The sequence below is a fragment of the Falco peregrinus genome, chromosome 1 (genome assembly GCF_023634155.1).
Source record: "Falco peregrinus isolate bFalPer1 chromosome 1, bFalPer1.pri, whole genome shotgun sequence".
In the NCBI taxonomy this organism is placed as follows: Eukaryota; Metazoa; Chordata; class Aves; order Falconiformes; family Falconidae; genus Falco; species Falco peregrinus.
In genome coordinates, this window is record NC_073721.1 from 98,157,659 (window position 1) to 98,275,488 (window position 117,830).

General features: G+C 50.0%; 1 protein-coding gene across 3 annotated transcripts; it reads left to right on the forward strand.

Moving 5' to 3' along the window:
* Positions 1–14,378: 14,378 nt before the first annotated feature.
* Positions 14,379–113,444, forward strand: DAAM1 (dishevelled associated activator of morphogenesis 1). 3 transcript variants are annotated; one of them, XM_055814999.1, is made up of 27 exons: positions 14,379–14,452; positions 33,803–33,900; positions 54,550–54,773; positions 67,948–68,037; positions 79,964–80,035; positions 82,487–82,581; positions 84,410–84,743; positions 85,206–85,316; positions 85,435–85,538; positions 85,965–86,031; positions 86,323–86,440; positions 86,563–86,701; positions 87,444–87,502; positions 87,841–88,028; positions 88,347–88,658; positions 88,773–88,880; positions 93,352–93,381; positions 94,799–94,902; positions 100,245–100,329; positions 101,110–101,216; positions 102,962–103,050; positions 103,277–103,445; positions 104,214–104,321; positions 106,442–106,502; positions 107,179–107,310; positions 110,023–110,193; positions 110,638–113,444. In XM_055814999.1, exons 3-27 carry the CDS (start codon positions 54,591–54,593, stop codon positions 110,845–110,847), a joined length of 3,246 nt encoding a protein of 1,081 aa, XP_055670974.1. In that variant the 5' UTR covers positions 14,379–14,452; positions 33,803–33,900; positions 54,550–54,590; the 3' UTR covers positions 110,848–113,444. The 3 variants fall into 3 exon arrangements, with proteins under 3 accessions (XP_055670974.1, XP_055670984.1, XP_005229476.3); XM_005229419.3 differs by lacking the exon at positions 14,379–14,452 and adding an exon at positions 25,339–25,441; XM_055815009.1 differs by lacking the exon at positions 93,352–93,381.
* Positions 113,445–117,830: the final 4,386 nt, after the last annotated feature.

Sequence of the window (117,830 nt, forward strand, 5' to 3'; positions counted from 1 at the left end):
ACTTCTGTTATTTAAAAAAAAAAAAAAAAAAAGAGAGAGAGAAAAAATCTCATGATTTGGGGAAGCTTAATTTACAATTCGTGAAGTCTGAGATTGAGATTAATGGCACTGCATATCCATGAGACTTGAACAGCAGTAACTGATTTCCCCTGCTTAGTTCAGTACAAAAAAGTAACAAGACCTAAAAAAAAAATAAATAAATGTATGGCCTCCAACCCACACAAGATCAGTCTAAAGAGCAATTCCCAGAGAGGCAGATGGGAAAGCCAAAACATGTATCCAGCCTTGAAACAGTGACTTCCAACCTGCCTCATCTGAGTGCCACAGCCAGCGCAGGGTCAAGGTTTTCAGCAGGCACTGGCCCATGGCAGCCAGTGGCTCTGGTGCAGGCAGAGCCTTTCCGTGCCTCATGCTCCTAATGGAAGTAGTGACTCAGGCTTAATGAAGCCTTACCTTCATCTGTGTGCGAGCAAGCTCCGTGTCATATCTATTTTACCACCGCTGGTGATGCATCACGCCTCAAGGACTAACCAATAATTTCATCTCTTATTTTGTAAACAGAAAATAAAAATAATTTGCTTGGAAGTCACCAACAGATTAACAACCTCCAGCTGTAACTTTGATGACTAATCCAGCCCACTCTAATCCAGCTGCGCCAAAGTTCTCATTTGTATAATTTGACATCTTCCAACAAGTTCTCCATGAGGAAGATTAAGAGAAGATGGGTTTTCAGAAGGAGCTGAGGTTTGTTTGAGGTTTGTTTTGAAACTGCACACTCAACAGTGTATAAAGATTGCACAGATTGCATTAGGATAAAGTGCTGCACACCTGTCCAAACCAAGAAGTGTAAAGTGCTGATCTAGACGTCAGAGAGGCTTTTTTGCAAAGCTGGAGGCCTGGTTTCAAAAACCACTGAATTCAGTCCATGCTCACAAAAAATGTCTCTAAGTTAAATACTTTTAAAACCTATGTTGATTCCAGCCTGTTTTCAGCATGAAGGCATGTAAAAGCTTTTGTATGAGAAAAAGCAGGGGAAAAAATTAAAATACAGACCTGTATTTCTCATGTCCCTCAGATTTTTTGTTTATCTTCCAAGCTGATTTACTGTGTTTATTGTGGATTTATTCAAACAAAAAGGGTCAGCACTTCAGGAGGAATGGATACATCAGCCAAAATGCTCAGTCCAATGCCATCTATTTTCAGCATTAGGTCAGAGCAACTTGCAGTGGGATGAGTGAGCAGATCCTGGCTGAAGTTAAATGCAGCTAATCCACCATGCGAGCTCAGGGTACCTTTCACCACGCTCCCGTCTGGATCACAGAAAGCTGTAGTATTCAGGAAAATATGCCCTCTGCTTTCTCCATGGCTGAGCCCCTATTTAATATCAAGCTGTAAAGATACTTTTTGACCACGAAGAGTTTGTTTCTGCAGGGAGAGAGGAGGCTGAGGAACAGCCCAGAGGCATGAACAAAGGGAACAATAGGAGCCATTCTGCAGGCAGAGGCTGCTGTGTTCTTGGACACATTCACATGGATAAAGCAGATCAAACAAGAGCCTCCAAAGCTGCATGATGATAAGAGAAAGATACTACAACGCTGTTCTGCAGGCTGGATTGTGCAGTGATTATACAGCAGTTTGTCCAACACAGCTCCCCAGGGCCAAAATGCAATCAGTAACCCTTCCCTTACACTCCTGGCTTCTCTGCAGAGCCACAAGAGCATCTGATAAATCCCCGGCAGCCTCAGCCATGCAGAGCCTTGTGCAAAGATGCGGTAAGTTGAATGTCCAGTTTGTGCACTTTTCAAATAGAATGGGGCCAGGCTAGAGGCACAGCACAGGGAGGGATGTCCACGTCCCTCCTCTGACACTGCTCCACTCTTTGGTCTTGGGCAAGTCATCTAGTTGTGGTCTGAGTCCCGGGAGCCATGGCTGCCAGTGCACCAGGACTTTGTTCGCACTGCTGTGCAGCCTCCCTGGACATCTGCATCCAGGGAAAGTCTGTCCCAGTGGCAAAGGGATGGGTATGGGAGAGAGGAGCAGATGGAGCCAGGCTGTGCGGTGGCAGACAGTTGTTGGGTAGCAGAGCCCAAGCTGGGATACAAGTGGGCGGACTGCGAGTTAGGGGAGGTATAGAGACTCCCCTCCTGTGGTTCAAAAGGAGGTATCAGCCAATTTGTCCCTTCTTGGCTTACTCGAGCTTCAGTTAGAGGCAGTGCCAGGGCAGTACGTCGTTGGCAGCTCCAGAAAACTGGAGCTGGGCTTTTGAAGAGCAACAGCCCAGGAAACATTATCCAGAGCTTGCTTTCAGTCAGCTCTGGTTCATATGTAGTACAAACAGCAAGGAAAGGTACACGAGCATGGTCTCTACTGTAGCTCCATTAGAGCTTCACCCCTGCGCTTCTAGAGCAGTGGGCAGCATTGCTGCACCAGCTCTGGGGCTGGCAGGCTGCCTCTGGGCTGGGCCGGGAACAGAGAGGTGTGTCTCCCAGATCCCAGTTTCTCTGCCAGGGCGTTTCCACGCAGCTACAAATTGCACCACTTCTGACGCAGGACATCTCGTAACTGCACCGCATGCCCTGCTCTCTCTCACCAGCCAAGTGTTTATACCAAACTCGAGATGTGGCAGTGCTTTGAGAGGCTTGGAAGATGATGTTAAACATGTCTAAAAGGATTGCTGGATGCAGAGACAATTTCTGAGTGCATCCAAAGGAGCCCCTTGACCTCTGCTTCCCACCAGCAGAATCACTTAGGACATCCATGTCCTAAATGGATGGATGGTAGCCCGATAAAAAAATGGCAGCTTTTATATACAGCCTCCAGTCCAAGCCCTTCCAGGAGAGACTGTTTCAAATACCAAAGCAGTAGACATCAAAGCTAGCCCACAGCCTCTGCCACATTTGCTGGGGAGCTGCAGTGCCTGTGTCACAGGTACAGCGCAAGCATTCACTCCGCAAGTGGGAATCCCTCTTCCAAGGAGTGAACTGGGGAGAATGGGGCCATTTGGGGCCACCAAGAACATGCACAAAGCCCTCGTCTCCAGCTCTGCTTTTGCAGTTAATGAGCTCAGGTGGAACACAGGACATTCCTGGAGCATATTCCCCAGGCTGCATATCAGGTGGCACGTGAGGCAGTGCTCAGCACAGAGGTAAGGGGCACCAAGAGCCAACAGGGAGAGTGTAATCCAAAAAACCAGCCACCCTTATGATGATCCCTTTAATCCAGACTTGGAGGTGTGCTAATGGCATGGCTGCACCACTGGTTGCAAAGGGAGTCACTTGGAAAAGAATGGGGGGAGTCAAGTACCCTGTGCCAGAAAAAGACCCTTACATCCCAAAGAGGAGCTGGTTGTCTGGAGGGTCAGGTTGTCAGCTCCTGGTTTTCATGCCAAGGTCATCAAGGACAGGGCAAAGGTGAATGGAGACTCATCTGCTGTCATTCCCCTCAGTGATGCCAAGTCAGAGGAAAACCTGGCTGGGTAGTTTCACCAGTGTAGACAGCAGGACCTCCCAGGCAGCTCTTCCTGAGGCCATCTCAAACCAGCCTCATACCCAGGACTGGCTCAATGGGCTGCCATGAGCTTGCGGTGGCCCATGTGCCATCGTTGCCCATGAGCAAGGCCAAAGCCAGGAGTCCATGCAATTATCATAAAATCAGTAATTAGTGGAGTATAATTTCCTTTCCAGTCCTTGCTTCAGGAGAGGTGGGAGAGAATGCAAGATTATCCCAGCCGAAAGAGAATTGGTGTCAGCCTGTGCCAGATCGCGATGGATGGACGGAGGCAGACAGATCATGGAAGCCAAGAAAGAGCCCCCGGTGAGGGTGTTGGTTGTTGCTCCTTTGGCCAGGAGCAGCCCTGGCACAGCCATCTGCCCAGCACAGCAGGTAGAGGGACACAACAGACCATTGTCTGTGCCAAAGCCCTAGGAAATGACCTTCCCTCACTATTAGCATCTGGTGGGGCATCCATAACACGTACAGCTTCCTTGAGCCCAAGAGACCTCATTGGGAAGAGCATGTTTAGCCTGGGATAATTTCTTCTACACAGGATCTTTGCTAGTGTAAAAAACCACAGCATAAAATGTCGTCCGCTGAACTGATCTTACTGTCCCAGTGAAAGCTTTGAGTGTTCTGGACTTAGTGTAAATAAATAATGTGGAAAGAATAATACAGAGCTAATAAAGCTATTATCTGGAAAGATTGCAGCCTAATCTCCAGCTCAACAAAGATAATGAGTGCTGAATCATGCCTGGAGCATCCGAAGCAAGCAGCAGTGGTTTTGATAAAGGGTAGAAGTGGATTTTTGGTTTCAGCCTGTTGTTTGCCTATAGATTTCTGGGGTGAATTGTGCTGGTCCCAAAGCTGTGGGTCCATGTGGCTCCAGAGCTGGTTCAGCCTTTTGTGCTCCCATCGCGTTCATCTTGGGCTGGCCTGGGGAACTGGCTGGCTTAGCCACACCAGCGTGACCAAGCAAGTGGCACTTGGCCAGGGCGAGCACATGCAGACAGGATGAGGATGGGGAGGAGAAGGGGGTGCCGCACCATTTCAGACTTATTTCCAGCCTGTGCTGGACCTGTATGGCAACAGCTGTGGGTCACCAAAGGGGATCAGCCTTCCCCACATAATTAATTTCCATGAGGAAGAAACCCCATCTATGTCCCAGGGCTGTGAGGGCTGTGACTACAGCTTGGGAAGGACACTGGCCTTGGCTGCTTAGCTGGAGTGAAGCACACCTTTCCCTGGGGCTCCTGCAATGGCAAAGCGGGGGTGACCCCATGGCCAGAGCAAATTCCTGCTTGCACAATCCTTTGCTGCCCTTGCAGAAGGGCAGGCCCAGTGCAAGGGAGTCCCAGGGGCCGGATTCAGCAGCACTGTGAGCTTATGGCTCCACTGACAAGCGGGAGAACATGGCAGGAGGGGGCTGCTAAATGCACAGCTTTGCAGCAAGCCCCAGAAGCAAGCAGCCATCCCAAATTAAAACAAAACACCCCCGGACAAGTTGAGGATACACAAAGGAACTGACAGCCTCTGAATCTGGCCTCACATCAATGGGTTGTAACTTGAAAGCTTTATTTAGACTACTAAAAGAATAGCTGCAGAAAAATACTGATGACTTGCTTTAAAGGGGGATTTCGGCAAGGAGAGAAGTGCTGGGCTCCTGCTGGAAGCGAGCACCTAACTCCCCTAAATCCCCTTCAAAAATCCTAGCCTTAGACTGGAGAGCACAGCAGAGGTCAGGATTTTTATAATCTGAAGAAAATAAAAATATTTCTGGGGGAAAAAAGCCAACAATTCAAAAGTAATACAAACCTACCTTGAGGAGATGGGGAGAACTTATGGGAGTCCTAAGCAAGGGATAGGAGTCAGGGAGTGGGTGCTGTGCTTGGCAAGCTTTTAGCTTTGGGTTCCCCGAGTCCAAGCTGAGCTTCTCAGTGCTGGGTGGTGGTGATGCTGGCAAGAGCAGCCTGTGCACATGGACCTGTGCAATGTTGGAGAAAAATATTTGCAACTGTCAAACAGACCGAGCTTGCTACAGTACCCAGAAGAGCTCTATCGCTGAATCCCTATCTGCACAGTGATAAAAAGCAGGGAGGGGGAGATAACTGCACAGCGAGATTCTTGTGAGCTCATAAATCACTGCAAGCCCGGGTCTTGGGACTGATGAAATCACTGGGAACCCCGGTGGCCTGGTTTCCACAGTGCTGCCTGCCCTGCCTCCACTAGCAACAGTATCATTGGAAGAAAAATGGAGTCAAGCTGTTGGGAGAGGGGTGGCTTTTTCCAAGCAACAGGGAAGCTGTTACAGCCCAAGGCTTTCTTAGGATGAAATGATTTAAGCACCTCTCCGGCATCCTGCTGATCTATCGGAGGCGGGGAGCCCAATAGCTGAGACTCCTCAGGATAATTGTGGTGTATTTGCAGAATCAAAGGTTTCCCCTTGGAGCAGAGCCAGCAAGCTTTGGGAAGAAGAATGGATCCGATACAAAGGGTTTTTTAAAAAGCCCATTAAGTTGCCTAGGGGCTGAGCTCACGTTCCCACCAGCTCAGCAGTCAGTGACAGGGGAGTGAGATTTCATTCCCATCTTCTCAGCCCAAGTGGGGATGTTCTTACCCCTTTCTCCCCTTCCCAGGTCTGCACAGGGAAGGGAATCACCCCGGGGTCTGGGGGCAGACCATCACTGCTGCCCCAGAGGGAGCTGGGGGCCTTCCATCTCCCTCTCCTTGCACTGCACACACCCAGCCAGCTGTGATGAGGCTGAATCAGGAGCCCGGGGCTGCTGTGACACCCACAGCTGGGAGCTGCAGGAGATGTGAGAGATTTGGCTTGTATTTGAGCCCTGAAATCTGTAATCTATGCTCATCATTTGTGTTGTCTCTTATACATAAGGAAAGCATCTGGGAGGTGTAATAATGCTCCCAAGACCTGGTCTCACCCCCAGCTCACCATGGGTCAAAATGGGGAGAGCCATGAACAGACCAGGCTTGCTGCAGGAGCTGGGGGCTCTTCTCCAAGACAATGTGTCCTGAATATAACCTCTGGAGGGACTGAGGTGCTAAAGAGACAGTGGAAAGGGCTGAGCTATGCCTGCCCATCTCCTAGTGACACTGCCTTGGAAGATGCTTGGGCCAGCCCTCTCCATTCCAGCTCCCCTGGGCTGGCTCTGTCCTGTACCTGAGTCAGCATCCCACTCCTAGTGCAACCGCTCAGGTCCCCTGATTTAGCCCAGAACTTAAACAGCCTGATAGTCCCATCAGTGTTTCTCTCCTTAAGGGTTTCTAGAGGCAACAGCCAGCCCCAGGAGTCAGCTCTTACTCATGCCACCCCCATGGAAAATATAAGAATGGGGTTAGTAATCCAGCTGTGACTAAGGAGGTTGCAACTGGGGAGGTCCCCCTTACTATTGGCATGACTGTGGTTTCCCTCTCTGCCAGCTTGGCAACACCCTTGTATCACCACCAATTTGGGGCAGGGAGGGCATGGCCAGGGTCCATCCAGCTCACCAGGGTAGGTGTTGCAGGGAGGCTGCTGTCACTACTGCATGTCCCATCGCCCCCAGCCCTCCACCACATGGCAGAGCTGCTCACCCCTGCTCTCCCAGGGGCTCCTTCTCTGCCGGGGAGGTGGTGCTCTCCCAAGGCTTCAATCTGTGTTTGAGATCTCCAAGCAGTACCAGCCATGGACAGCTTCTAGATACTGAGAGCCTCAGCCCTGCCAGGATACTGACCAGAGCCTTGTGCATGGACCTAAAATTATTGCAAGGCAGACAGAGGAGATGTTTGTATGCTTGGGCAATCAGGGAAAAGGCTGAGCAGGGGAAAGAGAAAAGCTTTCCTGCGGTGTCTGATCCCATGCCCAGCCAGGAAAACTTTCCAGCAGGGCTATTCCTCTGGGTGCAGCCCAGAGCAGCTAAAGGTGGCTCTCCTTCCCTGTTGCAAACACCACTCCCGGCACAGTGGCTCTGATAAGCTCATGAAGCCACGGCAGCACAGAGACCCCGGGGTGCAGCAGCATCTAGGTACCATGGAAAAGGGCATGTGAGCCTGCAAAAGCCCTCACAGCAGAGAAACTGCAACTGGGAAGCAACCAGAAGCCCTCCAGGGAAAACCTGTAAGCAAATATACCCAGCTGAGACAGATGATCTCAGAACACTGATGTCACCCCAGGAGTGCCCTGCGATGGAGCAGGGAGGCTGAGACAGTCCTGTGCTCTCTTCATCCACGCAGGATGCCTGCCCTGCCATCTCTCAACAGGGATGTGACAGGACCAGCTGTTCTGATGACTATAACATCGCTATTCAAGTCTTGTATCAGATCTGTCCCAAATTCTGCGTATTAGAAAGAAATGCAGCACTGGGACCTGCAAATGCCACACTGAAGCTTTGAAAGATCCTTAGAGCTTTTATGTCCAGTTACACAGCCATCAGGGATGGGAGAAATCTTCCTGCTTGTGCTGGTCGCTGAGTCTTCACATTCCAGACCTTGTGCTGGGAAGAACAAAACCTCTTAGCTCTGCATTTATTGGAGACAGGAGGCACAACTTGAAGTGATCTGGAGTCAGGCACTGTAAAAATTTAATGATGCAGGACAAATCAGGGTGACCAAGACAGCGAGCAAGAGAGAGATGGTCTTGTGATTTAATGCGCTCGGCCAGGACTCGGGGTATCTGGGAGCAGTTCCCAGGTCAACCACAAGCTCCACGTGTGACATTGGCTGAATTACTAGGGACAAATGCTGCCAAGAATTGGCTTAGGCATCTCGCAAAACTAAGATAGGTGCTTAGAAGACTGAACTGTGTCAAAAATCAGGATTAAGATATTTCAAATGCAGCTAGGCCCTTGATGAAGGGTCCTAATTCCCATCAGATAAGCTCCTCTCCCTAACGGATGGCAGAGCTGGGCTGGGACCCACCTTGGTGACCTGGGGGTTAACTGTTTTATGCTCTGTTAAGAGGATAGAGGCTCAGCATGAGCCTAAAGGTGACTTGGCACTTTCTCACTCTGTACTACAGCTATGGAGCAAACGATGTTCTACTGATAAGGCAACAGTGTCACTTGGCTCCCTGGCTGTCATGGCATGGTGGGTTTGTAGCTGGCTCCCCCAAGCAATGGAGCCAGCATCTGGCCAGACTACTTCCACCTCCCCATTTGCACTTCCTGCAAAGTCTTAATCTGAGGTTTTAAATGGGTTTTAAGTGATGCCCTGGCTTTTTGCTGGCCCTTCTGCAAGGGCAATAAACTTAACCCCTGATAGATGTGAACAAATAAAAGCAGCTTTCCTTGTAGGCTGTGTATGCACGCATCCTTGCTAAACCCTTCTCTGACAACCCGAGCAACAGCTGGTGTAAGTCTGCTGTGGTCTCTGGGCTTGAGAGGGAGGCACTGATTTCCACCCACTTCCCACTCCTTCTCTCCTCTTCCTCCTGCTTCACCTCTTTCCTGGCTGCTACCCCTCACCTTACCTCTTGCCCTGCTCTCAGGAGATAAATAACCCTGGATGTGAGGAAGATAACAAGGCACTGGACTTTCATTCATTGAGAACTTGGTCCATCTACCTTGAAACAGTTGTGTGTTGTTTGGGGTTTTTTGTGTCTGGTACCTTTGATTGCAATTCAGTGCAAGAAAAGTCAACTCCTGGAACAGGAGGGAGGAAAAAGATGTGTGAAAAGTTACAGATCCCTAATCGGGAATGACTTGTTTTCTAGCAGGGTTGAGGTGTCTAAGGGGGAAGAGACAGTGGCCTTGACCCACACTGAGCAGTACATGTCCCTCTAGACCCAGCATTTGATGCTGGCACGAGGCTGCGAGTGAAGCCTGACACAGGCATCAGCGGGAGGATCCAGGGAGGAGGATTCACGCTTGGCTTCATGAGCAGTCAGAAGCTGCGTGGCAGAAGCCTGCCAAAGACACACCAGGCACAAGCAAGATGATCCAAACCAGGGCACAGGCACACGCAGAGCATCTCACAGGAGACAGCCGGGAGGATGGATGGTGAGGGAAGCACGAGGTGCTTCTGGCGGCTGCAGAAAACAGATGAGAGGGAAGGAAGGCAACCGCAGGAGCTGCAGAGAGGCGTGGGGTGAAAGACCCCAGCCAAGGCACTGAGATTATTAATGGCTTCCTACACCTCCAGCATGCCTGCAAGTGCTTTATATCTCACTGCCACTTGTCTGAGTCGTCTGTTCCCCACAGGGCATGGCAGTTTGTGCAGGAGAAGCGGTTAGCAGAGGGTAAGCTCTCCCAGCATCTCCCAGCAGATTGGGCTTGGACCGGGCAGGTCTAGAAGACTTCAACTAGAGGCAGTAGCTGTCCGCAAAAAGTCTCACAATCTGCTTTCTAATTATTTCTTACATTTTACCTTTCTCTGAACATGATGGAAAAGAAGTCGGTTGCTTGGGCTAAATATCCCCACCTTCACCAAGGCACAACTCCCTTGTACACCATAAAGCATTTATGTGCATGTGATTAAATGCCATTGAAGCGAACGGGAATTTGCTTACAAGCAAATTACAAATTCCTTAAAGCTTAAGGACTTTGCACAATCAGGGCCTAAATCCACTGAGTCTTTGCTAACACTCCTAGCCAACACAGGCACGGCTGAGTCCTGCCTTGGGAATGCATTTATTTTTCCTTTTGAGGCTATGAAACATTACGCCGAAGCTTCGCCTCCCCCTGCCAGCTGCCGGGAGCTGATGTGAATCCTGGGGCGAGATTGGGCTCAGCACTGTTAGAGATAACGCTGGCTTAGGGTGTGGTTTGTTTTGCAGCAGAACATCCCAGCTCAGACACAGGGCCGCAAGGGGTCCTCTACATACTCGAAAAGCCTCACATCAAAGAAAAAGAGCAAAAAGCCTAACCCTCTCTCCTACCTATGAGGTGAAACCAGCCCTGATTGCAGTCAATGGAAATCCCCCCCGTAAGCTCCAGCAGAGCAGGAAGGTTGGAGCAGCTCAGAGGATGGTTTTGTTCATTTGGTACAAATCTTTGGCTTAGACTAAAACAATGTTTAAATAAAAGCTATGGCCCATTTTTCTGCTGAGCAGATCATCTGTGCAACATGAAAGACTATAACCTCAAGAAGAGAGGGCTTTTTTCTTCCAAAATCAATTTTATTTAATTTTTGTAAGGGGATGGGTTCCATATTCCATTACTCTCAGCTGAATCAAGTGTCCTTTCAAGTTTCGCTGGAGCAGACAGATAAAAACTCCCCAGGGAGAGTAAGACAGTATTGATCTCACATGGATTGAACTCAGAGAACATTTTTAGGGTCTAGTGAGCAGCTAATGATGAACAATACCAAGTATATTCTTACAGATTTAGAACAAGAAACACATTTTCTTTCCCTCAGCTCGCAGAAAGTCCTGGTTTAGTTTTGCATCCACTGAACAAACCCTATCAAAACCCTCCTGTTACAAGGCATTATAGAGATTATTCTCTGGGCAGGCTTGGTACCCATGTTCTCCCCTTCTCAGGGCTGGATGCTCATCTGTCTTACGGGATGACTGTTGCATGTGTCCTACTTAACCAGAGGCTCTGGGAAGCTGGTTATTGGGCTTTCCTCTCTGAATATAGGAGCTTAATTTAATAGGCAGCTGTTGGAAAAACAAGCAGGAAAGCAACACAATAGGATTTGATAAGCAGCCTCCAAACAAGCTCCAAGGAGGCAATTACAAGAAAATGGCTGAGCTGTTTTGATGAGGAAGGTGCACTTCCAGATGCCAACCGTTACACAGCTGCTTGCTCAGGCTGGCAGCTTCTAGATCAAGCTATCGCTACATGGTTAACCAGTGTCCTTGAGGGGAGTGGCAAGGGGGAGTCCCGGGAAGACATTTTCTGGAGGAAAAAAGATGAATGCAAGAACGTAAGAAAAGTTGTGGTGGGTCAGACAGGAGGACCATCCCACCCGGCATCCTCTTTCTCTCGTGCATGATAAGACAAGGATATAAGGAGCGTACAGGGATATTTTCCCATAAACCCTCCAAGCCTGCAGCAGGCTGCAGCTCCAGGACTTCCTTAGCCTGAGGCTTGTATAGAAAGACTGTGTTGAATAGTCCTAGCTTAGCCAATTACTTAGGTGAAAAATGCTCCGTATCTTTGATCATTAGTTCTTCGGTGAGAACAGAGACCAGAACTGCTCACAGTACTCCAGAGGAGTGCAAACCAGGAATTTGTACAGCAGTTTTTCCTCTTTCCTCATTAACTCCTACCCATCTATTTGCTTTCTTGACTGTTGCTTAGCAATGAGTTGACGCTTTCATCAAATTTCTTGTTGTAACCCAGGATCCTTTTCCTGTGGAGTGACAGTCAGTTCAGAGCCCATCACTGTGTGCATGATGTTAATAGTGCTTCCTCTGAGACTCATCACTTACATTTATCTCCACTGAATTTCATCTGTCATTTTACCACTAAGTATCCTGAGGTCCTTCTGCGGTTTGCTGCTGACAGCCTTTCCAAGCAGCTCGGTATCACTAGCAACCATTGCCACCTCCCCACCTGCCCCCACTTCCACAACATTGATGAAGATGCTGAGCAACACAGACGCCTGCACAGATCTCCACCAAACTCCCCTGGGCATCCCTCCACTGCAGAGACTGACCATCCCTGTCTGGCCTTTGTGGTTTCCATCTTTAAACCACTTAATTTTTCAAGAGCCTTTGAGAAAGGATTTTGTCACCTTCTAGGAAATCCCTGTCTATTATATCCATTAGATTTCCACTGTCCACCAATATTTGGGTCCACCCAAGGATTGCACTAGATTTTGTGAATTGCATTTTCTCTTGCCACAAGCTGTGCTGGCTCTTCACCAGTACAGATATGCTTATCCTTGGATCCCAGCGGTTTCATAGCACCATCATTGGGCTTACTGCTCCACATAATCTGCCCTTGACCCCTTTTATTCCAAAACTGCCTCTGTGATTGCCACTTACCATTGCTCCAACACCAAGGTAATGTTAAGAGAGCACCTCCACACTACAATGAGTACATTGCCATTTGCACCTTGGGTTCCTGCAGTACCCTGTACAAAAAACAGCTGGTTGTGGCAATTTGTAATTATTCCTTTTGCCAGTATGACCTGTGAGTCCTTTTTCTGGCACTCCAGCTTGAGATGCAGCTTCCCACGTGTCCCTCTGCAAAGAAGAGGTCCCAGCATCGTGGAACCTCCCAAGCCCCACCATGACCCTGATGCATCACGTCACATTAGAACAGTAATGACAGTAATACATCTCTTGCTGTGGGCTGGCACAGACACAGAGACAGGTTCTGGGGTAACTCTGGCAGTTGGCATCTTCTCATGCTCCTGGTAAGTCCTTGGCAAGACAACTATGTCTATAGAAAGCTGTCAATGGTTTCAGAAGGGGTTATTTCTGTTTTCAGAGTATTGACTAGCTTCCAGGAAGGTGCAGGATGGATTCCCGGCTGAAAGATTCATTCTCAGGATGGCAGCTCGAGGGCTGGTGGTTGTTTGCCAAAGGCTAGGCTGTGAAGAGCAATTTAAAAAGATTAGAGGTGAAGCCAGCGCAGTAATAAGGATTGGGATGACATTGAAATTCACAACCAATAAAGTGAATTACTTTTTTTTTTCCTAGCAAGTCACACTTATCCCGTGGAGCTCATTGCTAAAGCAGACCAGAAGAGGTTAGGAAAAGAACTCGGCATGGTGAGAAGGAGAAAATTCACTCTATTGAATCGTGACTTTTTTGAGCTAAAATACACCTTCTTGCCTTAAAAACAAAAACATTCAGCTGATGTTTTAAGAAATTTTTCTTAATGGGCATATGATTCCTGAGAATTTTTTGCATTTCCCCCCAGGGATGGTACAGACCACTTTTTGTAACCCGGCTTTTGGTATTAAGTGTGGGATTTGGGACTGAAACTGCATAGGATGGGTTGAAACTCTGTGGGTCTAACCCTGGTTTCATTTTGCAGATCAAACCCTGTGATGGAGCCTGGAGGGGCTGAAAAAGCTGGTGTCAGGCCTGTAGGTGCTTAACCTGTTTAGCACTTGCATGTACTCTACTCTCTCTATACCCCCACATTTCTTTCTCCCTTCTCTAGAAGGTCACGTATGAGCCTGGGTGGCTGTGTATAACCTATCCTGGTTCTCATATTACATTTTATTCCGTGCTTTGGTATCAGCTACCTTAAAGATGCTCTTTCTTTACTTTCCTGCCTTTGACTCTGCCTTTGTGTCATTTTGTGGAGGCTCCCTATGGAAAACAATCCCTGTAAATCTCTTCCAGCTTTCCAGACCATACGGTGGTTGCTGAGAAAAAAAATTCATAGCGGATACAAATAGCCCGACCCCTTATCCTGAAAAAACGTGTTGACTCAAGCTAAAATGTTATGCACTATTAATTTGATCTGGAGTTTTGATGTGCACCAAAAGCAGGTACGGAGCCCCCAGCCTTGTCTCCTGCCAGGTTATCCCGGTGCACGTGGGGACCCACCCCTGTACCGCGTCGCTGCTCTGATGCCACGAACCGGGGAACCCTTGGAAAACGGGTTCCGAAATCCGAGCTGACGAGTGGAGGACGCTGGAGCTTGGGAGCACACAGCCGGGCAGCTGGGACGCGGACGCCGACCCTCCCGGGCCACGGCCCCCCACGCCGCCGGCCGTTACGCGCATGGCTCCGCCGGGCGTTAGCCGCATGGCTCGCCCGGGTGGGCCAGGCCCCCCCGGCCCCCAGGGTCTGGCGCCCGCGCCCCCCTGCGGCCCGCGCCCCGGGGAGCCCCGCCCGGTGCCTCCCGCCCCGCGCCAGGCCCGCCCGCCGGCCCCGGTGGCGCTGCCGCCGCTTCACTACAACTCCCGGCGGCGGCGGGGGGCGCGGCGGGTGGCGTCAGCGCGCGGGGCGGGGCGGGGCGGGGCGGCCGCGGCCCATTGTGGGCAGGGGCCGGGCGGGCTCCGCGCCGCGCAGCGCAGCGCCGCGCCGGCAGGTACGGCCGTCCGCGCCCGCGGGGTGAGTCCTCCGCGCTCGGGCAGCGGCGCCGCCGCCCGCCCCTCGGTCCCGGTCGGCTCGGGGGGTGGGGGCTTGGCGGCGTGGGACGGCGCGGCGGGGGTGCTTTTCTCCCGTGCCCCGGCGACGCTGGGTGCCGGGGCGGGGGGGGGGGGGGGTTTGCGGCGGGGCGGGGGGCCGGGGTTTGTCGCCGCTCGGGGGCTGCCTTTGCCGTGCCGTGGGGGAGGCGGGGAGAGCGGGAGTCGAGCCCGTGCTCCACCCCGCCCCGGGGCGCTGCGTGGGGTTGACCCCTCTGGCGGGGAGCGGCGGGGCCCCGCGGCGCCCCCACCCCTCCCCGGCGCCCCGGGTCTGCGGTCCCGCAGGGCCTGGCGTGCCCGCCAGCCCCGGGGTGGCCCGGGGGGTGGGCGCGGGGAGGGGAGCGGCCCCCGCCGTGCCCGGGCGTTGCCCGCCCCTGTGGACGCCGGGCAGGGGGCGCCCACGCGCGGACGTGGGATGCGGGATGCGGGATGCTGCCGCTCTCCCTTCTCCATGGCAACGCCTCCGAGGGCTACTCCGTCCCCGGCTCCCGCTGGCATCGCGGCGCCCACCCCTGCGGCAGCGCTCGGGCCGGGCTTGGGCCCATCAGGGCCGGGGTGTGACCCCCTGCGTACCCGCAGAGCCCCAGGAATAGGGTTCCCCCGGCTGACCAAAGCGGGTTTTGCGAGGAGTGGGGGTCCACCCTCCCCCGTGCCTCCCCACCAGGCACAGCAATCTGGGGCTGCCTGATCGTCTGTATGTGCTGAACCACCAGTGCTGGTGTGAAACACCTCGCTGCAGGCGTGCTCTGATCCAGCCCGATGCTGGGATGGGAGTAGGATTTAAACGTGTCGCTGTGTTGGGCTGTGGCTGTGTCAGCAGCAGGGAACCAGCGGGTTTGTGGCATCGGCAGCAGCCGGAATGCTGCCAGACAGGGGCGTCAGGTCTGTCACTGGGCTGGAAATTTAGGGAGATTCAGGTCAGGGGCCCTGCATGGAGGAAGGACGATGCCCTTGCTGTGTGCGAGCCTCTGGGCTTGGTATCCATTGCCACTGGCATGCACTGGCTGTGGTCAGGTCCTGCTCTTGACTTGCTTGGCATAAGTCGTCGGTATTAACAGTGGGGTTTTGTCTTTGGGGTCTGCACCGCTTGCGGGCAGCTGTGCTGCCTCTTGCATCGGCGCCTGTGTGAAACAGGCTTTCCGCATCTTTAAGTGATCAAGGTTAATTCAAGGCAAAACCAAATGATAATTCTTCTCCTGACAAAAGCCACTTGAGCCGACGGGGCTGTGCTGCTAAACCATGGGCGAGGAGCTCCCTGCGGAAATCAGAAGCGGGTGGGAGACCACGGGGCACAGCCAAGCCCCCTTTGCCTGGTGCCGGGGCACAGGGAGCCCTTGGCCATGGGCTGCATAGTGATTTCAGCCAGGCCCTAGCACTGCAGACACTTGGCGTTGTACAACCAGCCAGCTTCTCCCAGCTGCACCAAGAGGGATGGCAGAACAAGACTTTTGCATTATTTTTTTCCCCCTCTCTAGGGGTCGATTCTGGTGCTGCATACAAAATCGAGTGGTGGTGTGTATTAAGACCACAGTGGTGAACCACGATGTAACCTCATTATCCTCCCTCGCTGAAAACAACGTATGCCAAAGCCTTTGGCATTCCCCGCCTGCCCCTCATTCAGTCCCACCAGGAATAAGTGGGTCCTGCAGCATTTGGACCTTTTTCCGTGGGCGCTGGAGTTCGTTTCAGCACGTACTGCCTTCCGAGCGGGTCAGGCATCCACCTTGCTGTTCCTCAATTAATGAGTGACTTGCCTTGCTCTCCCTGTGGCTGTGTGCCGGGACCTGCCCCTGCTCCGTCAGGAGCAGGAAGCAAAAGCCAAAGTCTGCGATCTCTGACCGCCCAACGACGTGTGACACCGGGACAGCAGGAAGCACTGATGCTTCCTGGCTCTGGCCAGCCCTTGGCTGAGCCCTTGGCTGCTGTGTGGCTCTGCCAGTGCTGCCCCTGCCGTGGCCTCGGGGTTTTTGGGGCCAGCCAGCCACGCAGGCACACCACAGGGCTCTGTGTCCAGGCCTCCAGCCCGGGGAGGCAAACAGGATGGGTGAGGTGTAAAATCAGTGCCGAATCCGCTCCCCTGGGCTTGAAACAGAGTCCAACCGGTCTTGACCTGAGCTGGCTCCTTATCTGACCCTTTGTTTGCAGCAGGGGTGCGGGAGGGAGCAGGAAAGGGACAGCCCTGGTGGCCAGCACCTCTGGTCCCAGATGAGCCTTCCTGCCGAGGGCGGGCAGGAGCTGGGGACAGCCAGTCTAACTGGGTCGTGTTTATCTCCCTTTGCTTCTGTGCTTTGTTTTGGTTTCTTCCACCTCTTCTCCCATGCTGTCATTGTCACAGCTGAGGAACCCAGTGCCGGGGAGGCATGGAGCTGTTGGGCAGCTGGGCTCCTCACAAATACCATTTATCAGCTGGCCAGGAGCGTGGCTCCTCTCACTCCATTCTTCTGCTTTGCATTTTGCCTGCATTGACCGTCAGCGCTGGGTCACTGCCTGAAGGTTTTTGGCTGATGCACTGATGGCAGCCCACCACGTGCGCAGGTAGCAAACGTACCTGCTGCATTTATAACCTGAACTGGTTAGAAACCGGCTGTGGATGCTGATAGATGCACCACCCAGAGTGGGTGGTCTTCTTCCCATCCTCCTGCTGCATAGATACACACTGCACTGCTCCTACACATCCATTTTTATCTCTGAAGTATTAATAAACGAAGCTTGCCTATTTATGTGAACCTTTTTAAGAGGCTGGCGGGGCTGCCTTGAAGGCTTGCTCGGCGCTGCAAGTATTCAGAGGTTGTTTTTTTTTGGCGTGTGCTCGAGCAGTCGATAAGCCAGGGCATCCAGCTGTCAGCTTTGGAGATTGCCAAAGCCTGCTCAACGACATTTCTGCAGGCTTCGCTCACAAATGAGGATTTTGTTGAACGATTTGGTTTCTGACTTGATGCTGGTAATTAAATATTTTAACTTGGCTTCAGAAAGCTGTTACTGCCATGGAGTGACTAGTGAAGCCATGTAAAGCAGGATGCGCTTGTTCTGCTGGAGCTGAGTGTGACCTAACTGCAGCTCTTCAGTTTGCAGGGGTTTTTTTAATATGCTTTTTTTTTATATAGGTAAAACTTTTTTTTTTTTTAAAGGAGAAGAAAAAATCTTGTGTTTTACTGCTGTGCTGTTAAGCTTGCATGGACCTGCTGGGACAGCTGTTTATTTGCAAGTTGTGGCAGCTGAATGCTGTAAAATTCAAATCATGAACATATTGATCCCTGATCCCCCCCCATTTTAAGATAATCATATGTGTAATTTTCACTCCTGCACCACAACAGACCTCAGTGCTGTGCTGAAATAAAAGGTGATCTGAACAAAGGGCTGTAAGTTGAGGAAGAAATACTGAATGTCTGATCCTGACTTTATGTCGATTAGTCTAGATGCTAAGCCATATAGGTTAACTTTATGTGCTTACCTTACTAGGGGATGAGAAGAACGACTAGTAAAGGGTTGGAAAGTAGTTAAATATGCCAGCAGAGGCTCTTCTGCATATTGCATTAGTTCCTTCACCCTGAATGACATATTTCCAACTCTCTATTTAATGCAAAAAATAGAGGGTCCTCAGGTCCTTGCAAGACACTGGTTGTGATTTTGCTGTTTGCTTTTGATTCTTCTTTCCTCCTACTGCTTCCTCAGCCTGAGCTGGGTTGGTAGAAAAGCGGTGCTGGTGCCTTCTTACCCTTGTCTCCTCTCAGGAGGTCATTTGCTCTTGGTATCTCCTGTCCTCGTGGCGTGTCATATCATTCTGGAGCATGCAGAAGAACCAGGAGTTCTGGGGTAGCGCAGAAAATCTCAGCTCAGTGAGTCATAAAGCCTTCAAATCTTTGTGGCCACCAAGAAGAAAACCAAAGGAGGTGGAGATGAGAAGTGGCCTGGCACACCATGAAGATGTGGTTAGTTGACTGGAGAGTTTCATGATCTGAGCTGACAGTGCTTTGTTTCATGATTGGTGTGGCCTGAGCACCAGCCACCTGAATTACAGCAAATTAACCAAATTAACATGTCAAGTTGTCTGGACATCTGGCCTCAAGGCGAAGTTGGGGGGATCATTCCCAAGGGCATCCCGTCCCACGCTGCACCCAGGTCTGGAGCAACCCCTGTGTGTTCCGCATGAATCTCCTCCGATCACCGTGTCTTGTTCGTGCTCCCTCCTGTGCTCACCCCAGCCCTCTGGGGGAGTTCATTGTGAACTTGCTAAATGGAAGAAGTTTGTGCTGCTTGGAATACGTGGGCGAGGAGGTCACTCCTGGCTTCTTCCTACAGTCGCCAAATGGATGGGGTGCGCCAGCATAGGGACAGTCATTGATGAGTCAGTATTGTTGTGACTCAATAAATTACTCCCTAATTCCTCCTCATGGACTGACTTGCCTTGAGAGTCTTTGTGTTCAAAACATTGTCCTGACCCACTGGAGAGGCAGTGTTGGTCGATGGGCATGTTCTCACCCACCACGGCACATGCCAGCTGGTCATCATGGCAATGCTGACGTGTCAAACCACTGGAGCAGGGTTGCTCTCCATACCTTGTCTCTTCCCGGAGGACATGCCAGTTGCTTCACTGCTGTTTGGATTTTTCTTTTATGTCATTGTGGAGCTCTCTTGTTGAACTCTTCTGGATTCAGCACTGAGGAAATACAGCAGTGTGTCCGCAGTGCAGGTAGCAAGAGGTGGCACATTGCTGGTTGGAGGCATCCTTGTCTTAACCCAGTGCACAGAGCTCCCTGGTGCTTGCAGGGCTTGGCAGATGATTGAAGGGTTATTCGCCTTGCCAGACAAGTGGCTTCATGTTTTGCCTTCTGCATTCCTCTGCGTGAGCATTGCATAGCAATTTCAGCTACGTGCTGCTTACCTGAATCATGTCTTCCCTGTGCACGCGGCTTCACTGCCTGGAAGTCAGTCTCTCTCCAGGCTGCTCCATCAACGTGCAAGTGTTTTTACAAGAGGGTAAATGAAAAAAATGTGTGGAGGGTGTGGTGAAGGAGCAGCAGAAGTGTCCAGCTCTGGCTTCAGCAGCGAATGTGGCTGTTGCTGGTTTTATCACCCTTCCCAAACAGACAGTTTTCAGAAGCTGAACCCAGTGACCTAATTCCCAGTTTCTGGATTTGGGCTGTTGCCAGGATTTTTGCACTGAGGCTCCTCATCCCTTCTTCCACAGGCCCTGGGAAAGCAGTTGCACCAAAGCTCAAAGCAACCCGGCAGCAGGCAGACAGCGGTGGGATAAACAGTGGGGAAGGACCCAGTCAATTCATCTGACCTGTGCCCATCCTTGGGACAGCAGAGGAAAATGCACTGGGATCTCCAGGTGTTCATTGCTCCCTGCTACTCCTCTTTCAGGTGGGACTTTCATGCCCATCTCCCAGTGGCAGCGGGCTGGGCTGCTGGCAGATCCTGCCCTGCAGCACTATGGCAGGAGGAAGGCAATTCAAAACTGTGCCATTCAGAGGCAGACTTGGGGGGATTTTGCATGAAGCACGAGCAGCTGGGCAGTGTACCAATATGCAAAACTTAGCTACAGAGTTTGGCAGCTTTTGGGGAAGGCTTTGCAGGGCATTGGTTCCTTCAGTGCTTCACAGGAGTGATGATCAGCTTGCCTTCTCGATGGAGGTCTTTCTAGCAAGCAGGATGTTCTCAGAGATTTTAGGTTTGAGGATAAATTATCAAAAAGCAGGAAAGTGCACACACTGTTTTTGGACGGGAACAAAGCTGACCGGACCATGAGGCTGCAGAGTAAGGAAGCAGGGCTGTGCTCTGGACCCTGTGCTCTTTGCACTGCTTGGGCAGGGAGGAGAGGATGGTACTTGTCCTACAAATCAAAGAAAACTTGAGTGTGAGAATGGGGAATGCAGAGGGACATCATTCTGGGGGGGGACACACACCTGCAGTTGCTCAGGTCTGGGGTGTAGGAGGGAGAGTGCAGCAGGTCAGGCTGCTGGAGAGAGCCGCAGTGTTTTATACTGCTCAGGTGACATCCTAGCAGCTCGGTCCTTGTTACAGGCAACCTTTGCTAGCAGCAAACCTTGCTCCCAGCTTCAGCAGGGAGGAGAACAGACGGACAGTCCGGAGACCATTTCCCCCACCCCAAACAAACAAGATGAACTGCTTGCTATGGCACAGCTGTGGAGGGAGCACAGCCAGGATGTTTTCTGGTTCATGTGTTGCATGACATTAAGCTTAGGCTGTGGTGGGTCTGCTCTGCTGCTGCTCTTGAGTGTTTCTTTTGTGTAGACCTTTCTGAGGCAGCTCTCTGAAGCCACACATCCATCTGACTTCCACCTTGTTGTGAGATGATATTCCATCCCCCCTCCCTGGGTGTCTGTTCCTTATTGGCCTCAGCATCTTCTAAATGAACAGTGCTTAGAGGAGCTGCGAACTCGTGTGCCATCCTGGAGAGTCTGTGGCAGCTGAGGTCTGGTGCAGCTGTTTCCTTCAAGGATGCTTGTGTGGATGTAAGCACCTGTAAATCTGTTTGTGTAAAGCTTTCTCTCCTGTGGCTGCCAGGCACCCTTCGCGCTCCCATTCCTTCATGCTGCCACTCCTGGAAACCACAGCACCTTCTTGCCTGAGCCAGAGCTGAGGATGGGAGAGATGCAGCTGGGAAGGTGGATACCATTGCCTTGCCCGGCTTCTGAGGTTTTCTTCCCTCTGCCCCCGAGGCACTAGGAGTGTCCTGGTTGCAGCTGTGTGCCCAGTGCAGGAAAGAGAGGGTGCTCTCTGCCTTAATGTCAGGTTAAGCCATTCCGCTGCCTGGTTTTGCTTGGCCCCATTCTCCTTGCACATCCCATACCTAACTTCTGGCTACCATGCCTCTGCCAAGGGACACTTGCCCAGCTTGCTCACAGATAGCCTGGTGCTGGACCTTCTCCAGCTACAAGGAAGAGAAGCAGTGTGGTGATGCTGTCTTGGGTTTTCATTCCATCAAGTCCAGTGATCAAGCGTGGGGCTTCTCCCCTCCCCATCACTGTTCCTCAGCCTCTGTGTGTGGGAGTCGGCAGGGTTAAGGCTATGGGTAGCCTGGGTGTTGCTCAGTGGTGCTGGGCGAGTGTCAGGCAAGAGAAAAGCTGAACTTGCAAATCTGTTCCTGGGCGCTCCAGTAAGTCACGCCAAGGACTGTTTGAAGTGTGCTAATCCCCAGTGCCTCCAGAGCAACCTTGTTTACAAGAGCCAAGCTTCAAACTGGTATTCTGACAGGTATTTTACGTAAGCCATTTGCTTACCAAAGCTCTCTGGGTATTAGAGGTTGGTTTTGAGACCTCAGCCCATGTGCTACCTTCTCGCCCCAGCGTTTTGGAGGCACCCTGCGAAGAGGCTGGAGGCTCTTTGGGGGCAACCAGATCCATTTATAAACTCCAGCTCCTTGTCTTCTGTGCAGAGTGTCACCTGGCAAATTGCATGTGAAATAGCTGGTGGCTCTGGAGCCACAAGAAATCTCTACCCATCACATAGAGAAAAAAAAATGTCGAGGAAAATTTTTGGAGCGTGTTAAATATTGTAATCCCTACAGTCAGTTTTCTTTTGAGTATAGAGCTGGAAATGAGTCTTTATGCTCATCGCTTTCTCACATTTACTTTTGTATTAAACACTGCTCTTCTGTTCACTGGGTGCAACAAAATTTGCCATTTCTTAAGTGATGCAGCAGTGGTCATAGTTGTGTTCAAACTGCAGTGATGTGCAGTGAGCTGTGATTTGGGTTATATGGTCATGAAATTGTGCCATTCCCTTAGCTGGCATGCTAGGACTTTCCTTGCATCCATAAATACAGTATCTCCCTGGCTTTTCAAACTATCCTGTAGCGTGACAACTTTCAGCATGAGAAAAAGAAAGTAAAGAGGGACTTTAACCTCAAAATACCCAGTGGATGGATTTCCAGAGAATCACCTGTAGTTGCATTGGAGGAAGCTCTGTTGGCTTTGCACTGGAATGAGGCTGAACTAGGTGAGAGATGTGTGAGACAGTGGTGATGATATGTCTCACAACTGTAGCTCAGTTGCTTCATGTCCACATTTTCTTCCCTTTGCCTTGTTTTGGACTAGGTCTTTCGTTTTGGTTGGAGTCGGGGCCAGACTGTGTCTTTGGGGTCTGGCATCCCCAGTATTCTGTGGGGTGTTGGAGCAGTTAAGAAGGGAGCCATCTCTGGGGATGCTAAGAGCTGAGCTCCAACTACAGCAATGGGCTGTTACAGTGCACCCTTGAGATGCATGTTCTTTTTCTGGGAAATTGACTCTTTGGGCGATATGTGAAGGAGGGAGGGAGATCTATGAAAAATGGGTGCTCATTTTTCCAGAAGCGGGGACAAAAGCCAAATAAAACACATACAACAGTCATCTTGTCAAATAATGTCATGGGGATGTCATACCCAGCCTCTGGGCTGTGCTCAGTGCTGCTAATTACAGCTTCTCTTGCTGCTGAAAGTAAAAGTTTGAATCTGTTCACTCTGGGGTTCCCATGGCAGCTTTTTGGGATGGCACCAGCCTTGTATCTCCATGCGTGGTAGCCCTTGTCTAAGGCCAAGGACCAGGCTGCCCTTTCCCTGCACCCAACCTTGGATTTGCAAGTGCCCATCATGGTTGAGGAAGGTCTTAGAAAAACACCTCTCTTGCTTTCTGCCCTATGGACCCAGCTGCTGTAAAAGGCTCTTGCAAAGATGCTCTGGAGCTTGAGGGATGTTGCTGTAAAGGTCCAAAACATGACCACTGTCTTTTCCAGTGCTGGCCTTACTTTCGGCTCTGTCGTGCCAAAGGATCTGCAGCTCTGCTCTCCCTTGGGTGCAACACCACCGAGCAGAATTGGCTCAGATTCAGGAAAATAAACAGACCTCCTATGCCGGAGCTGGGAGTCCAGGGCTGTTGCACAAGGGGAGAAGCTTGTAACCAAATGACCCTTTCATCGCCCTTCTACCTGTGCCGCTGCTGCATCTGGCTCTGCAGCGCTGTAATTGCATTGCCACGTAATTTATAATATGCTGCGTTGGGAGGACAGCTTTATATTCTTGTTTCTAAATTCTTGCGTAGCTACAAGAGGGAAAATTATCGCTAACCTTTCCATTTTGCATGTGGATTTGTTTTTTGTTCGGAGTTCCATGTTGTGAAAGCTGCAGGATGCTGCTGTTGGGGACGCGGTGCTGGTGAGCCTGTGCTGTGCACATGGGCAGAGGAGTACGGTGGTCTCTTAACTGAGCTCATGGGATGCTCAATGGTTTCCCAGCATCGGCTCCAGATCATGCAGCACCCAACACAGATGGATGTTAACAGCTTGCCAGTGCTGGTCTAACCTCAAGCCTATTAAAAGCCCACAGGACCGGGTCTTCCCCTTCCTCCTCCTGCTTCCTCCCCCTCCCTTGCTTTTCAACACTAGCTTTTTGAATAAATTATCTAGGATGTGATCACACAGGAAACTCGCAATTTTTCATTTTTTTATAGCTAAGTTAGGAAGTGAATTCAGCTCTCCAGGGTTTCAATCCTGTGCTTTTAATCACGAGGTTCTCTATCCTTTCTACTCTGTCACTTGTGATATGACGTCTCCTCGGCTGCATAAGCTTTTTCCCTATTTCTGCCTGCCCACAGGAACAATAGCTGCTGGAAATGCTCTTCAAGAACCTAAAATGGATGGGGGTTGCCTGTGAAAAATGCAGATTTTATCTACGTTATGTCTTTTTGTTGTTTCTTTGTTTACCACTTGGTTATTCTTTTCCTGCAAAGAAAAGAAAAGCCCTTGTTCTTGCAGAATTCATTGTTTCTGATGTGTTACTCTCTGGAAGTAACATGCTCAAAATGCTGCATTCCTTTGTGCATCTTTATTTTCTTTTTCTTTGTCAGTGGGAGCTTAGGGAGTATAATGGGCAGATTAGCAACTGTATTTGGAGTGACCCATCTTTGTGCAGGTCTGGCTAGAAACCAATTAAGCTTGTCTTGATCTCTAAATGAGATTTTTGTCGAACACCTTACCCAACTGCCTTTTGCATCCATTAATATCAGGGTGGATGAAAATAGCTGAACATGTAAAGATCGCATGTTGGATAAATAGAGAGGCGTTGGTTGCGGGGAGGTTCCCTGGGATGCGTGTGAACAGCTGCCTCTTTGTGCGGTCGTTTTGTAGCTCTGGTTCTTGAAACCTGGGATTAGGTGTATTTGGCTGCTAGCGTGCAATCCCCTGCGACAGCGGGTGTGGGGACGGAGGCAGAGCTGCTGGGTAAATAGGGAGTGTCCCATGAACTTCATTAATGTGCCGGTCCCCATCTCTGTACCATCCCTGGGGCAAGACCAGGGCACGTTTAGGATCTCCTCATGGCTCTCAGCTGTGGGTCCCTCAAAGTGCCTTGGCCTGGGTGTATCCCCCTGGTCTTGAGTTGCTTTTTAGCCTGAGAAAATCCTGCAGCTTTCCGCGGGAGCATGTTGCATTGCCAGGCTGGGGGACCCTGCCTGGGTCGTGTTTGCTGCTGCTGCGATGAAAACCAGTCTGGGAATGGCGCTTCAGTGCCGCATTTTTGAAGAGAATCAACTAAATAAAGATGCCTTTAATAAACCATGCCTTCGGGGGACCCTTATATCTCTGTCTCAGATTGTTTCTGCATCAAGATAAGATTGCAAAGCAGCTGGATTTGTGCTTTTTCTTTGGGAGGTGTAGGTGGGGGAAGGGCACTGGGATTTCTTTTAGGATGCAAACATTCATTATGACCCCCTTTATTTGTAAAGTAACTATAAACAATCAGCGTGCAGCCTCTTACCTGCTTCCCTGAATGCCTGGCTTCTGTGTCACAGGCAGACTGCAGGAAGAGTGATTTCAAGGGAAGGAGGGGAAGAAAATACAGGCCAACTGTGTTCCCTTTCTTGGAAAGGATCCCATTTTCCTCGTGCCACCCACTGCTGCCACCCTAGCTCCGAGCCAGGTATGTGGGCTCTGCTGGCAGTGGGTTACGGGGCGTTGGTGGTAGGATGGTGATGTTGTGTTCATGCAAGGGTGTAGCTGCTGCAGATAGGCCACAGCACACAGAAGACCATCCTCCCGTGCTGTTTGGTCCTCTCCCATGGGTGTACAAACAGCCTCTCCTTGCATGCCCCATGCTTTGCTCTCCATCACCCCACTCTTCAAAGTCTAAAAGTTCTTAGATTACTTGTGGAAATGCTGCTTTTTTTCTTGTCCCAGTGTAAAAGTGTCCAATAAGACATGCAGGTTTAAAGAGAATCTATGTGATGCTGAAGCTCATGTGCCACATCGAGGAGGGTGGTCATTGTGGACTTTGACATCTTGGCACAGCCAAACCCAGTCTCTCCCTGGGTGGGGGTAGAATTTGGGACAAATTGGAAGTCCTGGATCCGGATCCACAAAGACCTAGATGTGGGTGAGGCAGATGCCTCATGGGGTACCATGACACATGCAAAAGCCTCAGAAAAATCCAAAACTGGGATGACTGGAAGATGGTTTTGGGGCTTGGGTGGGGAACTATGGAGAGAGTAAGAGTGGAGTGGCACCTTGCTACCTTTGGGGCTGGGGCTTAGGCCCCATCTTTAGGATGCCCTAGACTGAGAAGCTGGGGAGTTTTAACACCAGTGAGGCAGAAGAATACCTGGTGGCAGGGTCTCCTCCAGACTTCATCCAGCTGTTGTGGGGCTGAGCTGGCATGGTGTAATGATCTGATGCGGTGTGGCAGCTGTGCTCCATGGAGAGACCATCTCCTGGGAGGAAAATGTAAAAATAACCACGTCTTTGGCCGCATCTTTGAGTTGCATGAGACTGCAGTGAAGGTGGTGGGGGATGAAGTGTTATCAGCAGAAATTATACAGGGAAAATGAGCGTTTTCCCAGGAGGCAGATCTGAAGCAAACGTCCTGAAGACCATGAGGGGAATGTCCTCACCCTCCTCCCATACTGTGCTGGGATGCAGGGGACACACTGGAGCTGGGCTCTGGGGCAGCTTGAGGGGGGTCTCCCCTTGTCCTCCATCCTCCTCTTTCTCCCTGTGGGCTGAAGGAGGTGCAGCACCCACGCAGGTTACCACACCTCATCCCACACCATGGCTAGACAGGTGATACAAACCCTTGTGAGACTGTCCTGCCCAAGGCTTTGGGAACCTGTTGGACCCACTCTGCCACCTCTTTGCTGTGTGTTTTCCTTTTCAGAGCTTTGATGGAGCAGGACCATTCCTCCTTGGCGGACCACTAAATCGTAGAGCCAGGAGGAATAAATCCATGGTAGGCATGGTCGATGGCAGACGGGAGCTCCTGGCGTTAGCAGGCTCAGCTAATTTAATCCGCGGTGGACCTGACCTCCTTTGTCTTCCAGTTGAGTTAAATATACCCTTCAGCTTGTGGTTACGTAGGCTAACTCCCATTTTGATTATGCAAAATGCGCTAACATGGGATGTAGCTGGCTGCCTCCGAATGGAGCTGGGAGGAGAATGGGGTGGGACATCCCATGGCCAAGTTCCACATCGCTGTCTCCTACAAACCTACATCTGGACCACAGCCGAGGTGCAGGTTGCTTGGTAGGTAGCCGTGTGGGGATCTCTAGCTCTGGGTTCCTGGGCAACGCAGATTTTGGAAGCGCTGGCTCTTGCAACATAGCCATAAGCTTTCCATTCTCTGACAGGTTTTAAGATTTAGTGGCTGTGCTGCAGCTACCAGGGCATGGCTGGTGGCTTCAGGACAGGGAAGAGGGCCCTCCATCTCTGCAGAATTCCAAGAGGCAGCAGTTTAGTATTTCTGGATGCAAATGAATAAAAAGATGTTGGTCAGCTTGAGCAGCAATTGGAAGAAGTTTTAGTCTTGGAATGCAAAAGGGAAATTATTTGCCAGTGGGGAAATTTAATGTATTAATCCAGAGTTGCCACCTGGGATTTTATGTGCCTGATATTAAGATCAGCAAGTTGTGGCCATGTGCATGTTGGGGGCTGCCTGTTTGCACCCCAGTCTGTCTGTGTTGGTGCTGTGCTGGAGTTACTGGGTGGGTGTCTGGTTGCTTTATCTCCCAAAGTTTCTCTTGTGTGACAGCATCTCAAATTCTTCTGTGTTTGGCCCCACAAGAGTCCTGGGAAGACAAAAAAGTTACAACAGGTAAAAAATGCTGCCTCGTCTTCTCCAGGTTCCAGCCTCAAAGCCAAGAGTCACTTTACTTTTTCAGCCTTCTCTACTGCAAGCTTCAAAATAGCCAAGGAAGCAGTTCATCGGGAGAGGTTTAACAAGATGCAGCTCCAGGGTCTCCAATATCGGCAACTTCTGAGTTAAAACACCTGGTGACAGTCATGCAAGTGACTTGTGCCAGTATTTGCTGTAGGCTGGCATACCACTATTTGCCATTTGCCGTTGCAAAATATCTGCAGTATGTGACCAGCTTATCCCTGAGCAGCTGGATTTAACCCGCTTATCCACCTGTGTGCTGGCTGTGTGCCGTGCTGGCCCACTGTGCTCTCCTGCCCCTCCACCCCAGCCTGCCAGGAGGAGCCTGGCTGGCTGCAGCCATGCTGGAGGTGGGGGCTGCTGGGGGAAATGGGTGTTTGCCCTCCCTGGGATGATCTATTCCTTCAGTGTTTGGGTTTTTTTGGTTTTGGTTTTGTTTTTTTTTTTAAAGAAAAACAACTCCTGGAGAGGGATAATTAAGCTGATTGAAGTGTTTACATGAATTAGTTTCCCTTTAATGTAAAAAAACCCCCAAACATGTATACACACTCATCATGGTACCTAAAAGAATGATCCACTGACCTGCTTTATCCATGATTTGGCTTACAGATAGAGAGGGGAGGCAAATTTTAAATAGAAGTATAGGGAATCAGCTTTACTGTTGAGTGATCAACTCATCGCCTTCTGTGGCGGTGCCCAAGTTTGCTAGCTCAGGAAAGCGGGGAATCGCTTTCCAAGTGCAGGGTGGTTTGTGCTTCCGTGGTGTCTCAGGAGCAGAGCAGCACCCCACCATGGCGCTAGTTTTCAGCCCTGAAAGGTGTGGGGTGGGCTGAGTTCTCATCTCCCTGCCCTTGAATGGGCTTCTCTGAAAGCAGGAGTGTTTCCACAAGTACAGTCGGAAGAAGGTCCCCAGGTAGGGGTGACAGCCACAGCGAGTGGTGCCACGTCCTCAGCTCTCTGCCCCTGCATCCATGCAGTGTTTGCTGGACTTGGCTCCAGTCCCATTCTCTGCCTTTCCTCTTTGCCATTTTAAGTTATTTTTTTATGGGAAGAAGTGGGTATTTGCTGGCTGCATATTGCTGCGTGACGCCTTCGTGGTTCACTGTGGCATGATGCTGACTTTGAGGGTGTGTTTACACCTGTTCTGTATTGCTTCAGGTGTGCAAGGGCAGCAGCTGAAGGGAAGCGCGCGGTGCTCAGGGGTGCTTATGGGCTCACTCGCCGTGCCTGGGTACCTGCCGTGCCACAGCGAGAGCTCATTTTAGGACCATGATGGAGAGCAGTAGTCCCCAGGTGCTGCTATACCTGGCCTCAAAGGTATTCACGATGAGGGTGATTTCTGAGGTGGTACAACCAGAAAGTGCTTTGACCCAGAAGCCAGAGGTGTAAGGACTGGTACAAAGTGTATGTGCCAGATTGCTCTTCCTCTCACCTAGGCTGGGAAGGGCTGATAGGGCTTGCAACCTTCCCAGCTCTGAGCTCTGGGCTCCAGGGTGTTACTTACTGTGCCCCCAAGAGCTGTGAGTGGTGGCCGGTACCCTCTTTCGATCACCCATGCCCCTGTGCTGTGCACAGCTCGTTTGCTACAAGGGATGTTTGCAAATGCTGCGGTGATTCGAGTCCATTTATATTTTTAATTCTTGCCATGTAAAGGAGCCGTTTTCTCCCCACCACCCCCAAATAGCAGGATGGAGGCAGATGGTCCAGCCAGGGCAGCAGTTCCTGGTCCATGTGTCAGAAAGATGCTGCAGAGCTGGGAGCCGTGCCCTGGGGCTGGGAGGAGGCACCAGTGATGCGAAACCGATTAGCAAAGCCAATGCACGTAGGAATCGCAACCCCTGGATGGGGAGTTAAGCGAATCGGTGTAATGAGATACATTTTTTTATCAAAATACTAATCGGTGCCGGGGGGCTGGGGGTGTGTGTTTTGGGGAACGGGTGAGGCAGCGTGGCAGAGCGTGGGTGACTGGGAGTGATGGGGACCACAAACACAGCTGTGTGTGCCTGCATGCCTTGATAGCTTGCACTCATTGCTGCCGGGAGTCCCTGCCTCAGATTACTGCCAGCGATGCAGTACCCTTTATTAATCTGCAGAGATAATTGTAGTTTTAATGTTACCAGCGGGGGAGTTCACATGAGGTGGAGGCGTTCCTAGAAGACCTCTGTAGGTACCATCCGGGAAGCATCCAACAATGTGACTCAGCATCTGCAGTGATTTTTTTTTAAAGTAGGTCTTTTTAAAGCTGATTTTAAAAACGAGGAGGTGATCTGAAGATGGGGATGCCGGGAAGCGATTGCAGCGGGTGATTTGGAGCTAGGGAAAGCAGTTTGAGCTGTGATCAGCTGTGTCCACTCCTGCAAAAGGCAGGTTGGGAGCGGGGCTGCTGTGGACCCAACAGTGGAAGGGCAGTGCCTGGCCCTGCCCTCAGTGTTACTGGGGCTGGTTTGACTGTTGAGGGTGCAGGGAAGTGCCACACGCATAAAAGCCGGGGAAATGATTTGTCCTGGGGAGTGTGAGCACTCCTCTCACCTTTTCACCAAGATGCTACAAAACGCAAGCTTATATGGCTTTGTCAGGGGGCAGGGGTGGGCATCCAGCGGCTCTTCAGTCCAGCAAGCAGCCCATGTCTGGAAGCCAAAGCCAGATGCACGCTATCCAGAATAAGGCACAGGTATATCTGGGTATTTATTTATTTATGAGCTGCATTTAACCACCGGAACAAACACCTGCAGAAAATGGCCTTAGACTTGTCTCAGCGTCCTGGGTCCAGACCACAAGTAGCCCTGGGAGGGAGTTTGAGCTTGATGAAAGTATGTTAACCCATCCAGTATCAAGAGAAGTGGTTGAGATTAACAAGCTGCGGTGCTTGGGAGTCCCATACTCCAGGAGAAATCACTCTTTCAGAGTGGTCACTTCTAATGTGGCTTCATGGGGATGGAGGAGAACAATGCAGAAGGAGATCAACATGGATCTGTGCTACCTCTCACCAGGCAGGCAGTCCTACCTCCCTGCCCCATGGTGAGCAGACTCTGCAGCAGGGGCAGTGCAGGAGATGCTGTCAGTGGCATCACCCTCTGTGTCCCATCCCACTCAGCAGCTGCAGCCCTACACAAGCCAACAAGCAGGTATGGATGGAGCTTCTGCAGATGTGAAGCTGATGGCAAGCAGCGTTTTCACCTACTTGCTTGCAGAAATTATCTGTTGGCTTTGCTTGCTCTGTGACAGAGAGGTGGGGCCTGGGTGGGATGTGGCACAGATCTGTGCTGGCCTATGTATTGTCCTCCACCAGCTCCACAAAGCCCTGTTAGAAGTGTCTGCTCTGAAAGAGTGATTTCTTCTAGAGTGCCGGACTGCAGTGATAGCACTGCAGCATCTCACTGCCGAGGAGAGCCCTCGTTTTGTCTTGTCCTGTTGATCTGAGTGAAGTAATTTGTAAGGACGTTTTCCATGAATCAATAAATCCATGCTTGCTGCTGTGCCTAGGAGGTTTAATTTGTTCTAGATACTGCACTGAGTATCTCTGTCCTGAATTGCACTGCAATGTCCTGCTCTTTGGGAGAGGATGGGGATATGGCTGGATTCTCCAACAGCACACTGCAGGTGGCTGGTGGTGCCTGGTCCCTCTTAATTGTGCACGTCCCAGCGTGGGCTAAAGAGATCGGGGAAGGTGTAAGTGCAATAGTTTCTCTAGGTATGTGTGTGGATCTTGAGGACTTTGTCCTCTGTGCCAAGCAGTTCCTGATGTTACAGGTCCTGGGGAAACCAAAGCCAAAAATAAAGGAGGGGAGGGAGCGTTGGCCTTTGGAAGGAGACCATGGTGCAGAAATCTCAGTTAGAGGTAGGAACATGATGTTCCCTGCTGAGAGGAATTGAAAAAATCCTGGTGCACCATACCACCTCCTGTACCAAAGCCTGCCATGGGATCTGTCTGAAAAAAGGGGGTTCAGAAACGCAGCTCTGCTACATGTAGAGAAGTCAAAGATAACCCCAAGACCCCCAGTCCTGAACTTGTTTCCCTTGCTTTGCTCAAGCATCATGATGTGGTGAGGCTTGTGGTCATGGGTGGGTTCATCCTGTTGCCAAGACCTGGGAGGGGACCTTGTTTTCTGCTGTGGACTGTGGGTTTGAAGGCATTCCTGGTTTGTTCTTGTGGCACAATATGTGTTTTGGGGACCCTTAAGCTGATGGGGCATGGACTGGGGTCAGCCATCCCCATGACCACCCAGAGCCCAGCTCTCCATCCTGCTCCATCTGCCCAGCTGAGCCCCTGAGGACCACTCCACTTCTCCTCCAGAGTGGCTCCAAGACCATTTTGCATCCCTTGGAGGTTAGAGCTTGTGCTGGGGAATCCAGAAACGTTCCCAGAGCCAAACCACGCCACGGCGAGTGGCTGTGTGCGCCTGGTCTCTGCTTCTCATTTCCTTTGTCGCTGAAGAGAGCAGTTGAGCTGCACATGGGGGTTTCAGCAGGGTGTCCCCCCTTTTGTTCCTATATATTAGAAAAGTCTGTGCATGTGTTTATATTTTAAAAAAATATGTATATTTTTTAACATGGCTGTTTGTGAGCTATGCCACTCAGGACTGGTCTGGACGAAGTCTGAACTGCTCGCAGCTGCCTACCTGTTGCAGTGGCAGTCTTGTGATGGTCCTGCTGGTCCGGCCATGCTTGCTTTTGGAAATAACAAGTGTTGGCAGGTAGCAATCCCAAATCTACTCAAACCCAGCTAGAAAGGCTCACTCTGATGTGAACAGGCTTTGGAGTAAGTCTCACAGCACTGGTGGAGAGGCCCCGTTGCTATTATTTGTCTCACAGCCTGTCCCAAGTCTTTCCATGTGTGCCCGTCTTGCATTTTCTGTCCCCATTTTCCCACATGCTTGGTGGCATGTTAGGATAAAACCGATGCAGCTTCTGGTGGCAGAGCTGGATGTGGGCTTGCTGCTTGCCACACTGCTGCTCATCCTCTGTGATGGCGAACGCGAGGTCAAAACGTCATCATGGTAGTGGCAAACTGGACTAGCCATATAAAATTGTCTTTTAAGTGATTGCCACAATGGTTTCTCCTCCTTTTTCTCCCCCGGATCCCCATGTTCTTCCCTGGCACTGTGTCCTTCCCCACCCACAACCTGGGGGCTGCCTGGATCTGTTCAGGATTTATGTTAAAAGGGAAATGTTATGTACGTGATTAAAACATTGTATTGCTGGGTGGAAATGGGATTTGGTGCTTACTGCTGACTCTTTCTCATGCGTGAGGGTGAACCGATTGATTACTGAGGTTTGAGATTAAATGGTCCCCTGAGCTGGGCTGGCATTTAAGAGGGGGGGATGGGGACGGAAGGGCAGAGAGAGGAGAAGAGGAAAACCATCTTTTACTCCAAGGCAAGAGGAGTAAGGGAATGTCTACTGAGCACATCCCTTTGTCTTGCTCTGCACACCATCTGCTCTGACAGGCTCTCAGCGCTGGTGTCATGGACCACGATAAAGCAGGTGCCCTAGTCTGCATCCACGATGGTGGGTGAGCTGCTGGTGGACCTTGCAGGTTCCTCTCACTGCTAGGCCAAGCATCCCATCGCATCCTGTCTGGTCCCCGTGGCCCAGCTGCATCGCCATCTCCCCACATCCCAGTCCCAGCTTGCATCCTTCCAAGCCCGGCAGCCGGCTAGACCTTCTGTCCCCTCCTTTTTCCCTAGGAGCACACCTGATTTATTTATTTTCCTTAATTTCTTTTAATGCAAAAACCCCTTTCTCTTTGGTTTTGGTGGGAGGGGAGGAAAAACCCCTACGCGCCGCTCCTCCAGTGCGCGGTGGGAGCCTCGCCGTGCCGGTGCAGGTTGGTGACACCTGCCTTTGCCTGCTTTCCTTGAAGTCTAATTTCAGCTAAAGGCGACGGGATCCCTCCAGGGTATGGCAGACGTTTCCTATTCACCTAGACCTTAAGAAACAGGCAGGCAAGCAAAAACAACGTAGAAGCACTTAGGTTTATTTGGGTGAATTCTTTTTGCAAAGGGTGTGACTTATTTTTGTGAGCAGCCCCGCGCAAATTGGCTTTGTTCTGCTGCAGTCGGGTATTTCAGGTCTTCCAAGGTTTAATCAGAATAATTAGTTACTGTCTGTTTATACTGTCTGTTTTTGTTGCAGGGTTTCCAAAGGGCGTATTTATCTTCCAGAGTGCTGCCTAAGTGTCGCTTAATCATTAAGCATCTGATTTCCTCCAAGTTATCTGACATGCTGCTTATGTAAGTAAATAAAAAAAAAAAAGAAGGGAGGGTGGGGATGGTGTTGGTGGATTCTGCTTGGGGGCATTTGTAAGGATTTTCCTGATTGTCACAGGTTTAATTGTGAGTTGCCTTTGGTTCCCAGACCATCCTGCAGTGATCAGAGGGCTGTGTGTTTGGATTGGTGCTTAACAACCCAGCCAGTTTGATGAGGTTGCTTTCGCCAAGCCTTCATGTACACCCCACTAAACTGGCAAGAGCTGTGTTACTCCCTGTCATTTTTTTTTTTTTGGGGGGGGGGGGGGAAGACTTTACAGAAATAAAGGGCTTTTGCTTTCACTTGTACAGTTATGCCTTTGACTCCTTAACCCAGTGGTATCCCTTAAAAAAATCACAGCTTTGCCTGGAAATAAGTTACCACTGTAAGTTTGCTAGGATTGGAAATTGGGTGTTTTTCAGCCTGTATTTGCATGTTTGGTTTGGGAAGGAGGACCAGTGATGAACGCATTTCCCATCTCTTTAACACGGGAGATGAGAACACTGCAGAAGAGGGTGGGATGGATGGAAAGCCTCACAGCAAGAAAAATATGGTGCTGAACTCACCCTGCTTCATGCTTGGCACCTAAATGAGTCACGCAGCATTTCCCCTTCAATATTTATCTGTCACCGGGAGTGAGGGTTGGGGCGCACACTGCTTCCATGATCAGTTTAGGTCCTTTTAAATCCAGAAGCAGCCATTGCCATCGGCTCCTGTGCTCTCCTATGTGATAGGGACCATAAATTTTCGAGGTCAGGAGCTTTGTATTAGCCCTTCTTGGGGATGATGGATGTGCAGCGAGGCTTTGCTGTCCTTCCACAGGAGAAGCTCATGAGAGGGAAGGGGCCAGGGCGAGGGCAAGGTGGGATCACTGGGATCTGTGGGGCTTTGGTGGCTTCAGTAGACCCAGCAAAGTGTGCTTGTGTGGAGGCTAAGGTTGAAGTCCATCTCCTTTCTACAATTGTTGGGGAAAGTAAAGATGAACCACAGCAATGGGACATGTGCTGGACTCTGTGCTGTGGCAGAGCTGAAGCTGGGCAGGTTTACCACGACCTGTCTGCCTTGCCCAGCTCCTGAGCAACATTTTGGGGAGATGCCGGCAAATCCTTTGTCCCCTCTGGGGCTGACATGGCAGCTGTCACAGCTGGCACCAGATTGCTGGTGGCCCTCACACTTTCTGCTCCCGTGTGCATGGGGGTGGGAAAAATCCAATTTGATGGAAATATTCTTAAGGAACTCTGTCAACCTGATTTTTTCCTTGACGTTTACCCAGCTGGAAAGCTGGTGGAGATTCAGACGACACCTCCCGAAGCGCTGGGGATGTGTGATGTGCAGCACAGCCATTGCTCGGCAGGAGCATGGCCCCTGCAGCCACAGTGAGGGATGCTGGAGGCATTGGTGGGTCTTTAATCTCCAGTGTGACTCTCCGTCCTACTGGTGTGTGTGCCTGTCTGCTTTGCTCAGCTTTTTGCAGATCTGCTTGGTTTGGGCAGCAGTAGTGGTGGGAAGGAGGAGCAGAGATGCTGGAGTTGAGGAGGGTGAAAGCACAGAGTGGAAAGAAATTGGGCAGAATTATGGAGGAAGATGCTGGGAGGCAAGGGAAACTGTTGTTTCACTAGGGAGCTACATTTGGCTTTTACATAGCTTTGGAGCATGTGGATGCTCCGTGCTGCTCTCTTCTCCTTTCTGTGGTGGCAGTCATCTCCTGTTCCCATCTCTCTTTGAAGAATGTCCCCCTGTAAGCAGTCCATGTTGGGACATAGGATGTAGAGGAATGAAGGCAGAGGGTTGATCAGCACTGATAACATGCAGCTGTGGCCTTGCCTCAGTGGCAGTGGGTTGATTGCCATGGATGATGTGCAGCTGTAGCTCGTTCCAGCTAAGTGGTTAAATAGCCCTGAGGATGGGGGGGGAGCAGTGTGGTCTGACCTCTGGAGGAAGGAGATGCAGCACAGACAGTAGACTCTGACCAACAGTAAAGCCTTGTTGCAGCCTACTAGTTTGATTGTGCTGCAACAACTGGTACCCTGTGTGAGGCTGACTGAGTTGGAGTCTGACTACAACTGGTGCCCAACATAGCTGAGACAAGCGGGAGAGCCTGCAACCCATAACAGGCACTGTGAGAGGTGAGCCGTTGCAACTCATTGATATGGGTATATTGCAATGCTTGTTGTCCATCTTAAGTCAAATTGCAACTTTTGGTACCCAATGTAGATGGGGACTAATTGATATGGGTACAGAAGAAGAAAATTCCACTTTAACAATGCTTATGGATATGTTTGAAAAAAGAAGTGTAAAGTATAACAAGAAGGCAATAGGAACTTTGCTAGGATGGTGCAAAGTAAATGATGTGCTAGTTACACTGAAAAATGTCTCCTGTGTTCAGACATGGCAAAATGCTGGAAGATTTCTTTTTGAGTTGCCTCAAGGGGCAATAAAATTGCAACAGCATTGCTAACAGCATGGAGATTAGTCTTAACCCTACTAGAACAATTAAATGTGGACAGGGAGACAAATTCTGTATTTGCAATGTTTATGGATATATTTGAAAAAAGAGATGTAAAATATGGCAATAAGAATTCTGCTAGTGTGGTGTAAAAAGTATGATTTGCCAGTTACAGTGAAAAAGGTTTTCAGCATTCAGACATGGCAAAGCATTGGAAAGGTACTTTTTGAGGCTGCCTGGAGGGGAGACAAAATTGCCACAGCTGCATGTTATCAATGCTAATCAACCCACTGCCTTCATTCCCCTACAATAGGAGGTACAGCTTGGTGGCCATATCCTTTCAAAAAGCCTTTCCAGTTCTCCCCAAGCTTCTCATCACACCAGATCACCCATCCCTTGACTTCCCCCGGTCTGGCCACTGCAAACCTTGGTGACTGGGACTGACCATGGGTCCCCTCCTCTGGAGGCCACTGCACACCAGAAGGCTTGGTGCTCACCATGCGACACTGACTGGTCTGGCATGAGCTGGCTGGTCTTCCATCACCTCTCTTTGACCATCCTACTTAAGGCAGAGCTGATGCCCCTTTGGCTTTCAGTTGCTTTTGCAGGGCTGGGTGTTTGTTCTTTCAACCACTGAAACAGTCCTCCAAGAGACTGGAGAATGTTTTGGGTTTTTTTTTCCTGGAACACCTTATTTCCCTGGTTGTCCCTTGGTGCAGAACTAGATGTTCTTTGTACTTGGGTGTCCTGCTACCTGGTAAAGGAAATTTGTAGCGCTTAGTTTTATTTAATTCCTGAAGAAAACAAAAGTATCTGCCACTGTTTCTTCTTGGGCCCCAGAATAATGCACCCCTGTGATGGAGGATGCCAGAGGCAGACACAAGCCCTGAGTATGGGGATGCTCTCCAAAAAGCTTAATCGCAATTGAGGATGGGGAATATTCCCCCACACCATAGCCACTCTGGGGGAATGGGCTGTGTCTCCGCACACAAGCAGACCGTGGCCACCGGGTGCTAATGCTCTTGCCCTCCACCACGTGCCCACCAGTCACTTCCAGATCTGGCAGAGAAAGGTTTGGGAGGAGCACACCCAATTTTCTTCATAAAACTCCAAACAAGAGGCTTGGCCTGGTTTAGATTTTAAAAATAACTTGCACATTTGGAAGCTAAAGTTTCAGAAGGGCTCTGGATGGGATAATGGCTTTGATCATGGCAGTCCAAGATCAAGGGAGAGCTTTTTAGGTTTGCTGGATCAGCTGGAAAATATATTGTAGTGTCTAGACTTTTATCATCCTCGAGCAAGCTTTTTTTTTTTTTTTTTCCTTTACAAAAGGTCTAATCAAAAGCCCACATAGAGCTGATAGGGCTTCTTCAGAAAGTTTTGATTGTGTCCAGAAGCAAGCTGAAAGAGGTGGAGATCAGCTTGGGACTTGGAAGGACCTCTGAGACTCTGCTTTACAGGCACTGCCATTTCTGATGAGGCCGTTGGCGTGGATGGAAGCTGTTGTGCCAGCAGCAGGGTGGGGAGGCTGGGGATGGGGCCCTGCCATGTGCCAGCCCCCTGGTCTCCAGAGCGGTCAGTTCTTGCAGCTAAGTACTGCTGGGACTTTGCTGCTTGCCCTTTGGCTGCTGCAGTTGAGGTCAGCTGCTCAGACCAGAATCTCCCACAACCACCTCAGTTCTGGCTGTGTAGTAACCATAAATGTCCACGTTTGTTGGTGTTAGGACAGAACCTCAGCATTTCTTGCTTGCATGTAGAAGATCTATGTTTTTCTCTCTTTACTTTCCATAAGTGAATTTTAAAAATATTTTTGTTTTATTATTATCCATAATCCCAAAGGATTAGGGCCAGAGGAGTGATTTCCAAAGGTGTTCAGAATAAACTCAAAAGCCTGTCGTGAAGGTGAGGACATCTGGCCATGTGCATTCACTGATTCCTCCTGAAAGCCCACATAGCATTTGGGCTCCATCACATTGGAAGGTGTCCCACTGAGAGGCAGAGGCAGTTTTTCTTCAAAACTCTGTGTTTTCTGCACAAGGGTCTTGGGTGCATTTTGGCAGGTGTGTTCATTGGAAAAGTCATTACCAGCCATCTCCCTGTCATGTGCTGCAGTGCACCGTGATGCTGCACGCAGTGCTTGAGGCTTTGGTGGAGTTGCAGTCTAGCTGTGAAAGCTTCAGCTGGAAGCTTTGGAAAACATTTGGAAATGTTTTGGAAGGCATTTGGATCGAGGATGTCGTAGCTCTACATCTGGTTGTTTTCCTTTGCTTTGTCCTTGAGAGAGGGAACTGCTGTTGGGTTTCTGTTTTTTCTTTCCATTAGTTACTCTTTTAGACATACTTCTTTCCAGGGATGAATCAGAGCAAATCCCAGCATGTAAACAGTTTGTGGTGTAAAATAGTATTAAAATTGGGGTGGAAGGGATCTTGAGAGGTTACCTTGTCCCCAAGACAGGGTTAGTTGAATCCATACATCGGACTGCAAAGTGATCGTGTTTGCTGGGAGCTGTTCTCTCACAGATTGTCTAAGGAGCAGAGGCAAAAATGGTGTCGGTATGTGTGTGCAAGCCTCCCTCAGTTTATTCAAATCGTTTGCTGAATAAGAGTTGAAAATTCATGCTGGGTTTGTTCCCAGAGCTATTCAAAGTAATATTCCAGAATAACCTTTTCTGCCTTGGCATTTGTGAAAATACTGCAGCTTTCATGGATGAGATGCATTTATCCATAGTCCGTATTTCACATGGAGTCATCCCTGTCTTGCCCCATTTCTGAGACAACCAGACCCCAGAAGCCCCACTGGGATGAAGAGCATTTTTTTCTTTGTTTCTTGTGAATTAGATGCAACTCTTCAGTTCTCCAGGTGGTCTCAGCTTGAGCTGGAGGGGAAGCAACAGAAAGCCCCCAGATCCACCTGACAACACAGGGTAGTTTGGGATGCTGCAGTGCCGTCCCCATGGAAATCAATGGCAACCTCTCTCCTTGACTTCTGCAAGTTTAGATAAAGCTGCAAGATCCTGGGGAGTGGTAGGAGAGGAGGAGTCTCACTAGAAATCCTTGTTTACTTTGAAATCAAGAGCCAAACGATGACTTCAATTTCTCCTGCATCTTCCTCTGTCCCAGCTTTGTGTCTTGAGCGATGGATTGGGAAAAAAAACTGTACACAAGAGCTCTAGCTTAATCCCCTCGCCTTTTAAAGATGCTGCAGAGCTCCAGTGGGGTTTTTTTCCTTTCTTATAGGCTCCCCATTTCAGTGATGAAAGGTTTTAAAAGAGGTTCACCTGTAGGCGGCTGGATGCTGGCTTGCTCTCCAGCCAGTGTTGTGTTGGTATTTGCATCCACACAGCCCAGATGGTGACTGGTTTTCCTTCATCTGGTAGTTTCCCCAACCAGTTCACGGTAGGTGACAGCAAAATCCATCCATCTTTGGCCATGTGGCAGGCTTGGTGAGCCCTGCCTGGCCCATCTGTATGTTTAAAGTCAAGATGACTGGTGTTAGCATTATAGTTTGGCCAAACGTGTGCAGAGATATCACTGCTTAGATTTGTTACAGACGGGTTTCTGGATATAGTCTAAGGCATTCTGCCAGCCTGTTTTATATCTGTGTAAAAGTGATTGGCATCCCTATAAATAAAACTGCTGTGGGGTTATAAATATAAATATACTTATTCATTAAATGATTTTTGCATCTCAAGCGGGTTGCCATCCTGGGTTGTCATGAGCGAACCATGCTCTTCGCATGCATGTTATCCACAGCTCCAGAAATTCAGCTTCTGAGGCTTTGATGTATTTTTTTCCCTTGGAAATATATGTGTGTGAACTATTCCTGAGTCCCCATGCCAGAGTGGGCTGAAGGACCTCTTCATAGTCATCACTGGGAATGACCCTGTCTTGGGGACCATTGTAGACAGAGCTCCAGAAGCAGTAGTGGCCATAAATACCGGAATGTGAACTCTCTCTCTTTTGGCTCGCAAATGAGTATGACTTTGATGGGGTATTTAGTCCCTGTGGCCAGGTAAATACTATCTGCGTGGCTCCTTCGGTGCTGGGAAGGACTAGCCCTGCTAACACCTCCACCCATGTCCATCCTTGGGCAGGGAGTTTCACAAAGGGTTTCTTCCCTCTCTGCTGTGGGTTTGGCTGAATGGGAAGTGGGGGTGGGTGGGTGGGTGTCTCTCCACCTCGTTTAACCATCCCTGTTGTCATTTTAGCTTCAGGAGCGAGGAAAAAAGGCCCCCAGACCAGCTCCAGGCACTGCTGTGAGCTGGGGAGGTGCAGACTGGAGGGAGAACCTGGCCGGCTGCTCACACAGCCAGGCAGCAGCACAGGCACTGGTAAATCTGGCTTGGCCTTTGAACAGGCTTATGAAAACACTGCAAGCTGCAACCTCCGGTTTCTTTGGGATTGTTTTCCTTCCTCTTTCAAAGCATTTGAATATTCATTCAGTAAATGATGAAGCATAGAGCATATGTGCCTGAGAGGCAGAATATCAGCCGCCTCACTTACCTCAGTAACAGCGTGCATCATTGAAAGTTAACCTATGATTTTTGCTTAGTTTGCTAATGAAAGGAAGCTTTAAAGTTGGTCTGTCCATCTACTCCTCCTCCCCCATCACTGAGAATTCATCAAGTCCGTTGGCTGGTTTTGTACTTTCTGCCAGGTTGATTTTAATCTCATATATGTGGAGCTGCTGCAAGTTTTGTCAAAACAGGCATTGGGTTAAAAGGGTGTTGTGGAGGCTTTTTATTAAGGGAAGGGATGCAATGAAAACTCAGCCTGTACTAGACATCAGGGAATACACATAAATGTTATGAACATCCAAGCCATAAAGAGTGCTTTAGTTGGATTTACCATGTTACGAGACACCAGAGAGCCCACGCGGCAGGGCTGTGCACAGACATGTAGGTGTTGCAGGGGGGGATGTTCGCCTATGTGAATTCTCTGATGCCTAATAAATGTAAGTACATCCTGCAGCCTTAATATAAACTTGGCTTATATTTCTTAGGTTCACAGAGGGAAATCTCCTCTTTGTTAGTGTTGGTATTCCTCGTGCCGCTTACCCCACAGAGTGCGGTTTCTCTAGCATAGCAGGGTCAGCACAGTCTTGTAAGGTCTTCAGAGGCTGATAGCAATATTTGCATGTCTTGACTCTGCTGGAACTGGTTGCGAGTCCAGGTGCCATTTGGCGTTGCAGAGGCAGGGGAGGACAAGCTCCTGGGAATTGGCATCCTGACGGTGGGAGCAGGACGATGGTGTTGAGAACCTCACCATCTTCCATTGCAGGAAAGCTTAGCATGGCAGATGAACAGCAGGTGGAGAGGAGAACCTGTCAAGCCTGAGTGGCAGGTCCTGTGTCCCTGCCCCAGGTTACTTCTGGTGCACAGTGGCCGAGTTGTAGCTGTGTGGTGGAGGTAAGAGGTTGTCATCTGGGTTGTATCCTGGAGGTACCGGGGTGACATATGGCTTGGACAGATGACCGTATTTGAGAAACTTAAAAGTGAAACGAATCGCCTTGCCTGCTGCAGGTAAGGGCAGAGATGACCTTGGCTGTGGAGTGAGCCCTGCTGTGTGGCTGGTGCCATTGAACAGAAAGGTGGTGGCCTCCAGGAATGACATTCCCATGGTCCCCATGTCCTGCTGCAGACCCTGATGCAGTAAGGGAATCTCTTCCTCCCCAAACCAGCAAATAGCTCCTGGTTGGCACATGTTACCCAGGCTCTGGAGGTCCTGGCATGGGTGCCCAGAGCATCCATAAGGTTGTCTGGAGGTTACGGTGTGACCAGCTGTGCTCTGTGCTCCTGGGAGCGAGCTGCTGGTAGATGGGTCCTACATGGGTATGTGAGATCCTTAAATCACCTTATGTCTCATGGTGGGGAAGGGAGAGACCCTGGAAGACCAACCACCTACTTCCCTGCAGGGATACCGTGGGGCGCAAACAGGACTCAACATTCATTGTGTTCTTGGTGAGCTGCCAAATGTTTGTATGTCGGCCTGGCTTTTACTGGTAGGTGTCAATACTTTTTTCCATGCCTGGTTTTGGTCCCTGCTTTCCACCAGAGCTTGAATTCTTTTCAGTGTAGGGTTTTTTCTTTTTCTCCCCCCCCCCCTCCATTTGGTGTCTTAGTAAGAACACAGCTGAAGTACTGGGAACCCAAACTAAACCTGTCTATTATGCATTACCTGATTAGACGCCATGGTAATAAGCATTTGAATCTAAAGCTAGATTAGGCAGTGAGCAGTCTGGAGCTGGATTTGCATAGCACGCATTCCTTTTCCATATGACATGTTGGTAAATCTACTGAAAGTGAATTTAGAAAGTGCTGGCGTGCTTCAAGTGCTCCTGTTGATGCTTGAGTTGCTTTCCCCACGAGGCACTCAGCTGGGCAAAAAATGCCTGTGATTGCCTGAAAGATGCTTTTTCTCCCCTCCTCCTGCTCTCAAGGCTGGTGTTGCAGTCAGTGAGGATGGATAGCTCTTGCCATCTCTAAAAACCTGCATTAATGTGGTTTTGAAAGTTTTTTTTATCTGTAGAGGGTTACTTCGGGGTGTTTTCCCGTTGCACCTCTGGTGGTACTGGAGTGAATCTGGAGTTCTCGGGTATGTAAATCCAACTCGCAGCTTCTTCAGGCTTTTGCTGCATTGTTACAGGTCTCGTGCTGGAAAATGCTGGAAAGATTTGTTATCCGAAAGCCATTTAATTTCCTTCCCCTGTGGATAGCCATGAGATTGTGGATGATCTCAGGGTCACTCTGTCTTTGAGTTATTTCATTAGTGTGTGTTTAGGCCATCCAAACTGCAGTGTTAATTTGGAGCAATGTGCTACTGAAGTTAGACACAGAGGAAGTTTTTCAAGGTTTTGGGCAGTGGCTAGGCAGCAAGCCTGCAGGCTCTCTGTTGTAGGAAGGGGCTTGGAGTGGAAGTTCTGGATATTGGAGGTTCTGGATGTTCTTTTTCCATTTTAGGGGGGAGTTGAGATGGATGTGCTGGTGCCAAGAAAACAGCCTTACCCAGCCCATTCACATGGTGACCTCTGCCTCATGGCAAAGCACAGAGCTGAGGGACCTTTGGGTGTCCCAGCAGAAATGCTGTGGTGATGTTGCAGCCCCCAAGCCAGGGGCTTGGCTTTGCTTTTATGTTGTCAGAGCTCTGCTGAGCCACGTCAGGTGCCCAATGAATGCCACGTTCCCAACGAGGCCCACGCCACCTGAAGCCTTTGCTTGGCCAGTCTGTGACCCCTGTGGCATGGGCACGAGGAAGCACAAACCGAGGAGCAGGGCTCGGCTCACTGGGTTTCCAGTTGTGTTAGACCTGCTGGGCCCCACTTCATTATCAGTGGTGGTGTCTGGGCAGTGTTGAAAGATCTGGCAAGCTGGTTAATGGAAAGCTGCAGCCTCGAGCTGCTCTGATCAACAAATTCAGTTGTCACCTCTGCTGCTAGAGGTTTGTCAGTGTCAAAGCTGCTTAAGGAATGGGGGAGGGGTGTTTTTGGGTGTTGGGGACACAGTTTCTCACTGGAGAGCTGGGCACACCTGATGCCAGTCAAATACATCACCCTGAAGCCAGGGAAGGGGGTGAACTTTGAAGGAATGTCACAAAGGCACTGACCACCAGTGGTACTATGAAGCCTTGCTGATGTGGCAAATGTGAAGACCTCTGTGACACCCTGCCACCACCAGGACTCGGGAACCCTCAAAGAGTTGAAATTCTCAATTGATTGGATTGCAAGCAAACTGGACTGGTGTCAGTGGGGAGAAGCGCTATCACTTTGCTGGCCAGAGCAGTGGACTCCAACCCCAAGCAAGAAGTCATCTGCAAGGAGTTGTGAGCTTGTGTCAGAGTTTAACCCCAGCCAGGGACTGAGCCCCACACAGCTGCTCACTCACTCACCCCCAGTGGGGTTGGGAAGAGAATCAGAAAAGTGACAAAACGTGTGGGCTGAGATAAAGACAGTTTAATAGGTAAAGGAAAAACTGCACACACAGGTGAAACAAGGAATTCATTAACCACTTCCCATCAGCAGGCAGGTGCTCAGCTATCTCCAGGACAGCAGGGCTCCATCACATGTAACGGTGACTTGGGAAGACAAACACCATCACTCTGAGCATCCCCCCCACATCCTTCTTCTTTATCCCCAGCTTTATGTGCTGAGCATGACGCCATACGGCATGGAATATCCCTTTGGTCAGTCAGGGTCAGCTGTCCTGGCTGTGTCCCCTCCCAGCTTGTGCCCCGCAGCCTGCTCGCTGGTGGGGTGGGGTGAGAAGCAGAAGAGGCCTTGACTTTGTGTAAGCACTGCTCAGCAACAACTAAAACATCCCTGTATTACCAACACTGCTTCCAGCACAAATCTGAAGCATAGACCCATACTAGCTAGCGTGAAGAAAATTAACTCTATCCCAGCCAAAACCAGCACAGCTGGGAAAGGGCCAGGATCATGGAGGACTGGTTCAAAGGCTCAGGAAGGTGAGCAAAGGGATGGTTTTGAACCATGAGGCAGCAGTCGGCATGCAGGAGGGTGCTGACAGGTGGGAGAGGGCAGAGCGCGGTCCTGTACCTGCACAGAGGTGGGTGATGTTGTGGCTTGCTGAGCCGGTGTCGTGCCAGTGGTGGCTGCAGGGAAGGTACAGCCGTGCTTGTGGGTGTGCTTGGAGCATGGCTAGTCCCAAATACCTGAACACCCAGACTGGCCTCCTGCAGCTGATGAGATTAAATTAAAAATTTCAAACACAGTTATCTTCTCTGAGTGTCTGAGCCTCTCAGGATCCCCTTGGGTCACTTTTTCAAGCAGTTCTTTGCAATTGTGAGGCTGGGTTTTTTTTCTTTTTTAATGAAAAGAGAGCTTATTGTATAAATATCTACAGGGATGGGAAGCTTGCATTGCAATTTGTGGCGGGTGCAGTTTGAAGACCTGGAAAGAAGAGAAATCCATTTCTGTACATAGCCCTAACGAGTAGGTGGCCACTGTTGCTGCGATATTGCACCTTTGAGGGGGGTTTCCTCACTGGAACATTTGCTCCAGTGGGGTGGGGAGGCTCATTTTTTAAGCAACCTGTAGAGATGGAGGCAGAAAGGATGGCTGAACGATTAGGGATGCTACAGATGGCTTGTTTGGACTTCAAAGTGTCTGGGGAAAAACAGATCTGGTTAAATCAATGTGGAAAAAAGAAATGTGCATGTACTCGGTGTGTTTAAATTTGGTTTGTATTGATGCTGCTGATGCTTCCCTGAATTAAGCATTAAAATAACCTCTCTTGATTTTTTTTAAATGCATCCCCTTGGGATCTCCATTAGACAGACATTCCCTTCTGGATGCTCTTGCTGGGGAAGAGGGACCTGCAGTCCATCCCCAACAGCGATGGGGCAGCTGAGTTCAGAGTGAGCCCTTCCTTGCTCCCTGCCGTCAGTGGAGGCTGGATAGTTAGGCAATTAAAACAGCATGCCTTCATTAAGCTGCATATTCCAAACTTCAGGCGGTGGGTTTGAGCAGCTCTCCTGGGAAACCCAAGTCCCACTGTCCTGTGGCTTGGGGTGGTGCAGCTCCATCCTGCTCAGAGCCAGGCTTTTGCCATAAGCTACATCATATTACATGCACATAAAAAAAATAATCAAGCCTTCCAATTAGTCTCACTTGCTTTTCTTTATTGTGTTTAAATGAAATAGTCCTTTAGTGTAATGTGATTTAAAATTGCTGCTTTTTCTTGGGCGGGGTGGGAGCAGGCATGGTGGTGGAGCTGTTGGGATTGCGTGGTGCCTGGTGTAAGCTCACATACGTTATTTTTTTTTTTTGGGTGTTCATCTGCTGAAGCACAGGGAGGTATTAGTGTCGCGCTGGAAGGAGAGCGGCCAGCAGGCCGTTTCTGCTATCAGACATATTTATCGAGGAATTCTCAACCCCAGGTTCATACTTTAGGGGGAAAAAATCACTCTGGATTAACATCAGGATTTAAAAATCTTTTTAAAGGGCAATCAGCCTTGCAAATGGGTAGGCCCACTGAGAGATCTGACAAATGTGTTTTGTTTGCTTTGGGCACTTTCTGGACTAGGAGTTTAATGGTATCTTGAAGTTTAATGATATCTACCCATCGGAGTCCCTGTTAGGAAGAACTTGCATTTATAGCAGTCTCCACCCAATTTCTGATTTTAAAAAAAATAAATTAATAATAGTTTGCTTCACACCACAAGCTGCATGTGTCTGTGGGTCCAGTAGCCTCACTTTAAGGATGGATAATCCTAAAAACCTCCAAACACAACCCCAAAGTAGCCTGTCAGGACTCAGCTGGTAGCTCCTCATTGCCTTGCCATGGTAGTGGCCCCATGGCAGAAGTTGCTGTGTTGATGGACTGGAGGCATCTGCTGCTGAGCAACTTGAAAACTCCAGTTTGTGAAGCCAGATTAAGAGGCTTTAGGAGAGGAAAAACCTGCCTGCCTTCCTCCTCGGTTTTACACTTGGAGAGCCCGTCTCACCCCAGGGATTATTGCTGAAATGGGGAGCAGTGAAATGGAAAGCTCAGCAGTGAGGCTTTGCATACCATAAATCTAAATCAGAGCCCAAATATTCATTGGAGGAGCAAGGCTTGAGGCTGGGGGAATAGGAAAAAAGGGGGAATTAAAATAAAGGAAGGGTTTTGTTGAACTATTGTTCTCTAGGAAAAGGCTAATTGGCAAACAAATATCCTCCTCCAGTGGGAAATACAGCTGCTCTCTCCCCGATTGCCAGGCTGTTGCGTTTTTATTGACAAAATTTGCATCGTCAAAGGGAGTAGTCAGAGCTGGGAGTGATCTCAGAACTGAACCGGCTTAAATCCACACCCTTTCAGATGGAGAGGGAAATGTTGAGGGGGAGGTCTCCTTCCAGTCCGGGCTGGGGGTGGTCCCTGTGCCTGACATCTTGGAAGGCTTCTGATCACTGAAGCTGCTCTTCCTGCAATTATACCTAACTTGTGATACACTGGGGTGGGCTTCGCAGCTCAGTATTATCAGCCTCCTGGAGGCGTTTTGTACTTTGCGTGTGCATTTTCCCCTACCTGGGGCCAAAACCAGCAATGGAAATGGAGAGGGGCTGGATGCTGGCTTGTGCTTGTGCCAGGTGATGAGGATGGAGGGGGATGCTTGGCGGGGCTGCCTGTGGGTCTTGCATCCCTCTCTTAAGTGGTTTTGGCCTTGAGGGCTGCCTGGCCAAGGTCTTGTGCCACCCAGCCTGGATGCCCGCAAAGGCTCCTTGAGAGACCAGGTTCAAATGGCAAAGGATGACTTTTGTGGGGGTCTTTCCTGAAAGCCCACAGCCTTGCAGAGGAGCTCCAGGTCAGTGCTAATCCCTCTCTGCACATGACCTTGGCTCTGAAAGGACTGTTTCTGCCCCTTTGAGCCCCACCACAATGCAGTGCCAGCAGCTGCCAGCCCAAAACAAGAGCTGGGTGAGGTGAGCACCAGGAGGGATGGCCCCTCGCACCGCCTTTCCTTTCTGCCGGATTTTTCTGTGCTGCCTTTTGAAGGCAGGCTGGGGCACAGGGAGGGCAGGGGGATGCTCCAGCATCCTTCCTGGAGAGCCTCCCTCCACCTTCCTGGGAAGTCTCCTGGGCTTAACCCACCTCCAGCAAGTCTTGTGCCTGGGTTTCCAGATGCCAATCATTCAGGGCATTTAAGGGAACAATATGTGACTTGAAAACTCTTACTGCCTCCTGCCACCAAGGTACCCTGCTTTTTGGCTTGCTTCTGCAAAAGAAGGCCCACAAATCCACCTGGCTGCTGGAAAGAAGGCACATGTGTCTGTAGAATTGGGTCGTTGAGCACCCTAGTGAGCATTAAGAAATATATATATATAGGCTCCCAAACTGGGTCTTGTATGCAGTTCCATGCTTGTTGTCCTTGTTCCTGAAATAAATGGCATTTGTCTGAGCTGATCTGCTGGAGTTACCCTAAGAAGTGGTCTGTAGCAGTGTAGAGGATCTGGCGCCGGCGCTCAGCTCGTCACCGATTAAGTTTACCCTTTTAGTGGAGAACTTGTAACCTCCTTTGGTGTTATGTGCCACTTGCTGTCTGGCTGCCTGGGAAACTTCCAGCAAGGTTTGTGGTTTAATCCTCAAAAACTAAACAAAATTTTGCTCCAGCGTGGTCTTCCCTGGTCAGATTCATCTGTGTACTGAGCTATGCTGGTCTCTGCAACTGCAGAGGGGTAAAGGGCTGTGTAATCCTTGGGGCAGCTCCCACCACAGAGGATGGGTGCTGCAAGCCCTCAGCATCTTCTCCTTGGACCCAAGTTTATGTCCACACACTGGGACAGACATGGTCCTGTAACACACCAGCAGCCATCCCCTGCTCCAGATTTTTGCTGGCTTGCCAAACCGAGCGGCGCTGCTCTGAGGATTGATTTCAGTTGGAGAGTGTTAAGACAGATCCTGTCTCACCCTGCTGTGCGCCACGCTCTTCCCCCTGAAAACTGGATTGCAGAGTCAACAGCATGTGTGCTTCCTTTGGCAGGGAGCTCACTTGTGTGCTGGAGAGATGACTTGTAAGCCAGGCTGTGATATTCTTGCAGTGCGATGGAGGTTATTGCTCTTTTCCCTGAGTAGCACCATCAACACCTCCAGATGGGAGCCCTGTGCAGACATGTACAAAAAAAGTCTTTCCAGTACTTTTGCTTCTTGCAGTAGATTTTGTTTAGATGGAAAAAGGAGGGCTTTTTCTGGTGCATTACAAATCTGTGAAACTGGGGGTTTTTTTCCTCACTGGTGAGCATACAAGTGTTTACTGACTCTGTGAATAAGTAGGTTTGCTTTTTTTTTTTTTGCTGCACCCTGGATTTCACCATTGAGCCCCTGAAGCTCATTTGCCCTTGAGCAAACTGTTTTCTTGCGAGACAGCAGGTCCAGATGTATGCTTCAGGTTGTGACAAATGCCAAAATAAAAGGAAAGAATACAAAGAGGAGGTGACACATTTTAGGCAGGCGTTGGGTTTTTGACAGTACTGGCAGATGGGGCTTTCCGGGAGCGAGCCGAGAGCCTGTGAGCACAGCCAGCTCCTGCTGGCATCAGGGACACTGTGCCGGTGGCCCTCAGGTACCAGGCAGCCTGAACAAGGTTTGGAGATGCAAAACATTCTTTGTTGGGTTCATGGAGTATAACAGGATTTCTGGGAAGAGGAAGGAGGACCTGGGGGTAATTCAGGATTTGGCGGATGTATTTATAAATCCATGAAACCCAAGTCTCCGAGATTTGCTTACACTGAGAATTATGGCTCTTGTGATTTAGCAATGAGTCAGGCTCCTCCTGGCAGCTGATCTTCCTGCAGCATCACAGGAAGGGTCCTGTCCCTATCCCCTTTTGCAGCTGCTGTTTCACGGGTGGATAGAGGGGAAAAAGGCAACAGTCAAACAGTTTAAAGCCTTTTAGCTGAGTGTGTTGGGTTTTTTCCCCTCCTATCGATACGCATGGATTTCCACCAGACACAAACATTCCCCCTCCTGTGCAGCCTGTGCCTGAAAACAGCTTTACACTGGAGAAAGGGATTTTTTGAAACCAGCGTGGGAGCTTGTGGCCAAAAAATCCTGGTTGCTTTAAGCAGGAATGGCCATGCCAAGGATGCCAGGACTGTGCTCAGCACAGGGTCCATGCTGGAGGTGCTGGTGATGGGCTCAGGTTCTCTGGGCTTTTGTGTTGGAGGAAAGGTGGCTTCTGCTTAGGGGAAGGCAGTCCTGTTTCTGAGCTTTTCATCCACACAAGGACTCAATTTCAAAGTTTTTGTGTTTTAAATTGAATAATTCTTGGATCCCCCTCATTAAAAGGTGTTTCTTTGCACCAGCTTTCGTGCAAATGTGAAGTAGAGCAGCACTTCTCGCTTCTGAGAAATCAAGAAATGATCAGATGGGCAGAGCAGTGCACACATGTTTTGGAGAGCTCGCAATCAGGACCAAACCCCAGAAGAGGTCAGATTAGTGAGTGAAGCCAAGGAGGGTGCTGGCCCTTTTGGGTCTGCAAGGTGAAAAATCAAAACACATCCAGGGAAGGCTTTGACGCTTTTGGGGGAACGCCTCAAATGTACGGCTCGTCTGAAAATTGCTGTGGGAGCATCAGTTTTTATTGCTGTGGAGGTCGGACATGAGTTGCAGTGGGAGGAAAATAACCTAGAATTGTTTTTTTTTAAAAAAATTATGCAAGGTTTTTAATGGGTCTGACGTGCACCCCAGCACTGCACCCTGCGCTGGGTGTTACATGCATGGGGTGCAGTGCCAGAGGGAGGATGCACCATGGCTTGGTAGTGGGATGGGACAAGCATAGGTTGCCATGTGTGGGATGCCAAATTTCTGTCTTCTGTGTGCTGTAAACAGTGGTTCAGGACACCCAGCTCTAGCACTTGGTGGGGGTGACAGCATCTTCCAAAGCTGCGTGCCAAGGCCAGGCGCCAGCCAAGGACATCACTTTGCAGCAATGGAAGAGAATAAAAAAATTTCCATTGGTTGGGAATGTTCCTGGCTGTGCCGAAACTCTGTGGGGTGGGGGGAGGCAAAGCTTGGCGTGGCCCAGGACGCTGAAATTGGTCAGGGCTCGGCAGAGACTGTCAGTGAGCATTACTGCACTTGCACAAAAATACTCCCCCCTTGTGCAGTGCACCGAAATAAAGCTCCCCATTGAGAAAGAGCTCGCTCAGGATCTTGCATCCTTGTTTGGGGAGGGGATGGGAGAGGAGCCAGAAAAACAACACACTAATACTCATATTTGAGGATTTAGCTCCTAGCTTCTGGGTGGGTTTGGAGGCGGGTGTGAGGGGAGCGTGCATGCTCCTTTGCATGTCTTTGTACCCTTGCTGGTATTTTTAGACTGCAGACCGCAGTGCTGCAATACTGGTGCTGGCTTTAAACCAGCTTGTTGGGGCATCGGTCACAGACAGGCTTTGGCAGCGTGTTGCTCCACGCAGGCTAATTTAGCTTGCTGGGGAGGCTGTTGAGTATGCAAGCGGTAATTGCTGCTCTCCTTTCCTTAAAGCAAAGGCGGAAGCGGCACCGGGGTCCAATTTTCTCCTAATGACTGATTTCATTTAAGCACTGCTCAGGGCGATGTAGTCTTGATGCTTTTTTTTTTAGGGCTGGGGAAAACAACAAACTTGTCTCCCCATGCATCGCTGAGCTGCAGCCCATGGCCTCTGTCCTGCATGGGGACCCCAGTTGGTCCTGGTGGCATGTATGGGCCTTCTCTCCTTATCATCATCCTCATCTCCCCGGGCTTCTAGGCTGAGCCCATCATATGCATTTCCACCCTTGTTTCTGTGACAGCAAAGTTGTTTGGGAATGATTCAGCTCCATCAGTCCTGCCTTGGGATTTGAGGTTTGGCTAGAAGTTCCCTCAGTGACCCTTCCCGTCCTGTCTTCCCTGGCTCTGTACATAAAGGGGCAATTAAGCTTAATTTATTCTGGCCTGCTCAATAGTAAAGGCCAGAAGGCACCATTAGATCACAACCTGACTTAAATTTATTGATCTGATTAGTGCTTAAAGTTATAAATGGGAGGTGGGAGCAGGACATTTAACATGTGATGCTGCGTGGAACTGGTCCCTTCTGCTCTCCTTAATATGCAAGCCTCCAGGTTGCCAGGGGCTGTTGCCTTTTCTCCTTCAACAACCAATTTCTGTAGGATTTACAGGGAAGGAGAAGGCTGCGTAGATGCACTTTGTTCTGACTATGCAATCTGCGCTGTCTGCACCTCCCAACAACCTGCCAGGGAGCCATGTTTTGATTTTGATCCATCATATCAATGAATATTCATTGGCCTTCTGAGGGTTGAATGCTATTTGCCTGGTAGCTAACATATTCTCTCTTTAACTTGTTTTAGTCTTGGTTGCTAATAACCTACAGCCCACTCAGCCTACACTATAGGGTGGTTTGGTTTTTTTAATTGTTTATAGATGAAAATGAAGAACCTCAATAGCTCTAGAGCTGGAAGCAGCTCAAAAATACTTGTCTTGGTTGCTACATGACTGTCTGCTTTAAAACCAAAAATAAAACCTTGCCTTTTGATCTGTCATTCACACTCCTCATAAAACATTGTCAGGAGTGTGTATCTCTGAAGAGCAGGTGTTGTTCTGATAAAAGCTTTCTGCACATTTTTGCAAGCCCAAGTCAGAGCTTGTACGTAGCAGCAGGTTTCAAAGACAAGCTTCGTGTGGTGTTGACAAGGGGATGGAAAACGCCCATGGAAGAGGAAGATGTGTCTGTTTGCTCCAGACCAGCTGCAGGAACAGGATCAGGCCCTGCTCTGGGCACGGCGTGGCTGTACCCGTGGATTGGGAATGAGCAAGCGACCAAACTTTGTACAGCTGAGGACGTGCAGGTTGGGACTGAGCTGTGCAGGCACAAAGTCCTGGGCAGCCACCAGCATCTCACTGTGTCCTGTTTTTCATGACTCTTCAAAACCCAAGCCTGCAATGTTTTGTTCTGTGTTGGAGGGAACAGAGGTCTGTGTGCCTTTAGTTTTTTTGTCTGCCTCCCTCCTTTAGCAAAGAAGCTCCTGAGCAGGTCCCAAACCCCTCCTAACACTGAGGGGAGGCCAGCAGGCTGCTAATGGATTTGCTGCGGTGCTGGCTGCTGGGGAGCCGTGATGAGAGAGCTTTCATGGCAGCTGAAATTCCTCCAGTGGCTGCATTTTTCTACATCCAAGATGCTAAATGTGAAATGAGATTTGTGGCCCTTCAGGAAGGGGGACTGTCTGGACTGGGCGCAGAGCAGTCCTGGGATTATCCTGTGTGAAGACCCAGTAGCTGTTTCCCATCATTTGTGGTTCAGCGGATGATTACACCACATGCTTAAAACACGCCATTGATTTTAAGGATCAGATCCGCTGTTAAAAGTAATGTGGGTAGAGCCTGAGTTTTCTGCAGGGTCCCTGTTCTGGGAGGGCAACATTTACCGTGCAAACGGTGGTGCAGGGTCCAACCACGGGCCTGCCCCCAACCTGCCTCCAGCGCTGGCTCTCCGTGGGGCTCAGCAGCTGTTTACTTGGGCATATAAATCCGTAGTTGGAGGCGAGTGGCTGGCTCCAGGGAGATCAGACTCCTCTCCCAGTGCTGACCCTTTTTCCCCAAGTCTCTTCATAGCTTTGTTAATAAATCTGAGTCATCTGTATTTCACCCTTCTGCATTAATCTTGACTGTTTGTCCTGTCTCTTAACATCTCGGCGTCTTGTTCTGCAGAGGTAAAATGTGTGGGTGTGTGGCTTTATAAGACAAATATTTAGGCTTTTTAAAAATTCTCTACTTTGCTGGTTGATTTTTCTCGTTAGGGTGTTTCTCCACTGTCCTCATTCCTCATAGGTGGCTCTCCTCTTGTATCGTTGACTTGACAGTCCTAATTTTGGGGTAGTATTTGCCTGGTCCTTGTTGTTACCGATCAGGCAGGACACATGTCTGAGCTTTGATCCCAACCTGAGTTTTAGAAATCAGCAAAACCCAAGTGACCACTGGTGCAAGCGATGCCCAACATAAGCATTGCATAGGAAAGTCTGAGCTACCAGCAACGTGTGCTTTTTATCAGCTGCAGTAGTGTCTTGTAAATATTTACTGGAATTTCAAGTAGGGTTTATCTCATTAAAGCCAAGTAAAATGTCCCATGAAAAAGAGCTGCCCAACTGGCAGTTGCCAGTAGGTGTTTAGGGACATGTTTAGGAGCTGGGGGAGAATATACAATATTTTCTCAGGTCTGCTGCTGTCTGTGGCTTGGGTCATCCTGAGCCATGTGAGGTCTTTGAGTACCAAGTCACCCATGCTGGGGACCATATACCTGGTGGCCCCAAGCCCATCCAGCTGTTCCTGACAGCAGCCTCCCAAATTTGCCATAACCCTGGCCACATTGGGAAGGGGGCTGGCCTGGCTGCCATGGCACAAGGAGGTTAGCTGGGATTATCTGGATTTTTCAACAGTGATGGGGTCTGGGACCCCTCTCCCCACAGGGTCGGCGGTGCATCCTCCTGCTGCTGCCCACTTCGGCACAAGGCAAAGCAAATTAATCTTTTTAATTTGCATGGTCGTCAAGGTTGCCAGGACTGTAAACGTCAAATCTGAGCAGAAATATTTGGCACATAAACTGTCTCCGCTCTTCCCCTCCGTACTGAGCGCGTGGGTGGTTTTGATTCCTCCTCCCCTTCGTGGGATGGGAGCACAGCACTGCGGGGCAGCTGCTCAAGCCTCCTCTCTTCTCTTCCCCTCAGGATCTAGTACCCAGGAGGGAGGGACACAGAGGAATTTGGCCATGGCCCCAAGGAAGAGGAGCGGTCGGGGGATCTCCTTCATCTTCTGCTGCTTTCGCAGCAGTGACCACCCCGAGATCACATACCGGCTGCGGAATGACAGCAGCTTTGCCCTGCAGACAATGGAGCCTGCGCTGCCCATGCCACCGGTGGAGGAGCTGGACGTCATGTTCACTGAGCTGGTGGTAAGTTAGGATGCTTTTTATTTTTATTCCCCTCCCCACCACTTTTTTCCTCATCTTCCTAGTCTCCCCAGACGTGGTTTTGAGTTTTCAGACAAGCTTTACTGTGAAGGAAGCATCAGGGGCTGCTGTTGGGAGCAGTTCTGCACTGAACCTGAGGTCTGCTCTTCCCTGAAGTCCTGCTGGTTTGGGGTGGATTCTTTCCCGTTAGAAAGCCTTGATTTCTTAGAGCAGGGGCTGGGGGCTGGTCTGGCTTTGTGCACCTCTGTGGTGTGCAGGGGTGTCCAAGCTGGTAAAGCAGGTTGTCCCCTGTAGGTGCAAAGTGACTGTACTTGCTGGGCACTCTGCTTCACAGAAATCCTTGGCTGTGGGCTAAATTGAAACATGGAGAGTCAGGATACGGTTTCTTTATCCCTCGGTACCAAAACGTTGGGAAACATGGATATTTTTTTTTTTTTTTTTAAAAAAAAAAAAAGCCAAAAAATTTCCTGTAACTGAAAACATTTTGGTGTGGTGGTTTGGATGGACCCAGAGTGCTGCACTCTGAGTTGATTCAGCAGTGAAATGGGTTCCTCTACGGTGCTTTGATGCATAGAGGGAGCTGGGAGTTGTGACGCTGGTCAGTCACGCCTCGTGGTATAGCACATCTGTTAGATGCCAGGCAGCGTGGTTGTGGTGAGCTGGGCTGCTTGGTAGAGGAGAGCTCGTGGCTTTATTACGAGAGCTGGTGTTGCCCAGATGTCCTTTGCCACGGGTGGGATGAGACGTGTGGCAGACTGGGACACCTGACACAGCACAGTGGGGATGAGCCGTGCTTGCAGCAGGACTTTTCTTGCAGCTGTCCTGCAAAACACTGCCAGTTGGGCTGGGTTTGTTCAGGTGGAGTGACTGCCTCTGTTCCACATTTTTCTCTGCTGATAACTTGGCCAAATCAGATTTTCCTGGGGAAATTCTTGCCCATGGAAAACTCTCTCTGTTCCCTAGCCAAAGGTTTGCTGCAGTACTGCTCAGCATTGCCAGCCAGGCTGAAGGTGGCTCATGCACTGAAACCTCACCAAGCCTGCAGCACCTCATCTCAGCCCAGGATTTTCAAAGCATCTGCCCCAAATTCAGCCAGACGCTTTGTGCAGGGACTGTGCTGCAGGGAACTCGCTGTGCAGTGAGGCAGGAGCCCAGCGGCGCTCACAGGGAACACTTGGGCCCAGGGCATGCCCTGGTGTGGCCCTTCTGCTCTCCATCACTTTCTCCATGCTGCCAAGATTTTGGATTTTTTCCCCCAGCCATGGATGAGAATAAGGCTCCGGAGGCAGCTGCTGCTCCAGTGCACACTGGCAGCAGGAGCTGTGCTGGCTCCCAGGGGACTGAAGTCATATTGGGAGGGGGGACAGCAGGTGCCCACCGTGCTCCCATGCAAGCAGCTGCAACCCCCTGGCTCCCCAAAAAACCTGTCAGGCAGATCTGGACCCAGGTGGGGTGTGCTGGGGAGGGAGAGGCTGAGCTCTGCCCCGGGCAGGAGAGAGCAGATTCCCGTTCAGGGGACTCGAGTTGCAACCCCCCCATTACAACAGCTCCTTCTTGCTCTCAGTAACCTGTTGGTGTCGGGTGTTAAATTTCAGCATTAGTGAAATGGTTTGGAAAGTGTCCCACTGTTTCTGTATAAACCCACTGTGTAACGTTTGGAAGAGAGACAGAGAAAGCACTCAGAGGCACTGGGCTGATTTTTACGCCTGCGGGAGCCTGATGCCACCCGGCCTGTCACGCTTGACCGTCCGGGGTGGGATGGCTGGTACCCACGCCGTGAGTCCAAGGCTCCCTCCAAAGCCCTCGGCTGTCTCAGTGGGTTGCGTTGAGGGAAGTCAGAGGGGTTGCAGTGGATCTGGAGGCTTTGCCAGCCCAGCTTGGTCCTAGGCCAGTTCTTCTCTTGTAGCTTAATAGTGACTTTTCTGCCCCGTTCGTTCCCATCAGGGACTCGGAATGACAGGAGTGGGCAGATTTCAGGTTTGGGATGGGTGGTGGCTTTGGGGACGTTGCAGCAGTGCGTTTGATCACTGGGGTGGACAATTCTTCCACAGAGACCAGCAATCCATCTGAGTCCCTGCTCTGCAGATGCCAGTGTGCTGTGTACATCAAAGGGCAAAACCTGTTTCTTTTTGGAGCCATCCCGCAGATATTCTCCAAGCTTCAGGTGTTTTTAAATGTGCTTGTTCGGCTGAGTCAGGAAACATCTGTAGCGTGAGAAATTGGTGATTGTCCCGCGCCAGCAGCAGAGGACAAGGGCCTGGGCTGCAGAGGGACACAGAGCAGCTGTGACTCCAGGATCAGTTAAAGGCTCAGTCTCCTTTCCTGGTTGCTGTTTTATGGTCTGCTTTATTTTGGATTTTAACTAAAATAGTTAGGGTTTTTATCTGTGGTTGCACAAGTGTTTCTGAGGAGGAGCAACAGGGAAACAGGGTATGGTGTGGTTTGGTTTTTTTGGTTTTTTTTTTTTTTTTTGTCTTGGCACAAACAGGAGCAATTTTCCTTAAGAAAAGCCTGATTTCCATCCCGGGCTGCAGGGATAGTGTGCCCTGTCCCAGCCAGTGGTACGCGGCAGGCAGGGGCTTTTTGCCTGGCTCAGGGCAGATGCAGATATTGTTGTTGTGGTCAATGCCTGGTCACTGCTTCCTCCCAGAGGAACCTCCTTCCTTTCCCTTCCTTTCCCCCCGCCTGGGCTGAATGGGTTTTCGTCAGGGTATTGTTGGGATGTCGCTCAAGCGGGCACCAGCCCTGTCTGAAAGGCTTTTCTTTGTGCGCTGTCCTGCCGGGGCTCCGGCCAGGCTCAGCCACCCAGGGAGGAACAGGTGCTGGCAGAGAGGCGCAAACAAAAGCGGGGTTATTTGAGCAAGATTTACTGATTTGCAGCTTCCTTGGCTGGGACAAGGCTTTATGGTTTCGTGCAGCTTTCCTTGCATCACCATCGGTGCATCTTGCCAGCTCGGGTCGGTGGTGTTAGCTTCCTGGGGCTCGTGCCATGGGGTGGTACCTGCCAGGCAACATCCATCGTGTTTCAGGAGCCATTGGTCCTCCCATAGGACACATCAGGAGGATTGCTGAGCCGTGGGGCTGCTCAGCCCCAGCGAGGGGGAATATCTGGGGCTGCACGAGCTGCCTGCGAAGCAAGAGAACAAAGCTGTGCCATCTGCCACAGCTTCTTTCAAGAGGCTCCTGCATATCCAGGCTAACAATACAGCGTTTCTTCAAAGGCTGAAATCTTGCTTGCACGCTCAGAGAAAGCACTCACAAAGCTCCACATAATGGTGCCATATGGTAGATCTTGCCATAACAATCCTCTCTATTTTCTGCCAGCAACTAGACTTCCCACCAGATGGGTAAATGACTGATGTGCTTTATATCTGCTTAACACTCCTTGTCACTCTGAGGTTTGTAATGAAACGCTCTGTGTGTGGTGCTGTGCATTGGCCCCGTGGGACATGCTGGGCAGGGGGGTGGAGGCACAGGGGGACTGAATGGCTTGGTCTGGAGAGGGCAGCGGGAGCTCCAGCATGACCCAGGACCCCTTGCTGGCTCTCTTCGCGGTGGGGCAGATCTCAGTGGCATCTCTGTCCTGGCAGTGTGAGAGCAATGCTTTGGCAATTCCTCGACCTCCTGGATGTGCTTGGAGGAGCTGCTGGATCCGATGTGGTGTTGCTTGCCTCTGGTGCTGCACCTTGCTCCCAGCCTGTATCCCTGCCAGCAGAGGAATGGGCTTGGAGGAGATGCTGCCCCAGCCACCCCTCGAGGCTTGTCCTGCCAAATACCTGGGCTTTGAGGAAATCCAGTTACTGCTTCTGATGGGGCTTCTCAGACTTTTCACCTCGGACTTGTTAGCGATGCAGAAGAAATCTGAGCAGCCTCCATCTAGCCCTGCATCTTGCCTTGTGATGTGTAGCAGTCCACTTTTAGCCTATGAAACCAGAGCAGGTAACCTTCCCTGGATCCCTCCACCCAGGCTCCATCAGCTAACAAGATTTTGGAGACCTGGGGAGGTGATGCTGGGAAGCAAGTGGATGTGCAGTGTCCCCAGCCCCCCAGGCTCAGGATGGGTGCAGACCCTTGCCCGCTGAAGTTGCACGGTGTTAGTGACTGCCTTCAGAGGGAGCTGCTGGAGGGGAGATACACACACAGAGTCTCCAAAGTGCTGGGCTTTATGCCTTCCCCCCTGCAACACAGAAGGCTGCTCCATCCCTCCCTGCTGCTTTATGAAGTAGTGGAAACTCGGGAGCTTGGGGAACAAAAAAAACGTTTCTGGCAGCTTACAAGATTTATCACAGCATTTGTTTTTGCTGTACTTGGGACATTTATGCATTTCATCAGAGCCGCTCTTTGGATGTTATCTGTTAGGAGAAAGCATCCCCTGTCGTGGAGATTAATTCTGTTACCTTTGAAATGCTTCATGGTGGGCTATCGGTCTGTGGCTCATGATGTGAGGTGCTTGGGTAAGATGCTCCATGCATAACTGTCCTGCAGAGCCATGCCTTCCTGCCCTCTTCACATCCTGGGATGATTGCTATTTTATAAGTTGCTCAAACAGGGAGCGGAGGACAACCCCTATGCAAGAAGCAAGCAGCGGTGCAGTCAGTGTGAGTGCTGTTACGTGTTAATAGCAGTGCCAGGTTGGGAACTTGGTGCTAGTGATATCCAGTTTTACTTAGGAACTTAAGTAATGTGCTTTCCTCCAGATTCTTAATCCAACAAGGAGAAAGTATGAGATTTTGGGACTTGCAAAACAACATGGTTTTTAAGTAACAGCTGAGGGATCAGCTGCAAAGCCAAGCTTTGCATTTCATGCTTGCAGGTCAGCTGTCATTTTTTGCTGCCTGGTCTTTGCAGCGCTAAGGACATCAGGATTTTGAGAACCACTAGACAGTGGCCAAAGCCATTTTCCTCTCTATCTGCAAAGAAGAGCACATGGTTGATACCCAGAAAACAATACGATTGCAGTAGCCCTTGTGTCCTGGGCAAAACACCCCTTTCTGCAGAGCCTATTCAGGGCCAGACACTCCGCATGGGGGCTGCTAACCCCATCCTACCAGTCTCCCAAGACCAAGCTCCCCCAGCTTATGAATCACTTTTAAGGAGGAAAACCGAGTGGTTCAGTAGTAGCTGCTTTTAAATTCACTCTGCAGGGAACCATGTACAGCACAAAGGACTTTTTTGCTGGGCTGCCCAGGTTCTGCTCATTAGATGAGAACAACTCTGACCTGCCACACTCCCCTCCCATCCCACTGCTCACGGCGCTTGTTTTTGTCACCTCATGGCATTACACCCTCACAGATAATCTCTTAAATGTATGTTTTGATAGGTAAGAGTCTGATACAGAAATCACACACCTAGTTGGCGGGAGAATAAGGATTTTCCGCCTACACACGTTCCGCAGACCTGAATGAAGTAATCCACTGAGGAACACTATATTTCAGCTGAAGCATTCGTGTAATTGCAATATCTGTTACAGCTACAAACTAGCATGGAGGCTTGCCCAAAAACCATGCTGTTCCCAACCCATAATTTTAAAAAGGAGCCATGTTATAGCACAATGTGAACCCCCAGCCAAAGGCAGAGAGCACATAAGAAACCCCTTTGTTTCCAGGAGAAGTACAGCTGAAGTGGAAAAATTATACGGTCTACCTGCTAAATGCTTTCCACTTTGCACTTCGTAAAAGAAGAGGCCACATCCCTGGGAGATGCCTGGGCAGCTCATTCGGTAACGCATCGGTGACCTTAATTGGGGCATTTAGGTTTTTGGCTTGCACTGGCTCCAAGTGTTTCTGGCATGGGTCGCCATGGAGGGTACTGGCCTCATTGGATGGGGAATCTGCTCCAGCAGTGGTCTTCTCCTTCCCGATTGCTGGGTGGTTGGGTGATGTTGCTGGAGTCAGGGGCAGGATTGAGCAGCATGTGGGTTGTGCTTCATCACTAACTTCACAGGAAGCGTTCCTGCTGGGAACAGCCCGTGCCTGCCTCAGCCATTTGCAGATGCAAGTGAAAGCTGTTTGTACCACGGTAGTATCTGTCACTGGCAGTCTGCTGCTCCTCAGCCTGCGAGCGTGACCAAGGTCAGGTTTTGGCAGCTGAGCCTTTCTGCAACCCTCTAGGCAGGATCCTGCCTGAGTGCCCAGTGCTCCTAATCCCCATCAGCTCCAGTATTCAAATCAATAGTGTTATTTACGGGGATCAGCTTCCCTTCCCCCATGACACCCAACACCTACAAGCCCAGCTGATGCCTGCTTGCACTAGGCATTTTGCTGCATGTCAAACCTTGGTCAGAAATTGATTCCTCACAGGGTGCCTCTCTGCTTTGCATCTGGTTAAGTTCTTAAAAATTATTTTAGGATGCCAGGTGTGACTAAAGCCAGGGTTGTGGGGAAACGAGGAGCACTCGTCCCACCCAAGCTATGGGTATGCAAGGAGTCCATTGCCATCTTATGTTGCCCACCAGCATCAGGCTGTAGCTGGCTCCTGCTTCCCACAGCTGCATGCTTTGGGTCCCACACACAGAGTGGTAAATGTTGGATCAAGTTGGCATAGGGCTTTGCAGCCCCTAATTCCTGTCCAGCCCCTTTTCGAAGCCCCTCCCAGGGCATTATCTGGGGAAGCCTTGGAGCAGTTTAGTCCCAGACCAACCATGCACAGCTTTCCTGCAGTGAGCATCCTTGTCAGGCAGAGTACATCTGAAGCCAACACTTGACCTGTTGGCTTGACTTCCAACTACAGCAGCTCTCAGGGATGCCAGCATTGCAGGTGGTATCTAAAAACTGATTGAAAAGGGAGCTGCTTCTTTGGGTCTGTAAATAGGTGGGAAATCCACATTTGACACCTTATTTATTTGCCAGCTCTGTGCTTTATTGCGGTAGGAGGTGCATCCACCAAAGTGAAGTCATGCCCAGCTGTGGTTGATTAGATTTAATCCATTTTAGCTATCATAGTAGTAAATAATGGACCACGACATCTTATTTTTTTTGTTTTCAAGGTTTATGTACAATTGCATGGAAAAAGGATGCTGGCAATCTGCCTGTAGGGCTTCTAGATCTAAGAGTGCTTTTCAGGGTAAAACTGCATAGATCAATAACTCGGGCTGGAAAAGTACCCAGTGTTAATTAAAATGGGAGAAAGGTTTTCCAGATGATGTTGGTGAAAAGGTCACAGAAGGTCGAACTCAGTAAGTAAATTTTAAAAAGTATATATGCGGTAATACTTACATATTACAACAAAAAAGACTGAGAAACATAAGAGGATACTTGTCTTTTAAAATGTACTAGTATTGGAATATGAACACCTTTAAAATCTTTAGCCTGTTAAAATAATGAATTAAATTAAATAACATTAAAACATTACATGCTGTCTGCCTCAGTTAGGTGTTTGAACTGGTGGGAACATGAACCAGCTACAGCTTGAGTTTATTGAAAAGCTAAATCAGCTATTGATGGCCATAATCTTTCCAGCAGAAGAAGAAAGGAATACATATTTTATTTACCTCTGTCCCATGCTTTCAGGTCAGTAACTGAAAGCTGCAGAGCAGAGTGGATTGGGGCCTTTTCTATTCCAGTCTGGGACTAAACATGCAGTGTGGGAGGAGGCTGACTAAGCATAAGCACTTTGAAGTGCTCACAGTTATTCCTTGCTGCTGCTGCTCATTCCCTTGCTGTGAGCAATTTCCTTTATTCAAAAAATTCATTACATGATAAAGGCAAAATTAATAAAATCTTCTATACTTCTGGTATGCTTCTTCATTAAGAAATATGAATAGTTGATTGTGTTCCATAGTTTCCAGCTACGGGTTGTCATGGGTAAATTAAAAATATACAGTGATAAATATACAGATAAAAATATACTGAGGGGTTATTTTTAAGTTCTCAGAATACTATGACTGAAAAGATGTGTGCTGAGGAGGCGGTATTTTTATTACTAATACTAAAAATAGAAGACTTCATTCACTACCTTCCTAGTTAAAAGAGAAAACCTCAAAACTGAGATAAATCTGCATGCAATGAGAATTGTAATCGCCTAAATAAATGTTGCAGATAGAGGAGCTTTCCCTGCAGTGTAGGATGCGTGTGGAGGTGGTTAGTTCTTTGCACTATAACAGCCACTGATGAGTAAGTCTGCTGCTTTGAGGAAACAGTGTAAAAAGGAAATGATGAGTAAGGTAAGGTGGATTCTGAGGTGGAGGTGTACCGGGGGGGGGGGGGGGGGGGGCAGGCAGGGCAGGCAGCGCCTGCACCCAGCAGATTAGATGAGGGGGGGGGAGGGGGGAGAAGGCTGGCTGCCATTTCCTGTGACATGCAGCATTCTGGGATAAATCAAATTGATGAACTTGGAGAAGAATACCTGGAAGAGAGTGAAAGAGCGATATGACCCCTGAGAAAGGAAGCCGATGCAGGCTTCGACGGGCCGTTATTTATTTATTAATTCCTATGCTATACCAGTTAATGCCAAATATTGCCAAAAAGTTCCCACTTGTTTCTTTCTAATTTTTTTTGAGAAATCTTGCCTCTTTCATGCTCTGTTTGAGGGTGCAGGATGTCTTGCCTTTCCGTGCTGTAGTATCACTTATAGAAGTTTCTAAACTGTGCATCCGTCAATCAGGAATAAATTGACTTGCTCTTTATTATGTTGGTCATTTATTGATCTGGTGATGTCTTTTTGTATGTGTGTTTATATATAGACCCAGAATGAGCCAGTAAATTTTAATTAATTTTTGTTTCTATTATAGCAATGGATGACCTTATTTTACCCCATCTTCTCCATGTGTTATGGTTACAGTTTTTCAGCCAGAAAGGTGCATTAAGATTTAAAAGTTTTTCATCTTTTTTCCTAAAACCTCTGAAGATATTTCAGGAGTACATGCCCCTGTATAGGGTATTGTCCCTTATTTAATCTGTACTCCCCAGCTATTTCTTGCAGAATGTTTGGTGGCCCACAGGACGCATGGGATGTAGGGGAGGAACCCCTGATGGTTTTGCTGGGGTGTTGCGGCTGTGGGTGGGCAGTGCCTGGGCTCACCCAGTTCCAAGAGCCCATCCTGGAGGTTGGTTGTGAAGTCCAGAGATCTGCAGCATCCTGCTGGCTTCCTGCTGTTGCCCCCATTAAAGCCTGTGGCTCTCAGCCTGTGGAAGATGCCCATTAAAACATCCACCATGGCATGGGTGAAGTGGCAGGGACAGGAGCTTGCACCAAGGACCACACTGTGAGTCTGGCCTGGACTCGATGCCCTTTCTGCTGGGAAGATCGTTTATTTCTTCCAGTGGTGGTGCCATGCTTTTCTGCTTGATCTGGCTTTGCCTTCAGGAGGTGGTTGGAGGCTGTAGTAGGTGGCTGCAAACCAGAGAGGTGGTGGAGTCTCCCTCCTTGGGGGGATTCAAAGGCCTGAGCAATGGCTTGAGGTGGCCTTTCTTATCAGGGGGTCGGACCAGCGGACCTCTGGTGGCCTGGGCTCCTCATACCACCCAATTGCCAGCTCAGGGAGGTACAGACCTTGGGAACATCTTCCCCTGAGTGCTGCTCTGTGTTCTCCAAGGGAGTGATATAGGTCACTTGATAAAAACTTGTTGGCCTATGGGATTGTGCTCACAGCATGCTGAGCTGAACCACATTTCCAAGGCAGCTTTAGGAGAACGGTGTGGGATCACCTTCAGTGGAGCTCATGCCATGTTCAGGAAGAGGGGGAGGTTTGCTTGCCATCAGCAAAGCAAGCCGCATGGAAGCATTTTACCTCCTAGAAACAGCAAATACATGCTGAGAATCAAATCTCCTCTATGAGTTGTTTTGGGTTTTTTTTTAAATCATATTCAAATGAAAATTTCATGTGGAAACATGTTTCCTGATCTAAAGGTGAATAGTTTTAACTGTATGGGATAGATATTTAAGAGTAGCATATCTTTTTCCAGTAAAAACACTCTGGGCAGAAACTTCCTTTTGGTAGAAAAATGAGGGGTTTTTTATGTGCCTTTGACCTGATTCCAAAAAAATACTTAAAATAGCAAAGTTGACAGATCCTGCCATGGGAGGCAGCCAGGTGGAAGGGGCAGAGCTGTGAAAGGTGAGGCTGAAGTGAGGGGTGAGGGCTGCAGGGGTGATGGGCACCGAGCACCAAACGGTTATCATCTCACTCTTCAACAGCCGCCAACATCACACACTGTAGCAGGAGTGCATGGCTTGCAAATGGCCTATAAAATTAATTGCCGGTTAGAATCACCTAATTATCAAGCTCGTGATTATTAATTGAAGGCACATATGGGTCTGAGGTTCTGTACAGCTTCTCTGCTGCGCTACAAGTCTGCCATGCACTTGCTAAAGACTTTGTCAGAGCCGCTTTTGTCAGCGGTCCGTGAGCCCCTGGACAAGGGCTGATGGCCCTGTCCTCTCAATCTGTCTGAGTTTGTAGGGCAGTTTCTGAGCAGCCTGCTTGGAGCCATGGAGGACTGAGACACCCATTAGTGAGCATAAGTGAAAGGCTGGAAGTGGGTGCAGGAATACCCATGCACGTAAAATCAGCAAAGACCTTACTCATCATGGTTAAGTCACTTTACAGTTTGGAGTAACAGTCGTTAGTCTCTGTTTGATTATGAGGATTTTCATATTCACCAGGTGCCACAAAGTGTTTATTTAAACACCTCTCCCAAGCATCCTGCAAGATGTCATTATGTAGGTGTTGCTGAGTGATGCAGGGCTGCGATGACTGAATATGTTGAAGCCAGGGCACAATGAAACGTGCTGTGTGAGATGCAGAAGCGTTTCTGCACCTTTTATGGATGCGTTCGCACATTGTCATGTACCAGCACCTAATATGTTCTTCTGCTTTGTCCCTTCTTGCTCCCACTTAGGCTTCAGCTCAGTTTAGAATTATTTTTCTTGGTTAATAAATCTTTGTGTTTGCACAAGTTGTATTTTTAGGGTATGGGTATTTTGAAAGTTTTGATAAATATTTTTCTAAGGACCTAAGTACGGATGTGCGTGGCTGGTGCTTTCATGCCTGAATCCCAGATTCACATGGCAGGGAAGCAGGTTCACAGTGGAAACACTTTCCTGCGCCTACTCAAACCCTCACCACAGAGGTAAATATTCATCAGAGGACCCTCATCCTCTCCTAGATGTACTTTTCCAGTGAGCTGAGTTTCAGCCGGGTCCCTGTGTCATTCTGTTGGCTGCCTTTAGGCATGCAGAAGTGGGGCTGAAGCAGAGCTTAGGTGGCTGACAGGCTCATAGCCTGCGGAGGCAACAGCAAAGGACATTGAGGGCAGTTTTGGTTTTGAGGCATGGAAAGGTGATGAGGTTTGCCCAAGGCTGGGAAGGAGATCTGTGCTGGATATGAATCCCTGACCTCCCATATTGCAAGGACATCGGGAGGTTTGAAAGTGGCACTTGTTGGAGGAGTCCCTAAGCCAGGCCCTCTTCCCTGGGTGCAGGAGGAGGTGTCTCAAACTGGGCTTGGGCTGTCTGAGCCCTCCCTTTTTTCCAAGTCTCTGTTGTGGCAGCATGTTTATTTCTGTTGCAAGGGTGTCGTGCAAGTCTGCTCCCAGGGCTCCACCAACATCAGCTCTGTGCAGCATGTTGGTTTTAAAAGTCAGTCGATACAGGGAGGGAGAAGTCAAGGAAGAGGCAAAGCTTCCCCATGCATACGTAACAGAAAAAGCTCCACAACGCCTTCCCTTTGAGGACTACTTTCATCGGGAAGTGAAGTCAATACCTGAAGTGGATGTATAACCCTTTGCGATACGTTCAGGACTGCCGGCAGCCCTCCATGCGCTGCGTGTTATGCTGGAGGGTGCTTGGCTTTGGGTTGCAACATAGCTGAAGCCTCCCTTCCTTGGATGCTGGGTGCAATACGAACTTTAATCAGATCCACTGAATTTCTTTGTGGCCTGCAGGCTTGCTGATGCAGGGACCCATCTTTCCCCATAGACATCTTGCTAAGCCTTCACCAGATGGGGCTTTTACCTTTGATTGGGGTACTAGGGACTAGCAGCTTCAGTTGAGAAGTGTTATTATTCAGGGAAACTTCAATGAGTTTTTGTGTAGTATCTTTTTTTTTAAAATTTCTAATAATTTGTAATTATTGTAATTAAAATTTGTAATTTTTAATAGGGATCGTCTTACTTAAATCTACTGGCTGGATGGGATGCATTGAGTTGGCTGGAGGCCATGGCAGGGCTCTCCTGTGACCTTCTGCGGCTTCTCTAGCGCTCCCACTGCTGCACCAACACCCCTCCAGCACAAGGATTGTCATCAGTGGTAGTGATTTTAAGAGACATCCATGGTTGTAAGATCAATGTTGGCTTTAGCAACGAGCCTCCCAGCCCTGCCTGAATGTTTTATTTAGTTGTCTGATAAAAGCTTTGACCTACATCTAGCACCAGGAAGCAACGAGGCTTTGATAATACTTGGGCATCCCGATGGAGGGCACGCTGCTAACTGAGCCTCTAAGTCGAAAATGGATGTGTCCTTTAAAATAACATCAGATAAACCAATAAAGGTTTCAGTCAGTAAACAGCTTTATCTCTGCCAGGCAATATGTAGTCCAGTTTTGATGGAGAGCTGTACCTTTTTATGAACTGTAGATACTAGGAAAAAAGCTTTCTATTTTTAGTTACAGGAAAACAAACCAAAAGCCAAAAACAGTCAGTTTTCAATGATAGGAGGGTGTCAGTTATAGAAATGCGTTGGACCACTCAAGGTGCTCAGTGAAGCAATTATCTGTGGCAGTAAAAAAGAAAGGTCGTATTTGAATTGTTCTTCATTGCACATCTTAGATGCGGTCCATCATCTGGAGCTCTCAGTCCTCTGTGCGAGGCTATCTTGTGGGCAACTGTAATGGCTTCGTGGATGTCCTTTCTAAAACACTTGCTGCCTTTAAAAGCGATGAAGGCAGTGTCCAGGAGGAACAAGGCAGGGAGGGTTGCAGCCCTGACTGCCCAGCAGCTGGCTGTAGCCCAGAAGTCAGGGGGAGGTCAGCAACAGCAGGATGACAATTAGCATCATTACCCTGACAAACTGATAGTCACAGGGCAATGCTGCGGGACCACTGCTGTACTGTGATGTGGCCCCACATTGATTTACACTGCTTATCTGGGGGGGTGTATCTGTGCCATCACCCATTTCAGTACTTATGTTGCATATTTTGTGGTTTTTTTTCCTTTTCCAGGATGAACTTGACCTCACAGACAAGCACAGAGAGGCCATGTTCGCACTGCCAGCAGAGAAGAAGTGGCAGATCTACTGCAGCAAGAAGAAAGTAAGAGACTCACTGCACTGTGGTCGGGGACTGAGCCCCTCCCCTCCCGTGCAGGGGGGGGAGGACATGTGGGGAGGGACCAGCTCTCTTGGGATGCCGAGTGGTATTTGGGGGTGTCGCAGGAACACATCTGTTCCCCAGAGTGGCCCTGGGGGAGCAAAGTCTTCAGTCTCCAAAATGCGGAGCCCCACCTCCTGAGCCAATTCAGGCTGGAGGTGTCTCCACGCTCTGCCCAGGTGTCCCCCACCCTGTTCTCATCCGTGCCAGCACAAGCAGGGCCACGTGGAGCTCCGTGACCACTGAGGCTGGCATTGTGGTGGCAAGGGACTGCTCCAGTCACCGTCTGTCGTGGCTCTGCTCTGATGTCTGGGGGCCCAATTACAGCCAGCCCAAAAGCCTTTCTCGCTGCTGGGTTTCCAGTTTGCTGCCATGAAGCAGGCTTGGCCATTTTTTTTTTGTCCTCCCACAGGCTTTTCCTGGGGACCTGCACAAATGGAAAGTGCTGCTGGGGAAGCCGTGCACCCGCAGGGCAGCCTGCAAGAGATTTGGCCCAGCAGTGCAGAACTTGCTTTTAGGGTGAAGCTGTGTCACCCCTGGGGCAGTGAAGGGCTCTGGGCTCATGGGTGTAACTGAGGTACTGCTGTGAAGAGATGAGGGTTGGTGCGAGTCACTGATCTGTCTGCCAAGCTCCTGGTGTGATGTGTCCACGCTGTGATGCTGCCCTCGTGGCCACATTCCTTAAGCTGGAAACATGCAAGGACATCTTCCCAATGCTGAGATGTACTGATGTCTGAGCTTGCTTGCATCACCCTTTAGAGAGAGGTCAAAAATTGAGGTTTGTTTATATTTCTGCCAGTAAATCAGTGCCCAGGTGGCCAAAGCCTGTGGTGCCTATGGGCAGGTTCATAGTTGCAGCATGCAGTGGTGCTGGTGCTGGCTCTCACGGCCCATCTGGGATGGAGCAGACTGTCTTGCCACCTTTCTCCCTTGGTTCATTTGCTTCTGCTTCTGAGAGTGGGCAGCCCAAGTGGTGCAAGGTTTGGCAGGCTGGCCAGCCTGCAAGGTGGCCAAAATAACTCTTCTTTCCCTGGTGAACTGAACATTTTTGCCTCTGTATGTTGGCACAGGAGTTATCCCAGTGATCTGTGCTGGGATTCATTTTCCCTCCCAGCTTTGGCCAAAGCAGAGATCCCGCAGGACATAGCACTGTGGGAAGAAATGGGGCAAAAATCCTCAGTTTCAGAAGCAGATGGAAGGGCACCGAGGTCTGTGAGTGAAACATCCCTCGTTGTGATCATGGACTTCTTGGAGTGGGTCCAGAGGAGGGGACAAAGATGATCAGAGGTCTGGAGCACCTCTCCTATGAGGACAGGCTGAGAGAGTTGGGGTCTTCAGCCTGAAGGAGGGAATGCTCCAGGAAGATCTTGTTGCAGCCTTTCAGCACTTAAAGGGGGCTTATAAGAAAAAATGGGGACAGACTTTTTAGTAGGGCCTCTTGTGAGAGAACAAGGGGTAATGGTTTTAAACTAAAAGAGGATAGATTTAGACTAGATATAAAGAAGACATGATTTTACAATGAGGGTGGCGAAACACTGGAGCAGGTTGCCCAGAAGGGGCATTTTTCCTTTTACCCATCCCTGGAAACATTCAAGGTCAGGTTGGACGGGGCTCTGAGCAACCTGATCTAGTTGAAAATGTCCCTGCTTATTGCAGGGCATTGGAGTAGATGACTTTTAAAGGTCCTTTCCAGCCCAAACATTTGGTGATTCAGTTCCCCATTCCCCACTGCACCCCCTAACCTGGCTGCGGGAGCTGGCTCAGCAGTGCGGGCGGTCGCCCAGCCCCGCTGCAAAGGCCCTCGCTGCCATTAATGCCTCTTTTCTCCCGCTGTAGCAATGGCACCAGATTTTCCAGCCACGTTTTAGGCCAAGAGGAGGCTTACCTTGCTCATGTAGGATTAAGTTTTAAGCCTCTCATAAATACCCCTGAAATCCCTGTATTATTGTTAGACAGAGGCCTGCCATGCCTGAGATTTAAATCAGAAGGGAGAAGAGATGTTAACAAATTACAGGCGCTGGTCTGAATCAACAAGAAAACAGGCAGGGGATGCTCACTCATCACTGCCTGTCGGATAAGCGAAGCCGTGCCCCGGTGCATCTGGATAAGGAGAGACAACAGAGACTTAAATCAAGCAAGGCCACATAATTATTATTGTGACTGGAGATTACATGCTATCTAATCTCCTGAGGAAGGTTTTAGATGGAGCTGATGGTGCCTCTTGCCATTCCAGCACCTCCTTGTGCTTACAGTTTTTAAAAAAACATGCTGAGAAACTCCCTGCTGCCAGGGAGTGTTGAAGAAAAGAGCCACAGGAGCATCCCATAGCATCCTCAGAGGTCCTTGGAGCAGGTGCCCGTCCAAGGCTGGGTCCTGGCTGCTGTTCTGTTCTGGTCCTTGTTTCTCTGGCTGCTCTCAACTGCTGCTTCCCTACTTGTGATGCTGTCCCAGTGAGCTGCAGAGCATTCATGCCACTGCTTGTTCTGAAGGAGATGTGCTGGTTGAGGTGAATGTTTTTCTCCTGCTTTTTAATTAAAAATGAGTGAGACCGTATCAATGGAGGCTCTGGCAGTGGAGGAGATCGGGAATCATGTGGTCTGGAGAACATGTCTCTATGCATGGCAGGCTCTAGGCAGTTCTGCTCCTGTGTGATGAGGACCAACAGGCAGTAGAAATGTCAGTGGCTTTCCCAGCAGCTCATGGTAAACCTTACCTATGTGAGACCTGTGTTTTTATGAGGACAAGTCACTTGGGTGCTAGCCTGGCATGAAGGAGGGGGAGAGCTGAGAGCCAGTGGCTGGTTTTTGACCAGGGCGGTGGAGCTGAGACAGGGCAGGGGTCCTACCTCCCGTCCTTGGCTGCAGTCTGAGTGGCAGTGATTTGGGAAGTCCAGGATGCACCCACCCCCTTTGGCCTGCCTGTGTTTAATAGCAAGGTGTTGCCTGAGATGCTGGTAACGCCCAGTTTCACCTGGTCAGTCTCAGGGGGCTGGCAAAGGTGGACATCAGCCGCAGGCAGCTGCCTGACTTACGAAGGATCTAACATTGTCCCCTGAGCAGTTTTTGTTCTTTCCTCTGCTGCCAGTTCTGGCTCCTGTTGGAAACAGATTGTTAAGTCAGGTGACTTCAGTCAGACTTTGAGTCCGAAAGCCCTGGTTTGCGGCATTCCTATTTTTTTAGCATTTTCCCCCCATTTTCCTGTGGGTTGCAGTGCTCCCGGCTGCAATCGCAGAGACCAGTTGTAACAAGCTCCACCTCAAAAAAGCAGCACGAGGACAGAAACTCTGCCCAGCCTTCTCCTGGGGTTGTCCTCAAAAACCAGCTTTGCTGGGCTCCAAAGTACCTTGCACTGTGGCCATAGCCCATGCACCCAGCACACTCCCCTGCCTCCATCAACGGCAAAGGTGTGTGCAGCGCAGAAGGCATCTGAATATCTGTCCTTTCAGCACATTCCCTGCTGCTGTGTGCCGTGTCTGGTGCTTCTGCTTTGCTGTTGGTGTTGTTCACCGTACTCGGCTCTCCAGAGTCCATCCCAGTTGTTGCATGCTTTACATATTCCCATGATGGGCAAGATTTGGTAGAAGGTGACCAAAATGAGACATTTTGTTGTGCTGAGTTGTCCTGGAAGGGGACCTGGCAGCACCTGGCCTTGGCAGTGCTCATTGAGAGGAAATAAGGGGAAACCAGCTATTCCCCAGGCATATTTCCTTCCCTGGCATATTTCCCCTTGGCCTGCAGTCCCGTGTCCTCATTTCTCTACCCTGCAAGCAGCTGGTTTTATCCCAGCCCACAGTACCAGCTCGGTAGGGCAGAGGTTTTGTCCTCCCTGATTCTCCTCCATCCATGGAGACTCTGAGGCTGATCCCAGCCCTGACCCTGCTCAGAGCAGGGGGTTGCACTAGATGAACTCCTCACGGTCCCATCCCACCTGCATCACCTGTGATGCTCGGGGCAGTGTGGCAGAAAGATAAAAAGCTTCTCTTGATGGGGGTTGGCAAGTTTGTTGGCAGCAACTCAAGTGGGAACTGAAGTCTGCGTCAAATCCAGCAGCCGTGCAGCACTTGGGTCAGGAGAGAGATTTAGAGATTACTGGAGAGACCTTTGAAGTCGTCAGCCTCCTCTATGGCTGTAATGAAGCAAGGAAATGCAAAGGTGGAGATGCATTAGCGGCGGGATGAAACCTGCTTTTAGAAGTGGTATTTCTGGATGATGACTCGTTTCATACCTCATCGCAAAATATTTGACTCCCTGCTGGCCCCGCTTTACAGGAGAGGATATTGCTCGGAAGCACAGGGAGGAAGCAGGAGGGTTTCCAGCTTTACAGTTTCTCTGGCTGAGGGTTTGCTTCAGTGGGAGAGGGTGACTCAGGATGGCCTCTCTCAGGAGGCCACGCTTCAAGGGAGTTAATAATTAACACTTTGCGCTTAGTCTGCAGCACCTCTTAATTGCAGGAGGTTTGGCTCCTGCCAGCCAATGTACATAAATGTCAAGCTATTAAAGCAGCTTGCAGGGTGGTTTTATGAGCCTCAAAATATGGGTGGATGTAGGGGTGTTCAGGCAGAAGCTGAGCATAAATAACCAGGTGGAAGGGATTGGCAGCAAAAACCAGCTCACATGAATGTAGGGTCTGGCTCTGCCCCCCTCCCTTTCAATTTGGCTGACCTCTCTGAGCATCTGTAAAGGCAGGGCAGGGGAAAAATGACCTGCAGGGATGCCAAGTGATCCTGCACTCTTAAGCTTGTGTTGAAAACCTGTTGGCATTGCTAATGCTGGGTGCATAGCTCTCAGCAGTCTCAAGCTGTCCCCTGTAAGCAAAACTTGCATCTAAAATTTCCTCAGACATAGATATAAAGCCAGGATCCCTTCGCATTAGGAGAAGGAGCAGTGGTGCTTTTGCAGGGGAGAATAGGGAAAGATGTGATAAATAGGGAAACGAATGATGGCTCTCCGATAATACTGTATTTCCCAGCCAGGCAGCCTCTTTCCCCTAAAACTGTGCCTTCCACCCACTCCCTCCAAGAGCTTTGCTTTCCAGCTCGCTTTTCCACTTGTTCTGCTCTATCCTGCAGCTTGTTCACAGGGCTTGTGTTGCGATTTCCTCCAAGTAAAAAACATCAGGGTTTTTTTTCTTTTTTTTTCTTTTTCTATAGCAGCAGAACTAAGAGCAAAAGCTGACAAAGATGGCATGCAAGGGGAGGAGGAAAAAAACAACTCTCTGTTTTGCTGTGCTCCTAGGTCACTTGGGATGAATGAGAAGCATTTCATAGCCCCTGATCATCCAGATAGACCTGCCGTTATTGCAGCAGCAGGTTGAAATATCATCTCTGGTGTCATTTTCTCAGGCTGACTGAGAGAAACGGGCTGTTTGCATGGCTGGGGGTATTTTTCAATAGGAAATGTTTATAGTTTTTATCTTTAAAGGTAATTCCCTTTTTAGTTCCAATCACAACACACTTTTGTTTAAGCGAGGTTTTTCTCCCTCTCTGGCCAAAAAGTGCATCTGTTAGCAATCTTTTTGGATTTTAAAGTGAAGCTTTTCAAGCAATGAACCAGCTAACTATGAAAGGCATCTGGTCATGCTGTATTTGCTTATGGGGAGCATAATTTTTAAACCCTGGGAAAAGCGTACAAGGACATGTGTGTATTTGTAGAGGAGAGGGTATAGGAAGTGTTAGCATGTGGAAAAAAGGAGTGGTCTGGGTTTAGACTCTGATATCCCAACTCAGGGAGAATCTGATGAAATTACAGCCCTTTGCAGCCTCGCTCCACGGGGAAGCGGCTTTAGTTGCATCATTTAGGTTTTGTTGCAGGGATACAGGGGCAAGCCAAGTGGCTGGAGGGATAAGGAAGACCTGGAGGGCTATGGTGGGCCGAAACCTCCACCAGTGTACTCCTGGCAAAGGCTCAGCTGTGTTGGTGGAACTGGGCTGGTTTTAAGTTTCTCATGCAGGCTGCAGACCCATCAGCTTTAAAACCCATCCATGGCACTGTCTGCTTCTTTTTTGACTTTCCAAACAGCATCCTGGTGGATCATCCCAGCAGGCAGGGATGGGGGATTGCTGAAACGCAGCAGGCTGCCAGCTGCTGCCAGCTCTCCCTTGTTCCACTGTTATGGAACAGCAAGGAGGGATGGGGAACACTGTGCAAAATAAAAATGCAATCAGGAGGATGCATAAAAATGAAGGGAGGTGCTCTTGGTTTTGCAGCAGGTGCTGACTGAAGAGAATTTTTTTTAACCCCGTGCCATGACTTTCCTAGTGTAAAGTTCTCCTGGGGCAGACCAACTTTGCAGGTGCACAAAGAGGGAGATGAACCATCAAAGTCACAAGTGTTGTAGCTGAAGGGCTCTCTAGGGTTTCCTTGGAGCTGGCTGCTGCAAGCCAGCCCTTTCCTTCTGACTTGGTTTCACTCTGAAGGATCTAACCTGGTGTGCTGGACATCAGATGGGTGAGGAACCTGGACAGCTACCCTCAGGGCTTACTTACCCTGGGGCACCTCCAGGTCCATCACCATCATGATGGGCTGCAAGCCTGGGAAGGGACTGCCAGAGGCTGCCGGATCAGATGGAGACTTTGCCTGCAGGCTTGGAATCCGAAAGGTGTTGTCAGAAGCTTGATTTGGAAGTACAGCAGCCCTATCAAAGTACTGAGGAGCTTCCCAGGTGTCTTTCTCCCCACTGCCATGGCGATACGCTTTGAGGAGGAGGATGCATTGCTCCCAGCAGCTGTGTTCCTGCAGGTCAGAGGAGCAGGATCTCGTGGAGGTGCATCTTCAAGGTGTAAATAACGGTGCCCAAATGGGACCGAGACTGGCCTGCAAACTGCTTCTGAGCCGCCACCTCCTCTGTGCTGCTGCCCAGTGTCCTAAGGGTGGTCACTGGGAAGAGCAAGGGTGGTCTGGCTGTGGGAGCTCCTGACACCCCGAGGGGGAGGCACAGGGGCTGTGGAAGTGTCAGGCTTGCAGCCAAGAGGTGGCAGAGCTGGGGGGTGTGAAATCTCCCCAGGAAGCGCGAAGGGATAGCTGGAGCTGGCAGATCAGTGACCTTTGCTTGGAAAAGCTTCCGCTGATGAGGTGTCTTGTCTGGGCACTGCTTTCCTCATGGCACCCAGAGGGGACGGAGGGGATGGAGTTTGTTCGTGGGGTTCACACCACAACATCCCACCACCACAGTGTGAAACAGCCAAGTGGCAGCATCCATCAGCCCTGCACATGGAACCCAGGGGTGGGAGTGCAGTGGAGGCAAGGAGAGGGCACAGCAACACCAGGGCTGCAGCTGATACAATCTGTATTTTTGCCTGGTCCCTGGAAGGAAGCAGTGGGTGTTGGGGTGAGCGTGTGGGAACAAAGTGGGGCACAGGGCTGAGATTGCCCTTGGCTGCTTAACTTTGGCATTTCCTAATTTTTATAGTAGAGCACATGTGTGGTGGCACATCAGGGCCACTTCCCAGAGGACAGTGAGGGATGATGCAAATGTTACAGATGAGAAGGGCGCTGGGCAATTACACCCATCGGGCTGCCTCTAAAAGAGCAGCTCGTAGTAAGCTGCAGCACAGCACTAGGCTGTCAGCAGGGTTCAGATCAGCCCTCACTTATATGCTTCTTGAGAGCAAACACAGCAAAGACCTAAACGCAGCCCAGAGAAGAAACTAGGAGATGTTCTTTTCCCCAGTGCCAGCTGGGCAGCATGCAATGGAGCATCCTGGAGAGCTGATGTTAGCAGTGCTGAGCTCTCCGCCTGGGCGTCCTTCACCAAAGGCAGGCTGCAAAACTCACATCCCCAAAACCCACCCTGGGTGCTGGGAAACTATCTTACAAATTCACCCTTTCAAACTGTGATGCCCAGAGAGGTTCCTCCCTCCTCCTGGCTCTGAGCAAAGCCTTGTGAGTCACTTCCCTCCGGGCTTGTCACTTTAGCCGGGAGATTTCTTTACTGCCACCAAATGCACTAAAGGACACTTATCAGTGTGCTGTAGACCATTAGCTACAATAATTACCACTGAGCAATGTCCTGCAGCGAGCCGAGAGAAGCCTGTGCCCTGATCTTTGCCTGCTTTATTGTGCAGTTCCCCTTCGCCTGGGAAGCTGCTTTCTGACGAGCCTGCCTGGCTGCTCATCTGAATTAATGAGGTTCTGCTGCACTTAATTGAGACCGCTCTTTAAATTGGGGGTTTCAGGGAGGAAATGTAAGAGCCTGAGGGAGCTGAGCAAAGGGAAATATTTATAATGCAGCATGTTAATTATAAATGAGCAGTTTAGCCAATTTTGTTGTTCAGTCTCCCCTCCGCCCCCCGGAGACCTGTATTTTTTTGCTCCACTGCTTCTTTTCAGCCCTAAATGAGCAGCAGGTCTGGATCCCTGCCTGCCTTGCAGGTGTTCACATCACATGGGAAGGTCCTGAGATACGGGATAAGGTGCCCCCGCCCCCCCCACCTTCCTACCCCATTCCTCAGCACAGATCTCACTCCCTGCCCAAGCTCCTGGCTGGGTGCATCTGAACACTTCTTGGTGCTGTGCTGTAGTGCAGACTTTGCCACCCTTCCCATTTGGTGTTGTTGCTGGGACCACTGGTGGGAGAGGGATGTTCCTTCTAAGAGGTGCTGATAGTACCCTGGTGTGGTGGGGAGGACTTGCAGTGATGTCTGCAAGAGGGGACAGGAGCTGGTCCCTTTTTGGACCGTGTTCAAGGCACATGTGGGTGTACCAGCTCTGCCATGCCCCGGGGCACTGTTTGTGTGCCAGCCTCTAAAGCAAGGTGGGAAAGCTGGGAGAAGCAAAATCTTTGCCTGCAGGGTTTACACAGAGCCTTCCTGCAGCAGAGCATAGGATGGCTCAGCAGGGTGGGTTGGCAGACAGGCACAGGGCCCATGGTTCCCCAGCATCCCTGCCACCTTCTTCAGTGTCTTCACCACACGTACATGCTCCCTCCTGTTTCTGGTGCATATAGACAGCACACTGTCTGGCTGTATGTGCCCAGGAGGGGTTCGCTTTTGCACACAGGAGATGAGTGTCCTTTAGGAAAGCATGTGATGTGAGCTGAGAAGCCAGAGATATCTGGCTGCCTGTGCCAGACAGGATTGTCACTGAGCAGGAAGGTGGCCTGAGCCTCACCCCAGCTGCTTGGCACTGCTGAGAGACCGTGGGGTCATTCCGCAGGATGGGTGGGTGGCACTGAATAGAGCTAGCACCAAGAAACTGCCCTTTGGCTGCAGGAAAATAATGCAAGAGATGCTTCGCAGATTGAACCTGCGGTGCAGGCTGACCTCACATCCCCATGTCCCTGTGGTGGTTGGCCACGGGCAGTATCCTGCTTCCACCTCGCTCTAGGGGGTTGGTGATCACAGCTGGGTTGTTAAACTGATGGCTCTAACCCATAGGTTGTAGAAATGACGTGTGTTTCCCTGGGGTGACAAATACTTTGCAAAATATGATGGTTTGCTTTTCCCACCACGCTCAAGAGAAGCAGACCTTCCTTTGGCTCTGTGGGGGGTGGTGGTATAATTTGTGCCTTTCCATTACAGGAAAATATAAATATATATTTATATATATATACACCTTTGTGTATACACATATATATATGTGTATATAATATAAATTACACCTTTGTTTTTCAAGCTCCCTGACACTTTCTCTGTCCTCCTAAGCATCTTTCTGACAACCTGGATGTCTTTTGGTAGGCTGTGTGTGACACGCTGGCTGCCAGGAGTCCTGCAGGCATGGCGGGTGTTTCTCTGCACAGTCCGGTGGTAGGAAGCTCCGACCGACCAGGCAGCTGCAAGCAGGTGTCCTCTTCTCAACCCCTTGGGAAAGCATTGGGTTTTCCCCACCATGGCAGAATCCTCCCCCTGGCCATGGCCTCAGGTGGCCAGACTTGATGCTGGCAGGTGACAGTCCCTGCACATGGTCCCAGACGTGGCCAGAAATGTGGCAGGATGGACAGCCAGATGGTCGCTGGGTTATTTGGAGAGGATTGCTTCACTGAGTCCATTTGCCAGCAGACGGCAAAAGGTCTGTGCCCCTACGTCCTTTTGCCTTTGCTGGAGGTGAATTTTTGCAAGAGGGGAAGCGGAGAGAAGCCAGCACATCCCGTTCTTCCTGGCTGCAAGAAGACCAAAGGCATCCCTGTCTCTCCCTATCAGGCTGTGTGTTGCATGCTTGGCCAGCAGATGAGCATTTCTATTTTTTTAAGTACTATTTGGACAGGATGGGGACAGCTTGATTTGTTGCTGGCAAAAACTAATTGTCGGAGCATGACTATGAATGGTCCTCCATACATGCGGAGGCAGGCGGTGGAACCTTCTTCAGGTTTATTAGGTTTGGCACTAGCATAGGTAGGACGGGGAGGGGGGGGGGGGGTGTTGTTCTTCTAACATCTCAGAAAAATTCTTGCTCTCTGCTGCCTTGGGTAAAAAAAAAAATAATAAAAAATGTGGAGGGTAGGCAAATCAAGTGTTTCATTCAAAAGCTTTGCTCTTGCAAGAGAAGGGAGTGAGAACAACTGAAAGTATTAACGCAGAGGGCAGGGGTTGCCAGGTCCCTTGTTGCCCTCAAACTTCTTTTGTCCCTACCCTGGAGCCAGGCATGGTGAAGGGTCAGGTCTGCAGGGATGAGCTGCGCTGCCTGTAGGGAAACTGAGTCCTGTCCAAATTACCTATCACTGACTCCGTTCTCATCTTGGCGAGATGTTCTCATCTTGGCAAGATGCAGCTTGGGAAGTTTGGATGCACAAACATCTCCCACATATGGCTCTTGAACCACAGTAAATATTTGGGACTCTGCTTCTTGGGCTTGCTGAAATCAGCTGGAGGATCCATAGCTGTCTGCGTGCACAGACGTGGGGGCAGGAGAGCAGGTCATCCAGCTCCCACCATCGCAGGCAGCTGCGGTGTAGGATGACCTTTGCAAACATTTCTTAAAAGTTAGGGAGGGGGCAAAGCCACGCAGCGAGTCGGGCTGTGAACTGAATGTAGTTACTGAGGGAAGATGTCTGGGATTTGCATAGTATCAGCGGACTCCAGCCTACACCTGTGTGGCATTTCTGCTGTGAATACTTTCTCTTCTTTTGATAGCAGTTTTTAAGAAAATATAGTGGGGGGAAGGGTTGATTTTGAAATATTCCTTCCCTCCCTGGGGACACGTAGTGTTATTTATCTGAGCTGGGCTCAGAGGTCCTTCAGTCATGTCCTACAAGAACATGGTAAAACCTGAAAACCCGTTGTGAGTCCCACCAGATGCAGGGCATTGTAGGCTGTGCATCGTTCAGTGTCACAAAACATGGGCACATGGGTGACATCCTTTAACAGGGAATATTGCCAGGTGCATATTCCCTTCTAACAACTAAGGAAGCCCCCAGAGTAGTTGTCTGTTGTGCCTGGAGTCTCTCTTACGATACTGGTAAGTCATAGTACTGCTCCAAGAGTGGACCCTAGTTCGTGTCACATTTGTTCATTCTTCATTACTTTTAAGAGACTTTTTTTTTTACCCCAAAGCACATTCATCAAGGCTGTGCGGCCAGAACTTCAAAGGCACTGTAGAGTGGATACAAGAGAAATCTGGATTTAAAATTTTGATGTGGTTTCTCTGAAGCTGATAACCAGAAGACTGATGCGGTATCATTCAGGCAGAGTTTGGTCACAGACAGATGGTGTAACATAGATCATATATAAAGTATGCTAGTTCAATAAATTAGGTAATGTTCCCATAGCTGGAGCTGTCGGTGGTGAGCTAAGAATGCAGAAAGTCATGCTTATATTGATATCAAGTAATGCAAGAGCTCAAGGGTGCTTCAGATGTGGTTGGTCATGAAGGGCAGGGGATGTTAATGCTGTTTCTACTAATCTGCTTCTTTGTTTAACCTTTCCCCCCCCCTCCAGGACCAGGAAGAAAATAAAGGAGCCACCAGCTGGCCGGAGTTCTATATCGATCAGCTGAATTCGATGGCTGCTGTGAGTATTTCCCCAGTGCTTTGGTGGGTGTTTATGAACCCTGTATGGGGCAGCAGCACAGTGGTGACCATCGGTGGCACAGCCAGCGTTGTGCCCAAGAGGACGAGTGTTGTTTATAGAGGCAATATCACCTGTTAGACCAACAGATACAGCTGCAAAATGGAGATGTTCTCTACGGCACACAGGGCATTTCAGCTCGCCCCAGGCTGGGAGGCTGCCAGGCAGATGGCAAACAGCAGCTTTCAGTAAAAAGCCACCAGGCTGTAAAGACCCCGTTTGCACAGTGCTGCCTTGTGCAGTCTTGACACCCTTCTGCACTGGGTGGCCGTGGCGAAACGCAACACTGCAGGCTGTGCATCCCACAAGGGTCAGTGGAGCTGCCGTGGCTCTGGGTGCCCCCCTGTAACCTGCCAGTGGGCTTAGATGTAATTTTATTACATACTTTCTTGTTGACATCTTTCCAGGTGAGACAGAAATAGTGCTCTTTTCTGTAGGAAATACTCCCTCAAGGCTGCACAGTTCAGAGTCCCTTCATCCAACTTTCAGAGGCTGAAGATGCTGACGTTCATGATCGCTGCTCTAGGAATGGGAGCAGTGTGGAAAACTAAAATATTTTTTCTTTCCCCCATGCCCCACCTTTGCCCTGCTGTCACAGTGACAGGGAAGGTGGGGCTGGGTGGAGGAACAGGTACAGAGGGGTGAACAGGGGGTCTGCGAGCCAGGAGGGTGTGCTGCTCCCCTCTGGGAACACAGGGACAGACGGGGCTGGCCATGGGCTGCCAGCCAGGCAGAGCTTGTGGTCAAAGCCTGCCAGATACCTGGAGGGTGGCTTTGGCCTCCCTGACACACTGCTGAAGAGGAGCTGGGTTAAACGCACAGTTCAGCGCAGCTCCTTGTATCTGCTTGGTCCCTTTTTCTATCTTTTGGCTTAGCCTCAGTTGGTGCTCCAGGGCTCACCCTGACACCTCGGAGGGCCCAGCATCATCAGATGGTGTAGAAAGCACCCCGGGTGTTGCTTCAGCTGTAGCCTTGGTTGCATGAGTTGGGGTGATCAAGCCGTACCCTGTGTGAGCCCGGGGCTGCAGGCAGCCGTGGTACCCAGGTAGAGCTGCAGGAGTCAGGTGCCCCCAGCACCAGCTGGATAGCACAATTCGGCGTGGGAGATGCAAAGGGCATCCCGTGCACACAGCCAGTCCCCAGCCCATGTGGACACTGGTGGGTTGCACTGGAAGTCCTGAGAGTGACAGGGTTAGCAGGACCCACCTGGCTGACGCCAAGCGTGGATGCAGCATCCCATCCCCTCCAGGCTGTGTGACATCCCCTCAGCTCCTTTGCAGTGGCACATGGGTGCCTGTTGGGATGCATGTGTACCAGGAGAGGCTAAAGGAACCCTCCTTCTCCCCTGCCCCAATTTATCACCTTCCCTTTGTAAACCCCCAGTCAGTGTTTGCTCAGCCCCCTGCATCCTCACAGACCCCTCCAGCCCTGGGATTGTCCTCTGGAAACATCAGAATTCTTGTCACCTGCAGCATCTCTGGGCAGGGTTCAGCCAGACGCTTTCTTATGGGATACTGTGATGCACTTATTTACCTCTTTGTTTTACAAGGTGTGTTTCCTGGAGGGCTGTAGGGGACATGCCAGGATTTACATCCAGAGCCCATGAGTTGGGATGCTCTCTGCCTGAATTGCAGCCTTCCCCTCTCTCTCCTCTGAGTCTGAGGGTTGCAGGGGGACAGTCACGAGCATCCTCCAACATGGGCTTGTCTAGATGAGTTTCAGGTCAGCAGTTTGGGGTGATGCCGCTCCTACCTGCAGGGCATTAACTCTGGAACTTAATAATCATGCAGGACAATGCTAAGTGTGTCCTCTTGAGGTGGTGATCCAGCTGTCCCAGTTGTCTCGGGGCGGTGAAGTCCAGCATCTTGTCAGAGCTTGCTGGTGGTTGATGACTGCTTTGAGGAAGAGGTTCCTGCAGCTTCACTCAGCATCAGACAATGGTTTTTTTTCCTGCTGCTTTGAAACAAAACCCAAGTGGCCAGGAAGGTGCAAGGTGGTCAGCAGCACTGCTCCACTGTTCACTGGGCAAAGCCCATGTGGGTTTGCAGTGTCACTGACTTGCAGTGCCCCAAACACTCACAGCTTAATTTTACATGTGCTAGCAAGTTGTGTGGGTGCTTGCAGGCAGCGTCTTTGGGCTAAAGCAACAGGTTCATCCTGTTGTCCCCAGTCTAGGCCATCTCCTTGCAGACCACAAAGGGTTTTGCCTCACTGCTCCTTTTCCCAAGTCCTGCAATTGCCATAAGGATCTGGATTTCTGGACTTCCAGAGTCAGTTTAGGGTCCCAGCTGTGTCCCCGTGGCTTGGCAGGACAGGTGGCGGGTGCTCCCACTCCTTGGGCACATGTTTCGCAGGGAAACCTCCCCTCTCACATCTGCCTTTCTCCTTTTGCAGAGAAAATCACTGATCGCCCTGGAAAAAGAAGATGAGGATGAGAGAAACAAAACAATCGAAAGTTTGAAGACTGCACTGCGGACAAAACCGATGAGGCAATTCCCTTCCGTTTCCTGACTATATCGCTGCGGTCATGGCTTTGGGTTTGAGTTTTCTGGTCGAGAGGGGGGTTAAATAGGAATGTAAATGGGGGTTGCACAGGATGAGGGAGCCAAGGACCCTGAAATGCCACTTGTTTCTTTCAGTTCACCTCTTGTCATTCTATTCCTTTTCCTTGGTCCTTATAGTGACCAAGAGCCACCAGGACTTTCACATCTGTTCAGGCAAATCTGGCAACTTCCTTCCCACCCCCCTTCAAATTTTCTTTTGTCCTCATTGGAACAGAATGTAAAAATTCCTTCCAGATCGATTTTTTTTTAAGAAAACCCAATTTTTGTTGGTCAACTAGGCCCTTTGTTTCAACTTTAACTTCTCTTGCACTGTTTAAAGGAATAAAATCACATGAATCTTCAGGCTTTTATGAAATGCAAAAAAAAAAAAAAAAGTTGCTAGGAGGTTTTGATGGAGAAGATAAAGGATGGGACTCTGAATGTCTCTTTTTTTCTAAATTCATTTTCTCTGGAGTCTGCATGCACACATCTACAAAACCTTTAAGATGCCTCAGATCAACATTCGCTGATGGGAATATGCTTCATTAAGAAATTCATGACCTGTTCTGGTTATGGAAGAAACAAGTTTGCTGTTGCTTGCAAATACATTCTGCTCTTCCATTTCTGTTTTGCAATGGTTCTGGTGATGGTAAGAAATTCCCAGAGTCAAGGGTGAGCACCCGATTGCTGTGAAACCTGGGCTTCTTGGATGTTGGCTTCCAGCAGTGCCCTGGGAGTAGGGCTGGTACCCAGCCATGAAACTTTGCAAAGTCCTTAAAAGTAGTTTGTGAGTCTGTCTCACTGGAAGACAGAGGGAGGCAGCAGGCTCTACAGAAAATTTTACCTGTTGGACCTGCTTTTGCTCCCAGGGAAGTGAACATCACATTTCCTATTGACTTTGGCTGGAAGAAGAGCGGGCTTTGAAGCAGCGAAATCAGTTTTTCCCAGCCCTGCAATTACCCCTTTTGTTGCTGCGCATCAGCATGGCTTGTTTTGAATTAAAATCATCCCAGTGCTGGGATGTTCTTGGCTCGTTTGCTTTCCGAGCCTGTGCCTTTTGCCAAACCAGAATACACCCAGCCTGGATGGCATCGGGTAGGGAGATCCTAAAATGCCTGAGTAGCATGCAGTGCTATGTCTGCATGCTCTAGTGAGTCTGCCAGGGGCACTGCTGTGCGTTTGTTGTCTGCTTTCTATTTAGTGGCATCATAAGTCATCATAAAAATCAGAAATAAAACTGGTGAGATGTGCCTATGGGAGAAGGATGTGGATGGTGAGGCAGGAGACAGGAGGTCTGACAGGTGTCATGGACTTGGGCTCAGCTGGTGTTGGGGTGTCTGTGGCTGATGAGGAGGTGACGCCAGGGCTTGGGAGCTTCTTCCAGTTCTGTGTCAAAACTGGTCCCAAGTGAGTGGGATTTAAGACTCAGGTTGGAGACTGGGAAGGTTTTGCAGTAGTGTAGCTGTAGACTCCTAACCTCCATCCTGGGGACTGTGCTGATGGCTGGGTTAGCTGGTCCTCTTCCAAATACCCTTGTTCTGGACAGCCTTGTGCAGATGATGCCTGGCTGCCTACGCTACCAGGCAACAATGAAATTGATTTTTACAACTCCGTCCCTGTCTCTGGGCCATAGGAGCCCTGCAGGTTTGCTGTCTGCCCAAGAGAAAATATACAGAAGGTTCTGGGTTTACAACAACAGACAAGTCAGCCCTGTTTAAGGGTAAAATGGTCCTTTGGCATTTGGACTTAAAGCTAAAAACCCTCTTTCTGACAGGTTTGTAACCCGGTTCATCGACCTGGATGGCTTGTCGTGTATTCTGAACTTCCTCAAAAGCATGGACTATGAGACGGCAGAGTCTCGAATACATACCTCGCTCATTGGATGTATAAAAGCACTAATGAACAACTCCCTGGGCCGGGCTCACGTCCTGGCCCATTCGGAGAGTATTAATGTAATTGCTCAGAGTCTGAGCACAGAGAATATTAAGACAAAGGTGGCAGTGCTGGAAATCATGGGCGCTGTGTGCCTGGTTCCCGGGGGCCACAAAAAGGTACTGGAGGCGATGCTGCACTACCAGAAATACGCCAGTGAACGGACTCGTTTTCAGGTAGGTGGGTCTCAGCTCGCCCCTCGGCTCCCAAAATTTGGCATTCTTGTCCCTTCCTCCTTCTGAGTATCTAAATGCCACTTGCAAATGATGTATTATGACTGTTTGCAACTTAGATACTCTGGGAACTACCCCAGAACCATGTCTGATGAGATCTGCAGCTAAGCAAAGAGTGAGGAACCAGTTATTTAACACAGTACCCCCAAAAAATGCTTGTTTGTGCAGGGACCCTGGGATCACAGCTGTGCGAGGCTGCAGCACATCTGGATGGACTGATGTTAGCTGAAATGGGTGCTGGGGTGGGCTGCATTACAGCAGGCAGCAGCTGATGATCCATCACCAGTGGGTTGCTACAGGGGCTGTAGGAGCATCACAAGGACTTGTTCCTGCATGCATCCCCTGGCCATTTGTGCAGCGTTGGGGCTGTCCCTGGGTGTTTAACTGATGATGTGTGTTTGGCAGACGCTGATCAATGACTTGGACAAGAGCACAGGGCGGTATCGAGATGAAGTGAGCCTCAAGACAGCCATCATGTCCTTCATCAATGCAGTCCTGAGCCAGGGGGCAGGCGTGGTAAGCACCAGGGCTCCTGGAGAGGGAGGTGTTTCGGTGGGTTTGGGGTGGTTTTATTTCAGTAAGCTTTCTGAGGATGTGCACCTTGTGATGTTGACCCCACAACTGTCCCTTGCAGGAAAGCCTAGATTTCAGACTTCATCTGAGATACGAATTTCTCATGCTTGGGATCCAGCCAGTCATTGATAAACTGAGAGAGCATGAAAATTCAACCCTTGACCGGTGAGTAGTGAGCCCCAGCCCACTGGTTATTTCTGCCCTTGCCTTGTACCCTTGCTTTCTGGTTTCTGGACTTGGTCTCTGGGGAAAGCATGTGGGTCTAGACTCACCTCTCTGGAGGAAATTCTTTGCTGTCACCAAAGAGAGAGGAAAAAGTCTGGCGTGGTTTTGCTGCGCTTTAACAGGGGTTGAGCTGGGAAGGATGTGCCACTGTGGACCTGGAGGATGCTGCTAGCCCTCCTCCTCTTTTCATCCCAAAAAGCTCCTTGGACAGGCTGTAATGACTGGGATCTCGCGACTGAAGATCTAGTTGATGTTTGAACTTCTGCTTGTCTCTGGGCTGTTGCCAGACTGGTTGCCTGCAATTTATGAATTGTCACATTTGTATCTGCTTTTAACAGTCTTTTTTTCCCCCCTTTCTTTCCTCAGGCACTTAGATTTTTTTGAAATGCTTAGAAACGAAGACGAACTGGAATTTGCCAAAAGATTTGAGCTGGTGAGTACAAACATTGCTGATGCAGACACCGACACTCAATGTCACGGTTCCTTTTAAAAGCACCTACATGTCCTGGGATGAGTGCAGTCTTTGGATATAATTTGGAGGTTGGAAATCTGTCTCCTGTTGCCCTGCTCTGTTGCAACCTCCATCCTACAGCCTGCTTCATCCCTCTTCTCCTTTAGCCGCCGATAAGGACTGGAGGCTGGAAGAGTTTGGAACTGAGACTTGGGAAACAAGCGGTGTCATCACCAGTCCAGTGGCCTGACCTTGCTTCGCTCTTGTCCACAGGTCCACATTGACACCAAAAGTGCGACTCAGATGTTTGAGCTGACGAGGAAGAGGCTGACGCACACCGAGGCATACCCGCACTTTATGTCTATCCTGCACCACTGTCTCCAAATGCCTTGTGAGTCCCGGGGGAGCCAAGGAAACCTGCAGCTGCTGGGGGCTTGCTAGCCCACATCTCCTACCTGAGCGGCAGCAACCTCCCTGCTGCTCCTCTCAGTCTCTTCCCTTCTTTGCCTCCAGATAAAAGAAGTGGCAACACTGTCCAGTACTGGCTGCTGCTTGACAGGATCGTGCAGCAGATTGTCATCCAGAGTGACAAAGGGCAGGACCCTGACGCCACTCCCCTGGAAAACTTCAATATTAAAAACGTTGTCCGAATGTAAGTGCTTGCCCACCTTTCCCAGGGCTGGCTGCTGAGCAGCACCGACACGGGCTGCCGTGCCTTTGCTGCACCGACACGGGCTGCCGTGCCTTTGCTGCACCGACACGGGCTGCCGTGCCTTTGCTGCACCGACACGGGCTGCCGTGCCTTTGCTGCACCGACACGGGCTGCCGTGCCTTTGCTGCACCGACACGGGCTGCCGTGCCTTTGCTGCACCGACACGGGCTGCCGTGCCTTTGCTGCACCGACACGGGCTGCCGTGCCTTTGCTGCACCGACATGGGCTGCCGTGCCTTTGCTGCACCGACACGGGCTGCCGTGCCTTTGCTGCCTCCTGCACCAGCAGGCGAGAGGGCCAGGGCTGGGGGTTACTCCTGCCAGGTTGGCATCGCTTTGACCTGCACTGTGCAGGTGAATTAAGCTTCTGTGCCCTCAGTGAGCTATTTTCCCTGACTGCTGCTGTCACTGTTCTTTATTCGTCACTTAGTGTCACCCAGTGATGTTTCTGCTCCTCAGTTGGACAAGCAGGCACCCCTGGAGCTGTTGAGAAAGCACTGCATCCCAGACCACAAAACCCTATTGGGGGGGGGGGGGAGGCAGAATACAGAATCGTTAGAAATACCAGTTTGGGAACCTTAAATCCCACTGCCCAGGCTTGCTCAATCCTGTTTCTTGCTGATGATGGTTGCTTGTTTACTGGGATAGGATTGTCTCACATGCTACATATCTTTTCATTTTAGGTTAGTCAATGAAAATGAAGTGAAACAGTGGAAAGAACAAGCAGAAAAAATGCGAAAAGGTGAGTGATGGGGAGATACACAGTGTTAATTCTAACCTTAGTGCACACGGTAAGCTAAACAGCTAACATATACATGTACTTAGCTGGATGGACTCTGCAGGCTTTAAGGAGTGGCTGAGATAATACCGTGCCGTGGGGCTTACAAGGGAAGCGGGCAAAGCAGAAAGTCATTTTTTCATGGGGAGGCCCTGGCCAGGGTATTAAGGCACAGCACACGCTCCCTTTTCTTAACTGCACAGCTCTCTGCAGGGCAGCGTGGGGGTTTGCCCCCAGGCATGCTGCCGTTCACCAAAAGGGAGTGTTTGTCACCCAAAAGTGGTCTCCTGGGTCTGTTTCAGAGCACACCGAGCTTCAGCAGAAGCTGGAGAAGAAGGAGCGGGAGTGCGATGCCAAGGCCCAGGAGAAGGAAGAAATGATGCAGACACTGAACAAGATGAAGGAGAAACTGGAGAAGGAGTCCAGCGAGCACAAGCAGGTCAAGCAGCAGGTGGCAGACCTCACGGCACAACTCCATGAGATGAGCAGGGTGAGGCCCTAAACCTCCTCCTCATTGAGGCCTGGTCCCAAACCCCCTGCAGACACCATGGGGTGATTTCTGGTGGCTGAGCTGCATAGGGGGCTGAGAAAGGTGCTTGCTGGGAGGGCTACCAAGATGTCCGTCCCTGCTGATGGGGTGATTTTGCCTCTCCAGCTGCATTGGATCTCAGTCAGGAGTGCTGAAACCTTTGAGTGCTTCCTATGCTGCTTAAATTTGGCCAAAAAAATGAAAAATCGGCACGGGGATGTTTCTTGGGTGGTTTCCCCCAGTTCTGTATGACTGGTCCCCTCTCTCTTTCACTCCTAGAGGGCGATCTGTGCTGCTGGCCCCGGAGGACCTCCCTTGCCACCAGGAGCTCCTGGTGGCCCTTTGCCTTCTCCAGCTCCTGGATCCCTTCTTCCCCCTCCACCACCACCACCACTGCCTCCCGGGGGCTGTCCCCCACCGCCTCCCCCACCTCCACCCCCTCCAGGTGGCCCCCCACCCCCACCTGGCCCCCCACCCCTGGATGGGGTGATGCCTCCCCCCGGAGCACCTCTGGGCTTGGCCCTCAAGAAGAAGAGCATCCCACAGCCAACGAATGCCCTCAAGTCCTTCAACTGGTCCAAGCTGCCAGAGGTAAGCCAGGCAATAGTTTGGGCAGTGAAACTGGAGGTGCCAGATGGCCACCCAGTGATGTAAGGGCAGGTGGGCAGGGGACCCCCAACCTGCAGTGCTCCCACTGTCTTGCAGAGCAAGCTGGCAGGCACCGTGTGGACTGACATAGATGACGCAAAAGTGTTCAAAATCCTGGACCTCGAAGACCTGGAAAGGACGTTCTCTGCCTACCAAAGACAGCAGGTAATGGCTGGCCCAGGGTGCACGCGGGGATCTGGGCAAGGCACTGCTGTTACAAGATTGCGTGGTTTCGTTTGTGGTCTCAAAACACATCGCCTGTCATTCATACCAATGCCACGTTTGCCAGATCAACTCGATCTGCTTCATCCTCTCATCCACATGCCAGTGCCCTTGCACTGAAGTGGCCATTCACAGCTTCGTGTGCCTGATTTCACCCCTGCCCACACACCTGACCACGTGTGTCATGAAGATGGATCACCAAAACAAACAAACAAAAAAAAGAAATAGACAGGGAATGTATGAAAATAGCCCCCAGATGTGGCCACAGTTGGGTAATTTTTGGATTGCTCTTAACAGCAACTGCTTCATGTCTCCATATTGGGTGGAAAATTTCTATCCCTCTCTGGCCAAGAAGGACTAAGTTTTGCCCACATCTACCATGGGTGGATCTCTTCTTTTATTTTTGTAGTGTGCCCAGAGCAAAATGTGAGCTTTGAACAAAAAAGCAAATCCCAAACCAAAATAATGACACTGCAGGCAAAAGTCTCTGCTTTTTAATCTCCTGCTCAAGCAATATGGCCCCGGTTTGGAAGGCATCAAAGCATACGAAGAAAATTAGACACTTATTTTACCCCAGGCAGGACCACAATGGGCAAAAGCAATGAGTTTTTCAAGGAGGCAGGAGGAAAAACAAAGGGAGAGGCTGAAAAAGCGTGTTCACCTGCTGAACGTCTGGCTGCGTTGCTGGGAGGAGAGAACAGTTTGTCTCGCTCTTGCTAGGCTCAGGCAGAGAGACGGTGCCGGGAAGGAGTGGACCCAACACATTAAGCTCCTTAGGCAACATGAGAGTTTAATCTCTTCCAGAGGCTAATTGAGGGAAAGATCAGGGTGGATTAGAGCAGAGCAAATATCAACAGTAACCTACCAGAAGTATGTACTACCCTGGTGTGTTTTGGGAATAGGCGACCATGGTGCTGGCTCTTTCCCCCAGCGTTTTTGGAGCTTGACTCATGCCTACTGAAGGGCACATCTGAAGACAAGAACTGGAAATAGAAAGGGAGCAAGGACAGAAAACTAGGGTGTCAGCAGGATGGTTTGCCCTCTGGCTTGCCTGCCTGAGTCTGTGAATCACCTGGCATGCTGCAGATTATTGCCAGGCAGGAATTTAAAAATAATTTGGCTTGGCTGAGGTCCTGCTGGGTGAAACGGCTGGATAAATTCAGGGCCAGCAAGAAGGGGGATGTGCTGCAAGGAGAGCTGTGACACGGGCTTTCGCCCTAGATGGGCTGAGGACCAAAAGGGAGCTGAATGTGGGCACCGTGGACTGGGGTGGGACTGGCAGAAGATGCTGCGAGAGTATCTGGAAGGGAGACTTGGAAAGAAGAGGTGAAATCCCACCTATGAGATGCTGCTGGGGCTGGAGCCACCCTTGGGAGCATAATGCACAAGTTCCTTGTGGCTCACCCCGGTGGCACAGTAGCACTGTTTTGTGTGAGTCAAGTGATAGGACACATCCCCCTGGACCTGAGGGTGTGTGATTGCTCACCTGTGAGTCCCCAGGGTGCCCCCACTTGGAGTCCCGGCATGGGAAGGGGGTGCCTGGCTGTGTGCCCCAGCGTTGCGGGCAGCACAGCTCTGCAGACAGCTGCTGTGCACGCACCAGTGCGCAGGGTTCGATGCGCTCTGTGAGATGACACGTGCACACCACAGGGCACTTTGGACATGGTGCAGGGCTGAGGGAGCTCCATGTGAATGGCCTGTCCCTGCAAGGAAGGACAATGAACTAATGCCTTAATAACTCGCCGTGTTTTCAAGCTGTAGTGAAAGCTGGTTTCTGTCCCGAGCAAGCAGGGGAGGAGCAGGGTTTTCTCCCTGCTCCCTGTCTTGAGCCCTTGGCTGAAAATTACTTGCTCCATGATTGCACCTGTCACTTGTCCTGAGACACGATGTCCACAGGACCTGGGACATCAGGGGCTGCCTGCCCATGCCCCAAGCAAATTCAGGCTCCGAAACCATGTGGCTGAGTGGAGCATCACTGTGGCTGGTGGCCCAGCAGGGTTTGGGGGCAGAGGTGAGCGTGGTGCAGAGAGCTCTCTGAGCCCCCCGCAAGGGGCTGTTGTGGGGCTGCTGTTGATGGGATTTGTCTGGTTTTATTGCCATAGTACCCGGGAATCCCTCAGTAGTGCCCAGACCCAAGAGTTATTGATGTACTTAATTTTAAGCATCTCTAAATGTTTTTCCCATGTCACAGGCTGAGAGGTAAACGCAGGCTGTGCAAAATGAGCTGTGCAGCTCTGGGGAAAGGCCCTTTCCATGCTGGGAAGACAGGAGCCTTCTGGGCTTCCTGGGGCTCAGCCTGGAAGCATCCCTGCCCAATGCTAGGCAAAGCGTGAGCGCTTGCCCTGAGCTATCAGGAGGGCACATGTACTCCCCATCCTCCCTGCTGAGGCTCTGCAGATGTCCCTGTCCCCAGAGGAGAGCTCAGCCCCACAGCTGTACCTAACGTCAGCATTTACCAGCCTTACTACATATAACAAAAAAAGCAACAGGAGCTCTGTGTTTCAGGCTGGGGATGAGGCCCCAGCAGGACTAGGGGTAGCTGCTTAAAGACATGCATGTGATGATGGAGAAAAGCAGGTCTAGGGCCATCAGGGCTTACATGTGCTACATTAGGGGTCTGCGCCTCTTTCAGATCTTTAAGAGCCTGCAAGGGGGCAGAGGCTGGGAGCAATGTTGGTAAGTGGCAGTGACATGGCCAGGGCAGGTCCTGCCATGGTGAGTGATGTATAAAAGCCAGGGCCAAGTAGAAAAAAATGTATGTTGTTGAACTGGGGGCTTAGCAGTGAGCTGGGAAAGAATTCATCTCCCAGGAAAGGATGCAAGAAGAAAAGCCTCCAGCTGCTTCATGCAAGTGAGTGACCAGCGCAGGGACCAAGGACAACAGAGGAGGGAAATGTTTGTGGGGACAGTGACAGCAGATTTAAAGCTACTCCTTGCAAAGCCCCTGGTAGGGTGGCATTGCCAGAGCTCTGCTTCTGAGGATGGTGGTGGCAGCTCTTCGACACATGTTTCTACACAGACGAGTACAACACAGCCTTGGGGAACCGCTCCGTGCCGTGCCAGGGTGCCTGTACCACACCCCATGGGCACCCATCCCTCTGGTGAAAAAAGGGTTGGTCACTCCTTTTCTTGGCTGATGTTTCTTTGCCTTCTGGCACATGTTGTTCTGCTTCTTGGACTTTCTGTGGGCTCAAGAAAAGCCTGACACATTGGTTTTTAGCCACAGGGTTTGCGATTAGCACAGCTCAGCCCCCAGTGGGTGCCAGTCCTGCAGCCCTGGGTGTTCAGTGGCACCTAACTGCCCAGAGCTCCCATCCTCCTGCCCAGAGCCACGTGTTGGTCCTGGGCTGATCCAGCCTCAGAAGCCAGTCAGGGAAAAACCTATATAAACAAGGTTTCCTTTAAAAAGGCAGCAGTGATGATGACCAGCTCAAACCAGGCATGTGGGCCATCAGCTGGCTCGGCACAGAAGGGCTGGGGGAAGCGCCCTTGTAAACCAACTGCGTTTGGACCCACCTACCTCTTCTGCTCACTGCCTGCCTTCATTTTTAAAATAAAAAATAATAAAATGCACCATTTTTGCACCTTTGAAACCTTCCTCCCCATCGTGGAGGTGCTGGATGGTCTCTTGAGCCAAGCACAAAAAAAAGTAATAAAACGCAGCCCAGGGCACAAGGAGAGAAAACCCTCGTGTGTGTGTGTGTGTGTGTACGCACATGTGTGTGGTGCCAGCTTTGCTGCACATGCTTCCAGTCTGGTGGAGAGAGCCCGGCAAGACAACCAGGTCTTTGGAGGAGCTTGGTGCTGGTGGGTCATCAGGGTGGCTTTCAGCCAGGCTGCCGAGCCCTGGAGAATGGGGGTTGTCCCTGTCGGAGGAGAATCAAAGGGGAAACGTGTTGCCATGGTAAATGGTAAAGTTTTGCTGTGGCCACATTTGCTCCAGGATGAGCTTCTCATTATTTCCACTTGAAAGCCCTGTTTTTCCTGGCAGTCACGTCGGCATTTCAGTCCCTCAGATTTGCAAAAAGTAGCAATTTTCTTCCCCAGCGCGGCAGGCTGAGCACTGCTGTCCTTTGGGCCAGCGCTTGCCGGCTCCCGCACAGAGCAGTGGCAGGGCTTGGCCAGCATCCTCCCGCCTCGCCCCTCATCCTCTCCTCACCTCCTTGCACACCAGCACCTTGGCCCGACGCATTCAGGGAGCCGCCTCTCCCTCTCCCATCATTAATCCTCACCACATTTTCATGTGCATCCCCCCTGTTTCAGCGCTGCCAGACCCCGAGTGCCTCCCTGGACTGCCAAGCCCCCTGGGCTGCACCCTCCCCTTGTCTGTGCTTTGATTCCTTTTGGTTTTGCCGAGTTCACTGAACCGCATGTGTTTTTACTGCCTTTTTCCACGCTTCTGCTATGGCTGTAGGACTTCTTTGTGAATGGTAACTCCAGACAGGTAAGCGAGCATCCTCAGGAGCCCAGTGCCTATGAGTGGTGAGGGCAGGGCGAGTGCGGGGCTGGGGACGTGGGGGATGCACGTGCTGCTGTGGGGGATTAATGTGCGGCAAAGAGGGGATTAAATCAGAGGTCCAGTGATCACCAGGAGGAGCAGCTTCAGAGTCGATGCTGGGGGTGGCTGGTATGCAAGAAGCTGCCCTCTCTGCTGTCTGGCCTGATGCCAAAGCCAGGGTCCAGGGGTTGAATTTTCAGATCCAGCTTAACACAGAGAAGCGCCTACCCCTGAGTGTTTTCGCTTTTCAGAAGATGGAAATAAATAAACTCCTACCTGTGGGTTGAAGCTCTCTATTTCATCACGGTCAGAGCAGACAAGACACGTGAGCGGGGCAGCTGGTGGTAGGTGACTTGGGGCTCACCTTCCTTCACTTGCCACAGCCTTCACTCTACGCCACCTGTCCTGGAAGCTTCCCACTTGTTATAGCCGGTGGGGTTTTTTTTTCATTCAAACAAGAACAGTAAAAAATGGGAACTTGTGTGCTTAGTCACAACCGGCGCAGTGGCTGTGTGCCAGGTCCCCTACACTCGCAGACATATAGTGCAGATCTGTAGTGTGTGGGACCTTGCAGCTCTGGGTTGTGTTCCTTCCAGGATTGAATAGCTGGCTTTTAATTGATTAACCTTACTAGAATATGCAATATAGTAAATTAAAACTGGAGACAAGATGAACCCTTTAGGCAACTCTGCAAAATTGCTGTTATGTAGATCTGCCCATTTGCCCACAACTACAATTTGATGTATTATTACTCATTTGAAGGTAATATATTTAAGCTGCTTAGGAGATGTAGGTACTTATGTCACGCCAGTTCCTGCTTTCAAATCCCTTATTTTGAGAGAATTCCACCGAAAGAGCAGCAAATGCTGCAGGTTGCATTTGCATGTCTGGTAGCTCATGTTGGCTAGCTTGCTCGGGAGGACTGATGCATGAGGGGTGATTGCAGATGTTTGGAGTGGGGGTGAAGACCAAGAGTGATGCTGAGTGTGTGCAGCAGCCCGTAAATGAAATATTTCATGTGAGGATTTAATGAAGTATCACAAATACGTATGCTAAGAAAGCCCGGCTTTATTTATTCAGCAGCGCCTGTGTGTTTGCAGATTTTTAAATCTTCCCTGTCTGAGAAAATATTTACATTTCTAACCAGAGGCTTCAAAGCCAGCTCTGGTTTATGAAATGACTTACTGTGTTTCAGTTACAGGCAATGAGTTTTACCCGTAACCCATGGTGACACTCCTGATTAATGGGGGCCCGCTGTGTATCATGCTGCTATGTGCTGAGAGTACTAAATGTCTTTGCTCCTCCACGGCTTTTCTCCAGGCTTTTGTTTTGTTGGGTTCTTTTTTCCTTTATTTTTTTGTAGAAGGAAGATGCTATCGATGACACTTTGAGTTCCCGGCATAAAGTCAAGGAGCTTTCAGTCATAGACGGCCGGAGAGCTCAGAATTGCAATATCCTCCTCTCCAGGTACGGTTAATGCCTTCTCACCCACCAGGGAGCGAGGGGATGTTTGATACCCTGCCCTGGGCTGGGGAGGGCTTCTCATCCCTGGGGGGAGTTTAATGACAGGAGCCAGCGAGGGAGGAGAGCCAGCGACACCTGAACCCAGCTATAGCCTTACCGTGCACGGTGAGGTGGCATGGGGAGGGGTGTGGAAATGTGATTTAAGTGGGTATGTGGCAATTAGGTGTCCCTGGAAAGCCCCAGAGGGGCTGGGGCACCCAGTGAGCCTTTATAGGGGATGGGAAGGGGCTTGATTTCACCTCTTATCTACCTCAGCCGGGGTTTTGTTTGCTTTTCGACAGCGGTTGAAGAGGGTCTCTGTTAGACTGGGGAAGGCGCTGGGCATTGGCAGGGTGGGGGGGAGCGGAGGTGTAACCCAGCCAGGGCCTGGCTGCCTGCACAGGTGTCCTGTGCCACATCTGGATGTCGGGAAGGGGATGTCTCCCTCTTACAGCTGCCCAGCCCGGCTCAGGTGACAGCCTCCCACGTGCCCCTTGCCAGGCAGGCTCAGCACTGCTACCAGCAATTTAATCCCATCCCCAGATGGCTGCCAAGAGGATAAAAAGGGCCTTTTTTGGTAAGATAAACTACACCACTAAGACTGATTCCTGAGAAAGGAAAAGCCAAGCTGCAGGGGTCTGAAAGGATGAGCCATCAGCACAGCTACTTAGAAAAAAAACCAACACCAAACAGCAGCAGAAAATGCCACTTGTTTCTGACTCACCAAGAAAAAAAAGTCATCCCAAGAACAGTAAAATCTAGCTCCATTCAGAAATATTCACTTTGCTGCCTGGAAGTGCAGAAGCTTTTGTGCCACCCAGGACTGGCCAGGATGGAGTTGCATTGCTGGCAGTTGGGCTTGCAGCCGCGGTGCCCAAATTCTGCGTTTTCCCAGACCATGGGTTGGCGGTGCCAGTGCCTCGCCTTGGCAGCCTGGCTGGTTTCCTTCCCTAGAAAGTATGCGGAGGCTGATGTCTGCAAAAGAAAAAAACCCTCCGGGTAGGTAGCTTGCAGTCCCTGGTGCTTCTTCAAGCTCTTCTAGAGGTGGTCTGCAGCCCCATGGGCAGCAGGAGCAACAGGTGCGGTGAGCCATGTGCTGCAATGTTTGGTGGTAAAATTGCTGTGTTTATGGCTGTCTCTGCTCTGGGTTGCTCCTGGGGAGTTTCATACTTCCTAGCAGTCCAAATAAAAAGGATGATGATAAAAGCAGAGTTTAAAGCAGCAGGCAAATGAGTATGTCTGTGGCAGCCACCTATTAGCAAGTAAAACGATGGGATTCGGGACACTGGCAGGGCTGCTCTCTGGCATACTTAGGCTGAGCGTAGTCAGAGTTAGTTTAGGTGTGATTCAGGCAGAAGTTTAAGTATACAGTTTAAAGTTAAGCGCACAAATAGCCCCTTCAGTGGGAAGGGGAGCTACCCAAGCACTTAACTTCAAAGGCGTCTTGTGTGTCTTACTGAGCAAAGGTCTTAATTTCATTTCACCAGCAAACCTTTCTCTTCCAAGAAAGTGATGGCTGGAAACAAGTCACCAGTAATTAATCGCACAAAAGGGGGACATCAGAGGCCGCTACCTGCCTGCCCTCCCCTTTGGGTCATTTCCTAAGGGAGAAGTGGGATCGGATCAGCCCTGCAGGGTGGCCCCCAGGACTCTCATATGGCTTTTCCCGGGCACATCCCACAGCATCAGGGGCTGGCCACTGCTTTGGAGGTGCTCTGGGTTTTGTCCCGTGGTGCTCCCAGCGATGCAAGGGCAGAGGGGCCACCCCAGCAGGGCATTTCTCTAGCATTACAGCAGCAACCAAATCTGCTCCTTCCCCCATTTCTGCAAGGGACTGCAATAGAGTTTCTCTCCCCAAACCCCCTTTGGGCGATTTACTCTTGATGCCAAGCAGCTAAAAGGAAGGGCAGTGTTGGGATGAAGCCCAAGCATCATGCTGGTGGGCTCAGGACCAGGCCCTGCATCTCCACCAGACTCCATGCAACCTTGGGCAAACCCTTCCATCTCTGCCCACCCCAGCCACCAGTACCTAAGCTGGGCAGAGCTACGGGTCCCTGGTCCCAGTGTTGCAAAGGAACTGGTCTTGCAGGGTGGCTCACTGCAGTCAGGCTGCTGCTCTCCTGCCTCGCTCACGCAGCCATCGTGGGGACAAGCAAACTTTCACATGCAAAAGGACCTGCAAGCTCGGCCCCTGATTTAGCCCAGACATTTGTAAGCTCACCAGGCATTGTCTGGCTTGCAGCGTGGAAAGATTACGGCCAGTGAGATACTTTATCTCTCTCTGTAGATTTATTTTTTTGCCTGTTTCCCTTGCTTTGGGAGAAATTACTGCACAGTGAGATCACTGGATTTTCCTCCAGCTTGTAATGCAACACAAGAATATTTTTAACACTTGGGTTTTTTCTTCTTTTTTTTTGGAGAATGCTTTGCCAATGTCAGTGCATTATCGGATCTTCCTCTGTGAACCGACCATGTCCTTGTTTTTTCTCCCTCTGTACATGTGTGTATTTTTAGTGCTGCATTCTGCAAGATGCAAATCAAGCCCTTGCTCCATTGCTTTCTGCCTGTGCTAGCGGTGAATGGCTTGTTTGATTCCTTTCTCCAGCAAGGCGGTGTGAAGCATATTTCTCAAATGAATGTGGCTTTTCAAGAGGGCGCGTCCCTTTCTCAGTGGAATTCATTTTTCCCCTTCACACTTATTACGTCCTCTGCAGGATTCTACAAAAGCCGCGCAAAATAGCCCCGTGCTTGTCAGGCTGGCGAGCTGTCACTTCGCATCGGCGGGCTGCTGGCTTTAAATCCCTGTGACAGCAAGTCCTGTGACCCCCTTCCTCTCAGACAGCTCACGTTCAACAGCTGCTGCCAACAATGATAATTATTGTGGTTATAGATAAGCTTCTAGCTTTCACTGGCCCCTTTCCCATCAAATTGTCTGAGAAGCTGTTTTCTTCTGGCGCCCTGCACTTGCTCTCTGCTGATGCTGGGGCAGGCTCTTGTTCTTGGCACTGGGTTTTGATGATTCCTGAGAAAAGTTTTCTCGACCTCTTTCTTTTTAAATATATTTTATTGTTTACTTTGCTTTTAATGAGCAGGGCTTACAAAAGTCACTCTCATCTTTCACCACCCGCCTGGAGACAATCACCGTAAAGTGTGTGCTTTAGGTGTTCGCTTTGGATGAGGGGTAGCTGCTGCCTACCCACCCCCTTCTCCCAGGAGCATTTTTGCCTCCCAGGGATGCCCCCAAATATCCAAACCTAGCCAGTGTCTGCTTTTCACCATGTTGGGGACTGGTGTGACATTTGTTGGCAGTCTGAGCTTTCATGTCACTGCTCGGGTGTAAAAGGAGTCCTTCTGCAGCTTCATATCCCACCTCAGGTTGTGTCCATCCTGTGCTCTCGTGCACGACAGGTAGGGTGTGCTGGGGACATGGCTGCTCATCACCGCAAGCTGTGGAGGGGACATTTTCCACGGATCCTGGGTTTGCTTCTTGTACAGCAACCCTAGCAATTGTTCTGGCTGCTGCTCAGCACAATCTGTGAGCTTCCTCCCCTGGCTGAGGTGAGATTTTAACTCACTCCTCATTTAACAACCCCTCTCTTGGGGGCTCCCTGGAGCAGGAGGTGAGAGAGGACCAGGTGCAGGACAAGAGACAGGCTTGTAAGGAACAGATACTTGCCAGCTCTGTAAGATTGACCTACCTCAATAAAGCTAATCCTTACTTCCAGTCTTGAGCAAAAGGTTTCAAGCTAAACCAAGCCCTTGCTACTGTGGTCTTAGAGTGCAGCACCCTCCTTGCCTTAGCTTCACCTTCCAAAAGCCAGCTCCGCAGTCTCAGCCTGCTCCCTGAAGAGATGCCAGGATGACAAATACCCTCCTTATTTAATTAATTAGAGTGATCAACTCTGTTCCCAATCTTCTTTTTGATCTGCTGATCGGGTTGACTTCCAAGGTCTCACATGCCGCTGTAGGGTGTGTTTCTGGTTTCAGTTCATTCCTTCGAGCCGCATCCAGTATTTCAGCATCCTTTGGCAGCCCTGATCACCAGGACTGGGGCTATGGGTTTCCTCAAAGCCCATGAACAGGTCTTTTCAGCTGTGTGACTTTTCCCTGCATGCAAGTACAGAGGATTTCGTTGGAGTTTTTTTTTCCCCCAACTGTATTTATTGTAATGGCTTTAACCATCACTGCAAGCTGGGCAAGAGATAGGATGTTGGCAAATGGAATTGTAGGAGTTTCTGGACTTTCCTTCTTTTGCATTTAGATTATTTTCTGCAATGCGAAAACATGAACAAAAATAGGTGTGGGTTTGTAATCAAAGTCCTTGCAGGGAGCAGTCACGGGGGTACTGCAGACATAGTAAACTGTTGTTAATGGCTGCTCAAGCCCAGGAGAGGCTGAGGGCGTCTTTCTGTCTATTGCCTCAGTTTGATGCAGGCTGCTGTTGAACGGGCCACTTCCAGGGAACACCATCCTGCTGCTGCTTGCTATGATACAGTGGTCTGTGGTTTTAGAAATCTCCAATTTGAGCCTATGTCTTCAATTCATGTTATGTGAAGTAGGAGAAGAAAAAGGCGGGGTGGTGGGGGGGTGGGGGTTGCTGGTTTCCAGCCTTTTACACTTTGAAGAACATTGAATCCACACCCCTCCAAAAAAAAGGGCTGAAGTATTTCCTGGGATGCTGAGCACCCACTCCCCAAATTTTGGTTTTCTTTCTCTTTTTTTTCCCTGGAGGGACACTCCAAATAATGGTGGGTGGAAAGAGTGAGGTAGGCAACGTTCAGATCCAAGAAGAGCAACAGAAATTGGCCAGATTTTCCTTGGGGGTTGTGGCAATGGGTTCAGGAGCAGTGCTGAGCTGTGGTCCTGAGCCTGGGCTGGACTGTGCTGCAGACAGGGGGCATGATCCCCGCTGGCTCCATGGCCTTTGGGGATGCTGGCACTGCAGGAGTAGCATTGCTATGGGCAAGATTTACAGATAAAAGTTATATATTTTTAATAGGTGTATGAGATACTATGTACAATACTTACATAAAATACTATAAAATAGGGGGCAACAGCTGCAGTGCAGGGAGAGGGGATTGGCCCTCCTGTTCACAGCAGGGCCAGGGCTGCTTTGTGCTGTGCCTTGGCAGAGCACGGTCCTACTGCATTTCTCTTACGTTCTTCTTCATAACACTGTATAGTGTAATTTGTGCTGCTGCTGCTGGCTGGGGGTTAAGCTTGTTGCATGGGTGCATATGGAAATGCTCCTGAACCTTGCCCGGTTGCTGGGCTGAGGATAATTCTCCTTCCCCTCCACCTCCCAGGCTGAAGCTCTCGAATGAGGAGATCAAACGAGCAATTTTGACAATGGACGAGCAGGAGGACCTCCCAAAAGACATGCTGGAGCAGGTGGGCAATGTGTCTCATGCTCCTCCATGGTTTCCTTATGTTGAGGCCATGCTGTGCAAGGTGCTCGGGACCAAACCATGGCTTTAAGAAGTGTGTCAGGGCCCCAGATTATTTACCAACCACATGTTGAAAAACCACCCCAGTGGGCTGGAGCAGCAGGAAAGCAGCTCGGTTGTAGCATCGGTGCTGGGAGCAGCATGGCCTCCACTTGCCATGCCTGTGCCTAGGTCTGCCCTGGGACCCCGAGGCCGAGCCAGTTGCCTATTTTGTGGCTGTGGCTTGAAGTTCATGCTCAGTGGGGGGTTATTTTTGAAATTTGTTCAGCATTTGTACAATCCTTTAAAAGGCAATCCCAGTTTTCAATTCATCTAAATCCTTTTGAAAGCATTTTATTCACCTGTCCTTAAAGCTGAGCTGGTGATTACACCTTCAGCAGGGATGTGGGAGGATTCAGTACACAAAGTTTCCATCTGCAAATAGGTAGAGTTGCAGCAAGAGGCCCTGACATCTCCTCTGGCAGAGGTGATGTCAAAACATCCTTGGAGCAGACACAGTACGTGTGTCATAAAACCAGAGTGATGGCAGGGCAGAAGCAAGAGACACTAATGTGTAATGGGAGGAAGGTCACAGGGACAGCAATAACACTTATTTCACAGGTGCCTTGGGGTCACTGTCTGTACATGCTGAAAAGGTGGTAGATACAAACAAATAAATCACTGTTTTACTTCTGAAAAACTGTACATGGACCTCATGTCCACCAGTGTGCTTTCCTTTTTTTAGCTCCTGAAGTTTGTTCCTGAAAAGGGTGACATTGACCTACTGGAAGAGCATAAGCACGAGCTGGATCGCATGGCCAAGGCTGACCGGTTCCTCTTTGAAATGAGCAGGTTGGTGGCCCAGGAGACCTGTTTGGACCAGTGGCTGCACAGGCTGGTTGTGAGGTGGCTGTTTTGTGGAGCCTGGTTGGGAAATAAGCCCTGCTTACTGTTTTTCACATCAGAAAAATGAGTGGGCCAAACAGACTGGAGGCCAAGCAAGGTGCTCCCACTCTGGATCGCTTGTGACACTATGCTTCTAAAATCAGGGTTGTGCATTCCAGACAAGAAGCAGCTTGACAGAGCAGCAGGGAGGGATGGGGAGATGGATCCTCTAGAGAGCTGTTGGTTTCCCGGGTCATGTCTCGACACATTTCCCCTCATTCAGGGGAGAAAAGCTCAGTCTGGCACAACTGTGCAGAAGACTGCGTCATCTGCATCATGGCCCAGGTGGGAGGCACTGTTTGAATGATAACACGATGCTCCTTTCCCCTTCACATGAACGTATCCTAACGAATACTCAAGACTGACGTATGTAAATTTTGCCCTGCTGTGTAGATGAATCTCACTCCTCACCTCAGGCATGGCTCGTCCCTGGGGCTCCTGAGAATATATGAGACAGAAAGGAAATGCCATTTCTTCCTGCTTTTGGTAGCAATCATTTAAGACTTAGAATTCAGGGTGGAACAACCTTGTCTTTTGCATGCACATCCTCTAGAGGTACTGGTTTAAAACCTTGAGCTCTTTATTGAAGTCCAACTGAGTATTGAGCTCTTTGAATTTCTTAGCTGAACTTCAAGCAAGTCACTTGTTTGCAAAGTCAGTGAGTTTTACAATCTGAGACTGTACTGGGAGATCAAAAATAGAAACGCTCCTGTCCTCCCAGAGAAATGTGCCAATGAACACTGGGGTGATGCACCGTGTACTTGCTGAGTGTCAAAAACAGGCAGGACGGAACTGCAAAGTTCAGACCTGAGGCCTCAGGGCTGGAAGATGCTCAGAATTAGCTTTCCTATCACAGGTCACCTTTCCTCTTCACAGTCTCTTGCCCAAGTGCTGCTCCCATGCCTTCATCTTTTCAAAAGCACAATGTGCCAATGCAAATATTCTCCTTGATTTCCAGCACAGCTTTTTAATTTGCCCTGTGGTCTGTAACTGAGTGTGATGTCTGTGTCACCTCTGATTAGCACAACAACAGCACAACCCATGGCCTTGTCTGTGAGCGCATCTCCCGTGGGTCCTTGGTCCAAATGACTCAAATCAGACTGCCATTTGGGTACAAGTGAGATCTTGTTTAGCCTAAATACAACTGACATGAGCAGAGCCATCCCTGACTTGCCTGGAAAAGGGCTGGATTGGGCTGTGTCGGTGGCTTTCCAGCCCAGGCTATTGTGTTGAGGATCTGAAGCCCCAGTTTCATTAGTGCTGGTGGTTGACGTGCCTGTATCCAGCTGCAGTTCATCACAAAACCATTGGGACCCCAGACCTCATCAGCATCTTTGCTAAGGAGTGGTTGTAAAAGAACTGTTTGTTCATAGCAATAGGTTGTAAAAATGCACTTGTTGAACCTGCTGAGTTAAGGATAGGCTTAAGCATGTTCTTAAGAGCCCACGTGGATCCACCCCAGGACAGCTGTAGCTTCAGTTGTCATTTTTTCCCATCCCAGCATAGTTTCGGGGAGAAATGGGGTCATTATTTTTTAATCACCGTGGCTTAAGTATGCCTTGTGAGCGCAGCTGTGAGCAGCAGAGCAACTGCACTCTGCCCGGAGCAAGCAAAGCTCAGCCCACACCTCTGTTGTTTTCTTTTTTTTCCAGGATAAACCATTATCAGCAAAGGCTGCAGTCCCTTTACTTCAAGAAGAAGTTTGCAGAGAGAGTTGCAGAAGTCAAACCCAAGGTGGAAGGCAAGTGATGGGACCTGCCAAGGTGCTCTGTGCGGGCACAGGGAGCACTCGTAGGAAGAGCATCTCTCCATGCCTGGGCAAGGCTGGTCCGCATGGAGGCTGCAGTGACGCAGGGGGAGGGAGTTGGTTGTTGGTCTTTGCGCATGGGGGTACTGAAGAGGTTGCTGCAAGGGGAGCAGTGTGCTGTGGTGGCAAGGGGTAATGTCCCACACCTTTCTGCTTTCAGCCATCCGTGCTGGCTCCAAGGCAGTGCTGCAGAGCAGCAGCCTCCAGCAGCTGCTGGAGGTGGTCCTGGCGTTCGGGAACTACATGAACAAGGGCCAGAGGGGCAACGCTTTCGGGTTTAAGATCTCCAGCCTCAACAAGATCGCGGACACCAAGTCCAGCATTGACAAGTGAGCAGCCCCTGCCCTCGTCCTCAGCAGTATCCACAGGCCCCAGGGATGTTGAGGGAACAGAGGGGCCATTAGTGTTGCCTCTGGGATGTGGGTAGGTGGGAGTGGTCCCCTCCTTCCTGCTGCCCCATCTGGAGCATCCGATGATGCAAGCACCCATTTTTTGAGCAGGACAGATTTCAAGGGAAGCTGAGCTGCAGATCAGCATGGGGATTGATGGAGGCTTTCCTTCCTGGGCTGACTAAACAGCAGCCAAGGCTGATTAGGAGGATCATCCTCCAGATCCTTTTCTCCCTACTTTGAGAAGTCAAGAGCCATCATGCTGTGGCACAGTGACCAGAGGAGAGGTCCCAGGGGCTCCTCTCCGTGGGAACCCCCTCTGCAGCCCCCTCAAGCTGCTGCAGCCATTGCCTGGTTTGCTTTTCCCCACCAAGCTCCATGCACAGAGAGGAGCTGGGTCAGGTCTCAAACCTGCCGGGTCTCATCCATCAGTAAAGACAATGGAGAACAGAAACAGTGATGTTCAAGTCACCTTCCCTGGGTCCCTGTGGTGGAGGGTCCTTGCTTGCAGGGACCAGACTGCTCTGTGCTGTGGCTGTGTGTGTGGGGGACAGACCCATCCCATGTCCCCAGGCAGGCAGCAAGTAGCATCCTTGCAGAAATCCCAAAATCATTCATTACGAGGGTTAGGGTATAACCAGGATTTTTAACTGAGCTCTCAGGTCCCCATGGGGCCACCATGCCAACCTCATCATTCCTCTCTCCTAGGAACATCACCCTTCTGCACTATCTCATCACTATCGTTGAAAAGAAATATCCCAAAGTGCTCCGCCTGCACGAGGAGCTGCGAGACATCCCGCAGGCAGCCAAAGTCAAGTAAGCAGGGATTTAAGTGGCGCTTAGGGAGTACCGAGAGCTCCTTTCCCATCTCTTCAGCCTATCTTTCCATGTCACCCTCCCCTGCTCGCACTCACAGCTGGATCCTGGCTGCCGGTCTGGGCCCAGTGCTGTGGCCACGCTGGCCCGAGAGCAGCCCAGGATACAGAAGCAAACATCGCTTCGTGGCTTTAAATCTCAGCCCTTGCAGCAAAGGCCTGCGAGTCTCCCACCACGAGGGAGGAGAGCTGCTTGGAGCAGCCGTTTCCTGTTGTTATCTCACCGCAGAAGCATTTAATTAATTTCTAATGGTATGTTAAGTAATCCGGGAGGAAGCGGTTGTGGTGTGGCTGCAGATAAAGGGCAGCTGTTTATCTGCGTGTGGCAGGGAGGCTTTGCGGGCAGGACCAGGCAGTGATAGTGCAAGGGGCTCACCTGCCTCCAGGTCCTGCCTGGCACTCGTTTCACCACCAACATGGAGCTTCTGATGTTTGCAATGAGCTTTTAATCCCTGCCCACTGACTGGTTCGGAGCAGGCTGCCACTGTCTCTTTGCTGGCGGAGGCCACCAGTTCGGCAAAGCCTTTAAACACACGCTGAACTTTTAAGTGCAGGAGGAATCTGCTGTTGCACTGCAAAGCCCTCAAGTATGTGCTGAAGTCCCTCTGAAATCAATGAGACTCTGTTTCGGTTTTAAAGTTCAGTGGGAGCTTATGGGCTTTGCTGCTTCAAGGACCTGAGCAGCAAAGATCACACGTTTCTGCAGTCAGCACCCGTTCCTCCGAGCCGTGGACACGAAAAGGGCCTGAAACTGCACCTCTTCAGACAGGATGGCAAATACGCACGGAGCTTATGGCAGCTCGAGGGTCTTTCAAGTTTCAAAGTGCTCTTGTAGCAATAGTGCCTTCCCCGCAGAAGATCCATAATGTGCAAAGCAAGCATCCTGGTGTCTAAAGTGTAAAATAATTGTCAGCCATAGGGATTAAACAAAGTGACAGGACAAATCTTGGCGTGTGAGAAGTGTGTGGCAGCTGCGCTGATAGGCATCAGCTGAGAACATGGTGGAGCAGGGCATGCTCCTCACCGGCGCAGGCTCCAGCTTGCTCATGCTCTTGCATCTGCAGCTACACGTATGTACAGCTACACGTATGGGAAAGAAAGAGTCTGCAGAGACGTGTCCCCCCCTCCGAAACTTTATCATTTTGCTCTAAACTGGATACCATATGTAATATTTGGGCTTGGTCCAATCTAGAGTGAAACCAAAAAGTTTCTAAAGCTCTGGAAAACCCTAAATTCCCCCCAGCCCTGCAGCTGTGAAGCAAACTTGCCGCCTCTGTCAATCCCACTGCTAGTAATGAACTGCTGGAGCACAGGGCTCCCAAAACTGCTTTTTCCCAGACTAAACCTGCCAGGAACACTTGCCCCATGACCCAACATCAGCATTTCCAGGGACCCCAGCCCTAGGACAGACACCCCTGGAAAGGTGTCAAGCCTGTGGTCATCGAGTCTTTGTGAGAAAGCTTCCCCTTAGATGTAGTGGTAGAAACCCGTAAGCACTTGAACTCGAAGCTCATCGGGGGCTTGAGCCTTGTGTAAACAAAGTCAGTGCCAGATGTGATGATTTATTTTTATTTCTCTATATTTGGGTTGTCTCCCTTTATGAAAGTCTTACTGCTAGGAAGGGTGCTTTGCATGGCATTCACCTAACCATGGTACCCTGAAAAACTCTCTGCTGTGCGCTGGGACAAGCAGCAGATTTTCTGATGGCCCTGGAGAGGGGAAGAGAAATCTCTGCCCAGCAAAGCTCTCTCCTGAGCTCTCCTTTTGCTTGAAGAGGCCTGGAGGCTGCTGAGCTTGCTAAGCCTGCCCAGTCCCTTTGATTAAAAACACAGAAAAGCATTTTGCTTTAAAACAAGCAATTGCAGCCACTTTGAGATGGGCAGCTGTCCTAGCTTAGAGGCTGTCAGCCCGATTTGCTGCTTGAGACATGCTGCTCTGCAAACAGGAAGCCATGTGTGCAGCGCCGGGGTCTTTTCAGTGGAAAAACATGGTCGAGTTGGTTGGAGAGCTGTAGAATTTGCTGGGGAAGGCTGAAAATTAACATCCTGCCATTTCCAACAGCATGACTGAGCTGGAGAAAGAAATAAACACTCTGAGAAGCGGCCTGAGAGCAGTGGAGACTGTAAGTATTATTGAAATCAAATATAGCCCAGCCTGGCTCTGAGCACCGTGGCATCCCTCCTCAGGGAGGCAGGCAAGGGAGCTCCCAGCGAAGCTGCTTTTATCTCACATCCTGGAAATCTGTTTGTCTTTCCTTCCTGCCCTGCACGTGCGCCTGTCCTCTTAGGGCTGTTCTGGCACCAAAGTTACTGTGTGTGTTTAGGCACGTGCATGGTTTATATCTAATTCACCAAGGGAGGCTGAGGAAGTCTAGCGATGATGCCACAGAGGACCTGTGATGTGCAGAGGGGTCTCCCTTTGGCTGTAAAACTGCAGAGAGCTGGGGCTGAGGCCAGGGAGCGCTTCGGCAGCCCGGCTGGAGTGATGATGAATGGTGGAAGTATCCTGAAGGACTCACCGTCTTGCTAAATTATGCTGCTTCCATGATCTCACCTGCAGAATTAGGCCTTAAAAGCGTACTGCAGGCACGATGCTATAAAACGGAGTAATCCGTGGCCTCATGCATGGCAGGAGGGAGCAGTGGTGGTGGTACAGGCAGTACCCGTGACACTGATGCAGGCACACGCCCAGCAGCACTACCAGAGGCTGATGGTATTTGTGTCCCACCAGAGGCTGATGGTTATTTGTGTTCCTCATCAGCCAGGGCCTGACCAGATTTACCTTTTTTTTCCCCAAAGGAGCTGGACTTCCAGAAGTCTCAGGTTCAGCAAACAGGTGACAAGTTTGTGTCTGTCGTCAGCCAGTTCATCACATTAGCAAGCTTCAGCTTCTCGGATGTCGAAGATCTTCTGATGGAAGCAAAAGAGCTGGTAAGGTCACCAGTGTCCTTGAGATCTGGGTAGCGTTTCAGCCTGTCCTCCAGCCAACAGGGGAGGATGGTCCTGGCCTTTCCAGAGCACATGCTGTGCATTAACATCTCAGATACCTCCCCCATAAGATCATGTGAATGTCCTGCTGAGACCCTAACATGACAAAGGTGCTGGGCTTTGTTGGTTTGTTTGGAGTAGGTGGGTGGGTACATCCCTGTCTGTCCCCAGGGCCTTCTTCCTGCTCCACAACCCAACATGCCAGGGGATGGCAGGTCAGGCCAGCAGATTGCTTCTGGGGTGCAAGATGTGCTGTAGAAAGCCATGAGATACCTATCTAAGTGCAAGGCAAGGGCTACCCATGGGAGAGTTGTGTCCATCAGGGAAGGAGATGATAGGTTTTTTGTGAGGATCTGGGTTTTGGTGAGGAGCTTTCACTCAAGCTTAGAGGGCTTGCTTTGCTTCTCGTGTTGTAAAATGGAACTATCCTAGTTTTGGTGGCTTTAGAGTTAGGAGTGTGACAGCTGGGGCATCTTGGCTAATGAAGGCTGAAGGTGGCAAGAAAGCAGGCTGTTCTGTTGGTTGTTGATGGAAGACGAGGAAAAAATGCAACCAGGTCTTCAGGCTGGACATGAGGTCACCCAGAGGTGGATATCAGAGACAACCCAGGCTGCCCAAGTGACTCCACTTCTATAGGGTGAAATGACATCCAGTGCATAACTTTGGTCTGACACCTGCCCAGCTCTGCTCTCCAGAGAAAAGGGAGAGGAGCTCAGTGACATGAATTGAGGCCAACTTCAGACCTGGTTAGAGAAGCTACTTAAAAGGTTCACCTTCCCCAGAATAATGCCCTGCTGAGTGCTTTGCAGCCATGTGCAAGGACCTGTTGCCATGTTCTCCTTTTCTCCCTACCATGCTGGTTTCAATCACAGCAAAGGGATGGATGTTGGCTGGTGTCTGTGATCCCCAAGCATCTTTTGCTTCCCCTCTTTCAGCAAAGTGGCCCACAGCTGATTCCCGTTTCCTCCAAGAACAGTCCTTCAGTATCTCCTCCCTGGCCTGGCCTTCATCTTGATTGAAGTGGCAGGGAGATAATCCGTCACAGGCTGCTTTAGAGATCCCATCCTTGTCCCACTGCATGAGCTGCCTCTCCAAAGACAGAAGTTACCCAGCATCACCACCACCTTGTCCCTGGTTGTGCTGTTGGCATTGTCCTTCAGACCATCCACCCATGCTTGGGCATTATGATTGACTGTTGCCTTGTTGAAGCCATGGCTAACCCAGGCCACCCTTTTGAACTGTTGATGATAACCAGGCAGATCTTCCCTGCAGTGAGTTAGAACTGTGGACATGGTGACAAAAGCTCTGCAAACTGTATAGTGTTCTGCTGACTTGGCTGGATCTGGAGGAGAAGGCCTGGTCATGCTCCCCAGTGCCCATCAAAGCCCACTCTGAAGCAATGTGCTGCTGTTCCCGTGGTTATCGGATAGGCTGGGCTGTGCAAAGTGCACCAGCTCTTCACATTTTAAACACATGCCCAGATTCACATTGTGTTACTGCTTTCTCTTAGGAAAGCAGAAACATCGTTCTTTTATAAAGTTTATATCCTGTGGGGATAATGTTTTCAGCCTTCCCCACCCCCACCCGCCAGAATCTTCTGCAACATGGCAGAAAATGTAATATCTTGATGAAAATCAACAAGAATAACCTCAATTATTTTGACTTACATAGTGGCACCTCTCAGATTCCTTCCTGCATCTTGAAGTACTAAGTCTCTTAAGTAAACAAAGAAATAAAAATGCCCTAAATGTCTTTTGAAAAGCCTGGGGCAGCCCTGCAAATAAAACTAAATCGTACAGGCAAGCTTTAAAAATGTTCCTCTCGGTCTACCCAGCAAAATCAAAGCAACTAATAAATCTGTTTGTGCTTTGATTTTGTTTTTCTTTTCTTTTAAGCATGCTTATCTCCAGAACATGCCATCACAATTTTAACAAACTTTCTGTGCACAAAGAGTCCCCTTCAAACTGGAAGTGAGAACAAAGGATGTCAGTCCCAAGAACGACTCATGGGCTCCTCAGGGACCGAGACACATCGGCAGATCGTGGATGTCCTGTCCTGACCTTTGCTACAGCCTCATTCAACTCCCTTACATTAATGGTGTGCAAACAGCATGAAATGCCGGAAAACTCCCTATTTCCCTACCCAGGGCTGTGCCTGAGCCCAGGCAGAAATGTCTTTTAGAAGTTTCACCAACACATTTGGTTTCAATAGCAGAGCATGTGGCAATGATAAATAATACCCCAAAAATACTTCAAAGAAAAACTTAAAAGTGCGAGTTTCCCTTCCCCTGCCGTGTTTACTATTAGTTTTATGTCTTCGGTCTTCAGTCCCACAATATTTTGCTTCCTTGTTTTTACTGCTGCTTAGTTAATAAAGCCGAGCTGGGCCAGAGGGAGGCTCAGCAGAGCCTGAGGCAAGAAGGGGAGAGGGAGCTTGGGAGTGATCCAGGTCAGCTCTTACAGGGCAGCAGGTAAAACATCAGATGATTTATTTCATGTTTATGTCAAGGCTTGATGAAGCAAAGTCCTGCTGTCCACTCTGGCCGCTGGAAGTGTTTCTTTCCGCTCTGTCAAGTCAAAGGCTTCCCATGGGGGCGGTTCACCAGTGTGGTGGGTGTCTCTTGAGACTGAGAGACCCCTGTCTTCTCTCTCCCAGTTTTCCAAAGCTGTGAAGCACTTCGGAGAAGACACAGACAAAATTCAGCCTGACGAGTTCTTCGGCATCTTTGACCAGTTCCTTCAAGCCGTGACCGAGGCCAAGCAGGAAAATGAGAACATGAGGAGGAGGAAGGAGGAGGAGGAGCGCCGAGCACGCATGGAAGCACAGGTGAGTGGGCACCAGCAAGCCCAGCAGCACCCCCAGAGCACCCAGGGATGGCAACCTTGCTGTGCTGTCCCCATGGTGAGCATGGTGGCACGGGGAGCACTGAAGACTGGGCAAGGAGATGCTGTGCTCCTAGAACCCCTGGCTTTTCACTGTTGGTTGCTTAATTAAATACTAACATTGGGTTGGCGAGATCTTGGAACTCAAACACGCAGCAAAGCTGGTGCTGCCTGTGGGGTGGTGTGACCCACCAGCAGCAACCGTGGGGCTGTGGACCTCAGCCCATGGGTTGTATCAATAACCCTAACCAGCTCTCATGTGCTAAGCAGTGGCGTGGGAAACCACTCTTGTTTCATGAGTTTGGGGGTCACCGTGCATGTGTTGGACACCCCGCAACCACTTACATGAGAGTGACTTGTCTCCTTTCCCCCCTGCCATGGCATGCAGCTGAAGGAGCAGCGGGAGCGGGAGCGCAAGGCAAGGAAGGCGAAGGAGAGCGGGGAGGAAGGCGGCGAGTTTGACGACCTCGTCTCGGCCCTGCGCTCAGGTGAAGTCTTCGACAAGGACCTCTCCAAACTGAAGCGCAACCGCAAGCGCATTGCCAACCAGTTGGCTGACAGTGGCCGCGAGAGGCCTGTCACCAAGCTCAACTTCTGAAAAGCAAACAACAAAACGCAACAAAAAAACGCGGGTTAGTCTTTTTGAAGTGGCATGGGGAGTTTTTTATTCCCATTATACTGCCTTGTGATTCAAAGCGAAACAGTGGCGCACTCTTTCTCCCCGCGGGTGAGTGTGTGTATGTATATACTGTGTATATAGTCACGCTGGGGGGGCAGATGGAGGTGCGTGGGCAGCCCACCTTGATGAGTGCCTGTGCCACCTCCTCCCCTCAGCCCACTCTGAAAAGTAGTTCTCCCATGCACAAGCACAATGCCGCGTCTGCGGAGCAAGAGAGGACCCAACCCAGAGATGCCAGCGGTCCCCATGGTTCCCAAAGGCAATGGGAAGCCGCTCTCGGCCGCTCTCCTGCTCGGACCCCCCCAGGCCATTTGCAGGGGATGCCTTGCACACAAGCCGAGCGGTATGAAGAAGAAAAGAAAAAAAACACAAGTTGACTGAACTTTAATCCGTTGGTTGTTTTTTTTTTCCTCATTGTTGTGATTATTCCAAAAAACTCACAGATCTGTGCTTTCGTGCTGGTTCCTGAGCTCGGCACCATGGGTGCTCCCAGCGATGCTCTTCCTGTCATCCTTGGGAAATGCTCTTTTTCCTCTTACCACCTCCTTGCTAAAGGAAAAAGTTTACCCCAAAGTGCTTGTCGCTGTAACGCCACACAGATGTATTGATAATTTCACAACGTTTTCTGGCCCAAGATGGTGGGAAAGGTTGGTTCTCGGAGGAGACAAGGAGCATAAACTTTTGCGTTGTAATTTTTATTCTTCCTTTCTGTTCAATGGGACAAACTGTATCCTCTGTAAAGGTGGGTCAGGACCAAAGGTCTCTGATATACAAGGAGGCTGGTGCAAAACCCACTGGCTTTCACCCACCTTCTTTTCTCTTTTCTTTATCAGACACACAGAAGCAGCGATGCCAAGAAGCGCTCGTCTCGTAGCCAGGTCCTTTTTCAACTGGTTTGCTGTTTGTTGTCATTGCAAATTTGTAAGCAGAACTACCTGTCAAATGTCAGTCCAAAAAAAAGAAAAAAATAATAAAAATAATTCAAAGCTCTCAGGGAGTAATAATTTAAAGGTTTAGAAAATTAAGAATTGGAGAATAAAAAGTAACCACCATTAACATATTAACATTTCTATTCTTAAATTATGCTGAATATATAGAGGACTGTTACTTTTTACTTTTATTTATTCGTGGTGTGTTTTTTAAGAAAACAAAACAAAACCTTTTTATACCACCAATACTTTTGTGATCCTATTTTTTTTTTGTTTGTTTGTTCTTTTTCCTGTGGAGAGATGAGTTTGTCCCTGTTGCACTAGATATTAACATTATTTGAAATAAGGTTGGTTGGGGTTTTTTTGTCAGATAATCGGTATTACTGGTGGGGTATGGGATGTCAGTTAACTATATGTACTGTATAGCAAAAGTGCTGTTTAAACTAATTTGTATAAAAAATACGGTTCTAAGCACCTGAAGGCCATGGGGTCTGCGTGCTGAGTGAAAGCTGTGAAATCTCTCTCTAACCAGAGTTGTCAAGAACTGTGGTTTTACCATTTTATTCATTTCTTCATTGCAACTTTTGACGCACTGTAGATTAAAAAAAAAAAAAAAGAAAAAAGAAAAAAAAATTCTGAGTAGCATTTAAAGCAGTAATAAATAAAGCAGGTAAGCGCAAAAAGTCCAGCACCTCGTATCCAAGCAGCTGCAAAACCTGCAGATTATGTTCAAAGGTGGAGTTAAGCACTTTGCTTTAAGAAGGAGGGGGAAATAAAGACAAAAGGTAATGATAATACTATTCCTTAACTAAAGTGCCTCTATTTATATTTTTTATTTATGGCTGAAAAAAATGGGGCTGATACAATTGAGGGAATGGACTTTGGGGGGAATTTAAAATATTAAATAAAAGAAAAAAAAGGTTAAAAAAAGAAGTCTGGCCTCTGATGGTTTAAGGAATGGTTGGTCACATGTGTTTAATTTGAAAGGCGGTGGGAGTTGGAAAGGGCAATCGCCTCCCGGGGTCCCTGGGTGCAGGGCTTGGCCACCAGCACCCACCCCTGGCTCCTGCCTCCACGACCCCAGTGCCACAACAGGACCTTTCCTGACAGATTTCCTCTTGCCCTTCCAAACCTGTTTTGTTTTGGTTTGGTTTTTTTTCAAATTGTTTTACAGCAGCCTTGTTGTCAGGCTGAGTTTGCCATTTCTTTGTTTTCTTTAAGAAAAAAAGAAAAAAGAAAAAAATATTATATCTCTATAAATAAATACAAAAGCTGTGTGCAGGTAATTCCATGTGCCATTGTCAAAAACTACTTTTAGATTGGTGCTGGTGTAAGTAGCCACTCTTTTCTCTTGGGTGTGTATTTTAAAGATGATTTTTTTTTTTAATAATGCCAAAAAGGAAAAAAAAATCCATAATAATTTGTAAACTGAAGTATATGTCTTGGACCTTATTAGCTTTGTAGTGACCAAGGTAGTCTGTTAGGTGCAAGGATGTTAGTAGTCTTAGCTAGTGGGAAATGCTGTGTAATGTTACGAGACTGTACATTTTCTAAGACGGCAATATGCAATAAAGAAAAATGATTTCGGTGAGTGTACATGGCATAGCCGTGAGTTATTTTTTGGTGACAAAAAAAAAGGGACATTTGGGGATTGAGACAGGTGCTGAAGAAAAGGCCCTCCATGGGTTGCTTTTTTGGGGGGTGTAGTTGCAGTCATTGCTAGGGGTGGCTGATAACCCCACTTCACTGCATTCCCGCGTGCTAGGTTGTATGCAGTCGGGGGGATTTCCATGCTCCTGGCTGGCAGCATACTCGTGGTCACCCACCTGTGGGCTCTGAAACACCTCCCAGTTAGTGACTCCATTTCTCCCCGCTGTGTTGTTGCTACTGCCTGTTCCCACCTTGGTGATCGGCTTTTCTAGTAGCCTGCGTTGAGGCAGCCACCAGTTTTGCATCACTGGGTGGGATCATCTCTCTTTCTCCAGCTGATGGAGCTGAGCTGGTGCTGTCTGGGCTGGCTAGCGTGCCTCTAGCAAGCCAATATATTTAGAAGCACCAGAGATGTTTTCTTGGCAGTAGCCCAAACCCTTCTTGGCGTTTTCATGCTCACGATTACCCTTCCCACACACCTTCCCATCTGGGGTCTCTGTTATTTTCTTCTTTTTCCAGTGCTCTTTTCATGAGTGATCTTTGCAGCACTCAGCACCCTCAGACCCACCTGTCTGTAGTAATGGGAGCATGTACATTGTGCTCAGACCCATATGCTTCCCCCTTCTTTCAGGGCTTTCCCCGGTATAACCAGTAAGACGGCACCGAGCCAGCCCAGATAAGACATCTAACACATCCCTGGGCTCAGGACTTCCTTTGATGCAATACCACCCGGTGTCGGGGCTGACAGACAGGGCAGATTTCTCCTATTTATAGCCCATGGCCAGTGTTTCCTACTACAGAGCGTATTTATGATCCAGCATTGGTCAGATCTGGGCTAGCAGAGAGCACAGGGCAGTGGAGAAGAGCATGGCTACCATCACAGCTTTTGGCGAGCCAGTGGGCTGGTAATGCCATGCAAAAGCAGCCCCAGGCTGTGTAGTGAAAGGACCCAAGCAGAAGGGGAATGGCTTCGGCTGCTCTTCCCTTCGTAAATCCCTGTGTCCCCAGCACAGGGGTGCTCTGGGGTGCATCCATAAACAGATAGGAACAAGCTGGCCAAACCCTGCAACCCAATGAGGCCCTGAAATTCTGGTTAATGGCAGATCGCAGGTTTCCTGAGCCGCACCAGTGTGTGACACAAGGACAGACCCCAGGATGGGGATGGGGTGGCAGTGGGAGATGTGAGCAAGGACAGGGCATAGCTTTTTATTTAACCAAGATATCTGAGAGGTTAAAAAGCCTAGTAATGTGCAAGCTTCCTAGCCTGCAAACACTTCTTCAGGGCTCAAATAGTAGCATCCATGGCTTGAGTACATAAATTTGAGATGCAACATTCGTCATCCCAGAGGCAAGGGTACTGGAGGGGGCACTGTGCTGGACTGGCATGGCTGCACTGTGCGAGCCCATTTCACCAGGAGCTCATGTCTACCAATGGCCTAGCTGGCTGGGTTTTCACCTGAAAAAGGGCTTCTGTGCCCCAAATCCTGGATTCTCCTTCCAGTTAAAGCCATGAGGAGGGTGCACTGGATGGACCAAACCTGCTCAGACCTGCCGGTGCCAGGGGACCTGCCGGGCATGGCACTCTGGAGGAATTGCCCCATGGAGCCACCCAGGTTGGTGGCATCAAACCTGCTGAACCAGCCTGGGCTGTGCCCTGCTCCAGCTCGGCGGCTTTCCCTGTTGCCGAAGGCTGGGGCGACTGAGTCCCGTCAGAGCAAGCAGTGTCAGGTGTCATCTCCTGCACTCAACCTGTTACCCTTGGCAGCGTGCCCCGGCTTGGAAAAGATGAGTCAAGAGGTCGGGGCGATGACCTGATGCAGACACAGCATTGCATGCAAAACTCACCTCAGCACGTAGGGCAGACGCAGCTTGACAGGGAGACATCGGGCTCCCAGCCCTGCTGGCAGCACTGCTGCTTTGGTGCCACTGGCAGGAGCTTGCTGGACTTCACATTCAAAAATATTTATTTACTCCCAAGGGAGGGTACAATGGAACCAATGGATCTGTCAGGCTTTGATGTGCCTCCTGGAGGCCCTCAGGAAATGGTAAGCAAAGCAGGGACGTTGCCAGTCCTGTTCCCACCCGTGTGGCAGCTGGACCTGACTCTGTGCCCAATGCCAGTGCCTATGTCACAGCTCAACCGTATGTTCTGGGGCAAAACTGCACTTTGCCAATGGCACGATCTCATACAGCCCAATCACCAGATCTGTGGCCCTTCTGCAGGGCTGGCACTGCTGGAGCATCCCAGGAACGTGCTCATCCCTCAATGCAGACACAAGCGTAGCAATAAAATCTCATAAAAGCACCTGGATATTTCCGTACCAGCCTGTGCTGTGGGGTGAATATGCCCTTCCAGCTGTGCTTCTGGGGGGAAACAGGTGAGGCCAAGCTGACACGAAGGCTGATGGGTGCAGTGCAGGAGGGAAGCTATGAGCCAGCACCATCCCCGTCCCTATCCCCATCCCCTCTCCTGCAGCAAATTCTGCAGACATCTCTCTGATGAGCTCACTTCCTGGCATTGCTCAGGGTCCTGCAACATATGCATGTGAAGAGTGCTGCGTTTTAATCAGAGGTGGTCTGACCTGAAACCTCTGAACATTTTATATTATTTTTAGCCTTAAACCGGGCTTGATGAATATGTGTGCGTTAAGCCAGGGAGAAAGCTGGGAAGCTTTTGCTGCAGGGCTCCAGCAGAGCCTCAGGAAAGGCAGCACCACCATCTGCTGGCACTTTCCGGATTTCATGGTTTTAGAGCTGCCTTGAGTATAAAATCAATCCTGCCTCTTGCTTTCCATTGCCAGGTCTCTACTGTGGTCTGAAAAGCTCAGGGTTCTCCACCTGTGGAACAGTCAAAATGCTAAATTTTATATTTAACTTCCCCCAACGTAGCTGAGGAGGGATAATTTTAATTCTATCCATCATAATTCAAGTCAAATCACAACATGTGGTTTCGCTGCAACTTTTGGCACTGCCTGAGCTTCAGGTTGGTGCACTGTGTGTATGTGCATGCAGGCATCACAAATGCATGTATGTGTAAGATAAACCAACTCAAAATACTTTCATGGGTCATCAGAACTTATTTACATGGTTTTTGAAATCAGTGCCCCACTCTGCTACAGTGCCCACCAGGATTTGTCCGGGTGCTAGGGCCTGTGTTGGAAACCTGTTTCATGCAGACCCCCTTGCTAAAAAAACACAGCTTTCTCTGTTGTCATGTTGCTTGAACTTAACATTAAGGTGGAGTTTCCCCGTTCCCAGGGCAAGTCTGTGAAGGTAAGTCATTGAATTGTCATTTTTCCATTATTTTCCTTACCAGTCCCTATTCCAGCATTTGCTCATGTGCCCGTGCTCTCAGTTCAGCCGTGGCTCTGCGGGGGGGTAGGACACGTGCTGTGTATTTGGGCAAAGGCAAGCAGGGCTGCCCTAAACAAGGATTATCCTGGCCACCATGACAGCAAGTCTGGAGCACATGGGACAGCCAAACATAGTTATGTTCCTGCTGCCTAACCCATCCCTGCTGCTGCAAGCAAAGCCAGGCTGGGACGGTGCCTGTGACTTTAGCTGGGCTTTCAGCACTGCAGGGTACCAGGAGCTTTTCCATCTGCTTAAATTTATACTTGTGTACACTCACACAGCTTTACTCTGCCAAGCTCTGTGCAGAGCATCCTCTGGGCTCATGGAAAGGTGAGGAAGCCCCAGCCTTGTGCTCCCGATCTCTGTCTGAGACCCCTTTTACTGTGAAATCAGAGCATGAAGCACTCAGGCAAGAGCTAGTTTCTACAGCAAATCTTTCCAACTTAAGAGCAGGCAGTAATCACCATTTGAGTTATATTTTCTGGAAAGAATCCACAATTCAGATGCTGTATTCAAAACCTGACATGACCCCAGGGATAACATATTACCAAATGTTCTGTAAAATGCACCAGACTGAGCACAGAAGCCACAGGCACGGGTCAGGGAGGCACACAAATGCCACGGCACATTAGATTTCACTGGAGAAATAAGTGACCTGGTTACTCAGAGCATTTTTTTCCCTGATGTTGAGATTAGTTCAGAGTATGTTGCTAGGTCAGGTAAGCAAATTACATTTATGTGGCTGTGAGGGAATTGCTGGGTGAGAGATTTAAGAGAGATTTATCTTGCTGGTTTTGTCCATACATATGATCCTGAGGGGGGGTTAATTTGTAGGACCCATCCAGGGAGTTTTGTTCCTCACCAGCTGCAGTACCAGCATCTCTCCAGCTGCCCTCTGCCATGGTCGGGGGTGGGCTGGCCTGGTGCTAGCTGCCAGCCGCACCTAGGAACCAGCCCAGCACTCACATG

Bases quoted from the DNA above. Each gene is read 5' to 3' on its own strand.
- DAAM1 (XM_055814999.1), top strand. From the start codon at position 54,591: ATGGCCCCAAGGAAGAGGAGCGGTCGGGGGATCTCCTTCATCTTCTGC. The intron at 85,539-85,964 runs GTGAGTAGTGAG...TTCTTTCCTCAG, and splicing joins GAAAATTCAACCCTTGACCG to GCACTTAGATTTTTTTGAAA. The intron at 86,441-86,562 runs GTGAGTCCCGGG...CTTTGCCTCCAG, and splicing joins CCACTGTCTCCAAATGCCTT to ATAAAAGAAGTGGCAACACT.